The sequence below is a fragment of the Saccoglossus kowalevskii genome, chromosome 9, assembly GCF_978046115.1.
Source record: "Saccoglossus kowalevskii chromosome 9, keSacKowa6.1, whole genome shotgun sequence".
NCBI lineage: Eukaryota > Metazoa > Hemichordata > Enteropneusta > Harrimaniidae > Saccoglossus > Saccoglossus kowalevskii.
The window spans coordinates 39,354,676-39,498,841 of NC_140649.1; the positions used below are offsets into that span (position 1 = coordinate 39,354,676).

The 144,166-nt window shown below is 36.3% G+C and overlaps 3 protein-coding genes across 3 annotated transcripts; 2 read left to right on the forward strand and 1 right to left on the reverse strand.

Moving 5' to 3' along the window:
• The first annotated feature begins 2,486 nt into the window (after positions 1–2,486).
• Positions 2,487–68,836, forward strand: LOC100371191 (dual specificity testis-specific protein kinase 1-like). Its single transcript, XM_085503512.1, has 10 exons — positions 2,487–3,077; positions 16,143–16,264; positions 17,134–17,182; positions 30,156–30,305; positions 32,582–32,661; positions 34,797–34,881; positions 40,265–40,348; positions 40,573–40,659; positions 52,088–52,217; positions 62,482–68,836. The coding sequence occupies exons 1-10, from the start codon at positions 2,832–2,834 to the stop codon at positions 63,288–63,290; spliced, it is 1,842 nt and encodes a 613-aa protein (XP_085359638.1). The 5' UTR covers positions 2,487–2,831; the 3' UTR covers positions 63,291–68,836.
• An 8,460-nt stretch (positions 68,837–77,296) lies between these two features.
• Positions 77,297–82,038, reverse strand: LOC102808447 (beta-1,3-galactosyltransferase 1-like). Its single transcript, XM_078006525.2, has one exon. It carries the CDS (start codon positions 81,640–81,642, stop codon positions 80,545–80,547), a length of 1,098 nt encoding a protein of 365 aa, XP_077862651.2. The 5' UTR covers positions 81,643–82,038; the 3' UTR covers positions 77,297–80,544.
• A 44,091-nt stretch (positions 82,039–126,129) lies between these two features.
• LOC146739196 (uncharacterized) lies at positions 126,130–128,327 on the forward strand. The gene is made up of 2 exons (XM_085504095.1): positions 126,130–128,065; positions 128,320–128,327. Exons 1-2 carry the CDS (start codon positions 126,130–126,132, stop codon positions 128,325–128,327), a joined length of 1,944 nt encoding a protein of 647 aa, XP_085360221.1.
• The last annotated feature ends 15,839 nt before the right edge of the window (positions 128,328–144,166 follow it).

The window sequence follows — 144,166 nt, forward strand, 5'->3', positions numbered from 1 at the left end:
TCAAATACTCATCTGACTATCAATCCTTACTAAATGGAGAATTGTTTATTAATGTTTTCTCTAGTGTAGACAAATATGTTTGTAGTATTTTAGATAATTTTGTTTTTCAGATTTTAAAATTATTTTAGATTAGTTGTGTTACTTTACGTTTCTTATATTGGACTCAAGCATTGTTTTTGTGCACGTTCCAAATAAAATATTTTATTCTATTTATTTATTTATTTATTTATTTATTTATTTATTGCTTCCCTTTTGTAACAGGGGCTCACTATGTAAACAAGGAGCTGCACCAAATAAAAAATACATTTCACTCAAAGACTTATGGATAAAAAACTTTTGATAGACAAAAAGAAATTAAGTTACATGAACTAAGATAACAAAATATAACAACAACAAAAAACATCTAAAAGTAGCAACAACAACAAAAAATAAGAAAACTAAAATATAAGAAGTACACTGGAAAAATATCAAATATTATCTGTATACCTCTTTCTACTGTCCATGGCATCAACTAAGAATTTTTTTGTAAAAGTATCAATTTCGTCACACAGGACTGAATTATACTGCCTTGTACTGTCACCCAGGATTAAACATAGCACTTCTTTGTTTGCTATGAAGTCTTTATGTAAATTTTTATTACGTAGGAGCATTTCAGTCCCTTCCATTAGAGTTTTTCTCTGTGCTGAGAAACATTCACAATGTAATATGAAATGCTCCAGTGTTTCAGTAAGCAAATAACACCGAATAAACGGCAAGGTAAAGACTATGTCTAATTATAGTAAACACGTACTGCGTGCGTGACTCGAACCGGCGCTCGCGTACGGCACCTAATCGCCTAGCTTCACGCCACTACACGTCTTCCCCTCGGCCATCGGTTATTAAGCATCCTTTTTTGGGGATGCCCGGTGGCCGAGGGGAAGACGTGTAGTGGCGTGAAGCTAGGCGATTAGGTGCCGTACGCGAGCGCCGGTTCGAGTCACGCACGCAGTACGTGTTTACTATAATTAGACATAGTCTTTACCTTGCCGTTTATTCGGTGTTATTTGCTTACTTTACTTCCTATGTCGACAGCAACTATGAGTTTCCAGTGTTTCAGGTTCCTTTTTGCAACATGGACAGATACAATCATTATTATCCAAGTTTGCCCATTTCCTTTTCTCATATGCAAACCAAGAGTGCAGGATCTTGCCTTGAATTTTAATTGGGTGCCCTTGAAGTTGGATAAAGAATTTAAATATTTCTCACAATATTTTAAATTTGTTTTAAATTTTCTATAATGAACGAGACTTGATTTCTCTGCCATTTTTTGTTTCCATTGAATCTCGTCACTTTTTACAATCAAATTTTTAATATTTCTTTCAGACAGATTAGTGAATTGACTTTTGTTTATCTTTATATTTCTTTCTATATCTTCAATGCTATTTAGCCATGGCCAGGTCTTAATCAGATTATTCTCTTTAACTGCTGTTAGTTTATTAAAAATAATTTTTGACCATCTGGTTGATTCCATTAAACACAACCTCTTGTAATAATTCAGTTTTAATAAACTGACTCTACTTTTCATAGTTATCCACCCCAGGTCCCCTAGAACGGCTTCATTTGCTGTGTATCGACATGCTCCTAGAATAAACTTTCCCACTGTACGTTGCATTCTTTCTAATTTTTCCATATCTGTTGAACTAAATATTAGTAACTCACAGGCATACTCTAAGGCTGGTCTAATAATGTGGTTCCACAGGGATATACCATAATCTACTCTATTTACATTGCCATGGTTACCAAGAATTGATTTCATAATGGGGAATAACTTGTTAAACTTTTCAGACATGTTTGTACATTGTGTATGATCTGACAAGTTACGTGTAATCCAATAACCCAAATATTTATACTCAGACGCTTCTTTTATCTTTGAGTTCCCAATCTGCCAATCTTTATCCTATTATTCTATCCTATCCTAACTATTCTTTTTCAACTATAGAGGGCCACAACATGCAACCTCGACGATCTCACTAAATTTCCTTTCCTGTGTCATATTGAAAATTGACGAGCCGCACAAATTCTATAATTGTTAATAAATAGTTTGAATAAAATGAACAACAAAAAGAAGACGGATATTCCCCCAGATAATACAGCCGATCGGTAATTTCAACCTATGCAAGTGCCCCAGCATTCTTAGCAATGAGAAGGGGCAAAAAGAGACCCCAGACTAACATAACATGTAACCACAGTCCCTCAACGTTGAGGGACTGTGATGTAACTATGTAATGTTGTTGTTTTGATTAAAACAGAAAATCGTTATAACAAATAAAATTGGAACTTGTCTTCATCATTCATAATTCTTTATATAATTCAATACAAAATAAACATTTTGTTTTGAATTTTCGCGTAACTTCTATCGCTAAACCCCATGGATAAGGAAGTCTTTTTGTCTAAAGGCTGCCATATTAAAGTTTCAGCCTATGATAGGCGGCCCATCACACGATATATCGCTTGAGATTATTTTTTTTCTAGTAGTGGGATATGTTTTACTGTGATTTCTAGACTGGACTGGACTTCTGTGGGAATTGTTTCTGGGTTGCTACCGATGTAAATTTATTTCAGTATTCACGGTCACTTTGAAATCGTAGCAGTGATTGCAGCTTGCAGTAGAATCATGTAAAACTAGTCGATAAACATCGTTTTTACAACAGCTGCGCTGCACGCCCATGCCAAACACAAACAAACATGGCAGCTCGGCGAGTACTGGACAGAAATCTGATGGACGATTCCAGTGGCAGTGTATAAAGTTAAATTACTCCGCCAGACGGATCTACAGAAAGCTGTAAGACAACATGGCGCAAGTTAGCAGTCTACCCACCGAATGTAACGGCGATGACAAGTTTGTTAACGGTTCGTCTGTTGATGTTTGCGATCGATCGGACGTCGACGAGATGGCCTCTATTTCAACAAGCACCCCGTCCAGGAAACGAGCTGGCTCGTCATGTATCGCGTTGAAAAATGCTGTTAAAAATCTAGCAAGCCTCGATGATTTTGTCTGTGAGAAGCTGGGTACTGGATTTTTCTCTGATGTATATAAGGTATGTTTTTACATTTTATATCCTGATTGTTATACAGTTTGATACCTTACTTTGGTTTGGTCCCTGGCCATGCTTGCAACAACGCAGTTTCATATTAACTATTTTCAAGTAGCCAAGTAGTGTGGTTAACACACTGACACAAATCATAAATGATTGCGATGTCTTTTTTTTAATCAGTGTAGACCATTCTGTGCTGTTAAATTAAAATCATGAATTTAATTTATAATAGAACAATAGAATGTTGTCAGGTTGGTAAGTGACCAAGTAGTACTAAAAAAAAATATGCCAAATATGATGAAAATGACTTTTTTACTGAATTCTATCATTGCTGATACTCCTCAAATACTAGTAATACATTTTAAATGAATATAAAGTACTGTAAAATTCTTTATGTTCATTTGAAATTTATTTTCACATGTGGAGGAAATTGGTAAAAATACTTTTTCACTTATGGTTTACATGAATTCAGCTTTACCCTTTTGAATGACCCTCCTCAATCCTAATGTAATATCTTATACATTTATTTATTTCCTTGAATCCTTTAAACCAAACAGACATAATTTTATGTTATTTACAAGTTTTTATTACAGTTTTCAGAGTAAAAATGAAAACATGTGGGAATAATTTAATTTTGTGAATAGTGACTTTAGAACTTAATTAAAAAGGTCAAATAAATTACGTTTGAAATGTTGGAAGTAAATTTCAGTTGAGCTGAATTAAAATAATCCACACTTGTATAACTAAAATTATAAAGGACCCAGTTTGAAACTTAGCAAGGATGTGAAACTGATAAATGTATACATTGTGTATATCTAATGACAAATCAACACTTGTGTACTTTACATATGTACATTCCATTGGAATTTTACCCAAATACTCTATGAATTGCATGCTGAAAGCTACCTTGTTGATATTACTAATGTTCAGCTAAATATGACTTTAACTACTAGAGTTAGTAATCATTGTCTTAAAATTGAAATTGGCAGACACAAAAAGATTGCAGTTAATTTGAAAACATTTGACCAATGTACACAAAAAAAAGTTGAAGATAAAAACACTCTTGTTATGAATTGCCCAGCATACAGGACACATAGACTACTGGTATATTTATTTAACAAAACAGAAATTAATATTAGTAATTTTAGAACCAGTAGTGAGAGTGATAAATATATTATGAGCAACAAACATATGTCACTTCCTATAGCTCAGTTCATTAAGACCAGACAGTAACTGTGTCTTGAATGAGTTTGGGAATTTAAGTGTGTTGTGTTGTTGTTTTCTTTTTTATCTTTGTGTTGTTATGTATGACAATTTCTATTTTCTCTGGGAGATATTATGAGTTAAATTTCACTAACTACAATGTACATGTACATAGGGATAGCTTTAACCCCAAATTCCCAGATTCAATATTAGAAAAGGTCAAATTTGTGATAAAGATACAGTTTTACACAGAAAATATTGTCAAATTACTGAAATGTGAATGCAATTATGAACATGACGTTTTTTTTAAATAATTCGCAAAATACTGATATTTTCACTCATATATTACAACAAACAGTTCAAAATAAAGCCTGGTACATTGTATGTATACATGTACATGTATCTGAGCTCATATCATTTGTAGTCCATTGGTATTGTATATGGGTGTGTATAATACACAAATGCAATACTTTAGGATTGTACAGTTTTGGGGGAGAAATTACGTTTGGAATAGTTTAGGGTTTTGTATATACCGGTACTAGGGATTTCTTTTTTGATTTGTTAAAATAATAATTATTAAGTGCGGAATATTCACATTGCCTGCTTGTACCCAAAGTCTTTAATTTAGGATTTTAATATTTTAATGACGCAGATTTTTAATTTCACTTATGTGTAACATAAATTTGTCAATGAAGATCAAATACTGGTAGTAAATGTGCACTCAGCATGACAAATTAATTTTGGAATATGTATTTCGTTGTTGTCCAATGGAACTGGTGATAAGATAATAATGTCATGTCCACACCCATTATAATACAAACATACCTAGGGAGTGGCTGATCATAACTGATTATAACCTTGCAAGGCAATCAACATTTCAAGCATGTCAGTGGTTGTGTTGAATCGTTCCTACTTATCTCTTGAGTGCTACTAGATATGTATAGTATAGGTTATGGTCACTTTTTGTACTGGGATAAAATAAAACACGATGAAGCAAGTATTCATTCATGTACTATAAATACATATCTAATTAATTTTTAAATAATGAGTGGGGATATGTAACTTCCGTGCACATTAATAAAATAATAAATGACAAAGTTACAAAAGTGTATAATACAGTAATCCATCTTCCTGAGTTTTGTCTTAACAGTATGTTTCTTTCAGAATAGCAGGGTCCCCCCTCCATCTGTAATAAATGACAAAACAAATTGTACATACTATGCTTTCAATATTGTTCCATGTACAAAATTTGTGATAAATATAAGTTGTTCAGCTACCATGCATTCAATATTGTCTGAAAATGACTTCATACTTTACAATTAGTCCAAGCCATTTTAGAAGTTTTGGGTTTGAAAACAGAGCTGTGTTTGATTTAAATTGTTTATTTATATAACCTCATAATGGTCTTTGGTTGTCATAGAAATCACTGAAGAGTGCCCATTATTTTCTGTAAATGTAAATTTGTTTTAATACACTGAATAAGCTATCAAAATAAAGAGATTTATTATAAGTTTGGGATGGTTTTCAATACCAGTATCATTATTAAAAACCTTGCCTCTGTAGTTTATGTACACATGTATTGAAGAACAACCAGAAAACAGTTTTGATGATAATGTCAAATAAAATTATCAAATAATGTACGATATGTTATTTCAGCTGGAATAATTTTTTTCTGAGAAAACTACAATTTGAGCTGGCATCTGAGAAAACCACAATTTGAGCTGGCATCTGAGAAAACCACAATTTGAACTGGCATCTGAGAAAACCACAATTTGAGCTGGCATCTGAGAAAACCACAATTTGAGCTGGCATCTGAGAAAACCACAATTTGAGCTGGCATCTGAGAAAACCACAATTTGAGCTGGCATCTGAGAAAACCACAATTTGAGCTGGCATCTGAGAAAACCACAATCTGAGCTGGCATCTGAGAAAACCACAATTTGAGCTGGCATCTGAGAAAACTACAATTTGAGCTGGCATCTGAGAAAACCACAATTTGAGCTGGCATCTGAGAAAACCACAATTTGAGCTGGCATCTGAGAAAACCACAATTTGAGCTGGCATTTGAGAAAACCACAATTTGAGCTGGCTTTTGAGAAAACCACAATTTGAGCTGGCATCTGAGAAAACCACAATTTGAGCTGGCATCTGAGAAAACCACAATTTGAGCTGGCATCTGAGAAAACCACAATTTGAGCTGGCTTTTGAGAAAACCACAATTTGAGCTGGCATCTGAGAAAACCACAATTTGAGCTGGCATCTGAGAAAACCACAATCTGAGCTGGCATCTGAGAAAACCACAATTTGAGCTGGCTTTTGAGAAAACCACAATTTGAGCTGGCATTTGAGAAAACCACAATTTGAGCTGGCATCTGAGAAAACCACAATTTGAGCTGGCTTTTGAGAAAACCACAATTTGAGCTGGCATCTGAGAAAACTACAATTTGAGCTGGCATCTGAGAAAACCACAATTTGAGCTGGCATCTGAGAAAACCACAATTTGAGCTGGCATCTGAGAAAACCACAATTTGAGCTGGCATCTGAGAAAACCACAATTTGAGCTGGCATCTGAGAAAACCACAATTTGAGCTGGCATCTGAGAAAACCACAATTTGAGCTGGCATCTGAGAAAACCACAATTTGAGCTGGCATCTGAGAAAACCACAATCTGAGCTGGCATCTGAGAAAACCACAATTTGAGCTGGCATCTGAGAAAACCACAATTTGAGCTGGCATCTGAGAAAACCACAATTTGAACTCACATCTGAAATTTATTTGTGAATTCTTGGCAAGAAAAAAAAGTTAAGTTTTAAAACTAAAAGTTTTCAGTATTTTAGCACCCCAAAGAAAAAACTGTGAATTTATTTGTTTAGTGAGTGAGTGAGTCGCATAATTGTATTAAACAACAGTTCTGCATGCATGAATTGTTTAGCTACCCTAAACATAGAACTTGTTTAACTGTGTGTAAATAGCCACCATTATCAGGTTAAGTTGAGATAAAGTGAGCTGCTTACTTTCAAAGTTAACAATATTGTTTTAATTCAATTAAATCCGAGTGCAGGTACTGCATTGTATAACATTTAATTTTACATAAGTTTCAATCATTTATGTGGTATACATGTATTTATTACCATGATTTGAAATGACAAGCAAGCATGTTTTATTTGCACAACAGTTAGTTGTCACTGAATAGACCAATTTCTGTACACTGCGAGAATCACGCGTTATGCGTGAAATCGTACGTAAAAACAGGACAAACAAAGGTCATAGCGTCGTAGTCGCGTCAAACATCGCGTGGGATTCGACAAACGCGAAAGTATTTCGGGGACATTTCCATGCTTAATAATGTGCTGTCCACATTTGATGATAGGCAATTTCGATTAAGTGAGGGTATTCGGAAGCAATGTTCATCTGTCGAAGATCGGCCGGTCAATGTAAGCTGCGAAATAAAGAAATTCTAGTTCAAAATCAAATCGTTTGATTTTTGCGGCAGACGTTCGACGCGCGTCTTTCATGCATCTCGCGAGATCTCACAATTGTTCGGAAAATCACCTATTGAATCAATACTTTTCTTTGCTTGACCTTATTTCTGTAATCAGGTCAAACAAATCAATATCCCTTTAAAGTGCAAATAAAACTTTGTTATGTAGTGTTGTGTGTGTTCAGTCTTTCTACTGGTACATGTATACAGTGTTGTGTGTGTTCAGTCTTTCTACTGGTACATGTATACAGTGTTGTGTGTGTTCAGTCTTTCTACTGGTACATGTATACAGTGTTGTGTGTGTTCAGTCTTTCTACTGGTACATGTATACAGTGTTATGTGTGTTCAGTCTTTCTACTGGTACATGTATACAGTGTTGTGTGTGTTCAGTCTTTCTACTGGTACATGTATACAGTGTTGTGTGTGTTCAGTCTTTCTACTGGTACATGTATACAGTGTTGTGTGTGTTCAGTCTTTCTACTGGTACATGTATACAGTGTTGTGTGTGTTCAGTCTTTCTACTGGTACATGTATCCAGTGTTGTGTGTGTTCAGTCTTTCTACTGGTACATGTATACAGTGTTGTGTGTGTTCAGTCTTTCTACTGGTACATGTATACAGTGTTGTGTGTGTTCAGTCTTTCTACTGGTACATGTATACAGTGTTGTGTGTGTTCAGTCTTTCTACTGGTACATGTATACAGTGTTGTGTGTGTTCAGTCTTTCTACTGGTACATGTATACAGTGTTGTGTGTGTTCAGTCTTTCTACTGGTACATGTATACAGTGTTGTGTGTGTTCAGTCTTTCTACTGGTACATGTATACAGTGTTGTGTGTGTTCAGTCTTTCTACTGGTACATGTATACAGTGTTGTGTGTGTTCAGTCTTTCTACTGGTACATGTATCCAGTGTTGTGTGTGTTCAGTCTTTCTACTGGTACATGTATACAGTGTTGTGTGTGTTCAGTCTTTCTACTGGTACATGTATACAGTGTTGTGTGTGTTCAGTCTTTCTACTGGTACATGTATACAGTGTTGTGTGTGTTCAGTCTTTCTACTGGTACATGTATACAGTGTTGTGTGTGTTCAGTCTTTCTACTGGTACATGTATACAGTGTTGTGTGTGTTCAGTCTTTCTACTGGTACATGTATACAGTGTTGTGTGTGTTCAGTCTTTCTACTGGTACATGTATACAGTGTTGTGTGTGTTCAGTCTTTCTACTGGTACATGTATACAGTGTTGTGTGTGTTCAGTCTTTCTACTGGTACATGTATACAGTGTTGTGTGTGTTCAGTCTTTCTACTGGTACATGTATACAGTGTTGTGTGTGTTCAGTCTTTCTACTGGTACATGTATACAGTGTTGTGTGTGTTCAGTCTTTCTACTGGTACATGTATACAGTGTTGTGTGTGTTCAGTTTTTCTAGTGGTACATGTATACAGTGTAAATCAAGCAAATCTTAAATTTTGAATTAATTTGTCTCCAATACTCTCAGCACACAGGAGTTCTTTCTGAGCTTTCTTTGATATTGGATGTGGGCAGTGATGTAGTATTTGTTGAAGTGTGACTTTCTGTTCTCTTATGTTTTAATTTTAACACCAATTGCTGATAATTTGCTTGCAGAATACTCAAGAAAATGAAAGTTAAATTGAAATAAATTCATCTTAAGTATTTTGGTTGTATGTGGGTTCATTGATTGGGAATAGAACAGTTTTATTTATATTCATTATCACATATCTTACAAGTCAAATGTCAAACTATTACACTTTTACATCTATACTTTACACAACCATCTGCAATATACATCAAAAAATTGGCAACAAAATAGTTTAAAGTTGTTTAACATTCCTAACCCATGAGTATTTTGCTGAATGGAAGTTTATTTTTAATAGTTCTCATTGCTGCTTGGCAACTCAATCGTCTTGAGAATCTAAGACTTGGCAGCTTGCCAGCTTCTAGTAAGATTGATGTGGAAAACATGATTCTTGATTTAACCAGGAAAACTGCAACTTTTAAGAGGAATTGATCATGGGTGATTACATTTTCCAAAACCCCACTTATGTCTTTTTAGCTCCACTGTTGACTTTGTCGAGCAGAGCTTATCATACGAGTGATTGTCCGTCGTCTTTCGTGTCAACCTTTTACTTTTTCGACTTCTTCTTGAAAACTACAAGCCTGAATGCTTTAATACTTGTGTATATGTACCTTGGGTAGACCTCTCTTACATTTGTTCATTTCATGATGATATCTTCAATTCTCTAATTTTGGTGAATATTTTTGTCATTTTTGGTAAAAAGTGATATTTTTGAATTCTTGTTGAAAACAGCAAGTCTAATTGCTTTGATACTATACATATTGTTCATTTTCTAATGATATCTTCTGTTCTCTAATTGTAATGTGCATTCGGTCTCTGTGCGTCCACCCGGAGTCATATATCGGAATCCTTTGGGTCGATTCCGTTCATTCTTTGCATGTGTCTAGTACTTTATGTGGGACATATGCACATGCAGTGGTTTAGCGATTCGATTAAAAATGGCCGACTGGCAGCCATCTTGTTTTTTGAAAATGTAGTATTTTTTTACATGTTTTGTCAGTTTTCATTGAAATTTGGTACGTAGATTATACATGTTAGGATACATGTCCAGGACAATTTGTTTCAAAAGCGGATCAAGGATTGTCGATTGACAGCCATCTGAATTTTTGGCCTTACTACTATATTTCCAAGATTTATGTACCATTTTCATTCGTATTTGGCACATACATTATACGTGTCAGGTTGTTTCATAATCAGATCAAAGATGGCCTAATAACGGCTGTTTTTATTTTTGGCCATATTACTATATCTCTGTCACCCATGTATCATTTTCATTGATATTTTGCATGTCATAAATGGATACATGTACATGTCAATTCAATTTGCAATTTGATCAAATATGGCCAACTTGGACATACTTTCACTTTTGATCTATCTTTTCTTTGCTGTCTTAAACCGCAACACGTGTTCGAATTTGATGTGAATAAATAATCTGTTGTATATGCCACTCAAGTTTCAAGGACTCGCACGCGACAACCCCTCCGCTTTAATATGACGAGCACAAAGAGACCTTTCAAAAATTTAACGGGGACTGTGTCATTTTCAATGACTTGTAATGTGCATTGCTAACAGCGGAGCTATCTCAGCCGACAGGCTGCTTGTTGGTACCCGTTCAGGCACAGCCTGAAAAGGGGACTTTATAATTCAGGTTTTGTCAAATGTCCATATTCCATTTTCCGTCTCCAACATTTTCTACAGTAGGTATCAGTGAAACTTGGCAGGTTGATGAACAAGTCTCTGCCGAGTACGCACGTAATTTTTTTTCCAGATCTGAAAATTCCAAGTGGGTCTTTTTCACGATTTTCATCAAAAATTACCTCTCTCTGCAACATTGACAGAACGTCTGCGCATGCTCAGAATAAATTAATTAATGTAAAATACTTTATTTTCGCTCGCAAAATTTTTTTGCTATTTTCGCTGAAGGAATGTTTCAGTTAAAATAAAATCCAGCGAATATACCCTTTTTCCTATATTTTACAGTCAATTTATAAAAAATCAATGAAAATAAATTCAATACAAAACACCCAGAAAAGTCTTTTCAGTGAATGATAATTCCAGCTGAAATAAAATATTTTACAGTAGATTAGATCTGTGAGAAACGCTGCTGTTATTACGGCACGTGATTTCTTCATTGTATGCAATTTATTATAGTATTGTTTATACATGTATTCTGTTCGGCTCATTCACTAGTTACTAGAAGAACTAGTAACCTTTGATTTCAAGAACTTCAAGAAGGCGGCATAAGAGACGTGTTTGCAAAGGTAAGTTCTCCAGTTTCAGCAAAATTGAATGTATATTGGGATACGATTGGTGTACCTTTCGTGATGTGCAGACGTGAATATTATGATGATTGCCAGCTTTATATTCTTGTGAAAAGCCAAGAAAGCAAACAATTGTCTCCAATCTACAAAACTAGTTTGTAAATTGTATACCCTGTCAAATTATTGTACACGAACAATTAATTCATAGGGATACAGTTTTCAAGTAAATCGTTATCCGGTCTTTTGCTTGTGTCGCGATTTCCGAAATATCCACAACTCAGGGGGGAAAACAATGTCCCTGTGTCGATCAATTCATTCATTATATAATAGTAGGTTGCCTATGATTATATTCGTATTTTTTATGTTGTGAGCTGTTAGTTGTAATGAAAATTTTGCCAATTTCGTGCGATTCAACATGGCAGATGTACAGTGACAACACGTGTATGGACGGTCGGTCGTATAGTCTGCAACGGACCATGAAATCGCCCGACGTTTTTTCGGCAGTTTTTTTTTTAGTTTTTTTTTTTTATATTTTGGATATTTCATTCACTCCTGACGCCTAAAAGAGTCTACTGTAAAGGGGGTAATTATTCACTGGGTTTTAATTTAGCTTATTTCGCTGACTGGAAAATGCGCTAAATTAAAACCCAGTGAATATGTAAAATTTAGCATAGAACACATTATCTAAATGACGAAACCGTGAATTTAAAACCCACTGAATATGCCTAAAATGGTAAATCAGTGAAATTTAAACCCAGTGAAAATTAGTCATTTTACAGTAATTTATATTTTACCGTAGTCATTGACACCTGTTCAAGAGTATGATGTTTATTGTGAATAGCGTAAATGGGTTGGCTTTGTTTCGACAATGAGCTGTTATTTCTGTGAACAATGTTAAATTATTCTTTAAATGCTCAGTTTATTTTTTGAAAACAACTAATTTTTTGATTTAAAAAAAAAAATCATGTCGTTTTCCCCATCAAAATCAAAGCATAAAGATCTTGCTACAACATCGATGAATCTCTACAGTACCGCTTTGCGTTCACCACAAGGTCACTAAACCGTCATTAACATATTTAAATGAGTCACGTGTAATGAAAACATGGCGTATATCGTATCGCATCGAGCATTTACATTTGACCGAAATCATTCATTTACGATGAAACTAAGTTGAATATTACTTCCAATTCATAAAAATTCAACGAATTAATTTTGTGTACGTTTTTTGGGGGGATTCAATTCCAACATTTCGCGATGCCTATGAACCGAAGGCTTTTCACTCTTCTCTGAGTGTGACACCTAAACCAGAGGTTTTATGGTGTATAAACTGGCATTCAATGAAAAGGCTGTTTAACCTTATTCAAATTTATAAGTACATGTTATTATGTATTTCATTATGAAAACTGACTAAATTAAATGTGATCTTATTTTTTATTGTTTGAACAGAATTATATCGGTATTGACGTTTTCATCCAATAATAATTGTGCAATTGTTAAAATGCCTACCTACACATTTATTGTTTTTGTTTCTGTTGCCCTGAAATAGACATTTTAAAAAAAAAATTAAAAAATCATGCTTGATTAAAATTTAAAAAAAAAATATGTAGCCATGTACATGTAGCCCCTTCCTGTTATCTGTTTCCAACTTCTTCCAAAGTAAAACTAGCGAAGGCATGTAATTGCCATACAATCATCAACTGTGGGAAAACTTGTATGTTATTGAAAATCTTTATTTTGTTGTCTGTGAATTAATATAATATTTAAAATGGCGTAATGGTGCAAATTATTCTCAAGCAATCGGTCTTCTGGTGGCACTAGACTGTGCATTTATGACCAGTCAGTATCCCAATGCGTGATCTCAGCTTACTAAGTGATGATGGTGGTTGAAATGGAAAACTGGATACAAAAATCCAGTAACATCTCAAACGAATTTCCGTCTGCTGTGAATGCATGTTTCGTTGCATCAAATAAATAACCAAATTTTATGATAGAAACTTGCGATCTTGTGCCATACAGGGTCAAGTGATTGAGCAATAAAAAATGTGGTTTTATGTATTCAAAAACATGGTACCAATGATCTGAAATTTCAGCAGTGCTCGCTGAAGGTTTATCAATCTTGCGTATTGTCTTGTTCTTTTTCAATCCTGCATTTCAGTTACTAGAATTTATACTAAAAAAAATAGTTTCTGTTTTTCTTCTAATAATTCAGCGACTCTGAAAAAACATATATTTTTCCATAGCGATACCTGTAGGGCCATTGTCAATTAGTTCTCCTGATCAACACAGCGTTATACATAGGGCTGATATTGAATCACAGAGAGTAAAATCTTGTGATACTAATCTCAAGAACCACGCAGATTGGTACATATGTCTTATGAACCCACATTTGTATATCTTTGACTATACTCATTTTAAACTTTTTTTTTTTTTTACAGTGGTGCTGTGAACTGCTTCAATTTCGCAAGGCAATTTTTTCTGGGTTTACAACATGGAGTGTCAGGGACTTTATTGAAATGTTGTACACAAATTTCATAAAATCCTGAATATATCTAGAAGTGAAAATTAAACGGTTTACAGTATTTTATACCCATTAATAATTGAAATGCAATAATATCACTGCACTAAAAAGACTTCAAACAATTATTGTTACTTCTCCATTGAAGGTTATGAGCAGACCAACCTTTACTTGCTCTGAAAACATAGCTTTTACAATTGTTTAAATTAACAGATGTTGTTCTATGTACAATGAATACATTTTAAATAATAAACCTTACTGTGTTAATAAAAAATGCTATTTGACAACATGAGAATAATTCTGATGCCCAGTGGTGATGTTGAAACAAACCCAGGTCCTGGTAATATACATGTACTAAGACCTGATTAACAAAGAAGTCATGTACATCAAGGTTCACTCAGATTTATGAATGCAGTTTCTTGAGCAAGTATACATGTATGACAAATAGTTTTGTTGCACTTGTGTACTTTGAGATTATGAACATGGGTCAGTGGAAGTTTTTAGTTGTCAGTACAAAACTAGATTATGGGAAATCACTTTATGATAAGTTGTACCCTCATAGATTGCATATTTATTCACCTGTTTGCAGATGTTCCTTGTACTACTTTATAATCAAATAATGGGGACTGTGACATTTCATGTCTTGTTTGTAAACTTGTACTTGTTTAACACCCTTACCCCCATCCCCTGTCAATTTCCTAAAACAACAACTGATATGAAAGCTTATTTTTGTCTACTTGTGCATTATAAGCATAGCATATTTATTTTCTTGTACTTTAACACTGGCATTAGTTTTCTCAATTTGCTGATCATTGTAATAAATCCCTGAACCAGTCTCTTCTTTCCTTTCACACATCATTATATGCTGCTAACGTCACTAATGATTAAATATGATAATTGAATTATTTATGTACTAATCCAGCTGATCAGGAAGAGTGTTGTATGTTGTCATGGCGATAGTGTTGCACTTAGTGTTAACTTTTCTTTTCACCTGTAACCTACATGTAACTCGTATTGCTGATCTTTTTTGGTGAATGCATTTTCTTATATTTTATTTATATTTTAATTTTTGACAGATTTTGATGTTCATTCAAATTATACTTTATAGCCCATGTATGCCTTAGTGCTTGATATACACAGGTTTCACTGTAATAGTGTACTATACTTTGTAGCCCATGTATGCCTTAGTGTTTGGTGTAAACAGGTTTCACTGTAATAGTGTACTATACTTTGTAGCCCATGTATGCCTTAGTGTTTGGTGTAAACAGGTTTCACTGTAATAGTGTACTATACTTTGTAGCCCATGTATGCCTTAGTGTTTGGTGTAAACAGGTTTCACTGTAATAGTGTACTATACTTTGTAGCCCATGTATGCCTTAGTGTTTGGTGTAAACAGGTTTCACTGTAATAGTGTACTATACTTTGTAGCCCATGTATGCCTTAGTGTTTGGTGTAAACAGGTTTCACTGTAATAGTGTACTATACTTTGTAGCCCATGTATGCCTTAGTGCTTGATATACACAGGTTTCACTGTAATAGTGTACTATACTTTGTAGCCCATGTATGCCTTAGTGTTTGGTGTAAACAGGTTTCACTGTAATAGTGTACTATACTTTGTAGCCCATGTATGCCTTAGTGTTTGGTGTAAACAGGTTTCACTGTAATAGTGTACTATACTTTGTAGCCCATGTATGCCTTAGTGTTTGGTGTAAACAGGTTTCACTGTAATAGTGTACTATACTTTGTAGCCCATGTATGCCTTAGTGCTTGATATACACAGGTTTCACTGTAATAGTGTACTATACTTTGTAGCCCATGTATGCCTTAGTGTTTGGTGTAAACAGGTTTCACTGTAATAGTGTACTATACTTTGTAGCCCATGTATGCCTTAGTGTTTGGTGTAAACAGGTTTCACTGTAATAGTGTACTATACTTTGTAGCCCATGTATGCCTTAGTGTTTGGTGTAAACAGGTTTCACTGTAATTTCAGTTATTTCTTTGATATTCGTTTTACAGGTTACCCATCGTTTGACCTTTCAAGTCATGGTATTGAAGATGAATACTCTGTCAAGTAATCGTCGTAATATGTTAAGTGAAGTACAGCTACTTAATAAGCTTATGCATCCAAATATACTAAGGTAATATGGCCGAGGGTTGCTAAGCTGTGGGTTGCTAAGCTGTGGGTTGCTATGGTGTTTTATTTTGTGTGAATGCAATGGATGATACAGTGCAATTCTTTGTTACTCAAGATTTATTTATTTTTTGTTTGTCACGAAAATAATTTTTATTCTTACATTTTGCATGGCATAATAATTAAATTTGCTTCCAATAGAGTGAATACAGTATTGGAAAATTGCTTCCAATAGAGTAAATACAGTATTGGAAATTTGCTTCCAATAGAGTGAATACAGTATTGGAAATTTGCTTCTAATAGAGTAAATACAGTATTGGAAATTTGCTTCCAATAGAGTGAATACAGTATTGGAAAATTGCTTCCAATAGAGTAAATACAGTATTGGAAAATTGCTTCCAATAGAGTGAATACAGTATTGGAAATTTGCTTCCAATAGAGTAAATACAGTATTGGAAATTTGCTTCCAATAGAGTGAATACAGTATTGGAAATTTGCTTCTAATAGAGTGAATACAGTATTGGAAATTTGCTTCTAATAGAGTGAATACAGTATTGGAAATTTGCTTCCAATAGAGTGAATACAGTATTGGAAATTTGCTTCTAATAGAGTGAATACAGTATTGGAAATTTGCTTCTAATAGAGTGAATACATTATTGGAAATTTGCTTCCAATAGAGTGAATACAGTATTGGAAATTTGCTTCTAATAGAGTGAATGTATAATGTATGTCATGTCATATAAAAGTGCTTCATTTGTAAATTGTTATGAATTAGCAAAGATGACACTTGTGTGTAGGTTCAAAGGTTAATTAGAGGTCATTTACCAGTGGAGTAAACAGTAATAATTTATATTGAGTTTTGTGTGTTTTTGACAGGTTTATGGGTGTATGTGTTCATGAAGGACAACTCCATGCCCTCACAGAGGTAAGTACTGGCTCATTGAGGGATAATTTCACTCAAATGAAACATGGGGATGGGTAGGGTTCTGTCCATGTGTCCGTCTGATACATGTATTTATGTGCATCTTTGAGGGAACATTTTGAAAGCATTACAGTCAAACAAACAAACAGTATATTTTATGTGTTACTTTTGTATGGGACCAATATAAATTGTAATGCAGTGTCTCAAATAAGATCTATCCCAAAGGTCAAAGCATATTTCAGTCAATGTTAGTTTAGATGGGTGACAATGTGTTTTTGATAGTGTCTGTGCTGATTTCTCTGTTCATAGTTTGGCACGTTCAGATAGATCTTCCATAGAGTAACTACTACTCCCGTAGAAGAACTATGGTTCCTTCATAGAAGGACTGTGCTTCTCCCATGAGTGACTGTGGTTCTCCCATAGAGTGACTGTGGTTCCCCTGTAAAGGGACTATGATTCTCCTATAGAGTGTGTATGGTTCTTTTGTAGAGGGACTGATTTTTTCACATGACTGTGGTTCTCCTATAGAGGGATTGTGGTTCTTCCACAGCGGGGACTGTGGTTCTCCCATAGTGTGACTGTGGTTCTCCCATAGAGTGACTGTGGTAGTTCCAAAGGACTGGTTCTCTCATGGTCTGACTATGATTCTCCCATGAAGAGACTATGGTTCTTCCACAGAGAGACTATGGTTCTTCCATAGAGAGACTATGGTTCTCATAGAGAGACTGATTCTCCCATAGAGGGACTGGTTCTTCCATAGAGGGACTGTGGTTTTCTCATGGTGTGACTGTGATTCTCCCATAGAGGGACTATGGTTCTTCCATAGAGAGAATGTGTTTCTCTCGTGTTGTGACTGTGATTCTCTCATAGAGGGACTATGGTTCTTTCATAGAGCGACTGTGGTTCTTCCATAGAGAGACTATGGTTCTTCTATAGAGGGACTGTGGTTCTCTCATGGTGTGACTGTGGTTCTCTCATGGTGTGACTGTGGTTCTCCCATAGTGTGACTCTGATTCTCCCATGAAGAGACTATGGTTCTTCCATAGAGAGACTATGGTTCTTCCATAGAAATACTATGGTTCTTCTATAGAGGGACTGTGGTTCTCTCATGGTGTGACTGTGATTCTCCCATAGAGGGACTATGGTTCTTCCATAGAGAGAATGTGGTTCTTCTATAGAGAGACTATGGTTCTTCTATAGAAGGACTGTGGTTCTCTCGTGTTGTGACTGTGTTTCTCTCATAGAGAGACTGTGATTCTCCCATAGAGGGACTATGGTTCTTTCATAGAGCAACTGTGGTTCTTCTATAGAGAGACTCTGGTTCTTCTATAGAGAGACTCTGGTTCTTCTATAGAGAGACTCTGGTTCTTCTATAGAGAGACTCTGGTTCTCTCATGGTGTGACTGTGATTCTCTCATAGAGGGACTATGGTTTTTCCATAGAGAGACTGTGGTACTTCCATAGGGGGACTGTGGTTCTCTCTTTGTGTGACTGTGATTCTCTCATAGGAGACTGTGATTCTCCCATAGAGGGACTATGGTTCTTCCATAGAGAGACTGTGATTCTCCCATAGAGGGACTATGGTTCTTCTATAGAGGAACTGTGGTTCTCTCATGGTGTGACTGTGGTTCCCCCGTAGTGTGACTGTGATTCTTCCATAGAGAGACTATGGTTCTTCCATAGAGATACTATGGTTCTTCTATAGAGGGACTGTGGTTCTCTCATGGTGTGACTGTGATTCTCTCATAGAGAGACTGTGATTCTCTCATAGAGGGACTATCGTACTTCCATAGAGGGACTGTAGTTTTTCCATAGAGAGACTGTAGTACTTCTATGTGATTCTTCTACAGTTGCCACTATGCTTGAAAGCTAAGGGTTTTGAACTTTTCAGGTAGGAGTAGTGGTACATTTTATTTGTGGTTTTTCCACAGAGTGACTGTGATTCTCTCGTAGAGGGACTGATTCTCCCATAGAGGGATATGGTTCTTCCATAGGGGGACTGTGATTCTCCAATAGAGGAACTGTGATTCTCCAATAGAGGGACTGCGATTCTCCCATAAGGGAACTGTGGTTCTCCCATAAGGGAACTGTGGTTCTCCCATAGGGGTTGTGGTTATTCCATGGTGTGGCTGTGATTCTTATATATAGGGACTGTAATTCTCCAATAGGAGGACTGTGATTTCTTAAATACTGTGGTTGTTCCATAGTGTGGCTGTGGTTATTCCATAGAGGTACTGTGATTCTCCAGTCCTATAGAAGGACTATGGTTCTCCCATAGACAGACTGTAGTTCTTTTGTAAGAGGTCTGTGGTTCTCTCGTAGTGATTGTGGTTCTTCCATAGAGCAAAATGCCCTGGTGGTTAATTTATTCTTTTGTTCTCTGAAAATCTATGGTCAGTTGCCACTATGCTTGAAAGCTAGGTGTGACATGTATGAACTTTTCAAGTAGGATAGTAGTACATTTTATCTCTCACTGTGCTGACTCTATTCTACTGTGTCAACCAAATTGGTGTAACATTCTACTGTATGTACCTTAGGCCCCACCGACTTAATTTTATGGATGACATCCACGCGCGCATTAGTTTTCGCCTGTTCTCAAAAAAAAAAAAAAAAAAATCTCCGACGACGAGTCTCCACAGATCGGTTTTCTATCTGGAACTTGCCGACTCATATTGTCGCAAAGCACCGGCTTGTCGTAAAACTCTTTTTGGACTATCTTAAAACGTGCCAATTTTGTCGTAAATGATCTTCTGCACATGCGTATTGCGTTGCCGGGAATACGTGAGCATAAAAGTTCAGAGGAAAAACTGAGGGATTGTTGTAGACTGGTACGCAATTGACGTCGGCCAGGGAGATGTGAAGTTTACACAGCTATACGAGAGATTGGTTAAAGCTTACCCCTACTGTGTAGAGAGGAGCAAGCAAGGACATTTCTGTATCATTGCAATGTTTTGTTAGTTATTGTCATAAGTGTAGTGTATGTACATTCCGCCTTGACTTGTACTGAAAATGATGTTCATGTTGTACCTTGAATGCAGTGTTTTGACTGAAGGTACTTCATCATGACTACATGTACAAGAGCTTGTCTGAAATGGTTATACCTGTGACAGTAATACAGTACGATATGTGTATATCAACATGTGCCTCCTACAAATAAAGACTTCTTGTTGTTTTTTGATACATTGTGTTCTGTGGTTCAATTCGTAATAGCAGCTCCGTGGTCCTGTGGTTTTAGCAGGATTTTTTTTTTTTGCCCTCTCGCATTAGATTTGGGGTCTCCAGAGGATGTCATCCATAAAATTAAATCAGTGTGGCCTAAGTACATGTACTACATTATACCCTCTTACAGCACCAAATGTGTGGTTCATTCTTTTCTTAAGGGTCACTGCTTACAATGTAGGTCAACAATCCCATTTCATTCCATCCCAAGTTCATTTTACTACCTACTTTAAATTCTGTCATGCTTACTTGAGTTTATGAAAGCATGTTGTTTACATCACTAAACTATTGGTATTATCTTGTTTACTGTGAGTGAAAAAAAAAAAACAGATTTATAAGATTCAGTGACCATTATTCAAAATGGATTCTGTTTTTGTGAGGCATTGTAAAATTTGGATGGAAAATAATTTTTTTCTTTTGATTTATGATATTTGTAAATCATGGGTAAGGTTTAACTTAAATTATGTACTACTGCATGTACTTCCAGAGGTAAAAACCTTGTTTTTTCGAGGGGGGGACAAAGTTATACAAATATTTGTTTGCCATGTGCCAGTTTAAAATATTATGTCTTTTTGGAAAAATAAATTATTATTTAGGCCAGACTTTTTTTATTCCTTGTTTCGCAAGTTTTTATAAGGCATATTTTTTTCGGAGAGCGGGGAAAAAAATAAAATTAATTCTTTTTTTCCATTAGATTTGCGTGATTCTCAAAGAATTGTAAGTGAGATCATTGATCGGAGAGAAGAAATGAAATAAAATTTTATTCCATGTATAATTTTCTTTCTCATTTGCGTGAGACCTGGTACTTCGATCATGATGCTCCCATGAAAATGCAACTTGGATTTGTTATGCGATAAAAATAATATTTTTTTAGCATTTTTTTGCGCTTACAAGTCGGTGGGCGCAAGAAATTACGCAGAAATAAAATTATATTTTTATTTCATTTTCGGCTCATGTTCATTCGGCGGGTTCGCGAAACAAGGGATAATAAAAGTCTGGCCTTAGTGAAAACACAAATGTTCACAAACAGTACGCATATTTATTAAACAATTGTTTACGTAAAATCAGAATCATGATGGGAAAGTTATTAAGGTCATGGAAAAACTGTGGTTGTTATAACTGAGTTAAGATGAATCTCCATTATTATTTTGTTTTTCAAATGTTTTGGTTAATATGTCAACTTGATGCATTCAAAGGGTTTAGCATGAAAACAAAATTAATGGTTTGAAATGTTTTTTAATCAAATCATGGAGGTATGTTTATACTTCCATGATCAAATCTAGGATGTTGCATATAATGAAGCGATACCAATAAAAATTGTTTTAATGTTTTAATTCACAAGAATTACTAGTACTTTTTAAAGATGGCTACAACACATAGTACTTTATGAAAGGCTCTAAAAGTCAAAGCTTTTCTCTGCAAAAATTTTTTAAAAATTCATCTTATACCGGTAATGTTATAGTGATAAAAATCATTGATGATTTGTGGTAAAAATTGTCCCTTGTATATTCTTGGTACGAGTTCATGGCAGGAGTTGTAGTAAATGAAAACATTACTATTAATTCTACTTTATAGGTTTTATTAAGAAATCTGTATTTTTCTAAAACCACTATTTAACACCACTTATAAGGTCAACAAATGTCAACCATTAAATTCATCTGACTTTTGTGTTTCATTCACTTTTGAACAGACACATTTCTTTGTCCGGAATTTTTATGCAAAACAGTTCCAAATTTCTCAGTAGTCCAGTGTCATTGGCATAGACAGAATGTGATATTTTTCAATAATTTTGGGCAAACATGTACATTTTAAATTTTGATTAACAGTTCTTGTGGAAAAAAACAGTTTGTGATATTGACTATTTTACTGAGCTGACTTGACATTAGTTGATGCATTGCGGTCAAGGGTGATGTCCAGTCTCTCATCACAAATGAGCTATTACTGATGAAAAACCTACGATTGCTTAAAAGAAAATATGTTAATTGTTTTTCATTGAACAAACAAATTTGTTTCAGAGATGAGGTACTTTGGTCTGAAAGGTAACTTCAGAGTTATGAATGGATGTATTTATATAGCTGGTGCTTTGTGTATTGATAGCGTTGTGTGGCTGATAAGATAAGCTGACCCATCACTGACAACTTGTCACTTGTCACTTGTCACTTGTCACTTGGTTTTATGTGTTATTTATCATCTCATGAATATTTATTAAGATTGTTTGATTTGTTGAAACAACACTCTGGTGACACACATACAACACTCTGGTGACACACATACAACACTCTGGTGACACATATACAACACTCTGGTGACACACATACAACACTCTGGTGACACACATACAACACTCTGGTGACACACATACAACACTCTGGTGACACATATACAACACTCTGGTGACACACATACAACACTCTGGTGACACACATACAACACTCTGGTGACACACATACAACAATCTGGTGACACACATACAACACTCTGGTGACACACATACAACACTGGTGACACACATACAACACCCTGGTGACACACATACAACACTCTGATGACACACATACAACACTCTGGTGACACACATACAACACTCTGGTGACACACATACAACACCCTGGTGACACACATACAACACCCTGGTGACACACATACAACACCCTGGTGACACACATACAACACTCTGGTGACACACATACAACACCCTGGTGACACACATACAACACTCTGATGACACACATACAACACTCTGGTGACACACATAAACACTCTGGTGACACACAACAACACTCTGGTGACACACATACAACACTCTGGTGACACACATACAACACCCTGGTGACACACATACAACACCCTGGTGACACACATACAACACCCTGATGACACACATACAACACCCTGGTGACACACATACAACACTCTGGTGACACACATACAACACTCTGGTGACACACATACAACACTCTGGTGACACACATACAACACCCTGGTGACACATATACAACACTCTGGTGACACACATACAACACTCTGGTGACACACATACAACACTCTGGTGACACACATACAACACTCTGGTGACACACATACAACACTCTGGTGACACACATACAACACTCTGGTGACACACATACAACACTCTGGTGACACACATACAACACTCTGGTGACACACATACAACACTCTGGTGACACACATACAACACTCTGGTGACACACATACAACACTCTGGTGACACACGTACAACACTGGTGACACACGTACAACACTCTGGTGACACACATACAACACTCTGGTGACACACGTACAACACTCTGGTGACACACATACAACACTCTGGTGACACACATACAACACTCTGGTGACACACATACAACACTCTGGTGACACACGTACAACACCCTGGTGACACACATACAACACCCTGGTGACACACATACAACACTCTGGTGACACACGTACAACACCCTGGTGACACACGTACAACACCCTGGTGACACACATACAACACTCTGGTGACACACATACAACACTCTGGTGACACATACAACACTCTGGTGACACACATACAACACTCTGGTGACACACATACAACACTCTGGTGACACACATACAACACTCTGGTGACACACATACAACACTCTGGTGACACACATACAACACTCTGGTGACACACATACAACACTGGTGACACACATACAACACCCTGGTGACACACATACAACACCCTGGTGACACACATACAACACCCTGGTGACACACATACAACACTCTGGTGACACACATACAACACTCTGGTGACACACATACAACACTCTGGTGACACACATACAACACTCTGGTGACACACATACAACACTCTGGTGACACACATACAACACCCTGGTGACACACATACAACACTCTGGTGACACACATACAACACTCTGGTGACACACATACAACACTCTGGTGACACACATACAACACTCTGGTGACACACATACAACACTCTGGCGACACACATACAACACTCTGGTGACACATATACAACACTCTGGTGACACACATACAACACTCTGGTGACACACATACAACACCCTGGTGACACACATACAACACCCTGGTGACACACATACAACACCCTGGTGACACACATACAACACTCTGGTGACACACATACAACACTCTGGTGACACACATACAACACTCTGGTGACACACATACAACACTCTGGTGACACACATACAACACTCTGGCGACACACATACAACACTCTGGTGACACATATACAACACTCTGGTGACACATATACAACACTCTGGTGACACATATACAACACTCTGGTGACACACATACAACCCTCTGGTGACACACATACAACCCTCTGGTGACACACATACAACACTGTTGACACACATACAACACTCTGGTGACACACATACAACACTGGTGACACACATACAACACTGGTGACACACATACAACACTCTGGTGACACATGTTATTGTGCATGTCAGTTAAAACTGTTCAGTCATTGCACATGTCAGTTAAAACTGTCCAGTCATTCCGCATATCTGTTAAAACTGTCCAGTCATTGCGCATGTCAGTTAGGTCAGTTAGAACTGTCCAGTCATTGTGCATGTCAGTTAAAACTGTCTTATCATTGTGCATGTCAGTTAAAACTGTTCAGTCATTGCACATGTCAGTTAAAACTGTCCAGTCATTCCGCATATCTGTTAAAACTGTCCAGTCACTGCACATGTCAGTTAAAACTGTCCAGTCATTGCGCATGTCAGTTAAAACTGTCCAGTCATTGCACATGTCAGTTAAAACTGTCCAGTCATTGCACATGTCAGTTAAAACTGTCCAGTCATTGCACATGTCAGTTAAAACTGTGCAGTCATTGCACATGTCAGTTAAAACTGTTCAGTCATTGCGCATGTCAGTTAAAACTGTCCAGTCATTGCACATGTCAGTTAAAACTGTCCAGTCATTGCATATGTCAGTTAAAACTATCTAGGCATTGCACATGTCAGTTAAAACAGTCCAGTCATTGCTCATGTCAGTTTAAACTGTCTAGTCATTGCACATGTCAGTTAAAACTGTCCAGTCATTGCACATGTCAGTTAAAACTGTTCAGTCATTGCGCATGTCAGTTAAAACTGTTCAGTCATTGCACATGTCAGTTAAAACTGTCCAGTCATTGCACATGTCAGTTAAAACTATCTAGGCATTGCACATGTCAGTTAAAACAGTCCAGTCATTGCTCATGTCAGTTTAAACTGTCTAGTCATTGCACATGTCAGTTAAAACTGTCCAGTCATTGCACATATCAGTTAAAACTGTCCAGTCATTGCACATGTCTGTTAAAACTGTCCAGTCATTGCACATGTCAGTTAAAACTGTCCAGTCATTGCACATGTCTGTTAAAACTGTCCAGTCATTGCACATGTCGGTTAAAACTGTCCAGTCATTGCACATGTCAGTTAAAACTGTCCAGTCATTGCACATGTCTGTTAAAACTGTCCAGTCATTGCACATGTCAGTTAAAACTATCTAGGCATTGCACATGTCAGTTAAAACAGTCCAGTCATTGCTCATGTCAGTTTAAACTGTCTAGTCATTGCACATGTCAGTTAAAACTGTCTAGTCATTGCACATGTCAGTTAAAACTGTCCAGTCATTGCACATGTCTGTTAAAACTGTCCAGTCATTGCACATGTCGGTTAAAACTGTCCAGTCATTGCACATGTCAGTTAAAACTGTCCAGTCATTGCACATGTCTGTTAAAACTGTCCAGTCATTGCACATGTCTGTTAAAACTGTCCAGTCATTGCACATGTCAGTTAAAACTGTCCAGTCATTGCACATGTCTGTTAAAACTGTCCAGTCATTGCACATGTCAGTTAAAACTATCTAGGCATTGCACATGTCAGTTAAAACAGTCCAGTCATTGCTCATGTCAGTTTAAACTGTCTAGTCATTGCACATGTCAGTTAAAACTGTCCAGTCATTGCACATATCAGTTAAAACTGTCCAGTCATTGCACATGTCAGTTAAAACTGTCCAGTCATTGCACATATCAGTTAAAACTGTCCAGTCATTGCACATGTCTGTTAAAACTGTCCAGTCATTGCACATGTCGGTTAAAACTTCCAGTCATTGCACATGTCAGTTAAAACTGTCTAGTCATTGCACATGTCGGTTAAAACTGTCCAGTCATTGCACATGTCGGTTAAAACTGTCCAGTCATTGCACATGTCGGTTAAAATTGTCCAGTCATTGCGCATGTCTGTTAAAACTGTCCAGTCATTGCACATGTCAGTTAAAACTGTCCAGTCATTGCACATGTCAGTTAAAACTATCTAGGCATTGCATATGTCAGTTAAAACAGTCCAGTCATTGCTCATGTCAGTTTAAACTGTCTAGTCATTGCACATGTCAGTTAAAACTGTCCAGTCATTGCACATGTCAGTTAAAACTGTTCAGTCATTGCGCATGTCAGTTAAAACTGTTCAGTCATTGCACATGTCAGTTAAAACTGTCCAGTCATTGCACATGTCAGTTAAAACTGTTCAGTCATTGCGCATGTCAGTTAAAACTGTTCAGTCATTGCACATGTCAGTTAAAACTGTCCAGTCATTGCACATGTCAGTTAAAACTATCTAGGCATTGCACATGTCAGTTAAAACAGTCCAGTCATTGCTCATGTCAGTTAAAACTGTCTAGTCATTGCACATGTCAGTTAAAACTGTCCAGTCATTGCACATGTCAGTTAAAACTATCTAGGCATTGCACATGTCAGTTAAAACAGTCCAGTCATTGCTCATGTCAGTTTAAACTGTCCAGTCATTGCACATGTCGGTTAAAACTGTCCAGTCATTGCACATGTCGGTTAAAACTGTCCAGTCATTGCACATGTCGGTTAAAATTGTCCAGTCATTGCACATGTCTGTTAAAACTGTTCAGTCATTGCACATGTCAGTTAAAACTGTCCAGTCATTGCACATGTCAGTTAAAACTATCTAGGCATTGCATATGTCAGTTAAAACAGTCCAGTCATTGCTCATGTCAGTTTAAACTGTCTAGTCATTGCACATGTCAGTTAAAACTGTCCAGTCATTGCACATATCAGTTAAAACTGTCCAGTCATTGCACATGTCGGTTAAAACTGTCCAGTCATTGCACATGTCGGTTAAAACTATCTAGGCATTGCATATGTCAGTTAAAACAGTCCAGTCATTGCTCATGTCAGTTTAAACTGTCTAGTCATTGCACATGTCAGTTAAAACTGTCCAGTCATTGCGCATGTCAGTTAAAACTGTCCACTCAATGCACATGTCAGTTAAAACTGTCAAGTCATTGCACATGTCAATTAAAACTGTCTAGTCATTGCACATGTCAGTTAAAACTGTCCAGTCATTGCACATGTCGGTTAAAACTGTCCAGTCATTGCACATGTCAGTTAAAACTGTCCAGTCATTGCACATGTCAGTTAAAACTGTCCAGTCATTGCACATGTCAGTTAAAACTGTCCAGTCATTGCACATGTCGGTTAAAACAGTCCAGTCATTGCTCATGTCAGTTTAAACTGTCTAGTCATTGCACATGTCAGTTAAAACTGTCCAGTCATTGCACATGTCAGTTAAAACTGTCCAGTCATTGCACATGTCAGTTAAAACTGTCCAGTCATTGCACATGTCAGTTAAAACTGTCCAGTCATTGCGCATGTCAGTTAAAACTGTCCACTCAATGCACATGTCAGTTAAAACTGTCAAGTCATTGCACATGTCAATTAAAACTGTCTAGTCATTGCACATGTCAGTTAAAACTGTCCACTCAATGCACATGTCAGTTAAAACTGTCCAGTCATTGCACATGTCAATTAAAACTGTCTAGTCATTGCACATGTCAGTTAAAACTGTCCAGTCATTGCACATGTCAGTTAAAACTATCTAGGCATTGCATATGTCAGTTAAAACAGTCCAGTCATTGCTCATGTCAGTTTAAACTGTCTAGTCATTGCACATGTCAGTTAAAACTGTCCAGTCATTGCACATGTCAGTTAAAACTGTCCAGTCATTGCGCATGTCAGTTAAAACTGTCCACTCAATGCACATGTCAGTTAAAACTGTCAAGTCATTGCACATGTCAATTAAAACTGTCTAGTCATTGCACATGTCAGTTAAAACTGTCCAGTCATTGCACATGTCAGTTAAAACTGTCCAGTCATTGCACATGTCAGTTAAAACTGTCCAGTCATTGCACATGTCAGTTAAAACTGTCTATATTTTTTGAAACTGGGAAGGGGGGTTTGCACATGTTGATTTGTTTAACACATTAGGCAATGTTCTATGATAATCAGTTTTATTATAAGTATATCACAATGTACATAATTCTCCTTGCATAAAGGTTATAAAAATGTAATTTCACAGTGAGTGATTCTCAGCACAGATGTTTCATTCTGGTTGAGTTGAACTCAGCAAATGGTTTATTATATACTGTGCATGGTTTTTGCATTTCTGTTAATCTGAGTTCATAGTATGAAAAGGGGATCTAGTTCATTGATTGTTATCTCAATTTGTTATCTGTTGTTAGAATCAATGGTGATGATTTGTACCACACAATGCATGCTTGTGTGTTGTATCTGCTTAAAACACTAATTTAATGCCTGACATATTTGTCAAAAGCACAGATTCTTTTCATAGTACTTTATTTAGTTTTTGTAGAGCCATCAAAAACCTTTCAGATATCTCTGACGTATGTTTTTATTTGTTTTGACCTTTGGAACTTCACCAGAATGAACTTTTCTTTTGAACCTTTTGAACACCAAAGTCACCTTTCACAAAATAAACTGACCTAAATTTGACAAATGTTGCATTAAAATGTTGGTGGGGTAATTGAGTGTTAGGAAAGTTTGATTCAAAGTGTCTTTATACTTTGATTATTAAGGGCAGTTCATACATGTATGTTTAAATTTATTAATTTTTATATCTCTAAATTTTGTTCATTAACATCACAAACAGTGTGGCTATATCAGATGACATGACAAAAACATTGACTATGGATTGACCTTGCATGTGTGCCAAACTCTATCTCTGACATGCTTGAGCCGATCCGTAACTGACATTGACTGCGTACCTTGACCACCATGCCTATGCATTTATTCTTTTTGTTGTTATCTATGATATCAAATCTATCATATATCATATTTGGGTATAAATATACATGTAAGCCCTAAGTACAATGTACATGTTAGAGTTGAGTGAACTGAATATGTGGCATTATTGGGTGAAATTAAGCTTTCTCTGTTCATGTACATTCTAACATTTTACACTCTAGATGGATATTTTCTCTGTTTAAGAGTGAATTGACACATACATGTACATATATAATCTAGAACATCTGTTGAAGTGAATTTCATAATTGTTTGAGGGTGGTGAAATCTGCCAAGGGTTAATGTTGTCTGCCATATATCTAGCATTACTGTTTGTTAGGTACTCTAAATCATAAGGTATATCTATGACTGAATGTCATTTGTATTTTAAAGTCAAATGTTGCCCTCTATAGTAACGTTTTAATAAACTGCTATTTTCAACGATAATGTAGTAAATGTTTTTAAAATCATGATGTGCACTGTTTCTGTCTGTTTAATGATAACATTTTACTTTAAGACTGATGGAGACAAATATTATATTAACCATGGAGCGCCCTCTATGACATTCGCCACTTCTTCATTGCCCTCCTTTATTGTTACTAATAAAGTTTGTTTTATTATTAGTTTTGCAGCGGTGGTACCTTAGAAAGCTTATTGTTAAATAGTACCATATATTTAGACTGGCTAGTGAGATGTAATTTAGTTCTTGACATTGCGGAAGGCATGCAATACTTGCACAGTAAAGGCATTATGCACAGAGATCTGACTTCATTGGTGAGTAGTCAAACTGCTGCATTTCAGCTTTCGTATCAAGTATTTCAGAGATCTGACTTCATTGGTAAGTAGTCAAACTGCTGCATTTCAGCTTTTGTATCGAGTATTTCAGAGATCTGACTTCATTGGTAAGTAGTCAAACTGCTGCATTTCAGCTTTTGTATCACGTATTTCAGAGATCTGACTTCATTGGTAAGTAGTCAAACTGCTGCATTTCAGCTTTTGCATCAAGTATTTCAGAGATCTGACTTCATTGGTAAGTAGTCATCAAACTGGTGCATTTCAGCTTTTGTATCAAGTATTTCAGAGATCTGACTACATTGGTAAGTATTCAAACTGGTGCATTTCAGCTTTTGTATCAAGTATTTCAGAGATCTGACTTCATTGGTAAGTAGTCAAACTGCTGCATTTCAGCTTTTGTATCAAGTATTTCAGAGATCTGACTTCATTGGTAAGTAGTCAAACTGCTGCATTTCAGCTTTTGTATCAAGTATTTCAGAGATCTGACTTCATTGGTAAGTAGTCAAACTGCTGCATTTCAGCTTTCGTATCAAGTATTTCAGAGATCTGACTTCATTGGTAAGTAGTCAAACTGCTGCATTTCAGCTTTTGTATCAAGTATTTCAGAGATCTAACTTCATTGGTAAGTAGTCAAACTGCTGCATTTCAGCTTTTGTATCAAGTATTTCAGAGATCTAACTTCATTGGTAAGTTGTCAAACTGCTGCATTTCAGCTTTCGTATCAAGTATTTCAGAGGTCTGACTTCATTGGTAAGTAGTCAAACTGCTGCATTTCAGCTTTTGTATCAAGTATTTCAGAGATCTGACTTCATTGGTAAGTAGTCAAACTGCTGCATTTCAGCTTTCGTATCAAGTATTTCAGAGATCTGACTTCATTGGTAAGTAGTCAAACTGCTGCATTTCAGCTTTTGCATCAAGTATTTCAGAGATCTAACTTCATTGGTAAGTAGTCAAACTGCTGCATTTCAGCTTTTGTATCAAGTATTTCAGAGATCTAACTTCATTGGTAAGTTGTCAAACTGCTGCATTTCAGCTTTTGTATCAAGTATTTCAGAGATCTAACTTCATTGGTAAGTAGTCAAACTGCTGCATTTCAGCTTTTGTATCAAGTATTTCAGAGATCTGACTTCATTGGTAAGTATTCAAACTGCTGCATTTCAGCTTTTGTATCAAGTATTTCAGGGATCTGACTTCATTGGTAAGTAGTCAAACTGCTGCATTTCAGCTTTTGTATCAAGTATTTCAGAAATCTGACTTCATTGGAAAGTAGTCAAACTGCTGCATTTCAGCTTTTGTATCAAGTATTTCAGAGATCTGACTTCATTGGTAAGTTGTCAAACTGCTGCATTTCAGCTTTCGTATCAAGTATTTCAGAGATCTGACTTCATTGGTAAGTAGTCAAACTGCTGCATTTCAGCTTTTGTATCAAGTATTTCAGAGATCTGACTTCATTGGTAAGTAGTCAAACTGCTGCATTTCAGCTTTTGTATCATGTATTTCAGAGATCTGACTTCACTGGTAAGTATTCAAACTGGTGCATTTCAGCTTTTGTATCAAGTATTTCAGAGATCTGACTTCATTGGTAAGTAGTCAAACTGCTGCATTTCAGCTTTTGTATCAAGTATTTCAGAGATCTGACTTCATTGGTAAGTAGTCAAACTGCTGCATTTCAGCTTTCGTATCAAGTATTTCAGAGATCTGACTTCATTGGTAAGTAGTCAAACTGCTGCATTTCAGCTTTTGTATCAAGTATTTCAGAGATCTAACTTCATTGGTAAGTAGTCAAACTGCTGCATTTCAGCTTTTGTATCAAGTATTTCAGAGATCTAACTTCATTGGTAAGTTGTCAAACTGCTGCATTTCAGCTTTTGTATCAAGTATTTCAGGGATCTGACTTCATTGGTAAGTAGTCAAACTGCTGCATTTCAGCTTTTGTATCAAGTATTTCAGAAATCTGACTTCATTGGTAAGTAGTCAAACTGCTGCATTTCAGCTTTTGTATCAAGTATTTCAGAAATCTGACTTCATTGGTAAGTAGTCAAACTGCTGCATTTCAGCTTTTGTATCAAGTTTTTGAGGACCAACCCCACCCACATGCATGCTACCTTGTCATTTGTATCTCCCCCTCCATGCCCAAATGCAATGGGTGTTTCTACTTCTCATCACAGCCACTTACTTTCTATTTCATATATATTTTATAGTTCTTCCATTCTTGAATAATATGCCACAATTCATGTATGTCTAATTTTTTATAGAATTGTTTGATAAAGAATGAGAGTATTAATGTTTACCATGCTGTCATCGGTGACTTCGGATTGGCTTGTAAGATACCAAGGTATGTGTCAGAGACAAAAATCTGGGAAAACAACATAATTTTACTGCACAATGTTTTCACCTTCTGACCTACTGATTTGTAAAATTAGTCATGGCACCCTCTAGGGTTGACATTTACATTGTGTCTGTAAGCTGTTCACAGTTATATCGCCCTCTAGGGGCCCAACATTGTAATTTTGATACTAGTAGTGGAAGCTCAGAGTAGATTCAACATTGCGCCCTCCAGAGGTTGACATTTACATTGTGTTTGTAAGCTGTTCACAGTTATATCGCCCTCTAGGGGCCCAACATTGTAATTTTGATAGTGTAAGCTCAGAGTAGATTCAACATTGTGCCCTCCAGAGGTTGACATTTACATTGTGTTTTTAAGCTGTTCACAGTTATATCGCCCTCTAGGGGCCCAACATTGTAATTTTGATACGAGTAGTGTAAGCTCAGAGTAGATTCGACATTGCGCCCTCCAGAGGTTGACATTTACATTGTGTTTGTAAGCTGTTCACAGTTATATTGCCCTCTAGGGGCCCAACATTGTAATTTTGATACTAGTAGTGTAAGCTCAGAGTAGATTCAACATGGCGCCCTCCAGAGGTTGACATTTACATTGTGTTTGTAAGCTGTTCACAGTTATATCGCCCTCAAGGGGCCAAACATTGTAATTTTGATACTAGTAGTGTAAGCTCAGAGTAGATTCAACATTGCGCCCTCCAGAGGTTGACATTTACATTGTGTTTGTAAGCTGTTCACAGTTATATCGCCCTCTAGGGGCCCAACATTGTAATTTTGATACTAGTAGTGTAAGCTCAGAGTAGATTCAACATTGCGCCCTCCAGAGGTTGACATTTACATTGTGTTTGTAAGCTGTTCACAGTTATATCGCCCTCTAGGGGCCCAACATTGTAATTTTGATACTAGTAGTGTAAGCTCAGAGTAGATTCAACATGGCGCCCTCCAGAGGTTGACATTTACATTGTGTTTGTAAGCTGTTCACAGTTATATCGCCCTCAAGGGGCCAAACATTGTAATTTTGATACTAGTAGTGTAAGCTCAGAGTAGATTCAACATTGCGCCCTCCAGAGGTTGACATTTACATTGTGTTTGTAAGCTGTTCAGTTATATCGCCCTCTAGGGGCCCAACATTGTAATTTTGATACTAGTAGTGTAAGCTCAGAGTAGATTCAACATTGCGCCCTCCAGAGGTTGACATTTACATTGTGTTTGTAAGCTGTTCACAGTTATATCGCCCTCTAGGGGCCCAACATTGTAATTTTGATACTAGTAGTGTAAGCTCAGAGTAGATTCAACATTGCGCCCTCCAGAGGTTGACATTTACATTGTGTTTGTAAGCTGTTCACAGTTATATCGCCCTCTAGGGGCCCAACATTGTAATTTTGATACTAGTAGTGTAAGCTCAGAGTAGATTCAACATTGCGCCCTCCAGAGGTTGACATTTACATTGTGTCTGTAAGCTGTTCACAGTTATATCGCCCTCTAGGGGCCCAACATTGTAATTTTGATACTAGTAGTGTAAGCTCAGAGTAGATTCAACATTGCGCCCTCCAGAGGTTGACATTTACATTGTGTCTGTAAGCTGTTCACAGTTATATCGCCCTCTAGGGGCCAAACATTGTAATTTTGATACTAGTAGTGTAAGCTCAGAGTAGATTCAACATTGCGCCCTCCAGAGGTTGACATTTACATTGTGTTTGTAAGCTGTTCACAGTTATATCGCCCTCTAGGGGCCCAACATTGTAATTTTGATACTAGTAGTGTAAGCTCAGAGTAGATTCAACATTGCGCCCTCCAGAGGTTGACATTTACATTGTGTTTGTAAGCTGTTCACAGTTATATCGCCCTCTAGGGGCCCAACATTGTAATTTTGATACTAGTAGTGTAAGCTCAGAGTAGATTCAACATGGCGCCCTCTAGGGTTGACATTTACATTGTGTTTGTAAGCTGTTCACAGTTATATCGCCCTCTAGGGGCCCAACATTGTAATTTTGATACTAGTAGTGTAAGCTCAGAGTAGATTCGACATGGCGCCCTCTAGAGGTTGATATTCACTGTTTTTCACATTAATATTGCCCTCTAGAAGATATTGCAGAGCATGGAATAAACTTTTGGTTTGTATATCTGCAGAGACAATGACTCTAAGTTTTCTATTGTTGGATCTCCGTACTGGATGGCACCTGAATGTTTGAAAGGACTTAAGTACAATGAGAGGGTGAGTTTAATTGTAATATACTGTAAAACATGTTGAAAAAGCGAGATGCAATTTTAGCAAATTGTGGTAAAATGATGTAATAGCGAAATATTGATTTAGCGAATCTCTCTTGTCATTGTTTATTTCCTGTCTTCACAATACTTGTCTGATGCATACCAAAACAAATGCACAGTTATCACCTCCATAAAAACAAAGAAAAACTGTCTAGTGTAATTATGAAGCGCCCTAGATTTTTATGTTCCGGATTACTATATACAAATCCCCAAGCCTTGGCCATTTTGAATTTTAAGTCATTAGCAACATCTTGAATTAGCGAATCAGTTCTCTCTCTTGCTAAAAAGACATGCTCGCGAAAAAAGACATGTTTTACAGTACACTGGCTTTTTGAGATTGTATAACATATGGGAGAGAAGAATTCCCATTATAAACAAGGAAACGTCTTCTTCACCCATCCTATTTATACTCGTACAAACATGCCCTGTCTTGTTAGCAAGGTTAGATGATTGTTATCTGTTATTTGGTTTACATCATATTACTTAATTCCTTATCTCACCAATATTTTGGTACAATATTTTTAGACCCTGTTTTGAGGTAATCTGAAAACAAGGACTTACAATTTAACCTCTGTGTTTGTCTGCATCTGAATCTCAGACATGTAAATTTCATACACTTCACATATCATACATATATCATATCATATATCATGTCATATCATATCATATCATACATATATCATATCATATATCATATATCATATCATACATCATATATATCATATCATATATCATATCATATACATAGTCACATGCATTTGTATCATGATCCAATTCAAACTTGAACAAATAGTAGCCGTTTTAGTTTAACATTTCAGCCATATCAGAACTGAATCTATGTTATGTATGGACATGTTTCATTCAAACTTGATATGTCAATTGAAAATATTTGATCCTGGATGCACCTCATATTCCTCCCACAGCAAATTCAAAATGACCAACTGACAGTCATTTTGTTTTAGCAAATAAGTCTTGTCTGGTCTTATTGGACACAAAAAGCACACAAATAAACTGGCTTCAGTTTGTATCATTTCTGTCATAAAAATATAAACTGTAATACCACACTATTGTTGTAATCATTCTAACCATATCATTTAATTAGGTCATTGCTTTTTTCTGCAAATGCATGAGATTGTTTCTTTCACACATAATTCATTTTTAGAAAAGTACCAACAGGGACTATGACATTTTGAGTAGCTTGTATTCTAAGACCAAATACTCATAATTTTATTGAAAATATCACAAGTGGTGATTGGTTCCTGGGCACTCACTAGATTTCTCCTCTTAGTAAATGTGTTAATTGAGAACCGAAAACAAAAAATGGCAAATATTTCTCATCATAAAATGTACATCATTATTCATCTTGATATTGTTTGTAAATTTTGAAATTTTTTTTTTAATTTACTGCAGAGAAAGCATCGAAGTTTAACCAATGTTGATTTGATACTTACTTGATTAGATCAATCAGCAAAATAACAAAAAACTAAACCCATAGAAAAATTAATTAGACTATTTAATAGAGATCTACATTCATTTTGCAAACAAAATAAAAGCCCTGTGATTAAAATTAAAATTGTCCATAACATAAAAAAACTTTTTGTAATTGTATTGCTATTTTTAGCTCCGCTGTCGACTTTGACGAGCGGAGCTTATCATATGAGTGATTGTCCATCGTCCGGCGTCCGTGTCAATGTTTTACTTTTTCGACTTCTTCTTGAAAACTACAAGCCTGAATGCTTTGATACTTGGTGTATATGTACCTTGGGTAGACCTCTCTCAGATTTGTTCATTTCATGATCATATCTTCAATTCTCTAATTTTGGTGAATATTTTTGTCATTTTTGGTAAAAAGTGATATTTTCGACTTCTCGTTAAAAACCGCAAGTATAATTACATTGATATTACATATATAGGTACTACATGTGGATCTCTCTCAGATTTGTTCATTTTGTAATGATATCTTTAGTTCTCTAATTTTGGTGAATATTTTTGTCATTTTTGGTAAAAAGTGATATTTTCAACTTCTTGTTAAAAACCGCAAGTCCAATTGCTTTGATATTACATATATAGGTACTACATGTGGACCTCTCTCAGATTTGTTCATTTTGTAATGATATCTTCAATTCTCTAATTTGGGTGAATATTTTTGTCATTTTTGGTAAAAAGTGATATTTTCAACTTCTTGTTAAAAACCGCAAGTCCAATTGCTTTGATATTACATATATAGGTACTACATGTGGACCTCTCTCAGATTTGTTCATTTTGTAATGATATTTTTAATTCTCTAATTTTGGTGAATATTTTTGTCATTTTTGGTAAAAAGTGATATTTTCAACTTCTTGTTAAAAACCACAAGTCCAATTGCTTTGATATTACATATATAGGTACTACATGTGGACCTCTCTAAGATTTGTTCATTTTGTAATGATATTTTTAATTCTCTAATTTTGGTGAATATTTTTGTCATTTTTGGTAAAAAGTGATATTTTCAACTTCTTGTTGAAAACCGCGAGTCCAATTGCTTTGATACTATACATATTGTTAATTTTCTAATGATATCTTCAGTTCTTTAATTGAAATGTGCATTGCTAACAGCGGAGCTATCTCAGCCGACAGGCTGCTTGTTTTTAACATGTGCTAAAAATGTTATTTATAGATGAAGAAAACATTTCCTAGATAGATCAAACTTATGATACTCTGATTACAGGGTAAAATGTTAATAGATATTAAAAAATGAAATTTGCAAGAGTTATATAGTGGGGTATAGTTGAGACTGAAATATACTGGTATGATTCATGTGTGTATGTATAGACATACAAAGTTTGTTCACCCCTGTCTGTGTCATTAACCTATGTTTAATGCTCCTTTTTATTGTCCTAAAAACATCTATTAAATCTTATTTTATATATTTAAAATTAGCAGATCATTCCCCCCCCCCCCTGTGAATGCAATTAGTTTCTGAATTAGTTTTTAAAATCGTAGAATAACATTAATTAATTTTTCTCATCTGTAAATATCGAATGAATCAAATATTTTTTACAACACCATCAGTTTGTATAAGCAGGAGGTAGTATATATAACTGAATTATTATGCTCAGTTTTAAGGGAAGTTCTAAACGTGCCCTGAATATTGAGGTATTGTTCAGTACAGACAAAGTTTGTTGACCTCTTGTTTCATTCTAAGGTATATTGGTGAATGCCTTTGATTGAGTTTATCAGCTGCAGTGTAAATTACCTTATTATTATTATTAGTTATAGTATTTGACCAAAATAAGAACACATCACCTGGAAAAATTCTGCCCAACGCTTTAGTGCAAGTGAATTAGGGCACTGCTTGCTGATAAAAGTGTTGAACTTATGTCACAGACTGGTTTCTCTAAATGACCTTGATGACTCAAGCTGATTGTAGCTTAGAGGTCATTATGTGCTTTAGGTCAGAATGAGTGAAACGAATGATGTATCAAGATTTTTCATAACGTCAAATACATGATTATTTTGAATTTAAATATTTCACCTAATTATATACAATAAATATTACCTATAACTATAGCATCTTTGTTTTCTTTTTGGCAAGGTCACCATGACCCTTACTATCTATAGTTTGGCAGTGTTTATTGTGTAAACTCATACATAATTTCAGACAAGTTTTGTATCTTGTATAACAACAGTACTTGTGTTGGGAAAAATTGGTTAACATAACAAGATTTGATGTACATAATTAGGCTACTTGTGAATGAGTAATACATTGAAATAGACATGTTTATTGTAATTCAATGCAAATACTGTGATATTTTGCATTTAATGAATTCTTATATTCTCACCATTCAATGTTGAGAATATAAATACTCACCAAGTTGTTGGCACGATACAAAATTCTCAATGTTTCATAAGTGAGAATCTAATTTGTTGATGAGATTTTGTGGAATAAAATTTGAAAATTTTCAAAAAATTGGTGAGAATATAATACGCGTATGGTAGTATACTGTATTGTCATAGTACATATAGATTATGCATTTGTTATATAACCATATGCCAGTCAGATTCACTTTATTTACCGGTACTGCTAATTACCATTGTAAATATTACTACAAATTAACCTAATATATGGTAGATAGTAACCTACTTATAAATGAGAAGACCCAGAATTTATTAATTTTACGAAAAAAGTGTGAAAAATTGGGGGTCACCAGCCTATTTTCAGCTCCACTCCTGATTTTGTCGAGCTGAGCTTTGGTGAATATTTTGGGTAAAAAGTAATTGCTTTGATATACATACATATACATACATATAGGTACCTCTGGTGGACCCCCCTCTGATTTGTTTGTTTCATGATGATATCTTCAATTATCTAATTATGATGTACCAGGGTATATTTTGGGTAAAAAGTGATATTTTTGACTTGATTGCTTTGATATATAGGTAACTCAGGTAGACCTCTCTTAGATTTGAAAGCGAAGACACCTGTGACAAACGAGGAAAAAAAAAAACCTGCAACTTAGTGACACGGGGTCATATGACATCTAGCTTTGGTCGCACTTTGGTGCAGCATATTGTTTTTCTGTACTTCTGCCATTTTGTTTCACCATTAGATCTATCATCAGAGACACTTGAACAATAACAAATTTCAAATATTTTTATATTTTTCTCACTGAAAAGTTTTTCAAAGCAAATAAAAAGACTAGGTACCCAAACTTGTTTCTTTGGAAACAATGACTTTATGATTTTCCAATACTGTTAAACTTTTGTCTGTCAGCCGATTTTGGATTGAATTTAGTCAAAATATGAACAGAAATTCAAAATCTAGTTTAGAGACCCCAAGTTTTTCTTTCAAATAGCATGCTGTCACAGGAAATAACTTTGCGCAATTTCAGAAAGTTACGAAATCCTAAGTTTGTTTGGAATTGTTGGCAAGATTTGGCTTCAGACAGTTTACAGTCATTTTCTGTATTTGCATATAAATGCAACCCTGTTCAATCGCAGACAGTGTCAGTCAGGTATTCTGACTTATTTATTTATTTATTTATTGCATTTAGTTTCAGTTGGGTGACTTTCTTTGTTCACATGTCAACTACTATGGAGTAGGCAGACAACCTTCACTGGGTTGTTGATAAATAATGCACTGCATGCTGGGAACTGCTAACAAGTGAGACTGAATGAATAAACAAAATAAAACCTGTTCTACAGTGGTTTATTCTAATGAAGCAGTTGTGAGCAAGTCCTAGAGGCGTTTCTAAAATGCAGTGCATGCAGCAAACATTATAAAACATTGTGGTTTATTGCAACAATATTTGTTCATTGTGATTGATATCTCCTCTCTTTTCTCCTTGCAGGCAGATTTATTTTCCTATGGTATTATATTATGTGAAACCATTGCTAGGATACCAGCTGATCCAGATGTATTACCACGTCTTGAGGTAATGTTGTATTACCATGGTAACTGCTGACATTCAAGAACTTTGTTGATGATATATCAGAAATGCCATCTAAAGTACTTTGCTTTCAACATTTTTAATGTTTAAATTTTAAGACATTTCCAGTATTCTTTGAATTTTATTTTTGCAGATACCTACAACTTTTATATAGTAAAGGGTAGCCATGAATTTATTTTACTACTTGTTTTTTGTCCATTTTTCTACAGAACTTTGGTGTAGACCGTGATACATTTACTTTGCTGTGTGGTGACTGTCCCAATGAGTTTCTCCATGTTGCCTTCAAATGCTGCGAGGTAGGTTTCCTCTTTCAAATTACTTCCTATATTATGAGATTCTAGGATAAAACTCCCAATTACTATATGAATAAATTGGTTCACACATGAATTCAGGTCATTGAAAACAGCTTTGTATTTTTGTGAAAGTTGACGAATGGATTAAATGTAACTGCCATTTAGAATGCAAGTATTTTTGTATAAGCGAAAAGTGCTGGTATTTTATGTTTGTCTTAACCCACATGTTAACGCTTTTAAAACAATCTGGGGGTGTTCTGCCCTCTTGTCAATGTTCTGTTGACCATTGCCCCTTTCAAGACAGCCAAAATGCAAAAAAGATACCCTTTTCAGACTGGTTCTTTTTTGACATAAGCCATTTTTCTGTAGTAATTAATAATAATAATAATAATAATAATAATGAATTTATTGCATCCTTAGAAATAATTTCCATTGGTTGAACAGCAATAAAATTTTAGTAATAAAGTACAATACATATAAAATTAAAGTAAAAGTAAAATGTCAGTTATTGATATTTCTGATTTCAAATATTTTGTATAAGTATTCACCAACTTGTCTTATTAGTACGTCTTCTCTTGAACTCATAATATATTTGAATATCTGGTTATCACTTTTCAATTCTTCTGGAATACTGATATTATTAAATAGCTTTTGTCTTTCTGTTTGGTACCTAAGACATTCCATGAAGAAATGTTCTTCATTTTCAATTTTGATCTGGGAACATTGCTTACAGATTCTGTCTTCTAAAGGTATTTTGGGTTGGGTACGTCTACCCTTCTCAATTTCTAATACATGACTGCTTATTCTGAAACGAGTCAATAAGATTTTATGTTTCAGATTACATAAAAGCAAATATGGTTCAAAAGTGTACGAGTCTTTAAACTTTATATACGTTCTCAGTTTTCTATTATCATTTGTTACACTCAACTTCCAGAACTCTACATACCTTTGTTGGATGTTGTTTCGTATGTTTTTTATTTTACTGTGTGGTAATTTTTGAGGTATGACAGACGAGGACAAGTTTGTAATATTTTCGGAGACCATGTTTTTTACTGATGTAAACCAATTTAAATTTTGTTGTTTTTGTTCTTCAAAGGCTTGTTTTGTAATATTACTGTCTGGTAAGGCATTAATACGATACCAGTATTTAATAAGATTTTCCTGAATATCTATAAGTAATGGGAATTCACCAAGTTCAGCTCTGCATGCTGCATTTGACGAGAATTTACTCACACCTAGTATTTGTTTGCAGAATTTCAAATGTAACTGTTCAATTGGTGTTTTGTCCCATCTATTATTGTCTAGTATGTCATGTCCCCAAGTTGTTGATCCATATAACAAAATTGGTTTAATACATATCTGAAAAAGGTGCATAAATGTTCTACAGTCAGTCTCTCTTGGCATTGCTTTCAACAGTGCATACATTGCTCTAGTAGCTTTGTTTGTTAAACATTGTCTTGTTTCTTGGAACTTTCCATTTGATTGTAAAGTTATACCTAAATAAATATAAGAATTGACACAACTTATATTTTGTTCTTGGAATTGAAATAACTCTCTCTTTCTCATTGTTCCCTTTTTGAAAATCATAACTTTGGTTTTATTAAGATTTACCTGGAGTTTCCATTTGTGGCAGTATTCAGATAATTTATTTAATGCATTTTGCAAACCTAATTGTGTTGTTGAAATCAATTTGTATTAAATATTGGAGATATTTTTTTGCCAAAGCGAATACATGTTTTAGTATTGTTATACATGTTTTTAATCAAATGATAAAGTTTCCCATCAATTCCGTTCTTTAATAATTTATAAAATAAACCATCCCTCCAAACAGTATCGAAAGCCTTGCGGAAATCTACAAAGCATGTATATAGTTTAACATTTTGGTTCAGGTATTTATTAACTATTGTTTTTAGAGTAAAAATGTGATCAGTGGTCTGATAACCTTTTCTAAACCCAGCCTGATTGTTATTTATAATATTATGCTTCTCTGAAAAATCGCATAACCTATTATTGACTAAATTACAGAACACTTTGCCTATACAACTGGAAACTGCTACCCCCCTATAATTTCCTGGTTCATCCTTATCCCCTTTTTTAAAAATATGAGTAATTATACTTGTATTCCAGATGTTAGGATAAATGCCTGTATTGAATATTAAATTAAACAATTTATGGAGTGGTTTAATTAGATGGTTTTTACTGTTTTTTATAAGTTCTGCACAGAACCCATCATATCCAGCTGATTTTTTGGATTTAAGTTTGTTAATTGCTATTTTAATTTCTTTTTCAGTTATTTCAGCATTCAAGCAATTATTTGATTGTTGCATATTTTCAACTATTCCTGTTTTAGTCACAATGTTTTTCTGAAAGTCTGTTAAATCATCTTTAGTATTCAATTGTTTATAGTATTCAATCCATTTATCAGGTGAAATTGGGTTTTCCTGATTTCTGTCTGAATTCTTTAACTTGCTTATAATTTGCCAAAATTGTTTAGGGTTAGTTTTGTTTAACTGTGTTAGCTTATTTACAATAAGGTTTTGTTCTTGTTTTCTTTTTGTTTTTACTATATTTTTATATTTTTTCTTTTTAGCATAAAATAGTTCTCTAAGTTTAATGTCAAATGGGTATTTGTTAATCATTCTTGATTTAATACAAAGATCTTTTTTCAATAACTTACATTCTTTGTCAAACCATCTCTTATTATGTTTATGTTTAATTTTTGCACACTTATTAGTTTTCCTGTTAAAAATATTGCCTGCCGCATTATCTATCATAGTATTAAAATCCTTAACTGCATTATTAATTCCTGTACTGTCATTAGAATAGTTATTGTTTTGAAATTCATTAATATTATTTTGAATTTCTTTAGATGCTAATTTGTCTTGGTAATTGAATACAGATAAACTGTCCCAGACCCAACCCGTGGGGGGATTATTTAGGTGTTTTATATTATTGATATTATTATAGTCTAACCTGATGTTTTTGTTCAGTTTAATTAAGAATGAGATTTGACAGTGATCTGAGTTGCATGTGAAGTCATGCACTCTGAAATATTTTATATTTTCTATTAATTCAGTTGATGCAATAGCATAGTCAACTGTACTGACACCATTGTAATGGTAACAAGTTAGTTTTCCACTTGTATCTCCAGGTAATCTACCATTAAGTAAATGTATACCATTATTTTTACACAATTCTATAAGAGTTCTACCCTGTGTATTGACAGTTTCATCTTTACTATTACGGGGATTGATGTCTTCTTTACATGTATATAAATTTGACCCTGGAATGAAATTATCCATGTCATCATTGTCCTCATAGTCAGCTAACGAACCTACTCTGCTATTAAAGTCCCCAAGAATGGCAATAGTACCATTGGACGAAAAGTTTGTAATATGGTTGTCTAACCGTTCAAAAAAGTCTGGTTTACAATGTTTAGAGTTGAATGGTGGGTGGTATACAAAACAGATATACATGTCTTTTTCTAATTGAAAAAAGTTTTTTTCCAGTTTGCACCATATCATATCTTCTGATTCCGTCTGCTCAATTCTGATGCCTTTTCTCAGTTGTTGTTTTATTAATAGAGAGATACCTCCTCTAGATTTGTTTTTTCTTAATACTGAATAAGTATAATATTCTGGAATGTTAAGCAAGTGTTGTGAATCTGTGGTTAACCATGTTTCACCCAGTCCAATAATGTCATGATTTGTAATTTTCTTTATAAAGTCATTGTCTTCTAGCTTGTTACTAACTCCTTGTATGTTCCAATATGATATAGATAATGCTCTCTTTTGAGCACTGTTTATATTCCTGTATTTTTGTTGATCCATTAGTAAGTTGTTTGTGGTCTGTGACCATCCGTCTCATAACAAGGAGTATACCTTCTGTTATTCTTCTTTTCTTTCCATTGGCTACTGTATCCTGGCTTGTTTATTTGTCTTGTGACACCGATTAGTGGTCCAATCACATCTTTCATATTTTTCACAAAGACAGCTGTCCCACGTTTATTCAGGTGCACAGTATCATATAGGTGGGTTATGTAACTGATGTTATCATTGTCTATGTAGATATAGTTATCACCATTGTTACTCATTACTTTTAACTTCTTATTAAGAACATCTATATTCTTATTTATGTTAACATCATATCTTCTGTGTATTATTGATGATACGCATATTTTGGCTGTTGGATATTTTTGCTTCATGTTGTTAATCAGTTTTCTATATTCCTCCATACACGATTCTATTGTACATCCATCGCAAATGTTATTGGTTCCTACATGGATCACAATGTTCTGGATATTCTCATTAGTTGTCCTTTGAATATATTCATCTATGTCTTTTATCTTGCGACCTGGTAGTGTTTTAATTTGTGTATTCTTGTATATACGTTTTATATCAATATTTTTCAGCATTGAGTCACCCACAATAAGAGTTTGTATTTCTCTGTTCTTCTTTCTATAATCAACCAGTTTATATTTATCCTGATTTTCTAGCGCTGTTTGAGATAACGTCTTGTTATTGTTGTTTACCAATGGTAGGTTGTTGAATAGGTTTGGGGAGTGGAAGTCTAGCAGTTTTGATTTCTCTATTTCGCCAATTCTATTTTGTAGTTCTTCATTTTCCAGTTGAATTCGCTCTATTTCTTGTTCTTTCTTAACTAGTTCATCTTTCATCAGATTAGTATTCTGTGATATGTTGTCACACATATCCTTGTATTTCTGAATCTTTGACGATACAACTTCTTGAGCTACTGCAACTGAAACCAATGATGTTTTGTTAAGTTGCACTGTTTTGTCTATGGATATGATATATCTTTCCATTTTGTCTAATTTATTTGTCAACTTATCCATGTCTTCCTTATTGGTGTACATAGCTGTTTGTTGTTTAGCTGATTTAACAACTTCCACCTTTGTTGCCATAAGTTTACAAATTTTTTGAATTTCTTTATTTTGGCGTGTAAGGCTGTCTTGTACTGCTTTTAGTTGGTCTGCTAGTTCTTGACTCATATTTCCTGTTCTCATTATGTTGCAATAATTCTTGTCTATATGTTCAATTGACTTGAACATTTGCATCAATGTGGCAGCCAATTCTGTGTTATCTAATGTTGCGCTATTCAACTTTGGTGTTTTTGAAATTCGTAATGGAATTTTCGATGGTGTATAATCATCCTTTGGTATTGTTTTGTTTTTTTCATTTCTTGGAGTACAGCCTATCATAGTTGAGTGATCCTTTTTTGAAACAGTGGTATCTGTATTACTAAATTCTTTATCTTCCTCACATTGGGGAACTGCTTCTCTTTCCTTGGTTTCTTTGTTTTCGATTTCTTCATCCTCTGATGAATCACTATCAAGTCTATACTTTAGAGGTTTCTGGATATTTCTCTGTGGATACCGTCTCTCTTTATTTTGATCTAGGTTAGTTGTCACCTTTATCTGCAATCTGTCTTGTATATGCATCAAAAATAGTGCTCCCTCATTCAGCATCCATGTGTGATATGAATTTCCTTGAATAAGGAGTGTTCCATTATGGTACACTTTGATGGTGACTGTGTTACCATGTTTGTCAGTTAAACGTAGTTGGGTGGTCTTCTCTTGCTTCTTATCCTCATAGGAATGCTTTTCTTCTGGATATGCTAGTTTCAGACATTGTAGCCACATTTCCTTCATAACATTGCTTGAATGTATGCTTATGGATGATTTGTTGAATTTGATATGAATGTTGTCATTTTCATTAATATTAAATTCATTCAAGAATGATCTTAACTTTTCTTCCTCTTCATTATTTTGCTGAGATTTATCACTAGCATCCTTACTACTGCTGTATTTTGCTATTGTGGTTTTGGATGCCATAATTGTAACCTTTTGTTTTAAGGTTTCTTTGTTCACACTCTTTGGCTGTAATGGTGGATAATGGCTGCTTTTGTTGTCTTTGTCTTTGTTTACATTACAACTCTCCATGCAATTTTCTGAACCTTGTATATGGTAATTGTTGTCTAAAGTAGTAATTAACTTTCACTTACAGTTCAGTTGGATCAGTATAGTCTGTAGTTGTGTCGTCCACTGCACACTTTTTAATGAATTTCATAGTTTTAACTATGTTTATTAGCAATATTCGAGTATTATTTCAGTAATGAATGCGCATGTTTGTTTTTGTTTAGGAGTTTATTAACTGATATTTTTTTCAAATATATCATCCACTTTTTCATCATACCTGACACGAAATGACTATACAACTGTTAAAATATGTTTGTGTTACAATGTTGCAACTTCTAAAGTTAGTTCAAAACCGCAAATTCAGGGGTGATTTGTACAAACTGAAATTTCCACACAAGAGAAACATCAAAGTCTAAAATGCACTAGCTATATTCATTTATGATTAAAATGCAGTTTAAGAAATGATAAATTCAGGCTGGAAAATAAAAGTCACTAACTTTGGAATCACCTCTTTCTTTAACACAGCATGCCAACAATGTCTTTCTGATACAAGGAGCCATTTTAAAAATATTTGCCACTAGCTAAGGTCTCATTTTTATTATGTGGAAAATTAGTCTTTGACTTTTTTCAAAACCAACATGGCTGAACTATTTTGCCGTCTATTTTGACAAGATGAAGTTAGTCTACCACTACATTAAAAATGGAGGATTTAGCACTTGTTCAGCATTTAACACCTTGATTCACAATGATTCTGATTAACAGTTTTGTTTGAATGGATTTCACATTCAAAACATTAAAACTACCGGTGTGGTTTGTAATCACATCTATTTCAGTTTTTGTCATAAACGCTGTTAACTAAAACTCTCAATTGGAAGAGTGTTAATAATAAGATTTTAATAATAACATGGTTTTGATTGGTCACCAATGCCTAACTTACTATAAAGTGGCCTGAAACATGTGGTCTGATTGGTCACCAATGCCTAACTTACTATAAAGTAGCCTTAAACATGTGGTCTGATTGGTCACCAATGCCTAACTTACTATAAAGTGGCCTGTAACATGTGGTCTGATTGGTCACCGATGCCTAACTTACTATAAAGTAGCCTTAAACATGTGGTCTGATTGGTCACCAATGCCTAACTTACTATAAAGTGGCCTGTAACATGTGGTCTGATTGGTCACCAATGCCTAACTTACTATAAAGTAGCCCGTAACATGTGGTCTGATTGGTCACCAATGCCTAACTTAGTATAAAGTAGCCTGTAACATGTGGTCTGATTGGTCACCAATGCCTAACTTACTATAAAGTGGCCTGTAACATGTGGTCTGATTGGTCACCAATGCCTAACTTACTATAAAGTGGCCTGTAACATGTGGTCTGATTGGTCACCAATGCCTAACTTACTATAAAGTGGCCTGTAACATGTGGTCTGATTGGTCACCAATGCCTAACTTACTATAAAGTAGCCTGTAACATGTGGTCTGATTGGTCACCGATGCCTAACTTACTATAAAGTAGCCTTAAACATGTGGTCTGATTGGTCACCAATGCCTAACTTACTATAAAGTAGCCTGTAACATGTGGTCTGATTGGTCACCAATGCCTAACTTACTATAAAGTAGCCTGTAACATGTGGTCTGATTGGTCACCAATGCCTAACTTAGTATAAAGTAACCTGTAACATGTGGTCTGATTGGTCACCAATGCCTAACTTACTATAAAGTGGCCTGAAACATGTGGTCTGATTGGTCACCAATGCCTAACTTACTATAAAGTAGCCTGTAACATGTGGTCTAATTGGTCACCAATGCCTAACTTACTATAAAGTGGCCTGTAACATGTGGTCTGATTGGTCACTAATGCCTAACTTACTATAAAGTGGCCTGTAACATGTGGTCTGATTGGTCACCAATGCCTAACTTACTATAAAGTGGCCTGAAACATGTGGTCTGATTGGTCACCAATGCCTAACTTACTATAAAGTAGCCTGTAACATGTGGTCTGATTGGTCACCAATGCCTAACTTACTATAAAGTAGCCTGAAACATGTGGTCTGATTGGTCACCGATGCCTAACTTACTATAAAGTAGCCTGTAACATGTGGTCTGATTGGTCACCAATGCCTAACTTACTATAAAGTAGCCTGTAACATGTGGTCTGATTGGTCACCAATGCCTAACTTACTATAAAGTAGCCTGTAACATGTGGTCTGATTGGTCACCGATGCCTAACTTACTATAAAGTGGCCTGTAACATGTGGTCTGATTGGTCACCAATGCCTAACTTACTATAAAGTGGCCTGTAACATGTGGTCTGATTGGTCACCGATGCCTAACTTACTATAAAGTGGCCTGTAACATGTGGTATGATTGGTCACCAATGCCTAACTTACTATAAAGTAGCCTGTAACATGTGGTCTGATTGGTCACCGATGCCTAACTTACTATAAAGTGGCCTGTAACATGTGGTCTGATTGGTCACCGATGCCTAACTTACTATAAAGTGGCCTGTAACATGTGGTCTGATTGGTCACCAATGCCTAACTTACTATAAAGTAGCCTGTAACATGTGGTCTGATTGGTCACCGATGCCTAACTTACTATAAAGTGGCCTGTAACATGTGGTCTGATTGGTCACCAATGCCTAACTTACTATAAAGTAGCCTGTAACATGTGGTCTAATTGGTCACCGATGCCTAACTTACTATAAAGTAGCCTGTAACATGTGGTCTGATTGGTCACCAATGCCTAACTTACTATAAAGTGGTCTGTAACATGTGGTCTGATTGGTCACCAATGCCTAACTTACTATAAAGTAGCCTTAAACATGTGGTCTGATTGGTCACCGATGCCTAACTTACTATAAAGTGGCCTGTAACATGTGGTCTGATTGGTCACCAATGCCTAACTTACTATAAAGTAGCCTGTAACATGTGGTCTGATTGGTCACCAATGCCTAACTTAGTATAAAGTAACCTGTAACATGTGGTCTGATTGGTCACCAATGCCTAACTTACTATAAAGTGGCCTGAAACATGTGGTCTGATTGGTCACCAATGCCTAACTTACTATAAAGTAGCCTGTAACATGTGGTCTAATTGGTCACCAATGCCTAACTTACTATAAAGTGGCCTGTAACATGTGGTCTGATTGGTCACCAATGCCTAACTTACTATAAAGTGGCCTGAAACATGTGGTCTGATTGGTCACCAATGCCTAACTTACTATAAAGTAGCCTGTAACATGTGGTCTGATTGGTCACCAATGCCTAACTTACTATAAAGTAGCCTGAAACATGTGGTTTGATTGGTCACCGATGCCTAACTTACTATAAAGTAGCCTGTAACATGTGGTCTGATTGGTCACCAATGCCTAACTTAGTCTAAAGTAGCCTTAAACATGTGGTCTGATTGGTCACCAATGCCTAACTTACTATAAAGTAGCCTGTAACATGTGGTCTGATTGGTCACCAATGCCTAACTTACTATAAAGTGGTCTGTAACATGTGGTCTGATTGGTCACCAATGCCTAACTTAGTCTAAAGTAGCCTGTAACATGTGGTCTGATTGGTCACCGATGCCTAACTTACTATAAAGTGGCCTGTAACATGTGGTCTGATTGGTCACCGATGCCTAACTTACTATAAAGTGGCCTGTAACATGTGGTCTGATTGGTCACCGATGCCTAACTTACTATAAAGTAGCCTGTAACATGTGGTCTAATTGGTCACCGATGCCTAACTTAGTATAAAGTAGCCTGTAACATATGGTCTGATTGGTCACCAATGCCTAACTTACTATAAAGTGGCCTGTAACATGTGGTCTGATTGGTCACCGATGCCTAACTTACTATAAAGTGGCCTGTAACATGTGGTCTGATTGGTCACCGATGCCTAACTTACTATAAAGTGGCCTGTAACATGTGGTCTGATTGGTCACCAATGCCTAACTTACTATAAAGTGGCCTGTAACATGTGGTCTGATTGGTCACCGATGCCTAACTTACTATAAAGTGGCCTGTAACATGTGGTCTGATTGGTCACCGATGCCTAACTTACTATAAAGTGGCCTGTAACATGTGGTCTGATTGGTCACCAATGCCTAACTTACTATAAAGTGGCCTGTAACATGTGGTCTGATTGGTCACCAATGCCTAACTTACTATAAAGTAGCCTTAAACATGTGGTCTGATTGATCACCAATGCCTAACTTACTATAAAGTGGTCTGTAACATGTGGTCTGATTGGTCACCGATGCCTAACTTACTATAAAGTAGCCTTAAACATGTGGTCTGATTGGTCACCAATGCCTAACTTACTATAAAGTGGTCTGTAACATGTGGTCTGATTGGTCACCGATGCCTAACTTACTATAAAGTAGCCTTAAACATGTGGTCTGATTGGTCACCAATGTCTAACTTAGTATAGAGTAGCCTGTAACATGTGGTCTGATTGGTCATCAATGCCTAACTTAGTCTAAAGTAGCCTGTAACATGTGGTCTGATTGGTCACCGATGCCTAACTTACTATAAAGTAGCCTGTAACATGTGGTCTGATTGGTCACCAATGCCTAACTTACTATAAAGTAGCCTGTAACATGTGGTCTGATTGGTCACCAATGCCTAACTTACTATAAAGTAGCCTGTATCATGTGGTTTGATTGGTTACCTATGCCTAACTTAGTCTAAAGTAGCCTGTAACATGTGGTCTGATTGGTCACCAATGCCTAACTTACTATAAAGTAGCCTGTATCATGTGGTTTGATTGGTTACCTATGCCTAACTTAGTCTAAAGTAGCCTGTAACATGTGGTCTGATTGGTCACCAATGCCTAACTTACTATAAAGTAGCCTGTATCATGTGGTTTGATTGGTTACCTATGCCTAACTTAGTCTAAAGTAGCCTGTAACATGTGGTCTGATTGGTCACCAATGCCTAACTTACTATAAAGTAGCCTGTATCATGTGGTTTGATTGGTTACCTATGCCTAACTTAGTCTAAAGTAGCCTGTAACATGTGGTCTGATTGGTCACCAATGCCTAACTTACTATAAAGTAGCCTGTATCATGTGGTTTGATTGGTTACCTATGCCTAACTTAGTCTAAAGTAGCCTGTAACATGTGGTCTGATTGGTCACCAATGCCTAACTTACTATAAAGTAGCCTGTATCATGTGGTTTGATTGGTCACCAATGCCTAACTTAGTCTAAAGTAGCCTGTAACATGTGGTCTGATTGGTTAGGTTTCAATCAGATGTTTGTCCACAAATTACCAATAGTGTGTGTGTTTTATTAGAAGTGAACAATAATTGCATTTACCTATGTGCATTGTGAAAGATCTGTAATGTATGTGTTATCTGACCTTGTTATTCATCTATTTTGCTGACCTTGATCAGCACATTGGTCACATCTGGCATGTTGTAAGTCATATTGTACTCAATATTAAATAAGAAATAATTTTCAAAATATCGATTTTATTAAATATTTTATTACTCCCTCAGATTGATCCATTGGACAGACTACCATTTACTGAGATAGTGGACCAAATTAATGATATATTGACAGCACTGAAACATGACATAAGTCATGGAATGTCTCCCGATGAAGAAGTGGAGGCTCTCATATCTCAAGGTAATGTTGTGACAAATATCATTTTCATTTATATCACTCTTAGTGATGTGACCCATAAAGTGCACTTGTCCATCTCACATAACTTGTGGGCAATGTTTTATGTAGATTGACAGAATGCAACATAGCCAAGGTGCATGATCTCGAGTTGATGAGTTCTTCTTCAATTAAAACTTCAACCCCTACCAGGTAGAGCCACTAATTTTTTAGCCGTTAGGTATCCTGATTAAGTGATGAGAAGTTCTTTCTCAATTAAAACTTCAACCTTACCAGGTAGAGCCTCTAATTTTTTAGCCGTTAGGTATCCTGATTAAGTGACGAGAAGTTCTTTCTCAATTAAAACTTCAACCCTACCAGGTAGAGCCTCTAATTTTTGACATCATTGCAGAGTTGACTTACCATTAATATTGTATTAACTTTAATCTGATCATAATCCTGAATATTGGAGTTTAAGAGAAAATAACTGTTTCTAGTGTTGAGCACTGTATGTGACCAAGTTCTTATTGAACAGTGATAACAAAATAATTTAGAGCCAGTGGTTTTTAAATGTCATTGGTGTTTTTTTCTCATGCATAATTTAGTAGAGATAGAACAAAATAATGACAGTCACTGTTTCTCAAAAAATTTCAGTATTTGTTATTAAATATATGTATTTGTTTTCAATTAGCTCATACATAATTCATACATTATGTCGTACTCATCAAGCATTGTACTAAGATTGTGAAAGATCCAGTGATTAACACATTATTTGAGTGAAATATTTAGATAATAACACATGCTTGTGAAGGTAATATCACGATTTGTTGCCTGCCCAAAGGATGGTGGTCATGACCATAATATTGATGATGCCAGAGCCGAAGGCTCAAGGGCAGACAACAAATCGTAATATTACCTGAATAACCATGTGTTATTTATTTTAACACATCGAACAGACATCCACCATGCACAATCACATCTACCATACATAACTCACACCCACTCTCCCACAAAATAACAACACTTATTTTTGAAGTAGGCAATATTTTATTTTATCTATTATAAGTTTCACACTACTTAATAACACACATACATTGTTTGCTGAGAAAAATGAAATACACTCAGTAAATGTTATTTTCAGCCACGGATACTCTTTTTAGTAACCGTGTTTCAGCAGTGTGAATCACTCAATTTATCAAGAATAAGATTTTTGAAATGAATTGACGTCATCCATGTAATATTCCCATGTAATATACCAAGTAATATCCATTTTTATTCAATGTCATGTGACTGAGTCTCAACCAATCAAAGCATGCATAACAGCAATGAGATGTGATAAATGTATATATTCACTGGTTGATAATTCAAGGGTGTTTATTATACAAATAGTTTTTTACAGAGACTTGGCATACCATGGGCTGAGATTACTTGCCTTACAGAGACTTGGCATACCATGGGCTGAGATTACTTGCCTTACAGAGACTTGGCATACCATGGGCTGAGATTACTTGCCTTACAGAGACTTGGCATACCATGGGCTGAGAATACTCGCCTTACAGAGACTTGGCATACCATGGGCTGAGATTACTTGCCTTACAGAGACTTGGCCTACCATGGGCTGAGATTACTTGCCTTACATAGACTTGGCATACCATGGGCTGAGATTACTTGCCTTACAGAGACTTGGCATACCATGGGCTGAGATTACTTGCCTTACAGAGACTTGGCATACCATGGGCTGAGATTACTTGCCTTACAGAGACTTGGCCTACCATGGGCTGAGATTACTTGCCTTACAGAGACTTGGCATACCATGGGCTGAGAATACTTGCCTTACAGAGACTTGGCATACCATGGGCTGAGATTACTTGCCTTACAGAGACTTGGCATACCATGGGCTGAGATTACTTGCCTTACAGAGACTTGGCATACCATGGGCTGAGAATACTTGCCTTACAGAGACTTGGCATACCATGGGCTGAGAATACTTGCCTTACAGAGACTTGGCATACCATGGGCTGAGATTACTTGCCTTACAGAGACTTGGCATACCATGGGCTGAGATTACTTGCCTTACAGAGACTTGGAATACCATGGGCTGAGATTACTTGCCTTACAGAGACTTGGCATACCATGGGCTGAGATTACTTGCCATACAGAGACTTGGCATACCATGGGCTGAGATTACTTGCCTTACAAAGACTTGGCATACCATGGGCTGAGATTACTTGCCTTACAGAGACTTGGCCTACCATGGGCTGAGATTTCTTGCCTTACATATACTTGGCATACCATGGGCTAAGATTACTTGCCATACATAGACTTGGCATACCATGGGCTGAGAATACTTGCCTTACATATACTTGGCATACCATGGGCTGAGATTACTTACCTTACAGAGACTTGGCATACCATGGGCTGAGATTACTTGCCTTACAGAGACTTGGCATACCATGGGCTGAGATTACTTGCCTTACAGAGACTTGGCATACCATGGGCTGAGATTACTTGCCTTACAGAGACTTGGCATATCATGGGCTGAGAATACTTGCCTTACATAGACTTGGCATACCATGGGCTGAGAATACTTGCCTTACATAGACTTGGCATACCATGGGCTGAGATTACTTGCCTTACATAGACTTGGCATACCATGGGCTGAGATTACTTGCCTTACATAGGCTTGGCATACCATGGGCTGAGAATACTTGCCTTACATAGACTTGGCATACCATGGGCTGAGATTACTTGCCTTACATAGACTTGGCATACCATGGGCTGAGATTACTTGCCTTACAGAGACTTGGCATACCATGGGCTGAGATTACTTGCCTTACAGAGACTTGGCATACCATGGGCTGAGATTACTTGCCTTACATAGACTTGGCATACCATGGGCTGAGATTACTTGCCTTACAGAGACTTGGCATACCATGGGCTGAGATTACTTGCCTTACATAGACTTGGCATACCATGGGCTGAGATTACTTGCCTTACATAGACTTGGCATACCATGGGCTGAGATTACTTGCCTTACAGAGACTTGGCATACCATCGGCTGAGATTACTTGCCTTACAGAGACTTGGCATACCATGGGCTGAGATTACTTGCCTTACAGGGACTTGGCATACCATGGGCTGAGATTACTTGCCTTACATAGACTTGGCATACCATGGGCTGAGATTACTTGCCTTACAGAGACTTGGCATACCATGGGCTGAGATTACTTGCCTTACAGAGACTTGGCATACCATGGGCTGAGATTACTTGCCTTACAGGGACTTGGCATACCATGGGCTGAGATTACTTGCCTTACAGAGACTTGGCATACCATGGGCTGAGATTACTTGCCTTACAGAGACTTGGCATACCAGGGGCTGAGATTACTTGCCTTACAGAGACTTGGCATACCATGGGCTGAGATTACTTGCCTTACAGAGACTTGGCATACCATGGGCTGAGATTACTTGCCTTACATATACTTGGCATACCATGGGCTGAGATTACTTGCCTTACATAGACTTGGCATACCATGGGCTGAGATTACTTGCCTTACATAGACTTGGCATACCATGGGCTGAGATTACTTGCCTTACATAGACTTGGCATACCATGGGCTGAGATTACTTGCCTTACTGAGACTTGGCATACCATGGGCTGAGATTACTTGCCTTACAGAGACTTGGCATACCATGGGCTGAGATTACTTGCCTTACATAGACTTGGCATACCATGGGCTGAGATTACTTGCCTTACAGAGACTTGGCATACCATGGGATGATATTTCTTGCCTTACAAAGACTTGGCCTACCATGGGCTGAGATTTCTTGCCTTACAAAGACTTGGCATACCATGGGCTGAGATTTCTTGCCTTACAGAGACTTGGCATACCATGGGCTGAGATTACTTGCCTTACAGAGACTTGGCATACCATGGGCTGAGATTACTTGCCTTACATAGACTTGGCCTACCATGGGCTGAGAATACTTGCCTTACATATACTTGGCATACCATGGGCTGAGATTACTTGCCTTACAGAGACTTGGCATACCATGGGCTGAGAATACTTGCCTTACATATACTTGGCATACCATGGGCTGAGATTACTTGCCTTACAGAGACTTGGCATACCATGGGCTGAGATAACTTGCCATACAGAGACTTGGCATACCATCGGCTGAGATTACTTGCCTTACATAGACTTGGCATACCATGGGCTGAGATTACTTGCCTTACAGAGACTTGGCATACCATGGGCTGAGATTTCTTGCCTTACAGAGACTTGGCATACCATGGGCTGAGATTACTTGCCTTACATAGACTTGGCATACGATGGGCTGAGATTACTTGCCTTACAGAGACTTGGCATACCATGGGCTGAGATTACTTGCCTTACATAGACTTGGCATACCATGGGCTGAGATTACTTGCCTTACAGGGACTTGGCATACCATGGGCTGAGATTATTTGCCTTACATAGACTTGGCATACCATGGGCTGAGATTACTTGCCTTACATAGACTTGGAATACCATGGGATGAGATTACTTGCCTTACAGAGACTTGGCCTACCATGGGCTGAGATTACTTGCCTTACATAGACTTGGCATACCATCGGCTGAGAATACTTGCCTTACAGAAACTTGGCAAACCATGGGCTGAGATTACTTGCCTTACAGAGACTTGGCCTACCATGGGCTGAGATTACTTGCCTTACAGGGACTTGGCATACCATGGGCTGAGATTACTTGCCTTACAGAGACTTGGCCTACCATGGGCTGAGATTACTTGCCTTACATAGACTTGGCATACCATGGGCTGAGATTACTTGCCTTACAGAGACTTGGCATACCATCGGCTGAGATTACTTGCCTTACAGAGACTTGGCATACCATGGGCTGAGATTACTTGCCTTAAAGGGACTTGGCATACCATGGGCTGAGATTACTTGCCTTACATAGACTTGGCATACCATGGGCTGAGATTACTTGCCTTACAGAGACTTGGCATACCATGGGCTGAGATTACTTGCCTTACAGAGACTTGGCATACCATGGGCTGAGATTACTTGCCTTACAGGGACTTGGCATACCATGGGCTGAGATTACTTGCCTTACAGAGACTTGGCATACCATGGGCTGAGATTACTTGCCTTACAGAGACTTGGCATACCAGGGGCTGAGATTACTTGCCTTACAGAGACTTGGCATACCATGGGCTGAGATTACTTGCCTTACAGAGACTTGGCATACCATGGGCTGAGATTACTTGCCTTACATATACTTGGCATACCATGGGCTGAGATTACTTGCCTTACATAGACTTGGCATACCATGGGCTGAGATTACTTGCCTTACATAGACTTGGCATACCATGGGCTGAGATTACTTGCCTTACATAGACTTGGCATACCATGGGCTGAGATTACTTGCCTTACTGAGACTTGGCATACCATGGGCTGAGATTACTTGCCTTACAGAGACTTGGCATACCATGGGCTGAGATTACTTGCCTTACATAGACTTGGCATACCATGGGCTGAGATTACTTGCCTTACAGAGACTTGGCATACCATGGGATGATATTTCTTGCCTTACAAAGACTTGGCCTACCATGGGCTGAGATTTCTTGCCTTACAAAGACTTGGCATACCATGGGCTGAGATTTCTTGCCTTACAGAGACTTGGCATACCATGGGCTGAGATTACTTGCCTTACAGAGACTTGGCATACCATGGGCTGAGATTACTTGCCTTACATAGACTTGGCCTACCATGGGCTGAGAATACTTGCCTTACATATACTTGGCATACCATGGGCTGAGATTACTTGCCTTACAGAGACTTGGCATACCATGGGCTGAGAATACTTGCCTTACATATACTTGGCATACCATGGGCTGAGATTACTTGCCTTACAGAGACTTGGCATACCATGGGCTGAGATAACTTGCCATACAGAGACTTGGCATACCATCGGCTGAGATTACTTGCCTTACATAGACTTGGCATACCATGGGCTGAGATTACTTGCCTTACAGAGACTTGGCATACCATGGGCTGAGATTTCTTGCCTTACAGAGACTTGGCATACCATGGGCTGAGATTACTTGCCTTACATAGACTTGGCATACGATGGGCTGAGATTACTTGCCTTACAGAGACTTGGCATACCATGGGCTGAGATTACTTGCCTTACATAGACTTGGCATACCATGGGCTGAGATTACTTGCCTTACAGGGACTTGGCATACCATGGGCTGAGATTACTTGCCTTACATAGACTTGGCATACCATGGGCTGAGATTACTTGCCTTACATAGACTTGGAATACCATGGGATGAGATTACTTGCCTTACAGAGACTTGGCCTACCATGGGCTGAGATTACTTGCCTTACATAGACTTGGCATACCATCGGCTGAGAATACTTGCCTTACAGAAACTTGGCAAACCATGGGCTGAGATTACTTGCCTTACAGAGACTTGGCCTACCATGGGCTGAGATTACTTGCCTTACAGGGACTTGGCATACCATGGGCTGAGATTACTTGCCTTACAGAGACTTGGCCTACCATGGGCTGAGATTACTTGCCTTACAGAGACTTGGCATACCATGGGCTGAGATTACTTGCCTTACAGAAACTTGGCATACCATGGGCTGAGATTACTTGCCTTACATAGACTTGGCATACCATGGGCTGAGATTACTTGCCTTACATAGACTTGGCATACCATGGGCTGAGATTACTTGCCTTACAGAGACTTGGCATACCATGGGCTGAGATTACTTGCCTTATATAGACTTGACCTACCATGGGCTGAGATTACTTGCCTTACAGAGACTTGGAATACCATGGGCTGAGATTACTTGCCTTACAGAGACTTGGCATACCATGGGCTGAGATTACTTGCCTTACAGGGACTTGGCATACCATGGACTGAGAATACTTGCCTTACAGAGACTTGGCATACCATGGGCTGAGATTACTTGCCTTACAGAGACTTGGCCTACCATGGGCTGAGATTACTTGCCTTACAGAGACTTGGCATACCATGGGCTGAGATTACTTGCCTTACAGGGACTTGGCATACCATGGGCTGAGATTACTTGCCTTACAGAGACTTGGCCTACCATGGGCTGAGATTACTTGCCTTACAGAGACTTGGCATACCATGGGCTGTGATTACTTGCCTTACAGAGACTTGGCCTACCATGGGCTGAGATTACTTGCCTTACAGAGACTTGGCCTACCATGGGCTGAGATTACTTGCCTTACATAGACTTGGCATACCATGGGCTGAGATTACTTGCCTTACAGAGACTTGGCCTACCATGGGCTGAGATTACTTGCCTTACATAGACTTGGCATACCATGGGCTGAGATTACTTGCCTTACAGAGACTTGGCATACCATGGGATGAGATTACTTGCCTTACAGAGACTTGGCATACCATGGGCTGAGATTACTTGCCTTACAGGGACTTGGCATACCATGGGCTGAGATTACTTGCCTTACAGAGACTTGGCCTACCATGGGCTGAGATTACTTGCCTTACATAGACTTGGCATACCATGGGCTGAGATTACTTGCCTTACAGAGACTTGGCATACCATGGGATGAGATTACTTGCCTTACAGAGACTTGGCATACCATGGGCTGAGATTACTTGCCTTACAGGGACTTGGCATACCATGGGCTGAGATTACTTGCCTTACAGAGACTTGGCCTACCATGGGCTGAGATTACTTGCCTTACAGAGACTTGGCATACCATGGGCTGTGATTACTTGCCTTACAGAGACTTGGCCTACCATGGGCTGAGATTACTTGCCTTACAGAGACTTGGCCTACCATGGGCTGAGATTACTTGCCTTACATAGACTTGGCATACCATGGGCTGAGATTACTTGCCTTACAGAGACTTGGCCTACCATGGGCTGAGATTACTTGCCTTACAGAGACTTGGCATACCATGGGCTGAGATTACTTGCCTTACAGAAACTTGGCATACCATGGGCTGAGATTACTTGCCTTACAGAAACTTGGCATACCATGGGCTGAGATTACTTGCCATACAGAGACTTGGCATACCATGGGCTTAAATTACTTGCCATACAGAGACTTGGCATACCATAGGCTGAGATTACTTGCCTTACATAGACTTGGCATACCATGGGCTGAGAATACTTGCCTTACAGAGACTTGGCATACTATGGGCTGAGATTACTTGCCTTACAGAGACTTGGCATACCATGGGATGATATTTCTTGCCTTACATAGACTTGGAATACCATGGGATGAGATTACTTGTCTTACATAGACTTGGCATACCATGGGCTGAGATTACTTGCCATACAGAGACTTGGCATACCATGGGCTGAGAATACTTGCCTTACAGAGACTTGGCATACCATGGGCTGAGATTACTTGCCATACAGAGACTTGGCATACCATGGGCTGAGAATACTTGCCTTACAGAGACTTGGCATACCATGGACTGAGATTACTTGCCTTACAGAGACTTGGCATACCATGGGCTGAGAATACTTGCCTTACAGAGACTTGGCATACCATGGGCTGAGATTACTTGCCTTACAGAGACTTGGCATACCATGGACTAAGATTACTTGCCTTACAGAGACTTGGCATACCATGGGCTGAGAATACTTGCCTTACAGAGACTTGGCATACCATGGGCTGAGAATACTTGCCTTACAGGGACTTGGCATACCATGGGCTGAGATTACTTGCCTTACAGAGACTTGGCATACCATGGGCTGAGATTACTTGCCTTACAGAGACTTGGCATACCATGGGCTGAGAATACTTGCCTTGCAGAGACTTGGCATACCATGGGCTGAGATTACTTGCCTTACATAGACTTGGCATACCATGGGCTGAGATTACTTGCCTTACAGAGACTTGGCATACCATGGGCTGAGAATACTTGCCTTACAGAGACTTGGCATACCATGGGCTGAGATTACTTGCCTTACAGAGACTTGGCATACCATGGACTGAGATTTCTTGCCTTACAGAGACTTGGCATACCATGGGCTGAGAATACTTGCCTTACAGAGACTTGGCATACCATGGGCTGAGATTACTTGCCTTACAGAGACTTGGCATACCATGGGCTGAGATTACTTGCCTTACAGGGAATTGGCATACCATGGGCTGAGAATACTTGCCTTACAGAGACTTAGCATACCATGGGCTGAGATTACTTGCCTTACAGAGACTTAGCATACCATGTGGGCTGAGATTACTTGCCTTACAGAGACTTAGCATACCATGGGCTGAGATTTCTTTGAGTTGATTCAATTTGCTGAGTCTATATCGTAGTCAACATTTATATTTGGAGCACAAGCATTAAACAGTATCAATAGGGAAGCAAGTTTCTCTTTGACAATATCTTCAAAATTGCGGTCAATATACAACATAATAACAAATCAATGTGTATGTGCAGTAAACACGAGTCATTAATTCTGTATAATCTCAACTGTGGTCATTAAACTGTTTTAATGACTCTCATGTGACCACATTTTGACCAATCAGCATCTTGATATTGGGCATGAGGTGTAATAAAAGCATTTTATGCAAATCATTATGACTCCGTTTTGGGGATTTTTCCTGAAGTAATTCTTCAGTTAATAATATCGTCTTAGGAAAACTTTTCAATCATTCAAGTATTTTGGGTTAAATATACAAATAATTTCTTAATAAATCAGTTAAAAAAATGAAATAAATCATTTGAATGGAAGGAATAATGTTTTTGAAACTTGTTTTGCGTGACAGTCTCTAAACCCATAATAAAAATTACAAACAATTATATTATGTGTTTGCTTGACTATGGAATATTTATATGAAATTTTATAATCAATATAAACACAGCTGTTGTCTCCATTGTCTCATGACAATATTATAGAAATTCAACTGTGTTTCTTTTTTGTTTCCCACAAAACGTATCAGGCAGTTTATTTTAAACCATCTCCATATTTGTTGGTGGTGGTGGTGGGGGGTTAATAACATAGCTGTTTTTACTGTTATGGCAATCATAATATTAGTTTATTACTGATTGAAATAAATGTATGCCATATTTGCTCTACTAGTAGCACATACACTTACTTGAATTACACAGGTGTTTCTATGGTTACAGTGAAAACCGGTAGTATTCCAATGCATACAATAATTTAATCAATCAGAATAAAGATTTCAAACGTGATGCCATGATGCAAATGTTTCTTGTTTCCAATAATCATTCTTATTATATCTACTTATTTATTGTAGAGGTTGTTAAAGGTCACAAGAGAGCAAAGTCTGAGTCGGGTACCCCCTCACCACCACTACCACCACCACCACCACTACCAGCACGGTCACCCGTTCTACATGCTGGTTTGAGCCGTTGCAGTTCAGAAAAATCCACTTCAGGATTACTGTGTGCAACCCCTGGTGGTGTTCGCTGTAATCCATTTATAAACACACCTTTTGGGCGAAATAAATTGATAAGCACTAGTGATAACAGTTCTGTGTTTGAGATGTCACCATCAACACCACCATCATCCCCTGTGTTTCCTCACGAGGTTCTAGCAACGTTGGCAGAAGTCCACCGCCAAAGAAGAAAGTCACGTTCATTACCAACATCACCAGAATTACAAAGACGATCCATCACCAACTCAACATCATCAGATGAATCAATGTTATCATGGAGTCTTAGTTACTCCTGTAGAGGGAGCAAATCTAGCATGTCAAGTGGACTATTAGGACTTTCAAATAAAGATAAGATGTCTGATGTGATACCAAAAGATAGTCATAAAACACATGATATTCACATTGGTAGCAGGCGTCTGGATTCTGGTCTCAGTTCTTTATACGATGAAGACTTGGAGCATGCTTCAGAGATTGGCAATGTTAGTATCTCCAAAGTCAGGGAAAAACTGGAGGAAAGCTTGTCTATTAATCCTCTTAATAGTAGCTACAGTAGTACATGCAGCTCTAGCTTATCTGCTAGATATTCCCAAGACATAGATGGGTTGCCTAGCAACTGGGATGAGAAAGATGATGGTGATGAAGCTAGTAGTAAAAAAGAAAGAAACTGATGAAATGATATGTGTTACTTACAAAACATTAGTAAGCAGAAAAAGATATCTTTACTATCATGTGAATATTGCCTTTTGTTGACATACTTGCTATTACCAAGGATTTATAAGATAATAATATGCACAATATATGTACAATGATATGCATCAATCAAATGTATTGTAACCAATAGCATCACAGAATGCATTGGATGCATTAAAACGTTGTGTAAACAGACGTGACTGTGATTACCATGAGTGATACACACTGTGTCAATTAGCTAGCAAAACGTGGTTGACACAAACACTAGTTCTTTGACAGAATCTCTCATTTGTGTTGTACATCTACAAATTCAGTCTAGTCTTGTAATTTTGTAATCTCACAATTGGCATTACTTTGTATTGATATCTACATCGCATATCATACCTGTTACATACCCTTATTTTATAAATTCTTATCATTTATTATTTGGACAAACTCATCGAAGTTCTGCATTCTCAAAACTCATCACTGTTTGGGGGGATATTTAACTTCAATAAATGTTACTGTCAGATTATACAACTTCAGATTTGTCGTGACACAGTAGAGTAAGTGTGTATACACTAGTGGCAGAGATACCAACTGTTTATCTTCCTTTGTGAGTTTGTCTAAATAATAGTCATACTTTAAGTGTATCACTCAAAGGTAGCTTATTTTTCCACTGATTTAAATTTATAATTGTAATCTGCCTGTGAGTGAAAATGAATATTATGACTAATTTGATCACATGACTAATATGATCATGATTTGGTCACATGATTGACAAGTTAAAAAACATACTTGGTGCTTGTTTTCAAACCTAAATTTACATAAAAAATAAACCCTATAATTATACATGTACATAAAATTATTTATCCAAGAAAATCCTGTGCCTTGCATGAAATTTATGCAATGTCTTTTTCTTTGAAAGTGTTAATACATAGCGCTGCCAATTTTACACCCAACATTCCATGATTTATTTTCTGTCTAATTAGCTTTACTTTGGAGGGGTGATTATACGGAAATGACATTCGGTATGTTCAGATAAATAAGTCTATAGTTGTCCCTGTTGCATTCATTACATGAAATTAGCATAATTACTGGTTTGTATCATGAAAATCAGACTGGACTCACTGAATCTTAGTTCTATTTAATCTGATTTAAATCTGCAGTGCTTTTAATAAACATGTCAACAACAACCAATTACAAATCACATTTCATTCAGATCTCGGCTGAGCTGCAGTTAAGGTGATATATATATTGTTACCTGTCCCTACATAATGCATTATGATAAACACATTATGTAAAGTTTGTTGAACTGTTGTATTTTCATTTATTGTGTCTTGATTATTATTCTACACATTAGTTTCATCAACATCTTTTAGCAACTCATGTTTGCTAGCCTGTAACAAGACAATACATTGTCATGTACATGTGACAAAATTATGTGAAAGTTGCTGTGACTCAACATCTTTAGAAACCCCAGTGAATACCTGTACTTAATAACTTTGATGAATTTGAATTACTCATGAACTGACTGACAATATTAAAGCTGTTCACTGTATTTACTTTTTAGTTTTTCTGCAATGTTTGTTGATTTCACAAGTCTCAGGATAAAAGCAGATTCCCACATTCACAATTTATAGGAGAATGGAACAGTGACACCATTCATATAGCAGCTAATGTTAGCTGTGATTATAGAAGAATGGAACAGTGACACCATTCATATAGCAGCTAATGTTAGCTGTGATTATAGGAGAATGGAACAGTGACACCATTCATATAGCAGCTAATGTTAGCTGTGATTATAGGAGAATGGAACAGTGACACCATTCATATAGCAGCTAATGTTAGCTGTGATTATAGGAGAATGGAACAGTGACACCATTCATATAGCAGCTAATGTTAGCTGTGATTATAGGAGAATGGAACAGTGACACCATTCATATAGCAGCTAATGTTAGCTGTGATTATAGGAGAATGGAACAGTGACACCATTCATATAGCAGCTAATGGTAGCTGTGATTAGGGGGGTGTCATTATTAACTTCTGTGGGGGCAAAATTATGGGGGTAAAAAAATACCTGGATTTGAAAAATAATGTGCCCCTTGCTTTCAGTGATTTGCCACCACAGGCAACAAAAAATGGTCCCTCCCTAAATTGAATCTGCTATACAGTTGAAATCCTTGACATGGTTTCTATAAATTACTGCTTTTTGTGCCTTTTGATGAGTACACCTTGAAGCCCACAAGTGTGAATACCTTGTTTGTATAAAGATAGAAATGTTGTAATAGCTTGTATAATTTTCAACATGTCCAGTACATCATCTTAATGTTTCATTCCTTTGTAGTATGTATTCTTTGAAACAAGTTATTTTTGTGTGTGTTTGGGTACTTTTTAATAGAGTTGCTTACCATGACTGGTCTGCTACCATAGCTATTGTGATTGGTTGATGACATTTTGCATCAGATTATTAAACCAATCAATTGACATCTTCTATATTTTATTCTTTCCAGTATCCTTTTTGTAATCACCACAGCAGTTGAAAACAAATTATGTGACCAGTAATACTGTGAAAATGTCACATCTCATATTTATGTACTTTTAATATTTTTGTAATTCAACAGTTTTAGTTTAATCATTAACATTCTCGGATGCAAAAAATGAATTATATTAATTTAATAACAATTATACCTTGATTATAAGAAAGTGCAATGTAAAAAAAAACTGTAATATAAAATTAGTTTATTGAGTGTAATAATAAATACTGTATTTACTCTATTAGTAGTGCATGTAAATAATTGATAGACGTGTCATAATAAGTCATATACAATGATGTCCTAATAAAGTAAATATGGTATCATTTACTTATTTAGAATAACTGTCTCGCAAGATATTTCTATGAGAGAATCACCAAATTTGTAGCAATGAGTCAAAGTGAGTTTAAATTTAGTCAGATTTAGCACCTTTGAATCCCACCATTGACAAAACAAGACCTCGTATTACATTTTATAGGACTTGTGTACATTGAAACCTATTTAACCCGAATGCTAAAGGAAGTAATAGAAGTAATTCTGTATAGAAATGTACTGCTTGACACAAGGTTTAGTTTAGAAAGGTTTTCCTGTATTAAATGTTACTCAACAGCCTCTATGTATCCACAAAGCTACCACTAATAGTTCCATAATTAATTAAAGAAATGCCTAAATTAAGTATTGTTTCAATGTGCCCTGAATATTCTGCTCTAAGCAGGTATTCATTGCACAATATGAATATATCTGTTATAAGTGATCATGTATCAGGAAAATATACTGTATCATAGGGGATGTACCAATTGAAATACTAGAGAGGGGCAGGACTGAACCATCTGATCAGATGATACTGGGATATATTTTGCTGACACTTCACAGGATTCTAAATTGTTCAAGATAAACTATTTGAGGTCATAGTACACACTGACTATATATACTACTGTATAAGCTCTGTAATATGCCACTCAATGGCGGCACTGATTCTGAGTGCTTGGTATATATTTGATATCTCATTATTTTTTTCACCAAGTGCATCTGTAATGCAAGCCTTAAGCATGTCCAGATTGGAAGCCTACTTGCAAACTTGTTCAATAATTTTTTTAAAATTCCCTCAGTATTTGTACAGGTAACGTACAGCTAATTCTACGACAATGCAAGTTAATCTTATTAATATGTAAATTTAAATTCCATTAACTCTTGTTGATATATTGTAAGAGTTAGTTTGTTTCAAGTTGGTGCTTGACCATATTGGCCAAGCAGAAAAACTACCGTCTTAATACATAATTATACCCTATTTGCATTACAGCAAAGTTGCATGTGGAACTTTGTTTAAGAAAATACATCCAATCCTGGGTATAGTTTAATAGTTAGCTGCTCTTAATAACGTAATGATTTAACTTGGATATATCTTATTGTTTTAGTGCCTTGTACAAATATGCAATCAATCTTAAAGTACCTGCTATTCTGTTTTGTGATCAGTTTCCGTTAATGACTGGTGCTAATATTTCACACCCCTAGCATACACTACTGAGCAGTTTTGTTAAATTCCTATCTATGGCTTACATATATAATATGCTTGATAATCTGATCTTATAAAACTGTCAGGATTACGATGTGACTTGCATCGTTAAGTTAAAGGGTCCCTGAGTCCCTAAATAACCTGAACTTTTTTAGTATGAAACAAAAATTAAAAAAAATGTACTGCATAGTTAAAAAAACTTGTACTATTAATTGTTTGACTAGTAATTGGAATGTCCACCTGTGTTTAAACTGCTGTTCATAGCCCCCACATATGGAGATCACATTGCCTCTGCAAGTTGAGTTCAGCAATATTAACATCCTTAAAAATTCCTCTTATTGTTTTATTCCAAATTTATAAAAATTTGGTTTAACACAATTATAGAAGTCTTAATTTGCCTTCAATTTCATCAGTTCTTCATAAAACTAATTATCAAAATTTTAAGGTAAATTATGTGTATAATATACATCAACATTTAAAATCTGACAAAAGGGAATCAAAAACGCAAGAGACTAAAGTTTTAATTGGTGTATATTAGTATTTACATTGTTACTATGTAAGATATTGTTACTATGTAAGATATACTCTGAGTAATAAACTTGCATTTCATTTCTTTGAGTTCTTAATGAATATAGCAGTTATTCCACAATAAACATTGCTTGAATATCTTTTCATAATCAAGGCATTAATCATTAGTGCATGGTACAAACCTTTTCATCATTTCACCAATATAGACAAGGAAACACCAAACTGTAGCAGAATTACTAGAAGAAACTGACTTGACATTCACAGAGTAATTTAAAAACAAATTATTTTGTTTACAATGGTCAAGGTGGTCCTTTCATTGGAGTGTAGCATCTGCAGGTGATTGCAATCTTGCACAATGCAACAATTCAAGGCTTTATTGACATTAATTTTGTTTGTATACCTTTTTTTGAAAGGGCGTTAAACATTGAGGGGATTTGACTGAAAAATTCTTACTGAAATGGTTTGCCAATATTCAGTTGAGTGAAAGAAAATTAGAGCATAGTTTAGTGTAAAATTGATGCAAACTGACTTACGATCCCTTCACAGCACTTTTCATTTTTTCCAATATTTTATATCACAACAAACCTCAAATGATATTGTCTTTTTTGCATACTGTACTCTGATCTCTAGCACATTTGACAATTTCTGTGTTTTTTTTAAATACTAGCATATCAAATTTGCTAAAAACTTATTGTCAGGGTGTAAAGTATGGTGTGTAAAAACTAGTTGGATCATTCCATTATACAACAGTGGGGGTGTTTAAAATCGTAATTTACATTCATGTACAATACAATTTAATATGTTCTCATTAAACCTGAATTGTTTTAAACTGTCTCAATGATGCAAACTGTGATGACCTCTGACACAGAATTGTTATGACATGCTGTGATTTTCATTCAATGCTTGATTCAATGATTCACATATTATGTTTTCTACTAAATTGATGAATAAACCAAAAGTATTATGTAAAGTCTTGTCGTTATTTGCTGACTGGTAATAACAATGTTGGATATCACTGTAAATGAAACTGGAGTATCACATTTCACTACTGTCTGCAACCTGGCACATAGGGGTATCAGGTTTAGTCTACAGTGAACTAGAAATAGGTCATTGCTACCTGACATTTACAGTGCAATACAGACTGATACAATTGGTGTGGTAGCTCAAGAAATTGGTGACATTAAACTTTGGATTTTTAAAAGGTGGAGGTCAACTTTTGTTACTCTGGAAGCAACAAAGGCATTCTCTTTATCTTTATAAATTTTACAATTCTAACAAACTAGAGGTTTCTATTGGTTAATTGAAAATCATTGGAACGTTTTTAAATGACGTTATTGTGTACTATGCTGGTTGAATTCAACTGACATTGAATTTTACGAATATTTATAAAGATGCAGGGAATGTCTTCGATGTACCAGGAGTGTGTTTCACAAAAGACACTTAAATGACTTTTAAAAGGAAAATAGTTGGAATGAAGTATGCATCTTCTGATAGGAAAGTTTTTTTGAGTATCAAATTTCACCTGACAACAGGATAAAGCCTGACTACAAGGATTTTTCTTGGATGCAAAGACAGACTTGAACTAACATTTTTAGGCCGCAGGTCAAGACATTTCAATGTGGGAAGGACTTTATATTCTAGAAGAGTCTGAAATGAAATGGCTTTCTCTGACTTTATATATTTTCAGTGAGTCGTGTAAACTATTTTGCACAAAGTTTGTAATGCCGCTATTTTCAAATGTTATAAAAGTTTATGATTTCTTCTCAGGACAGTAAACTTAGTTTACTGTTACATCAATAATGTCATGTGATCTATATATAAAAGTCCTGTAAAGTCTAATTGTTCGTAAAGCAGTGTGTGACGATGGGAAAAAAATGAGGGGGAAAACAATTTGCAAAGCAATCATGAGATGAACAAATACCCCCCCCCCCGTGATTTCACATGGAACACCCCTTAAACCTCCATATTTGTAAAGAGAGTAGTGTCGAACACCAATGTCCAGTTACGTGAGACTGTCGTCACAACACTTTGGTATCCGGTCATTGCATTGACGTACATTCACGTATGTTTGTACAGTCAATTGGATATATTGACATAAACCTGTCTGTATTGCATTGCCTTGTACGTCACATTTACAGTGGTTTTATGTTACCCGGTACATTATTTGTCTACCAATTCAGATTATGTTCAGTCACAGCACGTACTTTGCCATTTGAATCTCCCAGTCAACTTTTGTCAAATCTCTTAAAAAACAAGACCTGTAGCCATTTGGAAAGTTCATTTGACCCAAAGTTGAAGAAATAATAGCAAAATACAAAGTGTGCATCTAAATTTTTGATGGTGACATTGGTGATAATTAAAAAGTTATCCCAGTGAACGCAGTCATTTTAACAATATCATTTTATAACCGATATTTAGTAATAAATGGTAATAGATGATGAATATTAAGTGAATGATTGAACTAGGATATGGACACTAACAAATAATACTAACATTAAATGCAGACTAAACCAAGCTATTGATTGTAAAATTGATTGATTACAAAATGAAGTCAATTGTTAATTAACATTGTTAATCATTTGATTTGCCATTGGTTCTGCTGAAGCTGGCCCACAGTACGTAATATTTTAAAATAAACCAACCATTGTTGCTGGGCATTGATTGTAGGACTGTTGTGGCATTCAATTATTAGAGGAGACCCCTACATAAACATTGAATTTGATCACATGAAATATGTCCCCCCAATTATGTCTTGTCTTTTTAGGATACACTAATTAGGCACTCAAGAGAAATTGTTGAAGAAACAAATGTGGATTTCATTATGTCTTGCCTCTGCACCTACTTTGAACAAAAACGATCAAAGCATTAAAGGCAAGTGAAAATAAAATCAACATGGCCACCAGTGCACCATTTTGAATCAAATCACACACACACACAGACATGATGTACATCACTAGGAACCCATCATGAGTGATGTTCACACCAAGTATGACATGCCTGAGAAACGTTTTTTTTTTTTTTTTTGGGGGGGGGGGTAGCCGCCAGACAGAGGTCAGAGGTCATCTAAATTGAAAAATAAATCAACATGCATTTTGTATTTTCTTTGTTCTTACCTCAAACTAAATTGGTCAAACTATGTCAGGGAAATGGTTATGGACTTATGAAAATAAAAGCCACATGGTTGCTAGTTGGTCATTTTGAATAAAATTACAAAACAAACTGATGTAATTTTATCATGTGTGATGTTCACATCAATACAATCATTTGTCGTGTTAAAATTTAGTGATTTTAATTTTTTGATCATATTAATGGCCGGCCGCCAGTTAGATTTATCGAAATTCCATAATACTGGCGAGGATCATGCAAGCCATTACGAAATTACGAGATATGGATAGGAAAAACAAAACAAAATAACAACCTGTCGGCCATTTTCAATCAAACTGCGAAACAACAAATGTGCATCAGTAATGAGCAACGTGTGATACAAAGTTTGAATGATAAAATATGTATCCTATTATGACTTGTTTATGTATCAACTTTAAACAAAATCAGCCCAGACATGTCCGAGAAATGCCTGATGTCAGATGGCCGGACAGGCAGACGGTGCCTGAATGAAACAAAAAAACTACGTCAACAGGGAATTCTATTTACCTTACTTTAACTGATAAAGCATAACAGCCAATAAGAAGATTGAAAAGGATTACATGTGAAAATATTCAAAAAAATCCTACTCTTAGTTTTCTATAAAGCGAAAATAATTGTCATTTTCATCTTACGCTAAGAAATTATTTACATGTACCTCGGCTTCAGTGAATAATTCATTAAGATAAACTAAGTAAGTAACATTATTTAATATCAGTAGTCACAAGACAATGCCAAATCTTTTCATTGGCATTCAGCCAACTTTCAGTATGTGATCATACATAACAATAGCAGCAGCAATAACATATTAGAATACCTGCATGTTCTGTGGGTCAAATACCTTGGGTGATGTATCTCTACCGCTTTGAAATCATACCAAGCAGCCTATCGGCTGATATAGCTCCACTGTTTCAGATGCATAATGAGAAAGAACTAAAATCATCTTCATGAAAATCAACAAATCTGAGAGGTCAACCAGAAGGTACATGTAAAATATCAAGGCAATCAGGCAAGATATTTTCAATAATAAGTCAAATATAGCATTTTTAGCCAAAAGATGACAAAAACATTGACTAAAATTAGAGAAAACGAGGTATTGTCACAAAAGAAAGAAATCTGACTAAAGTCCACTCAAAATGTCTACAATATCAAAGCAATTGGAATAGCCATTTTTAAGAAGTAGAAAATATCACTTTTTACAAAAAAATTAAAGATTTGAAGATATCGTCATGAAATGAACAAATCTGTGAAAGGGCCATCTGAGGTAACTTGCAAAGCAAAGCAATCGAACTTAAGAATATGCCAAACAAATATAACCGTGAATGAGACTAGCTCCGCTCTAAGAAATCGACAGTGAAGCTAAAAACATAAAGCAAGCATCGGAAATTTCTTGCCAGCTTTATGTCCAATCACAGTATTTCTACAGACTGGCCGATTTCAATTTGAATGACAACTAATTTGCATATGAGTAATGTGTCATTTTTATATTAGCATACATATAGGTATACTATATCGACGACTTTCAATCATACTGGAACAGACACATCATCACTTGCAACTAATGATGCTAATATCTACAAATATAAATATAACGTCTCGTGACCAGAAGCAAGAAATTCACTAGTAGATCAAACAGCAACAGCCAGAGTGGCGATAGAAGATTATCAAAATAGTGCTTTAGGTTAAATGAAACGTCCACTTAATAATTTGGGTGTAATAACTTTTGACTTGCATGCAACAAGTTATAGGAAGCATCTGGAAAATTAATGGCAAGCTTGTTGTGGGATGGTAAATCCTCACATTATTTTGTTTCCATTGTCCAGGGAGGGAGTGAGTAAGACCCCTTTATTTGTAACATTTATACAAAAGTTGACCTCTCCTGTCAAATAAATTACCTTCTGCAAATATTTTATAACATATACACACTCCAATGACAATTTCACAATTTTGGACAGGAGGAGATTTTAACTGAAAATTGCATTTTCCAATAAAAGTCCCAAGTTACCAACTGCATATTTTACGGTCAGTAAGTTTTATTAAAGCATGGGATGATTGTTTTCATGTGTGAAAACAATACAGATATTAGCTTTGTCAGACACCACATTCATTGCACGTCTGGTACAACACAGCTACCATTCAAAATAAAATTAAAAGGTCAAATTGTCTGATAAACCCCAGTTAGATGACATATTCACCCAGCCTCTGTTTAGTTAGGACTATTCCATTCCCAAGGTGTGAGTAGGACAACTAATGCCGAGAGGGATGGGAACAGCAAAGACACTTTGAAGTTAATTTGATAATCCAGAAAGCCCAAGATAAAACAACAAATTGTCTGATTGTGACAGAAATAGATTAGCTTATAGAGTATTGAAATTGATGTGAAACCAATGCAGCTTGTGACTCAAAGGTCCCTTAGGGTCAGTGTACCTTTAGGAATGTAGTGATAGGCTAGGACAATATAGCATAGATTACTTTCGCATTTCAATGCTTCTGCAATGAGACCCTACACAAAGGTATATTTTCTATCTGTGCAATCACGCAGTTGTCGTGAATCAAAATAGAACGAGATCTTTTGTACTTGCCTTCTATCCATAAAGTTTAGAGTATATTTTCACTGTGCCAACACATAAAACAGCCGATTTGCATTTCAAAATATATCCCGAAAAGGTTATTATGTATGAATATATGTCATCAATGTACCAAGCCAGGGCAGTAAAACATTCTATTATTTCAGTGACCACTTACAGACAGACAGATCGATGATACAGGGCAGTTCATCCGGTGAATCACTTCCGAGTAGCTGTAAGCTACTATAGCGAGTTTGGTATGAATTATTAGACTTGCTAAAATTATAATATCTTCCCTACCTCAGAGTGAAAATTTTAACTACACTCAAAACTAAGGTATGGTCCCTACTTAACGACTGCATAAATTAACTTCAATACATATTAAATGTTAACGTTTTCTAATGAACATGTTCACATGTTTATTGAGGTTACTCAGTGTTGTACTAGCACATGAATATCTGCATTATTACCAGCTTACTACCACAGCACAGCACTGTAAGGGTACAAATAGTGTTATTCAGTATTTCAGAATAATAAAACATTTATCCACAGTCCCTTTTATCTATTGGTTTAGTGACCTCTTACAGACAGATCATGACCACTTTTTTAGTAATATTCAGAATCCAATGGGATTATTAAATTACATTTTTTGCAGTTATATATCTTTATTGACATTATTAATTTTTAATTGGACATAGTCAAATGCTATTCTAAAATAGTTATTGTACAATGCACCACACTGTGTGTGTCATTATGGGTTGTCCATTGGTTGAAAAACATTTTTTTTTTTAAATTGCGAGCAAGATACAAGGAGAAAAGAAATTGCAAGCAAATGTTATGTTATCAAAATTTAAGAAAATGTACAAGCAAGACATGCAAAAAATTACACTGATCACACTCTTCCAGCCTCCCCCATGATTTCAAATATTTGACCCCCTAGTTGCTGACAAAATAATTTCTAGGCTTGAGCTCCATGCATATACCACCCAGGATATATCATAACAACCACTAGGTTATTCACTGCTACTTGGGTGTTAAATATTATACCTAATATAAAGTCCTGTTCATCTGCGAGAAATGATTCCAGACACATATACAGACTACAATTTTAGACAAACTACTGTCAAATCAATAAATTACATTAAGCCACACAAAATAACACAACTTATGGTATCACCTATGAGTATAGCGCTTGTATGCAAACTTTCAACTGAATCAAGCAATATATATTAGCGAGGAATTGGTGTCGACATAAACAATCAAAGATATCTTAGAAAGAACTCATGTGTGCTTTCTAAACAATATGCTTGGCAACTAATGTGTGTCTGCTATTTAAGATTGTCACACGCAACGTGATATTACCATAATTGGTATAGTACAGGTGTGATGGTTCAAATACCAAAATGGCAACAGTAACAGAAAGACTTCCCTGGCGGCGATGATAAAATACGAATACGGAGCCAACAGATGAGGTTTCAACTGGTACTGGTATTATTATACTCTGCAAACATCAAGTACAATAACGCGGTAAACTCCACTACTCCAATAACTAGATACTTAAACTCCAATACAATTCAACGAGATCTCCGATCTGAACTCAGTGCTGAACAACTCCCCTATATATACCCACACTGTCTATAAATAGACCATTACATCAGCATACATAATGAGTCTGGAATTTACTACAAATTTCTAAATTGTTCCATTACCTTATATTGCCTCCTACAGTGTTCTATTACCTATTCAACCATTTTCTAAAAAATATAGAATATCCCACCCAGACACAGTACGGTTCTAGAACATTCTCAGTGACACGGAAGTGGTAAATAAGTCGTATGCGACAAAGATGTACACTTACAACATGAAAACAATTATTGAAATTTATAATACTTACAGAAAACACATTTGATTTTACATCTGTTTTTTTCAGTCTAATTTATTCCAGAGCACCTCTACCACAAGTTTAAATCTTATTTTTTTGGAGATATCAGAAATTGGCTAAGAATAATTAGATAACGAATATGCTTGTTTTTCATTATCAATCACATCTGTGAATGTATAAAAAACCCAAATCTAAATAAATTGTTGCGTTGTTTAGAGTATTTATGTACCAAGATTCATTCAAATACCAAAATACAATACACAAGATATTGATGGAAAATATTATGCAAATCAGGTAATTAGTATGCACAGATTTTAATGTAAAACTAATAAGGTCTGCGCAATGTAACATACTATCAATGCACCAAGTTTCGTTGAAATGTGATTAGAACTTGAGATATCAATGGAAAAGCATAATATTATGCAATATTATGCAAATTAGGTAATTAATACGCACAGATTTAAACCACAACTAAATAAGTCTGTGTATTGTCCTGGAGCATCCATGTACCAAGTTTCATTGAAATGTAATGATTAGTACTAGAAATATCAGGAGGAAAAGCCAAAAATGTACTAATTATGCAAATTAGGGGATTAATATAAACAGATTTTTATTCAAAACTAATTAGGTCTGTTCATATTAGGTAATCAACATTAACAGGTATTAACCCCAAACTTAAAGGGTATGTGCATTGTCGTATGACATCTACCGGTATGTACAAAGTTTCATAGTAATGTGATGATTAGTACAGTACTTGAGATATCAGTAGAAAAGTTGAAAATAATTATGCAAAAATGTAATTAATTTATGTACCAAGTTTCATCAAAATCCAATGAGTAGTACTTTAAATATCAGTAGAACAGCCATGGAACAGCCAAAAATTAACTAACTATCATGCAAATTAGATAATTAAGTGCATGGTTTCAACCCAAACCTGATCTGTGTATTAGCCTGGAGAATCTATGCATCAAGTTTCATCAAAAACAAACATATGGTTCTTGAGATATCAGTAGAACAGACAGACAGACAGACAGACACACATACCAAGTGCAAAGACTCCTATTCTGTGCTTTGCACACAGGAGTCATAAACAAAATGTCCACAATTCAGCCATTTTTGTTTGGATCTCAAAAAATATATGACATGCACCTGTAACCAATTATGCATCACCATGTTACAAAGTTTGAATGAAATCACCATGTTCATCTCCAAGAAGTGGTCTCGTACACATTCAAGTATCAGAATTTAGCAATTTTGAGGACCAAAACATACTTGATCAGATGGTAATGAAAATTGATGTGCATAGGTAATTCATCATACATGGTCTGTGTGATTACAGTCAAAGCATGTTCGAGAATATCGCGCACACAAAGTTAGACAGAAACGAAATTAATAGTTCCTTATTTTAAACTTTGTCTGAAATGGAGACTAATTAGTTACATTCAGAGTATGGTCACTACTGACATGACAGAATGCCTACCAAGGAACCATAAGTTGTGAAGACATTGCCCTGCATAAATTAACTTCAATACATATTAAATGTAAATGATTCCTTCTGCACACGTGTTGAGGTTACTCAGTGTTGTATTAGCACGTGAATATCTGCATTATTACCAGCTTACTACCACAGCACAGTAAGGGTACAAATAGCGTTACCAGTCTTTCAGTCATTGTGTGCTTTCAAGGTCTTAGCAGCACCACAAAGCAAAGGAAGCTCTTGGCTATTCAAGCTTCTACAATACAAGTTATTCGATTAAAGCAATTGTGAGAGGTACACCCTCAGTGTACCAACAGCATAGCAGGATCAGGATTTCCATTTCACAATTTAAATCAAAAACAATTTCTAACATAACTCTGACTTTATTACTAATTTCAATGAATACAATAACAACATTATTCATCTTAAATACATGTAAAATCTCCTTTCAAACAAACAAATTGTTTGTTCACTCCTTCAAGAAAATAATAAATATGAATTTTTACACTTTTCTTACTTTGTCATGAACAAATTAACAAAACACTCCAATATAAAAATGGAGAAGAGGGGGGGGGGGGTCAAGGGTAACAACGAAACAATAGTTATCACTAAATAATACAAACTTATCATGGACCAAACTTATACATTTAGTAGTAAGTGATTGCTTACATGTGTTATCACATGAATACTGTAGAATACTTTATTTCCCCTTGGAATTTATTGTCACCATTTTCGTTGAAGGGATGCTTCAGTGAAAATAAACTCCAAAAAAATAGCATGGTTGTACCAACTACTACATCTACCGTATTTACTCCAATAGAAGTGCATAAAAAATAGCATGGTTGTACCAACTACTACATCTACCGTATTTACTCCACTAGAAATGCATATAAACCAAAAATTGTATTGTATGCTCGATCATTAAAATGTATGTTTTATTTGAGCATAAAGACACCTCTGTCATTTAAATAAGGGCATGGCTTCTAAGAGAGCAAATATGGTATTACTGAACAAGCATTACTGTTGACCACTGTAAACTTTCACACAAAACAACCTTTGCGTAAATTTAAATTTAGTCACTTTTAGTTGTATATTTTAGGTACAATAAATACTGGAAGAGTTAGACAACATAAACACAGTAAATGCAGTTGTTTTACACACAAAATATAGTTTTTAATACTGCAATTAACCAGAAATACCACCAAATAACACTAAACAGCTATGGAGAAAACCTGCATGTAAATGTACAGCATAAAATAAGGTTGTTTGCTATATATTGAGTGTAAATTTAAACAGTGACTGTAGTTTGTAGCCAAATTGTCAAGAAAAAAATCATTTGTACTAGTTTTCTGCATCATGGTTATTAATGCATGTGAATTGTTAAACTACACAACATATTTACAATAAATTAACAGTACACTAGCACAAACTCAAAAAATTTCCACCCAGAAAAATAGTACCATGTTATACCTTATTGCTCAAATATTTACTATAATTAATATGTTTCAATACTTGTTAAGGCAGAATTAATGATAAAGATTTGTTAAGGGCAGGTCTCCTCAAATTTTACCGTTTTGGAATAGGGAAATAAGCACAATGTTGGTACAATTTCAACAACCACCAAAACAAACTACCGTGTACCATATGTGCTCTATTAGAAGTGCATTCGCAATAGAATTACACATATATCAAATATTGTATTTATTATATAATAATATACCTGATGTTTAAAATGTGATTTAGTTTGACCATGAACACATCTCCCATTAATCTGAGTGGATACACTACTAATAAAGAAAATACAGTACTGCACCTACTATGGAGAAAATCTTATTTACTTAACTGAACAACTTCAAAGTAAAGCTGAAAAAAATAAATAAATAAAGTTACATTGTCAAGTGGCAAGATGACAAAATAGACTTGTGTAAGCATAAAATAAACATCTCTTATAACTTTTCAAATGCACATCAAGCAAGTACCAGGGTAACGTTGGCAAAGTCAATGCTGCAATAGTTTTAATTGTGTGAATGATGACATTCTCCAAAAATAATCAAAATTGCAGTGTCCTCTTTAAGGGCTCAAGAAAATAATATTTATAAGCAAATTATATACACTGTACCAGTAGTTAGAATTATGTAGCCACCATACTGGGACAAAGCTGGTGCATCAATGAGTACACACAAACCATCAATATTGCAACAGTAACTTTCCCTTTTTACTATCATTAAAAGTCACAAAATATGAAATGACCTAAGTACTCTTTGCTAAGGACAACATTCCAAATATTGGATTTCTTTACAGTTTGCACATCAACTTCCAAAGTTTTATCACAATCATTATACCAGCTACTGGTCAGTCTAGGAATGAAGCATAACTGATCAACATTCATAACATTCCAAATTTATTTTTATAAGGTACCCTAGGGAGTGTACCAAGTTGACCTTGAATGAACTTTTTAACTAATACTAGATCTTATTATACTATTTCAATAATGTCCTCTTAAGACTGTGATATAACAGTAATCAACATTGCTAAACTATTTTTAGAAAAATAAACTTGTTCAGACTGTCACTGACTGTTGTAGTGACAATTGCATTGAAATGGCTAATATTTGACATGGACAACTCTTTTTGACCTGTTTGAACTCATCAAACCAGTTGTAACTTTTCACATTTTTACAGAACCAGTCAAATATTCATTAATAAGAAACTATGCTTGCACTGGATTGTAAATATTTATTGAATGAAGCAATGGCTTTTAGTAAATTTTTCTTTTCAAGTTGAAAAGAATTTTGCATGGTACTGTATACACTATTATAATAAATACACAGTCGGTCACAATGGAAAATCCCCATTCAATGTTACCCACATGGCAGGCAATGGAAACTTCCCTTATTGAGTGTCAACCAATGAATGGTAAATATGAACAGTCCCATCCAAGAAATCACAAAGACACTGTCTTACAGCTGCTTTGTTTCAATAGTTAAAATGCAACAAATTTTACACCCACAATGAAATTAGGTACTGGGTAGTATCAATTACATAAGGAATATCTTAAACCATAGTCCTCTTATGGAGGCAGGCATACAGTTTATTTTGCATTATACTGACTCTGTTACTTTATATCTAAATCAATATCTTAGCACAAACATTTAAGAAGCTATAGATATAGTAAATTAGTAACTATTCAAATTAAATGGAAAATATTAAAATCTATATGACGAATGCTAAAATAGTAGTTAATATCCAGCCATTTCAGAAAATCATTTTTCATTTTCATCTACAGATTAATGTTTGTGTAAATAAATTGTGTTAGGCAAGTCTGATGTGAAATATACATCTTTTGTTGTTTTTTTCAAAAAAAATGGAGATGGAAGAAATCTGACAACTGTTTGCATTTCTATGTTGCTGATATTTTGGTTCGTTCTATTAGTGGCTGGAAGATACACTAAATATATACAAAACTTTAAGTTAGAGAAAATATTGAAGCTACAAGAAGCAAAATACTATAATTATTATGAAAAAATAGATATATTTTTTGTAGCCTTTTTACATTTTGTTGCATTGTAGTAGCATTGAACTACAACAGCCCCCATATACGGAAACCATCTCTCAATACCAGGTAACTGATTCTTTTTGGCCAGGACACTCTACTAATGTATCGTCTGTGTATTTTAGCGCAAGGTATTGCTGTTCTGGAGTGACACCGTGGATTACCAGTAAATATAGGTAATTGCAGATTCTCCATTGTTTGTTATACATGGTAAACCGCCCAGTGTCCAACATCGACACACCAACACGATGGGCGACTACTCCCGTGTAGGCATCTTCGACGGGGAATGGATGCACTTCACTAAATGCTTCGACAACACGTTGCAATACGTCTTTTGACAGCACATATCCGGTACCACTTGCGTACCTTGGGTAGACAGACATTGGGTAATCTTCCGGTGAAACATACCATTTACTGTTTTTGTCTCTGACTACTCCCCTGTCATTGAACATCGCACCGGCGTACAAACCGTCTCGATTAGGGTTAAACTGGTCGAGAAATCGTGGAAAATATCGCGTGTTGACATAACAGTCATCGTCTGTTTTGAGTAGATATTGTGGTTGGCAGTTTTCGACAGCCCACTTAAAGCCATTCTGTACTTTTAGAGTTAAATTGCGGTAGGTATCAATATAGTCACCTAAAAGAATATCTCCATATTCGTAAAACTCGTCTTCTATTTTCCTATTTTTCACAGAATCACGGCTGTTTCCTATAAGGAAAAAAGTTTGCCAGTTTGAGTCGTTGTGAGTTTTTCGGTCTTTTGCCCAAGTGTTTCTAATGGCTCGTCTCCTATCAAAATGATCGGGTGCCGAAGTCACTAGAATCATAAGTATCGAGTTCACTGCACATGTCGGTTCCCTGACAGGGATGGTGTCAATATTGACGATGTCTTTCAAAATCAAATATGGTAACGGTTCTGTACCAACAGATCGACGGATGTTCTTCCATTCTTTAATGCCACGAGTCTGGCCGTGTTTATGCGAGTACTCATCGTTGTCTTTGTTCATGTGGGCCATTTTACTACTCAAATTTAGAAGATCCAGCATCAAGACGGCACTCAATACAATAAAGATAACAACAACCAAAACGTGGATACTACTTGCATTTGTAAGTTTCAAAAGCATAACTTTGGACAGCTTCATCCAAACTTCTCCCATTTTGAAGCAGTTATTAACCAGGCGTCGTTGCGTGGACGCCCGGGTTCTAGGCTGGTATTTAAAAAGCCCCAGATTGCAATGTTGATAGCGAAAGCCGGTCTGCTTTTTCACCAAAACAATGCCGAGTAGTTCACGTTGCAAATCGACACCAGCCGGCGCGACACAGCAAGATCCACTTTCAGAAGCAAATTTCTACATATTTCGACGAGCGTTTTTGACCTTTTATAGACTTTCTCCACACAAGCCAGATATACAGTCCTGTTATAGCAGTATGGCGATTTACAACGCTAACCTAGATGAGATATATCTTCGGTAAAGGATAAATAAATTGCGTTTATACGACACGCACCATTCACAAACTCGCCATAACGTTGTCGTGTTGATAAATGAGCCGGTCACGGGATTGAAGATTAAAATAGATTCGTGACGTCAGCAGCGCCCAACGGTTCTCATTGGATAGACCGAGCCAGCGCCCATCGATGACCCACGGAAAGGAGGGCGCCAACGCAAACTATTCACAAATTTTTAGCCTAATATGGCGAAAACCTGCCCACTATAACAGGAATTTAACATATAGAAGAGCAAATTAGCTCTGAATACATAAACTAATGCAGCGAGATTATTACAAACACTCTTCAAATGCCCAAATATTCAAACCGTATGCGTGAGAATATGGGCGATAAATGATAATTTCGAACGTCACGACCTACGTCACATCTTTATTGATTTGCCGCCGAATAGAACAATAGGATGTAAAATATTTTCAAGACATATGCATTTGAACTAATTTCCTTAGGGTAAATTGAAATACATATACTCCAGCTTATTTTTATAATATTATCTTTCGAAAAATGTGACTTGATGACGTAGATTCTTTTGTACGTGCTTGGAAACGTCTCCTGTGTTGCCCACTCATTCGAATACAACAGCAAACCAGTCGACTGAATGGATTTATATTATAGTTACACGTATAATGAGGTGTAGCCACGAATTTGGTGGAGTTTACTATTGGTGACCATGTAAATAATAATAATACTATTGCTATTATTCATTCTTAATAGAAAATTGTCGAATTCAATGATATTACAAAACGAATAAATATCATAAAGTTCACAAATATGATATTTACATAAATACGTGGAGCTATTTAAAAAAAATAGCACTTTTGTTAATATAAACTGCAAGTTTTTTTCGAATGTTGTCCAGAATATGTGTGAATGAGATGGGAGATGATGTCATGGTCCCGTGGTCACGATGCCCTTTTCAATCCAGACACCGGAAATATTAAATAATTTTAATATATTTCATGTCTTCGTACTCTTACCTCTCTGTCTTTACTCTTATTCTTTACACAAAGACTTTGCAGTGAGAAAAACGGCCTGTGTTACACAGTAACGATTTAAGGGTCAACACACTTTCACATGTGTGCGTGCCAGAAAAATACACTGTAAATTACTCGGGGATATTTAGAGCGATAGCAAGCCCCTTGGTTAAATTGGTATTACCAAGAACTTGTAATTTCAAAACTAGGAATACGTAAAATATACTATGCTGATCAATATAAATTTACCTAAAGAGAAAATTACGAGGAAACTGGGACTGTGAGCAGACGATATTTATCCAAGGTCAACAAACTTTACCGTACATGTTGCGTAGCAACCGGTGCCTGACAGGCATATCGCAAAATGTGTTGATTTGTACGTCACTCTGCTTCCTGTACATCACGTGCTTTTCCCCAGAGCAACACAATCCGCGATTATTTTCAGAGATGCGCATCATTGTATATTGGGGGTTCATTCAGCTAGGAGATACTATGGTCTGACCACATTATGTCATAATAATTTAATAAACACGTTTAAAAGAAAATATTCAGAGAAACGTAAGTTGTCCGATTAAAATCAAATTTTAAGTGTTTTTTTTCGCCTTTGATTTTTAAAAGGATTTAATTTAGTTTTCATTAAACAAATATATGTTTTAACGACGAAGAAACAGTAAGATATTATTTTATTCAGATTGCATCATACCCATCGTGGCAGTCGGGACCTGTACTGAGTTGTTTGTATTCCCTCTTCTGATCCTCACTTTGTTGTGCCCAATGCATCATGGGAAGGATCGACGGTGCCGGCTTACATAGTTTGTTGACCTCGTTAATAATGTTTCATTTTTGAGTGATCCCAACCCATTATGTATCAGACACAGTTATATAACTAAACTACATACAAATCCACTATGAATAGTCAGATTAGACATAAAACTAAATAAAAACCTTGGACCAAAAAAAAATTACTGCATTTTTTTGAAAGAGCAAAGTTCGTCGAACCACCACAAACCAGTATAGCAATATGCATGACCACGTGACGATAACAATGCCACGGAGCAAAGTCCAACACGATAATGTCACCAGGACAGGTACATATAAACAAAGTGCCAACCGCGCTAGAATATCAGAACGCTATTCAAAATTTCGCATAAAGTGGAATTTTACCGACCTTCAAAGGAATCCCAGGGCATGTAAAATATTATCAATTTTTAGTATAATCATAAATATTTTGCCGTGTGCTTACGCTTATTCTTTGTTGAAAGAATTAAAAGAATAAAACGACATTGCCTTCACAAAATATGAACTGTACGATATATCTGTGTATAACGATCACCTAGTATGCAATCATCTATCATCATCTTGTGTATAACGATCACCTAGTATGCAATCATCTATCCTCCTGTGTATAACGATCACTTAGTATGCAATCATCTATTATCATCCTGTGTATAGCGATCATATAGTATGCAATCGTCTATTACCATCCTGTGTGTAGCAATCACATAGTATGCAACCGTCTATCACTATCCTGTGTATAACGATCACCCAGTATGTAATCATCTGTCATCCTGTGTATAGCGATCATATAGTATGCAATCGTCTATCACCATCCTGTGTGTAGCAATCACATAGTATGCAACCGTCTATCACTATCCTGTGTATAACGATCACCCAGTATGTAATCATCTATCATCCTGTGTATAGCGATCTCCTAGTATGCAATCATCTATCACCATCATGTGTGTAGCGATCACATAGTATGCAATCATATATCACCATCCTGTGTATAACGATCACCTAGTATGCAATCATCTATCACCATCCTGTGTATAACGATCACCTAGTATGCAATCATCTATCACCATCCTGTGTGTAGCAATCACATAGGTTTGGTAGTATTTTATTTATCAAATATCATATTGAATATAATAATAATAATAATAATAATAATAATAATAATAATAATAATAATAATAATAATAATAATAATAATACTTTATTGACATCATTCTGTTTGAAGAGAACATACAGTCAAGTGCTAAACTAATAATTAAAATTAAAAAAAAAGGAAGAAATTAATATGTAGTTTAAATAAATACATATTTAAAATTATGAAATATTGATATATATATTTAAAATGCACCACATTCTCTAATATAGTTCGCAAGTTCCTTATCTACATTGCTCATAATGTATATGAACTTGTCATCTGGTTTCATCAAATTAAAATATGGATGTATATGAGCAATTTTTCCAAACAGCTTACATCTTGCATTTGTATGACTTGGACAATCAATCAGGAAATGGAATTCATCCTCCACTGCATCCGTATCACACTTTTTGCATACCCTTTCTTCAAACTTTATTTTTGGTCTAACATGCCTACCCTTCTCTATCATTAGACCATGGTAACTTATCCTGAATTTACAGATACTTTTTCTATAGTGGGGGTCTTTAATTTGTGTTAAATAGTATGCAATCGTCTATCATTATCCTGTGTATAACGATCACCCAGTATGTAATCATCTATCATCCTGTGTATAGCGATCTCCTAGTATGCAATCATCTATCACCATCCTGTGTGTAGCGATCACATAGTATGCAATCATATATCACCATCCTGTGTATAACGATCACCTAGTATGCAATCATCTATCACCATCCTGTGTATAACGATCACCCAGTATGCAATCATCTATCACCATCCTGTGTGTAGCGATCACATAGTATGCAATCATATATCACCATTCTGTGTATAACGATCACCTAGTATGCAATCATCTATCACCATCCTGTGTATAGCAATCACATAGTATGCAATCGTGTATCACTATCCTGTGTATAACGATCACCCAGTATGTAATCATCTATCATCCTGTGTATAGCGATCTCCTAGTATGCAATCATCTATCATCATTCTGTGTATAGCGATCATATAGTATGCAATCGTCTATCACCATCCTGTGTGTAGCAATCACATAGTATGCAATCGTGTATCACTATCCTGTGTATAAAGATCACCCAGTATGTAATCATCTATCATCCTGTGTATAGCGATCTCCTAGTATGCAATCATCTATCATCATTCTGTGTATAGCGATCATATAGTATGCAATCGACTATCACCATCCTGTGTGTAGCAATCACATAGTATGCAATCGTCTATCACTATCCTGTGTATAACGATCACCCAATATGTAATCATCTATCATCCTGTGTATAGCGATCTCCCAGTATGCAATCATCTATCACCATCCTGTGTGTAGCGATCACATAGTATGCAATCATATATCACCATCTTGTGTATAACGATCACCCAGTATGTAATCATCTATCATCCTGTGTATAGTGATCTCCTAGTATGCAATCATCTATCACCATCCTGTGTGTAGCGATCACATAGTATGCAATCATATATCACCATCCTGTGTGTAGCAATCACATAGTATGTAATCATCTGTCACCATTCTGTGTGTAGCGATCACATAGTATGCAATCATATATCACCATCCTGTGTATAACGATCACCTAGTATGCAATCATCTATCACCATCTTGTGTATAGCAATCACATAGTATGCAATCGTCTATCACTATCCTGTGTATAACGATCACCCAGTATGTAATTATTTATCTCCCTGTGTATAGCTATCTCCTAGTATGCAATCATCTATCATCATCCTGTGTATAGCGATCATATAGTATGCAATCGTCTATCACCACCCTGTGTGTAGCAATCACATAGCATGCAATCGTCTACCACTATCCTGTATACAATGATCACCCAGTATGTAATCATCTATCATCCTGTGTATAGCGATCTCCTAGTATGCAATCATCTATCACCATCCTGTGTGTAGCAATCACATAGTATGCAATCGTCTATCACTATCCTGTGTATAACGATCACTCAGTATGTAATCATCTATCATCCTGTGTATAGCGATCTCCTAGTATGCAATCATCTATCATCATCCTGTGTATAGCGATCATATAGTATGCAATCGTCTATCACCATCCTGTGTGTAGCAATCACATAGTATGCAATCGTCTATCACTATCCTGTGTATAACGATCACCTAGTATGCAATCATCTATCACCATCCTGTGTATAGCGATTATATAGTATGCAATCGTCTATCACCATCCTGTGTGTAGCAATCACATAGTATGCAATCGTCTACCACTATCCTGTATATAATGATCACCCAGTATGTAATCATCTATCATTCTGTGTATAGCGATCTCCTAGTATGCAATCATCTATCACCATCCTGTGTGTAGCAATCACATAGATGCAATTATATATCACCATCCTGTGTATAGCAATCACATAGTATGCAATCGTCTACCACTATCCTGTATATAATGATCACCCAGTATGTAATCATCTATCATTCTGTGTATAGCGATCTCTTAGTATGCAATCATATATCACCATCCTGTGTGTAGCAATCATATAGTATGCAATCATATATCACCATCCTGTGTGTAGCAATCATATAGTATGCAATTATCTATCACCATCCTGTGTGTAGCAATCATATAGTATGGAATCATATATCACCACCCTGTGTGTAGCGATCACATAATATGCAATCATATATCACCATCCTGTGTATAACGATCACCTAGTATGCAATCATCTATCACCATCCCATGTATTGCAATCACATAGTATACAATCGTCTATCACTATCCTGTGTATAACGATCACCCAGTATGTAATTATTTATCACCCTGTGTATAGCGATCTCCTAGTATGCAATCATCTATCATCATCCTGTGTATAGCGATCATATAGTATGCAATCGTCTATCACCATCCTGTGTGTAGCAATCACATAGTATGCAATCGTCTACCACTATCCTGTATATAATGATCACCCAGTATGCAATCATCTATCACCATCCTGTATGTAGCAATCATATAGTATGCAATCATCTATCACCATCCTGTGTATAACGATCACCCAGTATGTAATTATTTATCTCCCTGTGTATAGCGATCTCCTAGTATGCAATCATCTATCATCATCCTGTGTGTAGCAATCACATAGTATGCAATCGTCTATCACTATCCTGTGTACAACGATCACCCAGTATGTAATCATCTATCATCCTGTGTATAGCGATCTCCTAGTATGCAATCATCTATCACCATCCTGTGTGTAACGATCATATAGTATGCAATCATATATCACCATCCTGTGTATAACGATCACCTAGTATGTAATCATCTATCATCATCCTGTGTATAACGATCACCTAGTATGCAATCATCTATCACCATCCTGTGTGTAGCAATCATATAGTATGCAATCATCTATCACCATCCTGTGTGTAGCAATCATATAGTATGCAATCATCTATCACCATCCTGTGTGTAGCAATCACATATTATGCAATCATCTATCACCATCCTGTGTATAGCAATCACATAGTATGCAATCATCTATCACCATCCTGTGTGTAGCGATCACATAGTATGCAATCGTCTATCACTATCCTGTGTATAGCAATCACATAGTATGCAATCATCTATCACCATCCTGTGTATAGCGATCACATAGTATGCAATCATCTATCACCATCCTGTGTATAGCAATCACATAGTATGCAATCATCTAACACCATCCTGTGTGTAGCATTCACATAGTATGTAATCATATATCACCATCCTGTGTGTAGCAATCGTATAGTATGCAATCATCTATCACCATCCTGTGTGTAGCAATCACATAGTATGCAATCATCTATCACCATCCTGTGTATAACAACCACATAGTATGCAATCATCTATCACCATCCTGTGTGTAGCAATCACATAGTATGCAATCATTTATCACCATCTTGTGTGTAGCAATCACATAGTATGTAATCATCTATCATCCTGTGTGTAGCAATCATATAGTATGCAATCATCTATCATCATCCTGTGTGTAGCAATTACATAGATGCAATTATATATCACCATCCTGTGTATAGCAATCATATAGTATGCAATCATATATCACCATCCTGTGGGTAGCAATCATATAGTATGCAATCATCTATCACCATCCTGTATGTAGCAATCACATAGTATGCAATCATCTATCACCATCCTGTGTGTAGCAATCACATAGTATGCAATCATCTATCACCATCCTGTGTGTAGCAATCACATAGTATGTAATCATATATCACCATCCTGTGTATAGCAATCATATAGTATGCAATCATCTATCACCACCCTGTGTGTAGCAATCATATAGTATGCAATCATTTATCACCATCCTGTGTGTAGCAATCATATAGTATGGAATCATATATCACCATCCTGTGTGTAGCAATCACATAGTATAAAATCATCTAACACCATTCTGTGTGTAGCGATCACATAGTATGCAATCATATATCACCATCCTGTGTGTAGCAATCACATAGTATGCAATCATCTGTCACCATTCTGTGTGTAGCGATCACATAGTATGCAATCATATATCACCATCCTGTGTATAACGATCACCTAGTATGCAATCATCTATCACCATCTTGTGTATAGCAATCACATAGTATGCAATCGTCTATCACTATCCTGTGTATAACGATCACCCAGTATGTAATTATTTATCTCCCTGTGTATAGCTATCTCCTAGTATGCAATCATCTATCATCATCCTGTGTATAGCGATCATATAGTATGCAATCGTCTATCACCACCCTGTGTGTAGCAATCACATAGCATGCAATCGTCTACCACTATCCTGTATACAATGATCACCCAGTATGTAATCATCTATCATTCTGTGTATAGCGATCTCCTAGTATGCAATCATCTATCACCATCCTGTGTGTAGCAATCACATAGATGCAATTATATATCACCATCCTGTGTATAGCAATCACATAGTATGCAATCGTCTACCACTATCCTGTATATAATGATCACCCAGTATGTAATCATCTATCATTCTGTGTATAGCGATCTCTTAGTATGCAATCATATATCACCATCCTGTGTGTAGCAATCATATAGTATGCAATCATATATCACCATCCTGTGTGTAGCAATCATATAGTATGCAATTATCTATCACCATCCTGTGTGTAGCAATCATATAGTATGGAATCATATATCACCACCCTGTGTGTAGCGATCACATAATATGCAATCATATATCACCATCCTGTGTATAACGATCACCTAGTATGCAATCATCTATCACCATCCCATGTATTGCAATCACATAGTATACAATCGTCTATCACTATCCTGTGTATAACGATCACCCAGTATGTAATTATTTATCACCCTGTGTATAGCGATCTCCTAGTATGCAATCATCTATCATCATCCTGTGTATAGCGATCATATAGTATGCAATCGTCTATCACCATCCTGTGTGTAGCAATCACATAGTATGCAATCGTCTACCACTATCCTGTATATAATGATCACCCAGTATGCAATCATCTATCACCATCCTGTATGTAGCAATCATATAGTATGCAATCATCTATCACCATCCTGTGTATAACGATCACCCAGTATGTAATTATTTATCTCCCTGTGTATAGCGATCTCCTAGTATGCAATCATCTATCATCATCCTGTGTGTAGCAATCACATAGTATGCAATCGTCTATCACTATCCTGTGTACAACGATCACCCAGTATGTAATCATCTATCATCCTGTGTATAGCGATCTCCTAGTATGCAATCATCTATCACCATCCTGTGTGTAACGATCATATAGTATGCAATCATATATCACCATCCTGTGTATAACGATCACCTAGTATGTAATCATCTATCATCATCCTGTGTATAACGATCACCTAGTATGCAATCATCTATCACCATCCTGTGTGTAGCAATCATATAGTATGCAATCATCTATCACCATCCTGTGTGTAGCAATCATATAGTATGCAATCATCTATCACCATCCTGTGTGTAGCAATCACATATTATGCAATCATCTATCACCATCCTGTGTATAGCAATCACATAGTATGCAATCATCTATCACCATCCTGTGTGTAGCGATCACATAGTATGCAATCGTCTATCACTATCCTGTGTATAGCAATCACATAGTATGCAATCATCTATCACCATCCTGTGTATAGCGATCACATAGTATGCAATCATCTATCACCATCCTGTGTATAGCAATCACATAGTATGCAATCATCTAACACCATCCTGTGTGTAGCATTCACATAGTATGTAATCATATATCACCATCCTGTGTGTAGCAATCGTATAGTATGCAATCATCTATCACCATCCTGTGTGTAGCAATCACATAGTATGCAATCATCTATCACCATCCTGTGTATAACAACCACATAGTATGCAATCATCTATCACCATCCTGTGTGTAGCAATCACATAGTATGCAATCATTTATCACCATCTTGTGTGTAGCAATCACATAGTATGTAATCATCTATCATCCTGTGTGTAGCAATCATATAGTATGCAATCATCTATCATCATCCTGTGTGTAGCAATTACATAGATGCAATTATATATCACCATCCTGTGTATAGCAATCATATAGTATGCAATCATATATCACCATCCTGTGGGTAGCAATCATATAGTATGCAATCATCTATCACCATCCTGTATGTAGCAATCACATAGTATGCAATCATCTATCACCATCCTGTGTGTAGCAATCACATAGTATGCAATCATCTATCACCATCCTGTGTGTAGCAATCACATAGTATGTAATCATATATCACCATCCTGTGTATAGCAATCATATAGTATGCAATCATCTATCACCACCCTGTGTGTAGCAATCATATAGTATGCAATCATTTATCACCATCCTGTGTGTAGCAATCATATAGTATGGAATCATATATCACCATCCTGTGTGTAGCAATCACATAGTATAAAATCATCTAACACCATTCTGTGTGTAGCGATCACATAGTATGCAATCATATATCACCATCCTGTGTGTAGCAATCACATAGTATGCAATCATCTGTCACCATTCTGTGTGTAGCGATCACATAGTATGCAATCATATATCACCATCCTGTGTATAACGATCACCTAGTATGCAATCATCTATCACCATCTTGTGTATAGCAATCACATAGTATGCAATCGTCTATCACTATCCTGTGTATAACGATCACCCAGTATGTAATTATTTATCTCCCTGTGTATAGCTATCTCCTAGTATGCAATCATCTATCATCATCCTGTGTATAGCGATCATATAGTATGCAATCGTCTATCACCACCCTGTGTGTAGCAATCACATAGCATGCAATCGTCTACCACTATCCTGTATACAATGATCACCCAGTATGTAATCATCTATCATCCTGTGTATAGCGATCTCCTAGTATGCAATCATCTATCACCATCCTGTGTGTAGCAATCACATAGTATGCAATCGTCTATCACTATCCTGTGTATAACGATCACTCAGTATGTAATCATCTATCATCCTGTGTATAGCGATCTCCTAGTATGCAATCATCTATCATCATCCTGTGTATAGCGATCATATAGTATGCAATCGTCTATCACCATCCTGTGTGTAGCAATCACATAGTATGCAATCGTCTATCACTATCCTGTGTATAACGATCACCTAGTATGCAATCATCTATCACCATCCTGTGTATAGCGATTATATAGTATGCAATCGTCTATCACCATCCTGTGTGTAGCAATCACATAGTATGCAATCGTCTACCACTATCCTGTATATAATGATCACCCAGTATGTAATCATCTATCATTCTGTGTATAGCGATCTCCTAGTATGCAATCATCTATCACCATCCTGTGTGTAGCAATCACATAGATGCAATTATATATCACCATCCTGTGTATAGCAATCACATAGTATGCAATCGTCTACCACTATCCTGTATATAATGATCACCCAGTATGTAATCATCTATCATTCTGTGTATAGCGATCTCTTAGTATGCAATCATATATCACCATCCTGTGTGTAGCAATCATATAGTATGCAATCATATATCACCATCCTGTGTGTAGCAATCATATAGTATGCAATTATCTATCACCATCCTGTGTGTAGCAATCATATAGTATGGAATCATATATCACCACCCTGTGTGTAGCGATCACATAATATGCAATCATATATCACCATCCTGTGTATAACGATCACCTAGTATGCAATCATCTATCACCATCCCATGTATTGCAATCACATAGTATACAATCGTCTATCACTATCCTGTGTATAACGATCACCCAGTATGTAATTATTTATCACCCTGTGTATAGCGATCTCCTAGTATGCAATCATCTATCATCATCCTGTGTATAGCGATCATATAGTATGCAATCGTCTATCACCATCCTGTGTGTAGCAATCACATAGTATGCAATCGTCTACCACTATCCTGTATATAATGATCACCCAGTATGCAATCATCTATCACCATCCTGTATGTAGCAATCATATAGTATGCAATCATCTATCACCATCCTGTGTATAACGATCACCCAGTATGTAATTATTTATCTCCCTGTGTATAGCGATCTCCTAGTATGCAATCATCTATCATCATCCTGTGTGTAGCAATCACATAGTATGCAATCGTCTATCACTATCCTGTGTACAACGATCACCCAGTATGTAATCATCTATCATCCTGTGTATAGCGATCTCCTAGTATGCAATCATCTATCACCATCCTGTGTGTAACGATCATATAGTATGCAATCATATATCACCATCCTGTGTATAACGATCACCTAGTATGTAATCATCTATCATCATCCTGTGTATAACGATCACCTAGTATGCAATCATCTATCACCATCCTGTGTGTAGCAATCATATAGTATGCAATCATCTATCACCATCCTGTGTGTAGCAATCATATAGTATGCAATCATCTATCACCATCCTGTGTGTAGCAATCACATATTATGCAATCATCTATCACCATCCTGTGTATAGCAATCACATAGTATGCAATCATCTATCACCATCCTGTGTGTAGCGATCACATAGTATGCAATCGTCTATCACTATCCTGTGTATAGCAATCACATAGTATGCAATCATCTATCACCATCCTGTGTATAGCGATCACATAGTATGCAATCATCTATCACCATCCTGTGTATAGCAATCACATAGTATGCAATCATCTAACACCATCCTGTGTGTAGCATTCACATAGTATGTAATCATATATCACCATCCTGTGTGTAGCAATCGTATAGTATGCAATCATCTATCACCATCCTGTGTGTAGCAATCACATAGTATGCAATCATCTATCACCATCCTGTGTATAACAACCACATAGTATGCAATCATCTATCACCATCCTGTGTGTAGCAATCACATAGTATGCAATCATTTATCACCATCTTGTGTGTAGCAATCACATAGTATGTAATCATCTATCATCCTGTGTGTAGCAATCATATAGTATGCAATCATCTATCATCATCCTGTGTGTAGCAATTACATAGATGCAATTATATATCACCATCCTGTGTATAGCAATCATATAGTATGCAATCATATATCACCATCCTGTGGGTAGCAATCATATAGTATGCAATCATCTATCACCATCCTGTATGTAGCAATCACATAGTATGCAATCATCTATCACCATCCTGTGTGTAGCAATCACATAGTATGCAATCATCTATCACCATCCTGTGTGTAGCAATCACATAGTATGTAATCATATATCACCATCCTGTGTATAGCAATCATATAGTATGCAATCATCTATCACCACCCTGTGTGTAGCAATCATATAGTATGCAATCATTTATCACCATCCTGTGTGTAGCAATCATATAGTATGGAATCATATATCACCATCCTGTGTGTAGCAATCACATAGTATAAAATCATCTAACACCATTCTGTGTGTAGCGATCACATAGTATGCAATCATATATCAACATCCCCTGTATAGCAATCACATAGTATGCAATCGTCTATCACTATCCTGTGTATAACGATTACCCAGTATGTAATTATTTATCACCCTGTGTATAGCGATCTCCTAGTATACAATCATCTATCATCATCCTGTGTATAGCAATCATATAGTATGCAATCGTCTATCACCATCCTGTGTGTAGCAATCACATAGTATGCAATCGTCTACCACTATCCAGGATATAAAGATCACCCAGTATGTAATCATCTGTCATCCTGTGTATTGCGATCTCCTAGTATGCAATCATCTATCACCAGCCTGTGTGTAGCAATCACATAATATGCAATCGTCTATCACTATCCTGTGTATAACGATCACCCAGTATGTAATCGTCTATCACCATCCTGTGTATATTAATTACATAGTATGCAATCGTCTACCACTATCCTGTATATAATGATCACCCAGTATGTAATCATCTATCATCCTGTGTATAGCGATCTCCTAGTATGCAATCATCTATCACCATCCTGTGTGTAGCAATCACATAGTATGCAATCGTCTATCACTATCCTGTGTATAACGATTACCCAGTATGTAATTATTTATCACCCTGTGTATAGCGATCTTCTAGTATACAATCATCTATCATCATCCTGTGTATAGCAATCATATAGTATGCAATCGTCTATCACCATCCTGTGTGTAGCAATCACATAGTATGCAATCGTCTACCACTATCCAGTATATAAAGATCACTCAGTATGTAATCATCTATCATCCTGTGTATAGCGATCTCCTAGTATGCAATCATCTATCACCATCCTGTGTGTAGCGATCACATAGCATGCAATCATATATCACCATCCTCTGTATAGCGATCACCTAGTATGTAATCATCTATCATCATCCTGTGTATAACGATCACCTAGTATGCAATCATCTATCACCATCCTGTGTGTAGCAATCACATAGTATGCAATCATCTATCACCATCCTGTGTATAGCAATCACATAGTATGCAATCATCTATCACCATCCTGTGTGTAGCGATCACATAGTATGCAATCGTCTATCACTATCCTATGTATAGCAATCACATAGTATGCAATCATATATCACCATCCTGTGTATAGCAATCACATAGTATGCAGTCATCTATCACCATCCTGTGTGTAGCAATCACATAGTATGCAATCATATATCACCATCCTGTGTGTAGCAATCGCATAGTATGCAATCATCTATCGCCATCCTGTGTATAGCAATCACATAGTATGCAATCATCTATCGCCATCCTGTGTATAGCAATCACATAGTATGCAATCATCTATCACCATCCTGTGTGTAGCAATCACATAGTATGCAATCATATATCACCATCCTGTGTATAGCAATCATATAGTATGCAATCATCTATTACCATCCTGTGTGTAGCAATCACATAGTAGGTAATCATATATCACCATCCTGTGTGTAGCAATCATATAGTATGCAATCATCAATCACCATCCTGTGTGTAGCAATCACATATGGTACTCTTCAATACAAAAAATGATGAACAACATGAACTTTTCACGAGAACAACAGAATGATTGGTTAACAAAACATATACAGCAAATTGGCAAAGTTGTCAAACAAAAATACATAAATTTCTGGAGAAAAAATATAACTGAAAAAACAAAGCTGAGAACTTATGAAAAATTCAAAGACTCTTATAATTTTGAAAAATACTTAGATGTGCTAAATTTGAAACAAAGAATTTCAATGACAAAATTTCCAACTAGTAATCACATTTTAGCAATAGAAAAAGGGAGACATATGCAACCAAAAATACCTACTGAAAACAGAATTTGCAAACAATGTTCACAGAATGAAATAGAAGACGAACTGCACTTTGTTATGAAATGTCCACAATATAAAGTAATACGCCAACAAATCATACAAGACATTATATTTCCACAAGAAACCCAGGATGATCTCCAGAAATTTAATTTCTTGATGACTTCAAAAGATGATGTAATAATAAAAAAGATTGGCAGCTATATTCATAATGCATTTCAATCAAGAAATAAAAATGCCATTTGATATGTAACACTTGCTTTATCTTTTTTTTTTTTTTTTAACAACTAACTTTCTTTTTGTAGTAGTAGTTATCACAACTAATCTTTATTGCTATTAACTGATAGAAACATTGTATTTCTAAGGATGCAATAAAGTTATTATTATTATTATTATTATTATTATAGTATGGAATCATATATCGCCATCCTGTGTGTAGCAATCACATAGTATGCAATCATCTATCACCATTCTGTGTGTAGCGAACACATAATATGCAATCATATGTCACCATTCTGTGTATAACGATCACCTAGTATGCAATCATCTATCATCATCCTGTGTATAGCGATCATATAGTATGCAATCGTCTATCACCATCCTGTGTATAGCAATCACATAGTATGCAATCATCTATCACCATCCTGTGTGTAGCAATCACATAGTATGTAATCATATATCACGATCCTGTGTGTAGCAATCATATAGTATGCAATCGTCTATCACTATCCTGTGTATAACGATCACCCAGTATGTAATCATCTATCATCCTGTGTATAACGACCACCTAGTATGCAATCATCTGTCAGCATCCTGCGTGTAGCGATCACATAGTATGCAATCATATATCACCATCCTGTGTATAACGATCACCTACTATGCAATCATATATCACCATACTGTGTGTAGCAATCACATAGTATGCAATCGTCTATCACTATCCTGTGTATAACGATCACCCAGTATGTAATCATTTATCATCCTGTGTATAGCGATCTCCTAGTATGCAATCGTCTATCACCATCCTGTGTGTAGCAATCACATAGTATGCAATCGTCTACCACTATCCAGGATATAAAGATCACCCAGTATGCAATCATCTATCACCATCCTGTATGTAGCAATCATATAGTATGCAATCATCTATCACCATCCTGTGTATAACGATCACCCAGTATGTAATTATTTATCTCCCTGTGTATAGCGATCTCCTAGTATGCAATCATCTATCATCATCCTGTGTGTAGCAATCACATAGTATGCAATCGTCTATCACTATCCTGTGTACAACGATCACCCAGTATGTAATCATCTATCATCCTGTGTATAGCGATCTCCTAGTATGCAATCATCTATCACCATCCTGTGTGTAACGATCATATAGTATGCAATCATATATCACCATCCTGTGTATAACGATCACCTAGTATGTAATCATCTATCATCATCCTGTGTATAACGATCACCTAGTATGCAATCATCTATCACCATCCTGTGTGTAGCAATCATATAGTATGCAATCATCTATCACCATCCTGTGTGTAGCAATCATATAGTATGCAATCGTCTACCACTATCCAGTATATAAAGATCACTCAGTATGTAATCATCTATCATCCTGTGTATAGCGATCTCCTAGTATGCAATCATCTATCACCATCCTGTGTGTAGCGATCACATAGCATGCAATCATATATCACCATCCTCTGTATAGCGATCACCTAGTATGTAATCATCTATCATCATCCTGTGTATAACGATCACCTAGTATGCAATCATCTATCACCATCCTGTGTGTAGCAATCACATAGTATGCAATCATCTATCACCATCCTGTGTATAGCAATCACATAGTATGCAATCATCTATCACCATCCTGTGTGTAGCGATCACATAGTATGCAATCGTCTATCACTATCCTATGTATAGCAATCACATAGTATGCAATCATATATCACCATCCTGTGTATAGCAATCACATAGTATGCAGTCATCTATCACCATCCTGTGTGTAGCAATCACATAGTATGCAATCATATATCACCATCCTGTGTGTAGCAATCGCATAGTATGCAATCATCTATCGCCATCCTGTGTATAGCAATCACATAGTATGCAATCATCTATCGCCATCCTGTGTATAGCAATCACATAGTATGCAATCATCTATCACCATCCTGTGTGTAGCAATCACATAGTATGCAATCATATATCACCATCCTGTGTATAGCAATCATATAGTATGCAATCATCTATTACCATCCTGTGTGTAGCAATCACATAGTAGGTAATCATATATCACCATCCTGTGTGTAGCAATCATATAGTATGCAATCATCAATCACCATCCTGTGTGTAGCAATCACATATGGTACTCTTCAATACAAAAAATGATGAACAACATGAACTTTTCACGAGAACAACAGAATGATTGGTTAACAAAACATATACAGCAAATTGGCAAAGTTGTCAAACAAAAATACATAAATTTCTGGAGAAAAAATATAACTGAAAAAACAAAGCTGAGAACTTATGAAAAATTCAAAGACTCTTATAATTTTGAAAAATACTTAGATGTGCTAAATTTGAAACAAAGAATTTCAATGACAAAATTTCCAACTAGTAATCACATTTTAGCAATAGAAAAAGGGAGACATATGCAACCAAAAATACCTACTGAAAACAGAATTTGCAAACAATGTTCACAGAATGAAATAGAAGACGAACTGCACTTTGTTATGAAATGTCCACAATATAAAGTAATACGCCAACAAATCATACAAGACATTATATTTCCACAAGAAACCCAGGATGATCTCCAGAAATTTAATTTCTTGATGACTTCAAAAGATGATGTAATAATAAAAAAGATTGGCAGCTATATTCATAATGCATTTCAATCAAGAAATAAAAATGCCATTTGATATGTAACACTTGCTTTATCTTTTTTTTTTTTTTTTTTAACAACTAACTTTCTTTTTGTAGTAGTAGTTATCACAACTAATCTTTATTGCTATTAACTGATAGAAACATTGTATTTCTAAGGATGCAATAAAGTTATTATTATTATTATTATTATAGTATGGAATCATATATCGCCATCCTGTGTGTAGCAATCACATAGTATGCAATCATCTATCACCATTCTGTGTGTAGCGAACACATAATATGCAATCATATGTCACCATTCTGTGTATAACGATCACCTAGTATGCAATCATCTATCATCATCCTGTGTATAGCGATCATATAGTATGCAATCGTCTATCACCATCCTGTGTATAGCAATCACATAGTATGCAATCATCTATCACCATCCTGTGTGTAGCAATCACATAGTATGTAATCATATATCACGATCCTGTGTGTAGCAATCATATAGTATGCAATCGTCTATCACTATCCTGTGTATAACGATCACCCAGTATGTAATCATCTATCATCCTGTGTATAACGACCACCTAGTATGCAATCATCTGTCAGCATCCTGCGTGTAGCGATCACATAGTATGCAATCATATATCACCATCCTGTGTATAACGATCACCTACTATGCAATCATATATCACCATACTGTGTGTAGCAATCACATAGTATGCAATCGTCTATCACTATCCTGTGTATAACGATCACCCAGTATGTAATCATTTATCATCCTGTGTATAGCGATCTCCTAGTATGCAATCGTCTATCACCATCCTGTGTGTAGCAATCACATAGTATGCAATCGTCTACCACTATCCAGGATATAAAGATCACCCAGTATGTAATCATCTGTCATCCTGTGTATTGCGATCTCCTAGTATTCAATCATCTATCACCAGCCTGTGTGTAGCAATCACATAATATGCAATCGTCTATCACTATCCTGTGTATAACGATCACCCAGTATGTAATCGTCTATCACCATCCTGTGTATATTAATTACATAGTATGCAATCGTCTACCACTATCCTGTATATAATGATCACCCAGTATGTAATCATCTATCATCCTGTGTATAGCGATCTCCTAGTATGCAATCATCTATCACCATCCTGTGTGTAGCAATCACATAGTATGCAATCGTCTATCACTATCCTGTGTATAACGATTACCCAGTATGTAATTATTTATCACCCTGTGTATAGCGATCTTCTAGTATACAATCATCTATCATCATCCTGTGTATAGCAATCATATAGTATGCAATCGTCTATCACCATCCTGTGTGTAGCAATCACATAGTATGCAATCGTCTACCACTATCCAGTATATAAAGATCACTCAGTATGTAATCATCTATCATCCTGTGTATAGCGATCTCCTAGTATGCAATCATCTATCACCATCCTGTGTGTAGCGATCACATAGCATGCAATCATATATCACCATCCTCTGTATAGCGATCACCTAGTATGTAATCATCTATCATCATCCTGTGTATAACGATCACCTAGTATGCAATCATCTATCACCATCCTGTGTGTAGCAATCACATAGTATGCAATCATCTATCACCATCCTGTGTATAGCAATCACATAGTATGCAATCATCTATCACCATCCTGTGTGTAGCGATCACATAGTATGCAATCGTCTATCACTATCCTATGTATAGCAATCACATAGTATGCAATCATATATCACCATCCTGTGTATAGCAATCACATAGTATGCAGTCATCTATCACCATCCTGTGTGTAGCAATCACATAGTATGCAATCATATATCACCATCCTGTGTGTAGCAATCGCATAGTATGCAATCATCTATCGCCATCCTGTGTATAGCAATCACATAGTATGCAATCATCTATCGCCATCCTGTGTATAGCAATCACATAGTATGCAATCATCTATCACCATCCTGTGTGTAGCAATCACATAGTATGCAATCATATATCACCATCCTGTGTATAGCAATCATATAGTATGCAATCATCTATTACCATCCTGTGTGTAGCAATCACATAGTAGGTAATCATATATCACCATCCTGTGTGTAGCAATCATATAGTATGCAATCATCAATCACCATCCTGTGTGTAGCAATCACATATGGTACTCTTCAATACAAAAAATGATGAACAACATGAACTTTTCACGAGAACAACAGAATGATTGGTTAACAAAACATATACAGCAAATTGGCAAAGTTGTCAAACAAAAATACATAAATTTCTGGAGAAAAAATATAACTGAAAAAACAAAGCTGAGAACTTATGAAAAATTCAAAGACTCTTATAATTTTGAAAAATACTTAGATGTGCTAAATTTGAAACAAAGAATTTCAATGACAAAATTTCCAACTAGTAATCACATTTTAGCAATAGAAAAAGGGAGACATATGCAACCAAAAATACCTACTGAAAACAGAATTTGCAAACAATGTTCACAGAATGAAATAGAAGACGAACTGCACTTTGTTATGAAATGTCCACAATATAAAGTAATACGCCAACAAATCATACAAGACATTATATTTCCACAAGAAACCCAGGATGATCTCCAGAAATTTAATTTCTTGATGACTTCAAAAGATGATGTAATAATAAAAAAGATTGGCAGCTATATTCATAATGCATTTCAATCAAGAAATAAAAATGCCATTTGATATGTAACACTTGCTTTATCTTTTTTTTTTTTTTTTTTAACAACTAACTTTCTTTTTGTAGTAGTAGTTATCACAACTAATCTTTATTGCTATTAACTGATAGAAACATTGTATTTCTAAGGATGCAATAAAGTTATTATTATTATTATTATTATAGTATGGAATCATATATCGCCATCCTGTGTGTAGCAATCACATAGTATGCAATCATCTATCACCATTCTGTGTGTAGCGAACACATAATATGCAATCATATGTCACCATTCTGTGTATAACGATCACCTAGTATGCAATCATCTATCATCATCCTGTGTATAGCGATCATATAGTATGCAATCGTCTATCACCATCCTGTGTATAGCAATCACATAGTATGCAATCATCTATCACCATCCTGTGTGTAGCAATCACATAGTATGTAATCATATATCACGATCCTGTGTGTAGCAATCATATAGTATGCAATCGTCTATCACTATCCTGTGTATAACGATCACCCAGTATGTAATCATCTATCATCCTGTGTATAACGACCACCTAGTATGCAATCATCTGTCAGCATCCTGCGTGTAGCGATCACATAGTATGCAATCATATATCACCATCCTGTGTATAACGATCACCTACTATGCAATCATATATCACCATACTGTGTGTAGCAATCACATAGTATGCAATCGTCTATCACTATCCTGTGTATAACGATCACCCAGTATGTAATCATTTATCATCCTGTGTATAGCGATCTCCTAGTATGCAATCGTCTATCACCATCCTGTGTGTAGCAATCACATAGTATGCAATCGTCTACCACTATCCAGGATATAAAGATCACCCAGTATGCAATCATCTATCACCATCCTGTATGTAGCAATCATATAGTATGCAATCATCTATCACCATCCTGTGTATAACGATCACCCAGTATGTAATTATTTATCTCCCTGTGTATAGCGATCTCCTAGTATGCAATCATCTATCATCATCCTGTGTGTAGCAATCACATAGTATGCAATCGTCTATCACTATCCTGTGTACAACGATCACCCAGTATGTAATCATCTATCATCCTGTGTATAGCGATCTCCTAGTATGCAATCATCTATCACCATCCTGTGTGTAACGATCATATAGTATGCAATCATATATCACCATCCTGTGTATAACGATCACCTAGTATGTAATCATCTATCATCATCCTGTGTATAACGATCACCTAGTATGCAATCATCTATCACCATCCTGTGTGTAGCAATCATATAGTATGCAATCATCTATCACCATCCTGTGTGTAGCAATCATATAGTATGCAATCATCTATCACCATCCTGTGTGTAGCAATCACATATTATGCAATCATCTATCACCATCCTGTGTATAGCAATCACATAGTATGCAATCATCTATCACCATCCTGTGTGTAGCGATCACATAGTATGCAATCGTCTATCACTATCCTGTGTATAGCAATCACATAGTATGCAATCATCTATCACCATCCTGTGTATAGCGATCACATAGTATGCAATCATCTATCACCATCCTGTGTATAGCAATCACATAGTATGCAATCATCTAACACCATCCTGTGTGTAGCATTCACATAGTATGTAATCATATATCACCATCCTGTGTGTAGCAATCGTATAGTATGCAATCATCTATCACCATCCTGTGTGTAGCAATCACATAGTATGCAATCATCTATCACCATCCTGTGTATAACAACCACATAGTATGCAATCATCTATCACCATCCTGTGTGTAGCAATCACATAGTATGCAATCATTTATCACCATCTTGTGTGTAGCAATCACATAGTATGTAATCATCTATCATCCTGTGTGTAGCAATCATATAGTATGCAATCATCTATCATCATCCTGTGTGTAGCAATTACATAGATGCAATTATATATCACCATCCTGTGTATAGCAATCATATAGTATGCAATCATATATCACCATCCTGTGGGTAGCAATCATATAGTATGCAATCATCTATCACCATCCTGTATGTAGCAATCACATAGTATGCAATCATCTATCACCATCCTGTGTGTAGCAATCACATAGTATGCAATCATCTATCACCATCCTGTGTGTAGCAATCACATAGTATGTAATCATATATCACCATCCTGTGTATAGCAATCATATAGTATGCAATCATCTATCACCACCCTGTGTGTAGCAATCATATAGTATGCAATCATTTATCACCATCCTGTGTGTAGCAATCATATAGTATGGAATCATATATCACCATCCTGTGTGTAGCAATCACATAGTATAAAATCATCTAACACCATTCTGTGTGTAGCGATCACATAGTATGCAATCATATATCAACATCCCCTGTATAGCAATCACATAGTATGCAATCGTCTATCACTATCCTGTGTATAACGATTACCCAGTATGTAATTATTTATCACCCTGTGTATAGCGATCTCCTAGTATACAATCATCTATCATCATCCTGTGTATAGCAATCATATAGTATGCAATCGTCTATCACCATCCTGTGTGTAGCAATCACATAGTATGCAATCGTCTACCACTATCCAGGATATAAAGATCACCCAGTATGTAATCATCTGTCATCCTGTGTATTGCGATCTCCTAGTATGCAATCATCTATCACCAGCCTGTGTGTAGCAATCACATAATATGCAATCGTCTATCACTATCCTGTGTATAACGATCACCCAGTATGTAATCGTCTATCACCATCCTGTGTATATTAATTACATAGTATGCAATCGTCTACCACTATCCTGTATATAATGATCACCCAGTATGTAATCATCTATCATCCTGTGTATAGCGATCTCCTAGTATGCAATCATCTATCACCATCCTGTGTGTAGCAATCACATAGTATGCAATCGTCTATCACTATCCTGTGTATAACGATTACCCAGTATGTAATTATTTATCACCCTGTGTATAGCGATCTTCTAGTATACAATCATCTATCATCATCCTGTGTATAGCAATCATATAATATGCAATCGTCTATCACCATCCTGTGTGTAGCAATCACATAGTATGCAATCGTCTACCACTATCCAGTATATAAAGATCACTCAGTATGTAATCATCTATCATCCTGTGTATAGCGATCTCCTAGTATGCAATCATCTATCACCATCCTGTGTGTAGCGATCACATAGCATGCAATCATATATCACCATCCTCTGTATAGCGATCACCTAGTATGTAATCATCTATCATCATCCTGTGTATAACGATCACCTAGTATGCAATCATCTATCACCATCCTGTGTGTAGCAATCACATAGTATGCAATCATCTATCACCATCCTGTGTATAGCAATCACATAGTATGCAATCATCTATCACCATCCTGTGTGTAGCGATCACATAGTATGCAATCGTCTATCACTATCCTATGTATAGCAATCACATAGTATGCAATCATATATCACCATCCTGTGTATAGCAATCACATAGTATGCAGTCATCTATCACCATCCTGTGTGTAGCAATCACATAGTATGCAATCATATATCACCATCCTGTGTGTAGCAATCGCATAGTATGCAATCATCTATCGCCATCCTGTGTATAGCAATCACATAGTATGCAATCATCTATCGCCATCCTGTGTATAGCAATCACATAGTATGCAATCATCTATCACCATCCTGTGTGTAGCAATCACATAGTATGCAATCATATATCACCATCCTGTGTATAGCAATCATATAGTATGCAATCATCTATTACCATCCTGTGTGTAGCAATCACATAGTAGGTAATCATATATCACCATCCTGTGTGTAGCAATCATATAGTATGCAATCATCAATCACCATCCTGTGTGTAGCAATCACATATGGTACTCTTCAATACAAAAAATGATGAACAACATGAACTTTTCACGAGAACAACAGAATGATTGGTTAACAAAACATATACAGCAAATTGGCAAAGTTGTCAAACAAAAATACATAAATTTCTGGAGAAAAAATATAACTGAAAAAACAAAGCTGAGAACTTATGAAAAATTCAAAGACTCTTATAATTTTGAAAAATACTTAGATGTGCTAAATTTGAAACAAAGAATTTCAATGACAAAATTTCCAACTAGTAATCACATTTTAGCAATAGAAAAAGGGAGACATATGCAACCAAAAATACCTACTGAAAACAGAATTTGCAAACAATGTTCACAGAATGAAATAGAAGACGAACTGCACTTTGTTATGAAATGTCCACAATATAAAGTAATACGCCAACAAATCATACAAGACATTATATTTCCACAAGAAACCCAGGATGATCTCCAGAAATTTAATTTCTTGATGACTTCAAAAGATGATGTAATAATAAAAAAGATTGGCAACTATATTCATAATGCATTTCAATCAAGAAATAAAAATGCCATTTGATATGTAACACTTGCTTTATCTTTTTTTTTTTTTTTTTTTTTTTTAACAACTAACTTTCTTTTTGTAGTAGTAGTTATCACAACTAATCTTTATTGCTATTAACTGATAGAAACATTGTATTTCTAAGGATGCAATAAAGTTATTATTATTATTATTATAGTATGGAATCATATATCGCCATCCTGTGTGTAGCAATCACATAGTATGCAATCATCTATCACCATTCTGTGTGTAGCGAACACATAATATGCAATCATATGTCACCATTATGTGTATAACGATCACCTAGTATGCAATCATCTATCATCATCCTGTGTATAGCGATCATATAGTATGCAATCGTCTATCACCATCCTGTGTATAGCAATCACATAGTATGCAATCATCTATCACCATCCTGTGTGTAGCAATCACATAGTATGTAATCATATATCACGATCCTGTGTGTAGCAATCATATAGTATGCAATCGTCTATCACTATCCTGTGTATAACGATCACCCAGTATGTAATCATCTATCATCCTGTGTATAACGACCACCTAGTATGCAATCATCTGTCAGCATCCTGCGTGTAGCGATCACATAGTATGCAATCATATATCACCATCCTGTGTATAACGATCACCTACTATGCAATCATCTATCACCATACTGTGTGTAGCAATCACATAGTATGCAATCGTCTATCACTATCCTGTGTATAACGATCACCCAGTATGTAATCATTTATCATCATGTGTATAGCGATCTCCTAGTATGCAATCATCTATCACCATCCTGTGTGTAGCGATCACATAGTATGCGATCATCTATCACCATCCTGTGTGTAGCGATCACATATTATGCAATCACATATCACCATCCTGTGTATAACGATCACCTAGTATGCAATCATCTATCACCATCCTGTGTATAGGAATCACATAGTATGCAATCGTCTATCACTATCCTGTGTATAACGATCACCCAGTATGTAATCATCTCTCCTCCTGTGTATAGCGATCTCCTAGTATGCAATCATCTATCATCAGCCTGTGTATAGCGATCATATAGTATGCAATCGTCTATCACCATCCTGTGTGTAGCAATCACATAGTATGCAATCCTCTATCACTATCTTTTGTATAACGATCACCCAGTATGTAATCATCTATCATCCTGTGTATGGCGATCTCCTAGTATGCAATCATCTATCACCATCCTGTGTGTAGCAATCACATAGTATGCAATCGTCTATCACTATCCTGTGTATAACGATCACCCAGTATGTAATCATCTATCATCCTGTGTATAGCGATCTCCTAGTATGCAATCATCTATCATCATTCTGTGTATAGCGATCATATAGTATGCAATCGTCTATCACCATCCTGTGCGTAACGATCACATAGTATGCAATCATCTATCACCATCCTGTGTGTAGCAATCACATAGTATGTAATCATATATCACCATCCTGTGTGTAGCAATCATATAGTATGCAATCATATATCACCATCCTGTGTGTAGCAATCACATAGTATGCAATCATCTATCACCATCCTGTGTATAACAATCACATAGTATGCAATCATCTATCACCATCCTGTGTGTAGCAATCACATAGTATGCAATCATCTATCACCATCTTGTGTGTAGCAATCACATTATATGTAATCATCTATCATTCTGTGTGTAGCAATCATATAGTATGCAATCATCTATCACCATCCTGTGTGTAGCAATTACATAGATGCAATTATATATCACCATCCTGTGTATAGCAATCATATAGTATGCAATCATCTATCACCATCCTGTGTGTAGCAATCATATAGTATGCAATCATCTATCACCATCCTGTGTGTAGCAATCCCATAGTATGCAATCATCTATCACCATCCTGTGTGTAGCAATCACATAGTATGCAATCATATATCACCATCCTGTGTATAGCAATCATATAGTATGCAATCATCTATCACCACCCTGTGTGTAGCAATCATATAGTATGCAATCATTTATCACCATCCTGTGTGTAGCAATCATATAGTATGGAATCATATATCACCATCCTGTGTGTAGCAATCACATAGTATACACACATCTATCACCATACTGTGTGTAGCGATCACATAGTATGCAATCATATATCACCATCCTGTGTATAACGATCACCTAGTATGCAATCATCTATCAACATCCCCTGTACAGCAATCACATAGTATGCAATCGTCTATCACTATCCTGTGTATAACGATTACCCAGTATGTAATTATTTATCACCCTGTGTATAGCGATCTCCTAGTATACAATCATCTATCATCATCCTGTGTATAGCGATCATATAGTATGCAATCGTCTATCACTATCCTGTGTATAGCAATCACATAGTATGCAGTCATCTATCACCATCCTGTGTGTAGCAATCACATAGTATGCAATCATCTATCACCATCCTGTGTATAACAATCACATAGTATGCAATCATCTATCACCATCCTGTGTGTAGCAATCACATAGTATGCAATCATCTATCACCATCTTGTGTGTAGCAATCACATAGTATGTAAACATCTATCATCCTGTGTGTAGCAATCATATAGTATGCAATCATCTATCACCATCCTGAGTGTAGCAATTACATAGATGCAATTATATATCGTATATATCACCATCCTGTGTATAGCAATCATATAGTATGCAATCATATATCACCATCCTGTGTGTAGCAATCATATAGTATGCAATCATCTATCACCATCCTGTGTGTAGCAATCACATAGTATGCAATCATCTATCACCATCCTGTGTGTAGCAATCACATAGTATGCAATCATATATCACCATCCTGTGTGTAGCAATCACATAGTATGTAATCATATATCACCATCCTGTGTATAGCAATCATATAGTATGCAATCATCTATCACCACCCTGTGTGTAGCAATCATATAGTATGCAATCATTTATCACCATCCTGTGTGTAGCAATCATATAGTATGGAATCATATATCACCATCCTGTGTTTAGCAATCACATAGTATACAATCATCTAACACCATTCTGTGTGTAGCGATCACATAGTATGCAATCATATATCAACATCCCCTGTATAGCAATCACATAGTATGCAATCGTCTATCACTATCCTGTGTATAACGATTACCCAGTATGTAATTATTTATCACCCTGTGTATAGCGAGCTCCTAGTATGCAATCATCTATCATCATCCTGTGTATATCAATCATATAGTATGCAATCGTCTATCAACATCCTGTGTGTAGCAATCACATAGTATGCAATCGTCTACCACTATCCAGTATATAAAGATCACCCACTATGTAATCATCTGTCATCCTGTGTATTGCGATCTCCTAGTATGCAATCATCTATCACCATCCTGTATGTAACGATCACATAGTATGCAATCATATATCACCATCCTGTGTATAACGATCACCTAATAGGCAATCATATCTCACCATCCTGTGTGTAGCAATTACCTAGATGCAATTATATATCACCATCCTGTGTATAGCGATCATATAGTATGCAATCGTCTATCACCATCCTGTGTATAGTAATCACATAGTATGCAATCGTCTACCACTATCCTGCATATAATGATCACCCAATATGTAATCATCTATCATCCTGTGTATAGCGATCTCCTAGTGTGCAATCATCTATCACCATCCTGTGTGTAGCAATCACATAATATGCAATCGTCTATCACTATCCTGTGTATAACGATCACCCAGTATGTAATCGTCTATCACCATCCTGTGTATAGTAATCACATAGTATGCAATCGTCTACCACTATCCTGTATATAATGATCACCCAGTATGTAATCATCTATCATCCTGTCTATAGCGATCTCCTAGTATGCAATCATCTATCACCATCCTGTGTGTAGCGATCACATAGTATGCAATCATATATCACCATCCTGTGTATAACAATCACATAGTATGCAATCATCTATCACCATCCTGTGTGTAGCATTCACATAGTATGTAATCATATATCACCATCCTGTGTGTAGCAATCATATAGTATGCAATCATCTATCACCATCCTGTGTTCTAGCAATCACATAGTATGCAATCATCTATCACCATCCTGTGTATAACAATCACATAGTATGCAATCATCTATCACCATCCTGTGTGTAGCAGTCACATAGTATGCAATCATCTATCACCATCTTGTGTGTAGCAATCACATAATATGTAATCATCTATCATCCTGTGTGTAGCAATCATATAGTATGCAATCATCTATCACGATCCTGTGTGTAGCAATTACATAGATGCAATTATATATCACCATCCTGTGTATAGCAATCATATAGCATGCAATCATCTATCACCATCCTGTGTGTAGCAATCATATAGTATGCAATCATCTATCACCATCCTGTGTGTAGCAATCCCATAGTATGCAATCATCTATCACCATCCTGTGTGTAGCAATCACATAGTATGCAATCATATATCACCATCCTGTGTATAGCAATCATATAGTATGCAATCATCTATCACCACCCTGTGTGTAGCAATCATATAGTATGCAATCATTTATCACCATCCTGTGTGTAGCAATCATATAGTATGGAATCATATATCACCATCCTGTGTGTAGCAATCACATAGTATACAATCATCTATCACCATTCTGTGTGTAGCGATCACATAGTATGCAATCATATATCACCATCCTGTGTATAACGATCACCTAGTATGCAATCATCTATCAACATCCCCTGTACAGCAATCACATAGTATGCAATCGTCTATCACTATCCTGTGTATAACGATTACCCAGTATGTAATTATTTATCACCCTGTGTATAGCGATCTCCTAGTATGCAATCATCTATCATCAGCCTGTGTATAGCGATCATATAGTATGCAATCGTCTATCACCATCCTGTGTGTAGCAATCACATAGTATGCAATCCTCTATCACTATCTTGTGTATAACGATCACCCAGTATGTAATCATCTATCATCCTGTGTATAGCGATCTCCTAGTATGCAATCATCCATCACCATCCTGTGTGTAGCAATCACATAGTATGCAATCGTCTATCACTATCCTGTGTATAACGATCACCCATTATGTAATCATCTATCATCCTGTGTATAGCGATCTCCTAGTATGCAATCATCTATCATCATCCTGTGTATAGCGATCATATAGTATGCAATCGTCTATCACCATCCTGTGCGTAGCGATCACATAGTATGCAATCATCTATCACCATCCTGTGTGTAGCGATCACATAGTATGCAATCGTCTATCACTATCCTGTGTATATCAATCACATAGTATGTAATCATCTATCACCATCCTGTGTGTAGCAATCACATAGTATGTAATCATATATCACCATCCTGTGTGTAGCAATCATATAGTATGCAATCATATATCACCATCCTGTGTATAGCAATCACATAGTATGCAATCGTCTACCACTATCCAGTATATAAAGATCACCCACTATGTAATCATCTGTCATCCTGTGTATTGCGATCTCCTAGTATGCAATCATCTATCACCATCCTGTATGTAACGATCACATAGTATGCAATCATATATCACCATCCTGTGTATAACGATCACCTAATAGGCAATCATATCTCACCATCCTGTGTGTAGCAATTACCTAGATGCAATTATATATCACCATCCTGTGTATAGCGATCATATAGTATGCAATCGTCTATCACCATCCTGTGTATAGTAATCACATAGTATGCAATCGTCTACCACTATCCTGCATATAATGATCACCCAATATGTAATCATCTATCATCCTGTGTATAGCGATCTCCTAGTGTGCAATCATCTATCACCATCCTGTGTGTAGCAATCACATAATATGCAATCGTCTATCACTATCCTGTGTATAACGATCACCCAGTATGTAATCGTCTATCACCATCCTGTGTATAGTAATCACATAGTATGCAATCGTCTACCACTATCCTGTATATAATGATCACCCAGTATGTAATCATCTATCATCCTGTCTATAGCGATCTCCTAGTATGCAATCATCTATCACCATCCTGTGTGTAGCGATCACATAGTATGCAATCATATATCACCATCCTGTGTATAACAATCACATAGTATGCAATCATCTATCACCATCCTGTGTGTAGCATTCACATAGTATGTAATCATATATCACCATCCTGTGTGTAGCAATCATATAGTATGCAATCATCTATCACCATCCTGTGTTCTAGCAATCACATAGTATGCAATCATCTATCACCATCCTGTGTATAACAATCACATAGTATGCAATCATCTATCACCATCCTGTGTGTAGCAGTCACATAGTATGCAATCATCTATCACCATCTTGTGTGTAGCAATCACATAATATGTAATCATCTATCATCCTGTGTGTAGCAATCATATAGTATGCAATCATCTATCACGATCCTGTGTGTAGCAATTACATAGATGCAATTATATATCACCATCCTGTGTATAGCAATCATATAGCATGCAATCATCTATCACCATCCTGTGTGTAGCAATCATATAGTATGCAATCATCTATCACCATCCTGTGTGTAGCAATCCCATAGTATGCAATCATCTATCACCATCCTGTGTGTAGCAATCACATAGTATGCAATCATATATCACCATCCTGTGTATAGCAATCATATAGTATGCAATCATCTATCACCACCCTGTGTGTAGCAATCATATAGTATGCAATCATTTATCACCATCCTGTGTGTAGCAATCATATAGTATGGAATCATATATCACCATCCTGTGTGTAGCAATCACATAGTATACAATCATCTATCACCATTCTGTGTGTAGCGATCACATAGTATGCAATCATATATCACTATCCTGTGTATAACGATTACCCAGTATGTAATTATTTATCACCCTGTGTATAGCGATCTCCTAGTATGCAATCATCTATCATCAGCCTGTGTATAGCGATCATATAGTATGCAATCGTCTATCACCATCCTGTGTGTAGCAATCACATAGTATGCAATCCTCTATCACTATCTTGTGTATAACGATCACCCAGTATGTAATCATCTATCATCCTGTGTATAGCGATCTCCTAGTATGCAATCATCTATCACCATCCTGTGTGTAGCAATCACATAGTATGCAATCGTCTATCACTATCCTGTGTATAACGATCACCCAGTATGTAATCATCTATCATCCTGTGTATAGCGATCTCCTAGTATGCAATCATCTATCACCATCCTGTGTATAACAATCACATAGTATGCAATCATCTATCACCATCCTGTGTGTAGCAATCACATAGTATGCAATCATCTATCACCATCTTGTGTGTAGCAATCACATAATATGTAATCATCTATCATCCTGTGTGTAGCAATCATATAGTTTGCAATCATCTATCACCATCCTGTGTGTAGCAATTACATAGATGCAATTATGTATCACCATCCTGTGTATAGCAATCATATAGTATGCAATCATATATCACCATCCTGTGTATAACGATCACCTAGTATGCAATCATCTATCAACATCCCCTGTACAGCAATCACATAGTATGCAATCGTCTATCACTATCCTGTGTATAACGATTACCCAGTATGTAATTATTTATCACCATGTGTATAGCGATCTCCTAGTATGCAATCATCTATCATCATCCTGTGTGTAGCAATCACATAGTATGCAATCATATATCACCATCCTGTGTGTAGCAATCACATAGTATGCAATCATCTATCGCCATCCTGTGTATAGCAATCACATAGTATGCCATCATCTATCGCCATCCTGTTTATAGCAATCACATAGTATGCAATCATCTATCACCATCCTGTGTGTAGCATTCACATAGTATGCAATCATATATCACCATCCTGTGTATAGCAATCATATAGTATGCAATCATCTATTACCATCCTGTGTGTAGCAATCACATAGTAGGTAATCATATATCACCATCCTGTGTGTAGCAATCATATAGTATGCAATCATCTATCACCATCCTGTGTGTAGCAATCATATAGTATGGAATCATATATCGCCATCCTGTGTGTAGCAATCACATATTATGCAATCATCTATCACCATTCTGTGTGTAGCGATCACATAATATGCAATCATATATCACCATCCTGTGTATAACGATCACCTAGTATGCAATCATCTATCACCATCCCATGTATAGCAATCACATATTATACAATCGTCTATCACTATCCTGTGTATAACGATCACCCAGTATGTAATCATCTATCATCCTGTGTATAACGATCATCTAGTATGCAATCATCTGTCAGCATCCTGCGTGTAGCGATCACATATTATGCAATCATATATCACCATCCTGTGTATAACGATCACCTAGTATGCAATCATCTATCACCATCCTATGTATAGCAATCACATAGTATGCAATCATCTATCACCATCCTGTGTATAGCAATCACATAGTATGCAATCATATATCACCATCCTGTGTATAGCAATCACATAGTATGCAGTCATCTATCACCATCCTGTGTGTAGCAATCACATAGTATGCAATCATCAATCACCATCCTGTGTGTAGCAATCACATAGTATGCAATCATCTATCGCCATCCTGTGTATAGCAATCACATAGTATGCAATCATCTATCGCCATCCTGTGTATAGCAATCACATAGTATGCAATCATCTATCACCATCCTGTGTGTAGCAATCACATAGTATGCAATCATATATCACCATCCTGTGTATAGCAATCATATAGTATGCAATCATCTATTACCATCCTGTGTGTAGCAATCACATAGTAGGTAATCATATATCACCATCCTGTGTGTAGCAATCATATAGTATGGAATCATATATCGCCATCCTGTGTGTAGCAATCACATAGTATGCAATCATCTATCACCATTCTGTGTGTAGCGATCACATAATATGCAATCATATATCACCATCCTGTGTATGACGATCACCTAGTATGCAGTCATCTATCACCATCCCATGTATAGCAATCACATAGTATACAATCGTCTATCACTATCCTGTGTATAACGATCACCCAGTATGTAATCATCTATCATCCTGTGTATAACGATCACCTAGTATGCAATCATCTGTCAGCATCCTGCGTGTAGCGATCACATAGTATGCAATCATATATCACCATCCTGTGTATAACGATCACCTACTATGTAATCATCTATCACCATACTGTGTGTAACAATCACATAGTATGCAATCGTCTATCACTATCCTGTGTATAACGATCACCCAGTATGTAATCATCTATCATCCTGTGTATAGCGATATCCTAGTATGCAATCATCTATCACCATCCTGTGTGTAGCGATCACATAGTATGCAATCATCTATCACCATCCTGTGTGTAGCAATCACATAGTATGCAATCGTCTATCACTATCCTGTGTATAACGATCACCCAGTATGTAATCATCTATCATCCTGTGTATAACGATCACCTAGTATGCAATCATCTGTCAGCATCCTGCGTGTAGCGATCACATAGTATGCAATCATATATCACCATCCTGTGTATAACGATCACCTACTATGTAATCATCTATCACCATACTGTGTGTAGCAATCACATAGTATGCAATCGTCTATCACTATCCTGTGTATAACGATCACCCAGTATGTAATCATCTATCATCCTGTGTATAGCGATATCCTAGTATGCAATCATCTATCACCATCCTGTGTGTAGCGATCACATAGTATGCAATCATCTATCACCATCCTGTGTGTAGCGATCACATATTATGCAATTATATATCACCATCCTGTGTATAACGATCACCTAGTATGCAATCATCTATCACCATCCTGTGTATAGGAATCACATAGTATGCAATCGTCTATCACTATCCTGTGTATAACGATCACCCAGTATGTAATCATCTATCCTCCTGTGTATAGCGATCTCCTAGTATGCAATCATCTATCATCAGCCTGTGTATAGCGGTCATATAGTATGCAATCGTCTATCACCATCCTGTGTGTAGCAATCACATAGGATGCAATCGTCTATCACTATCTTGTGTATAACGATCATGCAGTATTTAATCATCTATCATCCTGTATATAGTGATCTCCTAGTATGCAATCATCTATCACCATCCTGTGTGTAGCAATCACATAGGATGCAATCATATATCACCATCCTGTGTGTAGCAATCACATAGTATGCAATCATCTATCATCACCCTGTGTATAGCGATCATATAGTATGCAATCGTCTATCACCATCCTGTGTGTAGCAATCACATAGTATGCAATCATATATCACCATCCTGTGTATAACGATCACCTAGTATGTAATCATCCATCATCATCCTGTGTATTACGATTACCTAGTATGCAATCATCTATCACCATCCTGTGTGTAGCAATCACATAGTATGCAATCATATATCACTATCCTGTGTATTACGATTACCTAGTATGCAATCATCTGTCAGCATCCTGCGTGTAGCGATCACATAGTATGCAATCATATATCACCATCCTGAGTATAACAATCACATAGTATGCAATCATCTATCACCATCCTGTGTATAGCAATCACATAGTATGCAATCATCTATCACCATCCTGTGTGTAGCAATCACATAGTATGCAATCATCTATCACTATCCTGGGTGTAGCAATCACATAGTATGCAATCATCTATCACCATCCTGTGTATAACGATCACATAGTATGCAATCATCTATCACCATCCTGTGTGTAGCAATCACATAATATGCAATCATCTATCACTATCCTGTGTGTAGCAATCACATAGTATGCAATCATCTATCACCATCCTGTGTGTAGCAATCACATAGTATGCAATCATCTATCACCATCCTGTGTGTAGCAATCACATAATATGCAATCATCTATCACCATCCTGTGTGTAGCAATCACATAGTATGCAATCATCTATCACTATCCTGTGTGTAGCAATCACATAGCATGCAATCATCTATCACCATCCTGTGTATAGCAATCACATAGTATGCAATCATCTATCACTATCCTGTGTGTAGCAATCACATAGTATGCAATCATCTATCATATCTTAGCCTTTTAGAGACAGATTGATTTGGCCATAATAGGACGGCCGTTTTTTTTGAGGGTCAGTATTGAAAAGGCGGGCTCAACATGGTATTCTCAGGGGGAGTAGGAAACACACAGCACACAAGGGAATGAACTCGATTAACATTGCGGACTGCATTAAGCAAAATATAATAACAATATTATGGAATAAATCCTTGTGACCTACACTGGAGGATAGAGTGGAATGTTCGTTTATTGTGTTCAAATCTGATTAGAATAAGACATTGTTTTGCATTTTGGTTCAGTTTTCATGTGTCCACTATTTAAATACAATTTGTCGCTGTTCAATTTTAAGTTTAATTTTTCTCTGTTCACTTTAGAGTACAATTTTTCTCCGTTTATATCACTTTTCACTTCACCTTTTATGTGAAAACTGTCAACATTGAACGATGACGAAATACGCTCGTACAATGTAATCAGACTTCTCAGTATTTATTTTCTGGCAGTTCCTGTGATTTCATTTTAGTAGCCGTGTTTACTTTATTTATAACTATAGTTTTAGACTAGTTGTTTAAATAATTGTATGTATACTACATTGAGATACTTCTCGCCTAGCTAAGTGTATCCAGCCATCGACATGAACTCTCTATGTTTTACCCAAACTATGGCAAGTCCAATAGGGGAAAATGCCGTAGTGTGAAAATAACACCACGAGGGCGCACTAACTGTTCCATCGCACTCACATTACATGGTGAGATGTACCAAACTGACAACAAAGTATTCAACAAATATTCGGCGATTTTAATAATATCGACGCTAGAACAGTTTAAAAAGATTCGGCATCATACAATATAATAGGGGTTAATACTTATATTACAATCCGTGGTTAAAAAATAATTGGCTAAAAGTGTGTGAATGTTATTGAATAGAATAGAATTAGAATAGATTTTTTTTTTTATTTGGAACGTACCAATGAAAACTTGAGTAAAGTCCAAAAATAACAATAACAAAACAAAACATTCAGAACAACAAAAACTTTCAGTATTAATACTGTTATTATTAATACAGTTATTGTGCTATATCTTGGCATTTACGGGTTAGGTCTTCAGCGTGAATAAACGTGTGGGTTTTCAGGATACTAGTCGAGGTGTGATATGATTGAATTAAGACCGTGACTCTCATAACTTGCACACCACGATACACAGTTTCACCCTGACAAACTTTAAGTAAATTTTACTGTTATTATTTGATGGGGAGGCTTGTTATCAAATCTCTGTTGAGATATAAATAAAATTACAATAAAGAATAAAATCCTAATACTAAAAAAGTAAAAACAGAAAATTCAGTTGAGACAAAAGTAAAATAAGTACATTGCATAGATAGTAATATTAAAATAAAATGTTATTTATTTATGTATTTATTTATTTATTTATTTATTTATTTATTTATTTATTTATTTATGATGGTTCTGATATGAGATATGAAAATAAAATAAAATTTATTTATTCAAACTTTGTTCTCTCATTTGAAAACAACTGTGGATAAGTCGACCAAGTTCAATAATGGTTTCCTGCTGTGTACTTTTAAATAATTTGATAAAATGCTGTTCTGCTGAACAGATATCAGGAACAATGTTAATTTTTTTTTAAATGTGTTCCTTAATTAAGTGTAATGACTATATTGAAGGTGGAAGTGTTTTTCATCTTCAATTTCACTGATTTGGCGTTTACTGTCAGTCACATCTTTATTAGTATATCTGCCTGTTTCAATGTGGAGATTGTGGGCACTTAACCTAAGTTTAGTTAAGGCTGACCTATGATGAGGGTTTTTTATAATTTCCAAATAGTTTTCAAATGAGGAATTTTGTTAGTTGCTTGTATGTTCTTAATTTGTTTTTCTGGTTTTCCCATTTGTTATCATCAAATAATACATTGTTGCTGTGTTCTTCAAATGACTGATTTCTCCACAAAAGTTGCAACAAAGCTATTTTCAATCCTTTTATCATTCAAAGTGTATTTGATGCCCAAGAATTTTAAAATATGTACAAGCCCTGAAACCCAGTTGTTGGTACCTTATGTATCCTGTTGGATACCAAGGTTGTAGGCTTCCTTGACCAGTTTTTTTCATGGTTTTTAGTGATGTTTTGCCAGTATTGTACCGTCTGTGTTAGGCTTGGAATGATGAGGGGATATCTACCCAATTCTAACAGGCATGCAATGTTAGTTGCTCTACTGTTAATATTCAGTAGATATTTACAGTATTTGATGTCGAGTTTCTCCATTGGGCGCGCAAGATTAATAAATTTAATGAGTCTGTTATTCCCTTCATTTGACCAAATCTCACTGCAGTATAATATAATTGGTTTGATCATTGAGTCAAACATTTTAAAGTATATTTTTATTGGGATATTGGTCCCCGAGAATAACAGCCGTTTTAGCTTAAAGCATGCTTTTGTTTTTAAGATCTTCCTTGGCTTTATTTAATTTACCTGTTGAGTTTAGTTTAATGCCCCGGTATATGTAAGAGGAGACTTTTTCTATCTCTTGTCCATCTATAAACAAATTTAATTTTTTAAGAGTTTTACCTGATTTATTAAAAACAATGGTTTTTGATTTTGACATATTAATTTTCAGTTGCCATTTTGTACAGTATTTCTCTAAAGCATTCAATGCATTTTGTAGACCTGCATATAAAAGTAGCGGTAACTGGCTGTTTCGGAGGGTTGGTGGATCACTGTTAACAGAGTCTATGTGTGCCTTGATGTCATTTATGAAAATGTTGAACAACATGGGGCTTAATCCGTCACCTTGTCGAATTCCTCTCTGTACCCTGAACTGTTCAGTGAGGCCATGTTTGACCCTGACACAGCCTAGAGAGTTCATGTACATTGACTTTATGATTCTATAGAATTTACCAGAAATGCCGTTTTTTAATAGCTTATAAAGCAGACCATGGTACCAAATAGAATCAAAGTCTTTCTGGAAGTCAATGACACATGCAAAGATATATTTACCCTTATATGGATAGATATTTTGTGAGTAATTGTTTAAAGACAAATACATTATCAGATCTCCTGAACTTTGGCATGAAACCTATTTATTTCTTTATAATTACTTTTCTATTATTAAGATGCTTAATGAGCCTTGATTGTAAAATTGCTGTGAATAATTTACTGAGGGAATTTAATCAAGTAATGCCCCTATAATTACCTAAACCCACTTTATCTCCTTTCTTAAAAATAGGAGTTATGATACCCTGATTCCAGCTGTTTGGTAAGTTACCGGTGGATGATTAGGTTATACAGAGTTTGTAAAAATTTTATCAAAATATGAAGACTTGCTTTAATCATTTAGTTTGTTATTTTATAAGCACCAGGTGTTTTTTTTATTTTTCAAAGTTTTTATTTCTTTTTGTATCCCTGGTTGAGATATTGGTTGATCTAAAACCAGTAGATATTGCTCATTGTTTTCCATAAAGTTCATCTTTAATGCTTTGATCTGTTTTTTGGTTAGCTGAACTTGCATTTAAATTTTTAAAATGATCAAACCATTTTGAGGGTTATTCTTAAGCTCGTTAATTAAATTCCAATATTCACTTGGTTTTGATTGGCTCAGATTATCAAGCTTTGTTAGAATGTTATTTTTAAATTCCTTTCTTTTTTTGTTAACTGATTTTTTATATTGTATTTTTAAGGTTATAGCACGCCAACCCTTTTTCTTTATTATAGGGATCTGAGCTAAGCTTGGAGGATAGTTTATATCTTTCTTCATGCTAATAAGATCTACTGTGTACCAGCTAGCCCTCTTAGGATGTGTAGTTTTGTTATTGTGTTTTTTATTATACGTTTTTTAAAGCATTTACCAGCTGCCTCAATATATATATCTGACAGTAAGTTGCATGCCAAGTCAATAGATTGTGTGTTTTGTTGAATTTATCTAGTAAAATAAAAATACTGTTACTTTGTAAAGCATTGTAATAATGTAATGAGGAATCACTGTCCCATTTATATCAGATGTTCTCTTCGTGAACTTTGACTGGCTTTATTTCTCGTGGTTCGGCCTCTGTATATTTAGAAAACGAGTTAGTTTCTACATAAAAGGAAATTTGGCAATGGTCCGAGAAAGATAAGTTAAGAGGATGCACATAAAATAGTTTCATTTTTTTAAATAAATTGTAGCCGACAATAGTGTAGTCAACTGTGCTACTCCCATTTTTTTGGTGACATGTGAATTTGCCAGTATAATCCCCTATGCATCTGCCATTTAGAATTGCCAGGTCAGATTCTGTACAAAGATCTATGAGAAGATCACCATAATGATTTTTTGTCAAGTCCTTAGAATTTCTTCACTTTAAAGATATATTGGTTTCTGATGACTGATAACAAAGTGACAAAGTTTTGTTCACTCTTAGTGCGAGCATTAAAGTCACCAGTTAGAATTATTGCACCTAATTTTGAATATTTTGTGATGTCTTTTTCTAGTAAATCAAATAAGTTGGATTCTTTCCAACTAAAAATACTTGAAGATTGTGGACTAAGGTAAAAAGCACATACAAAGATGTCCTTATCCAAGTGAAAAAAAGATTTATCTAATCTTGTCCAGAGGAAATCTTCAGAACTACTTTCCATCTGTTTAATACCATTACAGTAAATATTTTTATAATACAACACTACACCACCTGAGTGTGAACATGCTTTTTTGTGTTTTATGACTCTAAAGAAGTGGAAGTAGTTGTAATTTTTTAATTGAATGATGGATTCAGAGTTTGTTTTTGATTCAACTGAACTAATAAAATCAAAAGAATTAATGCAATCTAAAAAACTACTATCACAAATTTTCTTTTCTAAATTGTCATACATATTTGTTACACATATTGGCTAATAATTATAAAAATATTAAAAAGGAAAAACACTCACACAAAAAATATACAAGAAATACTAAGGCTAAATAGAGTAAATTAAAGCACTTAAAATACCTGATACTAGGTGAAGATGTGTTTAGTAAGTATACAATGTATACATGTAGAATGGAGTAAGTATGTAAATGTCTACTTTAGGAGGTGTATAATGTTTGTGAAGAGTTCTTCTATATAATGGTTTCGATTTTTGTTATTATTTCTGAGTCTTTTTTTTACCAGTATGGATACTCTTGGGTTGTCCAGAGACGTTGAGTGAGGCATTGTCAGTTTGTTTACCTTTCATCTGTTTGACTATAGCTCTGTAGATGTATCTTTTTATGTTGGATACCAGGAATCTCGTACCACGGTGATTTGGATGGACATTGTCTGTTTGTTTACCTTTCATCTGTTTGACTATAGCTCTGTAGATGTATCTTTTTATGTTGGATACCAGAAATCTCGTACCACGGTGATTCGGATGGACATTGTCTGTTTGTTTACCTTTCATCTGTTTGACTATAGCTCTGTAGATGTATCTTTTTATGTTGGATACAAGGAATCTCGTACCACGGTGATTTGGATGGACATTGTCTGTTTGTTTACCTTTCATCTGTTTGACTATAGCTCTGTAGATGTATCTTTTTATGTTGGATACAAGGAATCTCGTACCACGGTGATTTGGATGGACATTGTCTGTTTGTTTACCTTTCATCTGTTTGACTATAGCTCTGTAGAGATATCTTTTTATGTTGGATACCAGGAATCTCGTACCACGGTGATTTGGATGGACATTGTCAGTTTGTTTACCTTTCATCTGTTTGACTATAGCTCTGTAGATGTATCTTTTTATGTTGGATACAAGGAATCTCGTACCACGGTGATTCAGATGGACATTGTCTGTTTGTTTACCTTTCATCTGTTTGACTATAGCTCTGTAGATGTATCTTTTTATGTTGGATACAAGGAATCTCGTACCACGGTGATTCAGATGGACATTGTCTGTTTGTTTACCTTTCATCTGTTTGACTATACCTCTGTAGATATATCTTTTTATGTTGGATACCAGAAATCTCGTACCACGGTGATTCGGACGGACATTGTCAGTTTGTTTACCTTTCATCTGTTTGACTATAGCTCTGTAGATATATCTTTTTATGTTGGATACCAGAAATCTCATACCACGGTGATTTGGATGGACATTGTCAGTTTGTTTACCTTTCATCTGTTTGACTATAGCTCTGTAGATGTATCTTTTTATGTTGGATACCAGAAATCTCGTACCACGGTGATTTGGATGGACATTGTCAGTTTGTTTACCTTTCATCTGTTTGACTATAGCTCTGTAAATATATCTTTTTATGTTGGATACCAGGAATCTCGTACCACAGTGATTCAGATGGACATTGTCTGTTTGTTTACCTTTCATCTGTTTGACTATAGCTCTGTAGATGTATCTTTTTATGTTGGATACCAGAAATCTCGTACCACGGTGATTCGGATGGACATTGTCTGTTTGTTTACCTTTCATCTGTTTGACTATAGATCTGTAGATGTATCTTTTTATGTTGGATACCAGAAATCTCGTACCACGGTGATTTGGATGGACATTGTCTGTTTGTTTACCTTTCATCTGTTTCACTATAGCTCTGTAGATGTATCTTTTTATGTTGGATACCAGAAATCTCGTACCACGGTGATTTGGATGGACATTGTCTGTTTGTTTACCTTTCATCTGTTTGACTATAGCTCTGTAGATGTATCTCTTTATGTTGGATACAAGGAATCTCGTACCACGGTGATTTGGATGGACATTGTCAGTTTGTTTACCTTTCATCTGTTTGACTATAGCTCTGTAGATGTATCTTTTTATGTTGGATACCAGGAATCTCGTACCACGGTGATTCAGATGGACATTGTCAGTTTGTTTACCTTTCATCTGTTTGACTATACCTCTGTAGATATATCTTTTTATGTTGGACACCAGAAATCTCGTACCACGGTGATTCAGATGGACATTGTCTGTTTGTTTACCTTTCATCTGTTTGACTATAGCTCTGTAGATGTATCTTTTTATGTTGGATACAAGGAATCTCGTACCACGGTGATTCAGATGGACATTGTCTGTTTGTTTACCTTTCATCTGTTTGACTATAGCTCTGTAGATGTATCTTTTTATGTTGGATACAAGGAATCTCGTACCACAGTGATTCAGATGGACATTGTCTGTTTGTTTACCTTTCATCTGTTTGACTATAGCTCTGTAGATGTATCTTTTTATGTTGGATACAAGGAATCTCGTACCACAGTGATTCAGATGGACATTGTCTGTTTGTTTACCTTTCATCTGTTTGACTATAGCTCTGTAGATATACATGTATCTTTTTATGTTGGATACCAGAAATCTCGTACCACAGTGATTCAGATGGACATTGTCTGTTTGTTTACCTTTCATCTGTTTGACTATAGCTCTGTAGATGTATCTTTTTATGTTGGATACCAGGAATCTCGTACCACGGTGATTCAGATGGACATTGTCAGTTTGTTTACCTTTCATCTGTTTGACTATAGCTCTATAGATACATCTTTTTCAACAAGATGAAATTACGCAAGAAAGTGACAATCGTAAAACATAATGAATTGTCGGCAAATTCCGAATTGTTTGATGATGATGGTACACACTTAAACATCAGAGGCACCGCTCAGCTGGTCTATGACATCAAAAATAAAATCAGACAAAGATTGATACCAAATGAAAACAGAAGTGCAGGCAAGTATCAGTTCAGAGAGCAGTACAGAAATGGCCGCAGTGTAAACCAAAATAATCATCGTCGAACAAGAGGATATTCGTCCAAAACTGTTTACCAAACAGAGTGCCCTCAACAGCTCAGGAAGACGCTTACTTCGAACGCCGAGAAATCGCATAACGATGAGAACGCTATGTTTTCCAAATTCATGAAATTCATAAACCTTATGAACTCATTTTAAATAACTGTTATCATGGAGCCCATGGCTGGGGCAGAAGTACGACGGTCGTACATTCTTTTGGATAAATAAGATATTTTCTTTTTTGTTGTTGTTGCTTTGCTCTCTTCTCCCAAGTTTAATACCAAACAAATACCAATTGTTTTAAATTTGATTGTTGTTGTTTTTTCTCCCTCTCCTTTACTTGGAGGTGCCAAACAAACTTGTTTCGTTGATTTTATTTCTCTAATCTGATTATTTTTAACCAAACGAATACTTATTGTTTCAAATTTATTTAACTGTTTTACTAGTACATTATATTTTCCAGCCCCGTTACCCCCTTGCTAACTTTTATTTCCTTCAGTATACTAAGTGTGTAGTATTTTTGTGTAGTTCTTTTTTTTTTTATATATATATATATTTTTTTATTATTGTATATTTTCGCTTGCTGAAAAATGTCCAACTTCAAAATAGGTAGTTGGAATATCAATGGGTTGAATAGCAGTAAGCTGTCAAATGCTGATTTTATTAATTACACCTCTTCCCTAGACTTGGTTTGTTTCCAAGAAACGTGGCTTAGCAGTAACAGTAGTGTTAGATTAGAAAACAGCCTAGATTCATATGAGGTGATACGTCAAGACAGAAATCTTGGTCGCTCAAAAAAACAAAGAGGGGGTGTCGCTGTTCTATTTAAAAGTAAATACAAACAGTACATTACTCATATTTCTGGCAATACAGCACATTTTATTTGGTGTAAGATTGACAAAACAATCTGTGCTACTAATAATGATTTATACATTGGTTGTATTTACATCCCACCTGAGAACTCATTCCTTTATAAGAACAAGAATGTTGATCTGTTTAGTTATCTGGAAAAAGATATTTTACAATTTTCATCCAAAGGTGATGTTCTTCTCGTAGGGGATTTCAATGCTAGAATTGGTAGCCTTGATGATAGAATTGATGATAGCAGAAATATGCATCTACTCTTACCATCCTACTATATTAATGACAATTTTGGCAACAGAAATACTATGGATGTTAATTTATCATGCTGTATTAACAAATTTGGTAAAAAATTAATTCAGTTGTGTATTGATTGCAACCTCATCATTCTGAATGGTAGAACTATTGGTGACTCTGCAGGAAAATACACATGTCACACTCCCCGGGGTAGCAGTACAATCGATTACGGGATAACTTCAAAGAACTTATGCGACTCATTACAATATTTTAAAGTAGCCGATTTGTCTCATTTATCAGACCACTGTGCTTTAACTTTATCTATGAAGTTTAATGTTAACATGTGTCTAAATGAAAATAATAAAAGCAATGATAAATTAGATCCTTTACCATCAAAATATATGTGGAATGACCAGGCTAAGGACAATTATCAAACAAACCTTGAAAAGTTAAATAATAATGAAATTAAGAATTTTATGAGCAAACCTTATAGCATTTATGAGTCAGAAACTGCAGTCACAGATTTTGAAAATTTAATTACAAATATTGCAGACAAATGTCTAAAGAAAATTACTCCTAAACTTAAAAAAAATAAACGCAAAAGTAAACAAAAAAACTGGTTTGACCAGGATTGTTGGTCCCTTCGTAAGGAGTTAAGGAGCCTATCACGTTTATTACAAAAGTATCCTCAAGATCCATATATCCGAGGGAAATTCTTTCAAACCCGTAAACAGTATACAAAACTAATCAAACATAAAAGTAATCAGAAAATGATTGCACAACTCAAAGAATTGGAAAATTCTAAATCAGACACATCTAAATTTTGGAAGATTCTTCGTGATATGAATGGCGAGAACCCCAGTAATAATAATGGGAATGTTCAACCTGGTGATTGGTTGGTTTACTTTAAGAACCTACTTAATACTGATAGCAGTACATCAAACTCTGAGATTGCGAATGAACTGGAGAATAGTGAAAAGAGTGCAAGTAGCAACCCCTATTTAGACAGACCAATCTTAAAAAATGAAATAACTAAAGCCATTAGACTTCTTAAAAGTAACAAGGCTTCGGCAGAAGATAGAATTTGCAATGAATTGTTAAAATACGGTGAACATCACTTATTAGATGCAATACATAAACTCTTTAATATTGTTTATAGTTCAAATAACTATCCACATTCTTGGAGCACTGGCCTGTTGGTACCAATCCACAAATCTGGGTCGAAAAATAACCCGGCCAACTACAGGGGAATTGCCATCTCTAGCTGTCTTGGCAAGTTATTCAATAGTATTCTAAATATTAGGCTGACATCATTTTTAGACTCTAATAACATTCTTTCCGGTCGACAGTTCGGATTCAGGCATGATTGTCGAACTACAGACAATCTTTTCATACTAAAAACCCTGGTAAATAAATATCTCTACAGTGGTAAGTCAGAGTGCGCCAATAAACAAAATAACACAAATATTAAAAAATCAAAAAAATTATATGCCTGCTTTATTGACTTTAGAAAGGCCTTTGACAGTGTCTGGCATGATGGTCTATTCAAAAAATTAATCAAATATGGTATAACTGGAAAAATGTATAAAACTATCAAAAACATGTACAGTAAAGTAAAATATAAAGTTAAATGTAAAGAAGGCTTAACAAAACTATTTCAGTCCAATATTGGTGTTAAACAGGGATGTAATCTTAGTCCAACTCTCTTCAATCTTTTTTTAAATGACCTGCCCACTATTTTCAATCCTAATACCTGTGATGCTCCTTATTTAGAAAACTCGCATGTCAGCTGTTTACTCTATGCCGATGATATTGTGATACTTTCTAAAACTAAACAGGGATTACAGACATGTCTTGATAGTTTGGCATTGTATGCTAAAACTTGGAAGCTCTCTGTCAACACTGACAAAACCAAAATTGTAATTTTCAATAAATCAAACAGACGTTTGAATAATGATACATTTTTTCTTGGAGGTATCGAACTTGATACAGTTAAATCTTATAACTATCTGGGACTAGTCATTAGTGCCAATGGTAAATTTAAGGATGGCCTAAAAAACCTTAAACGTAAGGCTCAAAAAGCTCTGTTTTCAATGAAAGCAAAGCTTGGCTCAATACAAAACATAAGTATAAAAGTTTCAATTTCCCTTTTTGACAAACTCATCAGACCTATCCTCATTTATGGTTGTGATGTTTGGGGTGATGAGTTCTCCACTAAATCACCTATTGAAGACGTTCAATTAAGTTATTGTCGGTATCTACTGGGGGTGTCACAACACACACCAATTATGGCCATGTATAGCGAGTTAGGCAGATACCCCCTAGACGTATTTATAAAAAAACAAATAATTAAATATTACAGTCGGGCCATGAATTCTAATAATGCGTTACTCAAGGAAGCTTTTGTGGTTAACCAAAGCATTAAAAGTAAATGGTATCTAGAAGTGACATCATTATTAAACAATATCCAACTATATCATTCAGTTAACAACTGTGATAAATTAACCTCGGCACAAATGAAACAAATTGATTTAGGCATCAAGGATATATTTCTAACAAGATGGAAAGGTGAGGTCCATAATGATAACCGCACCAAAGCAAATGAGAAAAACAAACTAAGAACATATCGGCTAATCAAATCAGATTTAAAACTTGAGCCATATTTAGTCAAGCTAAAAAACTTTGAACTGCGTAGTGTGCTTACCAAATTTCGTCTTAGTGACCATAGTCTCAAAATTGAAATGGGTCGTCATAAAAAAATCCCACTAAACAACAGGGTTTGTGACATGTGTAACAAAGGTCTAATTGAGGATGAAATGCATTTTCTGCTGGAATGCAACAAATATAATGAGTTGCGTGCCAAACTGTTCAATAAAGCTAAGGATATGATCCCAGCATTTGAAAATAAACCTGCAAAGAAAAAATTCATGGAATTGTTACAGAATGAAAACATTATTATACCAGTAGCACAGTTCATAAGTAAAAGCTTTGAAGTCAGGAAGCAGGGTCTTACTTGACATCTTAATGCCTGCTGTCAATTTTGTAATTTTATATTAGATTGTATTTTAGAGATTTTGTATTGTTTAGTAATTTAGTGATTGTATTTGTTATTTGTTATTTAGTATATTGTGTTTTTGTTTTGTTTTTTATATATATATATTTCTCCTTGTACTTTGTGACCATTTTCTTTCCCTCCGGGGATTGTGTAAGAGTCAATAAGTAAATAAATAAATAAATTTTATGTTGGATACCAGGAATCTCGTACCACGGTGATTTGGATGGACATTGTCTGTTTGTTTACCTTTCATCTGTTTCACTATAGCTCTGTAGATGTATCTTTTTATGTTGGATACAAGGAATCTCGTACCACGGTGATTCAGATGGACATTGTCAGTTTGTTTACCTTTCATCTGTTTGACTATAGCTCTGTAGATATATCTTTTTATGTTGGATACCAAAAATCTCGTACCACGGTGATTTGGATGGACATTGTCAGTTTGTTTACCTTTCATCTGTTTGACTATAGCTCTGTAAATATATCTTTTTATGTTGGATACCAGAAATCTCGTACCACGGTGATTTGGATGGACATTGTCAGTTTGTTTACCTTTCATCTGTTTCACTATAGCTCTGTAGATATATCTTTTTATGTTGGATACCAAAAATCTCGTACCACGGTGATTTGGATGGACATTGTCAGTTTGTTTACCTTTCATCTGTTTCACTATAGCTCTGTAGATATATCTTTTTATGTTGGATACCAGAAATCTCGTACCACGGTGATTCGGATGGACATTGTCAGTTTGTTTACCTTTCATCTGTTTCACTATAGCTCTGTAGATATATCTTTTTATGTTGGATACCAGAAATCTCGTACCACGGTGATTTGGATGGACATTGTCAGTTTGTTTACCTTTCATCTGTTTCACTATAGCTCTGTAGATATATCTTTTTATGTTGGATACCAGAAATCTCGTACCACGGTGATTTGGATGGACATTGTCTGTTTGTTTACCTTTCATCTGTTTGACTATAGCTCTGTAAATATATCTTTTTATGTTGGATACCAAAAATCTCGTACCACGGTGATTTGGATGGACATTGTCAGTTTGTTTACCTTTCATCTGTTTCACTATAGCTCTGTAGATATATCTTTTTATGTTGGATACCAGAAATCTCGTACCACGGTGATTCGGATGGACATTGTCAGTTTGTTTACCTTTCATCTGTTTGACTATAGCTCTGTAAATATATCTTTTTATGTTGGATACCAGGAATCTCGTACCACGGTGATTCGGATGGACATTGTCCTCGTAAAGTTCTGGCTTGGTTTATTCATTTTGTCTTGGAAGTTATTATGTTGAATTTGGCTACCTCGTACGATGGAGGTATAAACAGTTTATACTTCGTACCATGGAGGTATAAGCAGTTTATACTTCGTACCATGGAGGTATATACAGTGTATACTTCGTACGATGGAGGTATAAACAGTGTATACTTCGTACCATGGAGGTATAAACAGTTTATACTTCGTACCATGGAGGTATAAACAGTTTATACTTCGTACCATGGAGGTATAACAGTGTATACTTCGTACCATGGAGGTATAAGCAGTTTATACTTCGTACCATGGAGGTATAACAGTGTATACTTCGTACCATGGAGGTATATACAGTGTATACTTCGTACCATGGAGGTATATACAGTTTATACTTCGTACCATGGATGTATAACAGTTTATACTTCGTACCATGGAGGTATAACAGTGTATACTTCGTACCATGGAGGTATATACAGTGTATACTTCGTACCATGGAGGTATAACAGTGTATACTTCGTACCATGGAGGTATAAACAGTTTATACTTCGTACCATGGAGGTATATACAGTTTATACTTCGTACCATGGATGTATAACAGTGTATACTTCGTACCATGGAGGTATATACAGTGTATACTTCGTACCATGGAGGTATAAACAGTTTATACTTCGTACCATGGAGGTATATACAGTTTATACTTCGTACCATGGAGGTATAACAGTGTATACTTCGTACCATGGAGGTATAAGCAGTTTATACTTCGTACCATGGAGGTATAACAGTGTATACTTCGTACCATGGAGGTATATACAGTGTATACTTCGTACCATGGAGGTATAAGCAGTTTATACTTCGTACCATGGAGGTATAAACAGTTTATACTTCGTACCATGGAGGTATAAACAGTTTATACTTCGTACCATGGAGGTATAACAGTGTATACTTCGTACCATGGAGGTATAAGCAGTTTATACTTCGTACCATGGAGGTATAACAGTGTATACTTCGTACCATGGAGGTATATACAGTGTATACTTCGTACCATGGAGGTATAAGCAGTTTATACTTCGTACCATGGAGGTATAAACAGTTTATACTTCGTACCATGGAGGTATATACAGTTTATACTTCGTACCATGGAGGTATAAACAGTTTATACTTCGTACCATGGAGGTATAAACAGTTTACACTTCGTACCATGGAGGTATAAACAGTTTATACTTCGTACCATGGAGGTATAAAGAGTTTATACTTCGTACCATGGAGGTATAAACAGTTTATACTTCGTACCATGGAGGTATATACAGTTTATACTTCGTACCATGGAGGTATATACAGTTTATACTTCGTACCATGGAGGTATAAACAGTTTATACTTCGTACCATGGAGGTATAAGCAGTTTATACTTCGTACCATGGAGGTATAAGCAGTTTATACTTCGTACCATGGAGGTATAAACAGTTTATACTTCGTACCATGGAGGTATATACAGTTTATACTTCGTACCATGGAGGTATAAACAGTTTATACTTCGTACCATGGAGGTATAAACAGTTTATACTTCGTACCATGGAGGTATAAGCAGTTTATACTTCGTACCATGGAGGTATATACAGTTTATACTTCGTACCATGGAGGTATAAACAGTTTATACTTCGTACCATGGAGGTATAAACAGTTTATACTTCGTACCATGGAGGTATAAACAGTTTATACTTCGTACCATGGAGGTATAAACAGTTTACACTTCGTACCATGGAGGTATAAACAGTTTATACTTCGTACCATGGAGGTATAAACAGTTTATACTTCGTACCATGGAGGTATAAACAGTTTATACTTCGTACCATGGAGGTATAAACAGTTTATACTTCGTACCATGGAGGTATATACAGTTTATACTTCGTACCATGGAGGTATAAAGAGTTTATACTTCGTACCATGGAGGTATAAAGAGTTTATACTTCGTACCATGGATGTGTAAGCAGTTTATACTTCGTACCATGGAGGTATATACAGTTTATACTTCGTACCATGGAGGTATAAAGAGTTTATACTTCGTACCATGGAGGTATAAAGAGTTTATACTTCGTACCATGGAGGTATAAACAGTTTATACTTCGTACCATGGAGGTATAAAGAGTTTATACTTCGTACCATGGAGGTATAAAGAGTTTATACTTCGTACCATGGAGGTATATACAGTTTATACTTCGTACCATGGAGGTATAAACAGTTTATACTTCGTACCATGGAGGTATATACAGTGTATACTTCGTACCATGGAAGTATATACAGTTTATACTTCGTACCATGGAGGTATATACAGTGTATACTTCGTACCATGGAAGTATATACAGTGTATACTTCGTACCATGGAGGTATAAACAGTTTACACTTCGTACCATGGAGGTATAAACAGTTTATACTTCGTACCATGGAAGTATATACAGTTTATACTTCGTACCATGGAGGTATAAACAGTTTATACTTCGTACCATGGAGGTATATACAGTGTATACTTCGTACCATGGAAGTATATACAGTTTATACTTCGTACCATGGAGGTATATACAGTGTATACTTCGTACCATGGAAGTATATACAGTTTATACTTCGTACCATGGAGGTATATACAGTGTATACTTCGTACCATGGAAGTATATACAGTGTATACTTCGTACCATGGAGGTATATACAGTTTATACTTCGTACCATGCATGTATAAACAGTTTATACCTCGTACCATGGAGGTATAAACAGTTTATACTTCGTACCATGGATGTGTAAGCAGTTTATACTTCGTACCATGGAGGTATAAGGAGTTTATACTTCGTACCATGGAGGTATATACAGTTTATACTTCGTACCATGGAGGTATATACAGTGTATACTTCGTACCATGGAAGTATAAAGAGTTTATACTTCGTACCATGGAGGTATATACAGTGTATACTTCGTACCATGGAGGTATATACAGTGTATACTTCGTACCATGGAGGTATAAACAGTTTATACTTCGTACCATGGAGGTATAAACAGTTTATACTTCGTACCATGGAGGTATAAAGAGTTTATACTTCGTACCATGGAGGTATAAAGAGTTTATACTTCGTACCATGGAGGTATAAAGAGTTTATACTTTGTACCATGGAGGTATAAACAGCTTATACTTCGTACCATGGAGGTATAAAGAGTTTATACTTCGTACCATGGAGGTATATACAGTGTATACTTCGTACCATGGAGGTATAAACAGCTTATACTTCGTACCATGGAGGTATATATAGTGTATACTTCGTACCATGGAGGTATAAACAGCTTATACTTCGTACCATGGAGGTATAAAGAGTTTATACTTCGTACCATGGAGGTATATACAGTGTATACTTCGTACCATGGAGGTATAAACAGTTTATACTTCGTACCATGGAGGTATAAAGAGTTTATACTTCGTACCATGGAGGTATATACAGTGTATACTTCGTACCATGGAGGTATAAACAGCTTATACTTCGTACCATGGAGGTATAAACAGTTTATACCTCCATGGTCGTATGTACGTACTAAATAAACTGATTTCAGCAAGGGTTCTGCTATCAATAGATTAACATACATTGTATAATTTATCTGACAATGAAATATAAATACACGATCACAACCTCACATGTAAAATACTATTGCTGCGTATGTACTATACACAGACATTTAAATGCCACATGGTAACACTTGGTGGCAGAATGTTCCCGGCCAGCTGGCAGTTGCTGAGTACCTGAATATATGCTTATCAGAGTTACCTCTAGAGGGCAGAATATGATTTGATACTTGAGGTGTACGATAGTAATGCATTCGGTCAATGTGAGAAATACACTTCGAAATTTATTATATGTATTTATCGTGAAACAAACAACGCTTGACGAATTCTGCTTCACAGTGATAGGAAGAGCCGACATCGAAGGATCAAAAAGCGACATCGCATGAACTTTATCTTATCTTAGTTATTAAACCTTATTTAATTAGAGTTGCTTATCTACCCCAGGGCCCTCTAAATACAAAATTAAGTATACAATATATTACAACACAACTATAAAAATACACTAAAAATTTACAGAAATATGAAAAAAAACACATTAAAATATAGGGCAGTTTTAAAAAAGAGCATCAAACCCAATATTGCTACCACGGCGGATACAAAAATAATACAGTACTGGGTGTGTCTGTATCCACAATGGATACAGTAATAATACAGTAATGGGTGTGTCTGCATCCGCGATGGATACAGTAATAATACAGTACTGGGTGTGTCTGCATCCACGATGGATACAGTAATAATACAGTACTGGGTGTGTCTGCATCCACGATGGATACAGTAATAATACAGTAATGGGTGTGTCTGCATCCATGATGGATACAATAATAATACAGTACTGGGCGTGCATGCATCCATGATGGATACAGTAATAATACAGTAATGGGTGTGTCTGCATCAACGATGGATACAGTAATAATACAGTATTGGGTGTGTCTGCATCCGCGATGGATACAGTACTGGGTGTGTCTGCATCCATGATGAATACAGAAATAATACAGTACTGGGTGTGTTTACATCCATGATTCATACAGTAATAATACAGTACTGGGTGTGTCTGCATCCGCGATGGATACAGTAATAATACAGTACTGAGTGTGTCTGCATCCATGATGAATACAGAAATAATACAGTACTGATCGTGTCTACATCCATGATGGATACAGTAATAATACAGTACTGGGTGTGTCTGCATCCGCGATGGATACAGTAATAATACAGTACTGGGTGTGTCTGCATCCACGATGGATACAGTAATAATACAATACTGGGTGTGTCTGCATCCACGATGGATACAGTAATAATACAGTAAAGGGTGTGTCTGCATCCATGATGGATACAGTAATAATACAGTACTGGGTGTGTCTGCATCCACGATGGATACAGTAATAATACAGTAATGGGTGTGTCTGCATCCGCGATGGATACAGTAATAATACAGTACTGGGTGTGTCTGCATCCACGATGGATACAGTAATATTACAGTACTGGGAATGTCTGCATCCACGATGGATACAGTAATAATACAGTACTGGGTGTGTCTGCATCCGCGATGGATACAGTAATAATACAGTACTGGGTGTGTCTGCATCCACGATGGATACAGTAATAATACAGTACTGGGTGTGTCTGCATCCACGATGGATACAGTAATAATACAGTACTGGGTGTGTCTGCATCCACGATGGATACAGTAATAATACAGTACTGGGTGTATCTGCATCCGCGATGGATACAGTAATAATACAGTACTGGGTGTGTCTGCATCCACGATGGATACAGTAATAATACAGTACTGGGTGTGTCTGCATCCACGATGGATACAGTAATAATACAGTAATGGGTGTGTCTACATCCATGATGGATACAGTAATAATACAGTAATGGGTGTGTCTGCATCCATGATGGATAGAGTAATAATACAGTACTGGGCGTGCATGCATCCATGATGGATACAGTAATAATACAGTAATGGGTGTGTCTGCATCCACGATGGATACAGTAATAATACAGTACTGGGTGTGTCTGCATCCGCGATGGATACAGTAATAATACAGTACTGAGTGTGTCTGCATCCATGATGAATACAGAAATAATACAGTACTGGTCGTGTCTACATCCTTGATGGATACAGTAATAATACAGTACTGGGTGTGTCTGCATCCGCGATGGATACAGTACTGGGTGTGTCTGCATCCATGATGAATACAGAAATAATACAGTACTGGGTGTGTCTGCATCCACGATGGATACAGTAATAATACAGTACTGAGTGTGTCTGCATCCATGATGAATACAGAAATAATACAGTACTGGTCGTGTCTACATCCTTGATGGATACAGTAATAATACAGTACTGGGTGTGTCTGCATCCGCGATGGATACAGTAATAATACAGTACTGAGTGTGTTTGCATCCATGATGGATACAGTAATAATACAGTACTGGGTGTGTCTGCATCCGCGATGGATACAGTAATAATACAGTACTGAGTGTGTTTGCATCCATGATGGATACATTAATAATACAGTACTGGGTGTGTCTGCATCCATGATGAATACAGAAATAAAACCGTACTGGGTGTGTCTGCATCCGCGATGGGTACAGTACTGGGTGTGTCTGCATCCACGATGGATACAGTAATAATACAGTACTGGGTGTGTTTGCATCCACGATGGATACAGTAATAATACAGTAATGGGTGTGTCTGCATCCGCGATGGATACAGTAATAATACAGTACTGGGTGTGTCTGCATCCACGATGGATACAGCAATAATACAGTACTGGGTGTGTCTGCATCCGCGATGGATACAGTAATAATACAGTACTGGGTGTGTCTGCATCCACGATGGATACAGTAATAATACAGTACTGGGTGTGTCTGCATCCACGATGGATACAGTAATAATACAGTACTGGGTGTGTCTGCATCCACGATGGATACAGTAATAATACAGTACTGAGTGTGTCTGCATCCGCGATGGATACAGTAATAATACAGTACTGGGTGTGTCTGCATCCACGATGGATACATTAATAATACAGTACTGGGTGTGTCTGCATCCACGATGGATACAGTAATAATACAGTACTGGGTGTGTCTGCATCCACGATGGATACAGTAATAATACAGTAATGGGTGTGTCTACATACATGATGGATACAGTAATAATACAGTAATGGGTGTGTCTGCATCCATGATGGATACAATAATAATACAGTACTGGGCGTGCATGCATCCATGATGGATACAGTAATAATACAGTAATGGGTGTGTCTGCATCCACGATGGATACAGTAATAATACAGTACTGGGTGTGTCTGCATCCGCGATGGATACAGTACTGGGTGTGTCTGCATCCATGATGAATACAGAAATAATACAGTACTGGGTGTGTTTACATCCATGATTCATAAAGTAATAATACAGTACTGGGTGTGTCTGCATCCGCGATGGATACAGTAATAATACAGTACTGAGTGTGTCTGCATCCATGATGAATATAGAAATAATACAGTACTGGTCGTGTCTACATCCATGATGGATACAGTAATAATACAGTACTGAGTGTGTCTGCATCCGCGATGGATACAGTAATAATACAGTACTGGGTGTGTCTGCATCCACGATGGATACAGTAATAATACAGTACTGGGTGTGTCTGCATCCACGATGGATACAGTAATAATACAGTAATGGGTGTGTCTGCATCCATGATGGATACAATAATAATACAGTACTGGGCGTGCATGCATCCATGATGGATACAGTAATAATACAGTAATGGGTGTGTCTGCATCAACGATGGATACAGTAATAATACAGTATTGCGTGTGTCTGCATCCGCGATGGATACAGTACTGGGTGTGTCTGCATCCATGATGAATACAGAAATAATACAGTACTGGGTGTGTTTACATCCATGATTCATACAGTAATAATACAGTACTGGGTGTGTCTGCATCCGCGATGGATACAGTAATAATACAGTACTGAGTGTGTCTGCATCCATGATGAATACAGAAATAATACAGTACTGATCGTGTCTACATCCATGATGGATACAGTAATAATACAGTACTGGGTGTGTCTGCATCCGCGATGGATACAGTAATAATACAGTACTGGGTGTGTCTGCATCCACGATGGATACAGTAATAATACAGTACTGGGTGTGTCTGCATCCACGATGGATACAGTAATAATACAGTAAAGGGTGTGTCTGCATCCATGATGGATACAGTAATAATACAGTACTGGGTGTGTCTGCATCCACGATGGATACAGTAACAATACAGTACTGAGTGTGTCTGCATCCACGATGGATACAGTAATAATACAGTAATGGGTGTGTCTGCATCCGCGATGGATACAGTAATAATACAGTACTGGGTGTGTCTGCATCCACGATGGATACAGTAATAATACAGTACTGGGAATGTCTGCATCCACGATGGATACAGTAATAATACAGTACTGGGTGTGTCTGCATCCGCGATGGATACAGTAATAATACAGTACTGGGTGTGTCTGCATCCACGATGGATACAGTAATAATACAGTACTGGGTGTGTCTGCATCCACGATGGATACAGTAATAATACAGTACTGGGTGTGTCTGCATCCACGATGGATACAGTAATAATACAGTACTGGGTGTATCTGCATCCGCGATGGATACAGTAATAATACAGTACTGGGTGTGTCTGCATCCACGATGGATACAGTAATAATACAGTACTGGGTGTGTCTGCATCCACGATGGATACAGTAATAATACAGTAATGGGTGTGTCTACATCCATGATGGATACAGTAATAATACAGTAATGGGTGTGTCTGCATCCATGATGGATACAGTAATAATACAGTACTGGGCGTGCATGCATCCATGATGGATACAGTAATAATACAGTAATGGGTGTGTCTGCATCCACGATGGATACAGTAATAATACAGTACTGGGTGTGTCTGCATCCGCGATGGATACAGTAATAATACAGTACTGAGTGTGTCTGCATCCATGATGAATACAGAAATAATACAGTACTGGTCGTGTCTACATCCTTGATGGATACAGTAATAATACAGTACTGGGTGTGTCTGCATCCGCGATGGATACAGTACTGGGTGTGTCTGCATCCATGATGAATACAGAAATAATACAGTACTGGGTGTGTCTGCATCCACGATGGATACAGTAATAATACAGTACTGAGTGTGTCTGCATCCATGATGAATACAGAAATAATACAGTACTGGTCGTGTCTACATCCTTGATGGATACAGTAATAATACAGTACTGGGTGTGTCTGCATCCGCGATGGATACAGTAATAATACAGTACTGAGTGTGTTTGCATCCATGATGGATACAGTAATAATACAGTACTGGGTGTGTCTGCATCCGCGATGGATACAGTAATAATACAGTACTGAGTGTGTTTGCATCCATGATGGATACATTAATAATACAGTACTGGGTGTGTCTGCATCCATGATGAATACAGAAATAAAACCGTACTGGGTGTGTCTGCATCCGCGATGGGTACAGTACTGGGTGTGTCTGCATCCACGATGGATACAGTAATAATACAGTACTGGGTGTGTTTGCATCCACGATGGATACAGTAATAATACAGTAATGGGTGTGTCTGCATCCGCGATGGATACAGTAATAATACAGTACTGGGTGTGTCTGCATCCACGATGGATACAGTAATAATACAGTACTGGGAATGTCTGTATCCACGATGGATACAGTAATAATACAGTACTGGGTGTGTCTGCATCCGCGATGGATACAGTAATAATACAGTACTGGGTGTGTCTGCATCCACGATGGATACAGTAATAATACAGTACTGGGTGTGTCTGCATCCACGATGGATACAGTAATAATACAGTACTGGGTGTGTCTGCATCCACGATGGATACAGTAATAATACAGTACTGGGTGTGTCTGCATCCGCGATGGATACAGTAATAATACAGTACTGGGTGTGTCTGCATCCACGATGGATACATTAATAATACAGTACTGGGTGTGTCTGCATCCACGATGGATACAGTAATAATACAGTACTGGGTGTGTCTGCATCCACGATGGATACAGTAATAATACAGTAATGGGTGTGTCTACATACATGATGGATACAGTAATAATACAGTAATGGGTGTGTCTGCATCCATGATGGATACAATAATAATACAGTACTGGGCGTGCATGCATCCATGATGGATACAGTAATAATACAGTAATGGGTGTGTCTGCATCCGCGATGGATACAGTAATAATACAGTACTGGGTGTGTCTGCATCCACGATGGATACATTAATAATACAGTACTGGGTGTGTCTGCATCCACGATGGATACAGTAATAATACAGTACTGGGTGTGTCTGCATCCACGATGGATACAGTAATAATACAGTAATGGGTGTGTCTACATACATGATGGATACAGTAATAATACAGTAATGGGTGTGTCTGCATCCATGATGGATACAATAATAATACAGTACTGGGCGTGCATGCATCCATGATGGATACAGTAATAATACAGTAATGGGTGTGTCTGCATCCACGATGGATACAGTAATAATACAGTACTGGGTGTGTCTGCATCCGCGATGGATACAGTACTGGGTGTGTCTGCATCCATGATGAATACAGAAATAATACAGTACTGGGTGTGTTTACATCCATGATTCATACAGTAATAATACAGTACTGGGTGTGTCTGCATCCGCGATGGATACAGTAATAATACAGTACTGAGTGTGTCTGCATCCATGATGAATATAGAAATAATACAGTACTGGTCGTGTCTACATCCATGATGGATACAGTAATAATACAGTACTGAGTGTGTCTGCATCCGCGATGGATACAGTAATAATACAGTACTGAGTGTGTTTGCATCCATGATGGATACAGTAATAATACAGTACTGGGTGTGTCTGCATCCGCGATGGATACAGTAATAATACAGTACTGAGTGTGTTTGCATCCATGATGGATACAGTAATAATACAGTACTGGGTGTGTCTGCATCCGCGATAGATACAGTAATAATACAGTACTGAGTGTGTTTGCATCCATGATGGATACCGTAATAATACAGTACTGGGTGTGTCTGCATCCATGATGAATACAGAAATAATACCGTACTGGGTGTGTCTGCATCCGCGATGGGTACAGTACTGGGTGTGTCTGCATCCACGATGGATACAGTAATAATACAGTACTGGGTGTGTTTGCATCCACGATGGATACAGTAATAATACAGTAATGGGTGTGTCTGCATCCGCGATGGATACAGTAATAATACAGTACTGGGTGTGTCTGCATCCACGATGGATACAGTAATAATACAGTACTGGGAATGTCTGTATCCACAATGGATACAGTAATAATACTGTACTGGGTGTGTCTGCATCCGCGATGGATACAGTAATAATACAGTACTGGGTGTGTCTGCATCCACGATGGATACAGTAATAATACAGTACTGGGTGTGTCTGCATCCACGATGGATACAGTAATAATACAGTACTGGGTGTGTCTGCATCCACGATGGATACAGTAATAATACAGTACTGGGTGTGTCTGCATCCGCGATGGATACAGTAATAATACAGTACTGGGTGTGTCTGCATCCACGATGGATACATTAATAATACAGTACTGGGTGTGTCTGCATCCACGATGGATACAGTAATAATACAGTACTGGGTGTGTCTGCATCCACGATGGATACAGTAATAATACAGTAATGGGTGTGTCTACATACATGATGGATAAAGTAATAATACAGTAATGGGTGTGTCTGCATCCATGATGGATACAATAATAATACAGTACTGGGCGTGCATGCATCCATGTGTCTGCATCCGCGATGGGTACAGTACTGGGTGTGTTTACATCCATGTTTCATACAGTAATAATACAGTACTGGGTGTGTCTGCATCCGCGATGGATACAGTAATAATACAGTAATGGGTGTGTCTGCATCCATGATGGATACAGTAATAATACAGTACTAGGTGTGTCTGCATCCACGATGGATACAGTAACAATACAGTACTGAGTGTGTCTGCATCCACGATGGATACAGTAATAATACAGTAATGGGTGTGTCTGCATCCGCGATGGATACAGTAATAATACATTACTGGGTGTGTCTGCATCCACGATGGATACAGTAATAATACAGTACTGGGTGTGTCTGCATCCACGATGGATACAGTAATAATACAGTACTGGGTGTATCTGCATCCGCGATGGATACAGTAATAATACAGTACTGGGTGTGTCTGCATCCACGATGGATACAGTAATAATACAGTACTGGGTGTGTCTGCATCCACGATGGATACAGTAATAATACAGTAATGGGTGTGTCTACATCCATGATGGATACAGTAATAATACAGTAATGGGTGTGTCTGCATCCATGATGGATACAGTAATAATACAGTAATGGGCGTGCATGCATCCATGATGGATACAGTAATAATACAGTAATGGGTGTGTCTGCATCCACGATGGATACAGTAATAATACAGTACTGGGTGTGTCTCATCCGCGATGGATATAGTACTGGGTGTGTCTGCATCCATGATGAATACAGAAATAATACAGTACTGGGTGTGTCTGCATCCACGATGGATACAGTAATAATACAGTACTGAGTGTGTCTGCATCCATGATGAATACAGAAATAATACAGTACTGGTCGTGTCTACATCCTTGATGGATACAATAATAATACAGTAATGGGTGTGTCTGCATCCACGATGGATACAGTAATAATACAGTACTGGGTGTGTCTGCATCCATGATGGATACAGTAATAATACAGTACTGGGTGTGTCTGCATCCACGATGGATACAGTAATAATAATAATAACAACCTTTATTGATATCGTATCCCTTCTGGGATCTAGATTAGAATACAATAAAGATATAAGGAACAATAAAATACATAAGTAATAATAATAATAATAATAATAATAATAATAATAATAATAATAATAATAATAATAATAATAATAATAAAAAAGAAATAAATAGTAATACCGTGAAAATATTATTATATAAATATTTTTTTGGTGTTATTTTGAGGCAGCTGGTAAATTGCTTTTCATGAAATTCTCTCTTTTATTGAAACAGTCGCTGATAAACTTGGCAATTGCTTGGACGGTTTCAGAATTTTTGTTATTGAGAAGTGCTTTCAGATTACCGGATAAGTTTACGTTTTCAAACAAAGCATCTCTTTCAAATTTGTACTGGTTACATTTGAAGAGGAAGTGTTCTTCATCTTCAATTTCATTGGAGTCACAGACAGGGCATGTTCTATTTAAGACATCTATGTTGTGATATCGCCCAACTTCAATCTGAAGTATGTGGGCACTTATCCTCAGTTTAGTCATAGATGATCTGTGGATGAGGTTTTTAATAATTTCAAGGTATTTTTCAAGTGCAAAATCAGTTTTCAGCTGTCTGTAGGTACGAAGTTTATTTTTGTGATTAGTGCCTTTATTGTCATTATGCATTGTTTCTGTGCAGTGTTTCTCAAACATATTTTTTAGTTTTTTTGTAGCTAATGGGA

Coding starts and splice junctions, on each gene's coding strand:
- LOC100371191 (XM_085503512.1), top strand. CDS start 2,832: ATGGCGCAAGTTAGCAGTCTACCCACCGAATGTAACGGCGATGACAAG. Junction 32,662..34,796: donor TTGGCTTGTAAGATACCAAG/GTATGTGTCAGA, acceptor GTATATCTGCAG/AGACAATGACTCTAAGTTTT. Junction 40,349..40,572: donor ATGTATTACCACGTCTTGAG/GTAATGTTGTAT, acceptor ATTTTTCTACAG/AACTTTGGTGTAGACCGTGA.
- LOC102808447 (XM_078006525.2), bottom strand. CDS start 81,642: ATGGGAGAAGTTTGGATGAAGCTGTCCAAAGTTATGCTTTTGAAACTT.
- LOC146739196 (XM_085504095.1), top strand. CDS start 126,130: ATGTCCAACTTCAAAATAGGTAGTTGGAATATCAATGGGTTGAATAGC.